The sequence below is a fragment of the Urocitellus parryii genome, unplaced genomic scaffold (genome assembly GCF_045843805.1).
Source record: "Urocitellus parryii isolate mUroPar1 unplaced genomic scaffold, mUroPar1.hap1 Scaffold_333, whole genome shotgun sequence".
NCBI lineage: Eukaryota > Metazoa > Chordata > Mammalia > Rodentia > Sciuridae > Urocitellus > Urocitellus parryii.
This window is the reverse complement of record NW_027553033.1, coordinates 184-140,875: the sequence shown is the minus strand read 5'-3', so window position 1 is coordinate 140,875 and position 140,692 is coordinate 184. Positions and strand designations below refer to the sequence as shown.

General features: G+C 42.4%; 1 pseudogene; it reads left to right on the top strand.

Moving 5' to 3' along the window:
- Positions 1-75,796: 75,796 nt before the first annotated feature.
- Positions 75,797-76,222, top strand: LOC144251959 (Golgi apparatus membrane protein TVP23 homolog B pseudogene; annotated as a pseudogene).
- Positions 76,223-140,692: the final 64,470 nt, after the last annotated feature.

The window sequence follows — 140,692 nt, the reverse complement described above, 5'->3', positions numbered from 1 at the left end:
GGGTTAGGGTTCCGATTAGACTTAGGGTTAGCGTTAAGATTAAGGTTAGGGTTCGAGTTCGAGTTAGGGTTAGGGTTAGGGTTAGGGTTCGGTTAGGGTTAGGGTTAGGATTAGGTTTCGGGTTAGGGTAAGAGTTAGTTTTAGGGTTAGGGTTAGCATTCGTGTTAGGGTTTAGTTTAGGGTTAGGGTTAGGCTTATGGTTAGGGTTAGGGTTCGGGTAAAGGTAAGGGTTAGGGTTAGTGTTAGGGTTATGGTTAGAGTTAGCGTTAGGGTTAGGTTTAGGTTTAGGGTTAGGTTTAGGGTTATGGTTAGGGTTAAGGTTAGGGCTAAGGTTAGGGTTACGGTTCGGGTTAGGGTTAGGTTTAGGGTTAGGGTTAGGTTTAATGTTCAGGTTAGGGTTAGGCTTAGGTTTCAGGTTCGGGTTAGTGTTAGGGTTAGGGTTCGTGTTCGGGTTCGGGTTAGGGTTCTGGTTAGGGTTAGGGTTAGGGTTGCGGTTCTGGTTAGGGTTAGGTTTAGGGTTCTGGTTCTGGTTAATGTTAGGATAAGGGTTAGGGTTAGGGTTCGGGTTCGGGTTCTGATTAGGATTATGGTACTGGTTATGGTTAGTGTTAGGGTTAGGGTTAGGGTTTGGTTAAGGTTAGGTTTCAGGTTCCGGTTTGAGTTAGGGTTAGGGTTAGGGTTAGGATTTGGGTTATGTTTAGCGTTAAGGTTAGGGTTCGGCTTCGGGTTCGGGTTAGGGTTAGGGCTAGGTTTAGGGTTAGAGTTCGGATTCGTGTTAGGCTTAGGCTTAGGGTTAGAGTTAGGCTTAGGGTTAGGGTTATGGTTAGGGTTAGGGTTATTGTTCGGTTTAGGGTTAGGGTTAGGTTTCAAGTTAGGGTTAGGGTTAGGGTTAGGGTAAGGGTAAGGGTTTGGTTTAGGGTTAGGGTTCGGATTCGGGTTCGGGTTTTGGTTAGGGATTGGGTTCGGGTTTGGTTTAGGTTTAGGGATAGGCTTCAGGTTAAGGTTTGGGTTCAGGTTCGGGTTCGGTTTAGTGTTTGGGTTAGGTTTAGCGTTATGTTTAGGGTTAGGGTTCGGGATAGAGTTAGGGTTTCGGTTCGGGTTCTTGTTAGGGTTAGGGTTAGGGTTAGGGTTATGGTTAGTGTTATAGTTTGGGTTAGGTTTAGCTTTCGGGTTAGGGTTCGGGTTAGGATTAGGTTTAGGGTTCGGGTGCGGGTTCGGGTTCGGTTTAGGGTTATGGTTAGGGTTAGCATTCGTTTACGGTTAACGATAGGGTTACGGTTCAGGTTAGGGTTGGGGATAGGGTTAGGGTTAAGCTTAGGGTTCGGGTTCAGGTTCGGGTTAGGGTTACGGTTGGGATAGGGTTGGGGTTCAGGTTAGGCTTCGGGTTCAGATTCGGTTTCGGATTAGGGTTATGGTTAGGGTTAGGGTTAGGGTTCGGGTTAGGGTTAGGGTTAGGGTTTTGGTTCGGGTTATGGTTAGGATTAGGGTTAGGGTTTGGGTTCGGGTTCGGGTTCGGTTTAGGGTTATGGTTAGGTTTAGAATTCGGGTTAGGCTTAAGGTTAGGGTTCGGGTTCGGTTTAGGGTTAGGCTTAGGTTTAGGTTTCGGATTAGGGTTAGGGTTAGTTTTTGGGTTCGGGATCGAGGTAGGGTTAGGGTTAGGGTTAGGGTTAGGATTAGAGTTTTTGTTAGGTTTTGGGTTCGGATTAGGATTAGGGTTAGCGTTAGTGTTGGGGTTAGGGTTAGGCTTCGGATTCTGGTTCAGATTCGGGTTAGGGTTAGGGTTAGGGTTCGGGTTTGAGTTAGGGTTTGGGTAAGGTTTTGGGTTAGGGGTAGTGTTAGGGATAGGGTTAGGGTTTGGTTTCGTGTTAGGGTTAGGGTTCGGGTTATGGTTAAGTTTAGGGTTAGGGTTCAGGTTGGGTTCGGGTAAGGCTTAGGGTTAGGGAAAGGGTTCGGTTTTGGGAAAGGGTTAGGGTTAGGGTTTGAATTAGGATTAGGGTTAGGATTGGGGTTAGGGTTAGTTTAGGGTTAGGTTTCAGGTTAGGGTTCGGGTTAAGTTTCGGTTTATTGTTAGGGTTAGGTTAGGGTTAGTGTTTGGTTTAGGGTTATGGTTAGGGTTCGAGTTTGGGTTTGGTTTAGTGTTCGCGTTAGAGTTAGGGTTAGGGTTAGGGTTAGCGATTGGGTTCGGTTTAGGTTTAGGGTTAGGGTTAGGGTTCGAAGTAGCGTTAGGGTTAGGGTTAACGTTACGGTTAGGGTTCGGGTTAGGTTTAGGTTTAGGGTTTGGTTTAGGGTTAGGGTTAGCGTTCGGTTTAGTTTTAGGGTTCGGGTTCGGGTTAGGGTTTGGGTTGGGTTCGGCTTCGGGTTAGGGTTAGGGTTAGGGTTAGGGTTACGGTTAGGTTTCGAGTTAGGGTTAGGGTAATGGTTCGGGTTAAGGTAGGATTAGGGTTAGGGTGAGGATTAGGTTTAGGGTTCGGGTTAGGGTTCGGGTTCGGGTTCAGGTTAGGGTTAGTGTTGGGTTCAGGTTCGGGTTAGTGTTAGGGGTACGGTTAGGGTTACGGTTAGGGTTCGGGTTAGGGTTAGTGTTCTGGTTTGGGTTAAGTTTAGGATTAGATTTAGGGTTAGGGTTAGGGTTCGGGTTTGGGTTCCAGGTAGGGTTTGGATTCGGGTTAGTGTTAGGGTTAGGGTTAGGGTTAGGGTTAGGGTTAGTGTTCGGGTTAAACTTAGGGTTCGAGTTTGGGATCGGGTTAGGGTTTCGGTTCGGGTTCGGGTTGCGATTAAGGTTATGGTTCTGGTTAGGGATTCAGGTTCAAGTGCGGGTTTGTTTTAGTGTTAGGGTTAGGTTTATCGTTATGTTTAGGGTTAGGGTTCTGGTTAGGGTTAGGGTTTCGGTTCGGGTTATTGTTAGGGTTAGGGTTAGGGTTACGGTTAGGTTTAGGGTTCAGGTTCAGGTTCGGGTTCGGTTTAGGGTTTTGTTAGGGTTAGGGTTCGGTTAGGGTTAAGGTTAGGGTTAGGGTTCGGTTTAGGGTTGGGGATAGGGTTTGGGTTGGGGTTAGGGTTCGGGTTCAGGTTCGGTTAGGGTTAGGGTTGGGCTTAGGGTTGGGGTTCAGGTTAGGGTTCAGGTTCAGATTCGGGTTCGGATTAGGGTTAGGGTTAGTGTTAGGGTAGGGTTCCGGTTAGGGTTAGGGTTAGGGTTCGGGTTCGGGTTCAGTTTAGGGTTAGGGTTAGGGTTAGGGTTAGGGTTACGCTTAGGGTTAGGGTTCGGATTAGGGTTAGGGTTAGTGTTTGGGTTCGGGATCGAGGTAGGGTTAGGGTTAGGGTTAGGGTTACGCTTAGGGTTAGGGTTCGGATTAGGGTTAGGGTTAGTGTTTGGGTTCGGGATCGAGGTAGGGTTAGGGTTAGGTTTTGGGTTCGGATTAGGTGTATGGTTAGGGTTAGGGTTAGGGTTCGTTTTCAGGTTAGGGTTAGGGTTAACGTTAGGTTTAGCTTTAGCGTTAGGTTTTTTTTGGATTAGGATTAGGGTTAGGGTTAGGGTTAGGGTTAGGGTTCAGGTTCGGGTTCGGATTAGGTTGAGGCTTAGGGTTAGGGTTCAGGTTAGGGATTCGGAATCAAGTGCGGGTTTGTTTTAGTGTTAGGGTTAGGTATAGCGTTATGTTTAGGGTTAGGGTTCGGGTTAGGGTTAGGGTTTCGGTTCGGGATATTGTTAGGGTTAGGGTTACGGTTACGGTTAGGGTTAGGGTTCGGGTTCGGTTTAGGGTTTTGTTAGGTTCAGGGTTCGGTTAGGGTTAACGTTAGGGTTAGGGTTGGGGATAGGTTTTGGGTTTGGGTTAGGGTTGGGGTTCAGGTTCGGGTTAGGTTTAGGGTTTGGGTTGGGCTTAGGGTTTGGGTTCAGGTTAGGGTTCTGGTTCAGATTCGGGTTCGGATTAGGGTTAGGGTTAATGTTAGGGTTAGGGTTCCGGTTAGGGTTACGGTTAGGGTTCCGGTTCGGGTTCGGTTTAGGGTTAGGTTTAGGGTTAGTGTTAGGCTTATGGTTAGGGTTCAGATTAGGGTTAGTATTAGGGTTTGGGTTCGGGATCGAGGTAGGGTTAGGGTTACGGTTAGGGTTAGGGTTAGGGTTAGGGTTCGTTTTCAGGTTAGGGTTAGGGTTAACGTTAGGTTTAGGTTAGGTTTAGTGTTCGAGTTAGGGTTAGTGTTAGGGTTATGGATAGGGTTAGGTTTAGAGTTCGGGTTGAGATTAGGGTTAGGTTAAGGGTCAGTGTTAGGGTTCGGGTTTGGGTTTGGGTTAGGGTTAGGTTTAGGATTAGGTTTAGAGTTCTGGTTAGGGTTAGGGTTAGGGTTAGGGTCCGGGTTATGGTTAGGGTTCACATTATATTTAGGGTTAGGTTTAGGCTTAGGTTTAGTGTTAGGGTTCGGGTTAGGGTTCGGTTTATGGTTAGGGTTAGGTTTACGGTTAGGGTTAGGGTTAGAATTAGGTTTAGGGTTAGGGTTAGGGTTAGGGTTAGGATTAGGTTTTGGGTTAGGTTTAGATTTTGGGTTCGGTTTCGGGGTTAGGGTTCAGGTTTGGGTTAGGGTTTGGGTTAGGGTTAGGGTTCAGGTTTGGGTTAGGGTTTGTGTTAGGGTTAGGGATCGCAGTCGGGTTAGGGTTAGGATTAGGGTTAGGATTAGGATTAGGGTTAGAGTTAGGGTTAGGTTTCGGGTAAGTGTTAAGGTTAGGGTTAGGTTTCAGTTTAGGTTAGTGTTAGGGTTCGGGTTAGCGTTAGGGTTCGGGTTCGGGTTAGGTTTATATTTAGATTTAGTGCTAGGGTGAGGGTTAGGGTTAGATTTGGGTTAAGGTTCGGGTTCGGTTTTGGGGTTGGTTTCGGATTAGGGTTAGGTTTAGGGTTAGGGTTAGGGTTAGGTTTAGGGGTAGGTTTAGGGTTAGGGTTCAGTTTCTGGTTTGGGTTAGGGTTAGGGTTAGGGTAAGGGTTCGGGTTAGGGTTAGGGTTAGGGTTAGGGTTAGGGGTTAGAGTTAGAGTTAGGATTCGGGTTAGGGTTAGGGTTCGCATTAGGTTTAGGGTTAGGTTTAGGGTTCGGTTTATGTTTAGGGTTAAGGTTTGGGTTCGGGGTCGGGTTCCGGTTCTGGTTAGGATTAGGGTTAGGGTTTGGGTTAGGGTGAGGTTTAGGGTTAGGGTTAGTTTTAGGGTTCGGGTTCGGGTTCGGGTTCGGGTTCGGGTTCGGGTTAGGGTTTGGGTAATGGTTTGGTTAGTCTTTGGGTTCGGGTTCTGCGTCCGGATAGGGTTAGGTATAGGATTAGGTTTAGGGTTAGGGTTCGGGTTCGAGTTAGGGTTAGGCTTCGGGTTCGGGTTAGGGTTAGGGTTAGGGTTCGGGTTAGGGTTTTGGTTAGTGTTCGGGTTCGTGTTCGGGTTCCAGTCAGGGTTAGTGTTAGGGTTAGGTTAGTGTTCGTGTTAGGTTTAGGGTTAGGGTTAGGGTTATTTTTAGGGTTAGGGTTAGGGTTAGTGTTCTGGATCATGTTAGGGTTAGGGTTAGGGTTAGGATAAGGGTTATTGTTATGGTTATGATTTTGGTTAGGGTTCGCGTTCAGGTCAGGCTTAGGGTTAGGTTTAGGGTTAGGTTTAGGTTTCGAATTAGGGTTAGGGTTAGGGTGAGGGTTAGGTTTAGGTTTCGGGTTAGGTTTGGGTTAGGGTTATGGTTATGGTTAGGGTTAGGGTTCTGATTCGATTTCGGATTAGGGTTAGTGTTAGGGTTAGGGTTAGGGTTCTGGTAAGGGTTCGGGTTAGGGTTTGGGTTATGCTTAGGGTTAGGGTTGGGGTTACGGTTAGGGTTAGGTTTCGGGTTAGGGTTAGCGTTAGGGTTAGGATTAGGGTTAGGTTTAAGGTTTGGATTAGGGTTCGGATTAGGTTTAGGTTTAGGGTTAGGTTTAGGGTTCGGGTTCGGGTTAGGGTTAGGGTTAGAGTTAGAGTTAGGGTTCTGGGTCTGGTTCGGGTTAGGGTTAGTGTTAGGGTTATGGTTAGATTTCGGGTTCTGGTTTGGTGTGGGTTCAGGCTAGGGTTAGGTCTAGGGTTTGGGTTTCAGGTTAGGGATAGGGTTAGGGTTTGGATTAGGGGTTAGGGTTAGGGATAGGGTTAGGGTTACTGTTAGGTTTCAGGTTGGGTTTAGGTTTAGGGTTATCTGTTAGGGTTAGGGTTAGGGTTAGTGTTAGGGTTAGGTTTCGGTTTAGGTTATGGTTATGGTTACTGTTAGGCTTTGTGTTAGCGTTAGGCATTAGGGTTAAGGGTTGGGGTTAGTGTTAGGGTTAGGTTTAGGGTTATGGTTTGGGTTCGGGGTCGGGTTCCGTTTCGGGTTAGGGTTAGGGTTAGGGTTACGGTTAGGGTTAGGGTGAGGTTTAGGGTTAGGGTTAGGTTTAGGGTTTGGGTTAGGGATAGGGTTAGCCTTCGGGTTGGGTTTTGGTTCCGATTAGGGTTAGGTTTAGGATTAAGGTTAGGGTTACAGTTAGGGTTCGGGTTAGGGTTAGGGTTAGAGTTCGGCTTCGGGTTCGGTGTCGGGTTTGGGTTCGTGTTAGGGTTCGGTTAGGGTTAGGGTTAGGTTACGATTAGGGTTAGGATTAGGGTTAGGTTTAGGGTTAGGGTTAGATTTTGGGTAAGGGTTCATGTTCAGGTATGGTTCAGGGTTAGGGTTAGGCTGGTTAGGGTTAGTGTTCGGGTTAGGTTTAGGGTTAGGGTTAGGGTAAGTGTTAGGGTAGGGTTCGGGTTAGGGTTAGATGTAGGTTTAGGGTTCGGGTTATTGTTATGGTTATGGTTAGGGTTAGGGTTACGTTTAGGGGTTAGTGTTAGGGGTTCAGGTTAGGAATAGGGGTATGGTTAGGGTTCGGGTTCGGGTTAGAATTAGGCTTCGGGTTCGGGTTAGTCTTAGGGTTAGGGTTGGGTTTAGGGTTCGGATTAGGTTAGGGTTAGTGTTATGGTTAGGGTTCGGGTTAGTGTTAAGTTTAGGGTTGGGTTAGGTTTAGAGTTAGGGGTTACGGTAAGGGGTTAGTGTTAGGGTTAGTTTTACGGTTCAGGTTCGGGTTCGGGGTCGGCGTCGGGTTAGGGTTAGGGTTAGTGTTAGTGTTAGGTTAGGTTTCGGGTTAGGGTTTGGGTTAGGTTTAGGGTTAGGTTTAGGGTTAGGGTTAGGGTTAGGGTTCGCATTAGGGTTAGCGTTAGGGTTAGAGTTCTGGTTAGGGTTATGTTTAGGGTTAGGTTTAGTGTTAGGTTTCGAGTTAGGGTTAGGGTTAGGTTTCGGTATGGGGTTCAGGTTACGGTTAGGGTTATCGTGAGGGTTATGGTTAGGGTTCAGATTAGGGTTAAGGAAAGGGTTCGGGATAGGGTTGCGGTTAGGTTTCGAGTTCCAATTAGGGTTAGGGTTAGGGATGGGGTTAGAGTTAGAGTTAGGGTTAGGGTTTGGTTTAGGTTTAGGTTTAGGGTTAGGGTTCGGTTTCAGGTTCGAGTTAGGGTTAAGATTAGGGTTAGGTTAGAGTTAGGGTTAGGGTTAACGTTAGTGTTAGGGTTAGAGTTAGGGTTAGTGTTAGGGTTCGGGTTAGGGTTAGCTTTTGGTTTAGGGTTAGGGTTAGGGTTAGGGTTCATGTTCGGGTTAGGGGTAAGGTTAGGGTTCGGGTTCGTGTTAGGTTTAGCGTTAGGGTTAGGGTTAGGATTAGGGTCAGGGTTAGGCGTTGGGTTTTAATTAGGTTTAGGGTTAGGGTTAGGGTTAGGATAGGGTTAGGCTTAGGGTTCGGTTAGGCTTAGTGTTAGTGTTAGGGTTAGGTTTCGGTTAGGGTTAGGGTTAGGGTTAGGGTTGGGCTTAGGGTTCGGTTTCGGGTTCGGGTTCAGGTTCGAGTTAGTGTTAGGGTTAGGGTTAGGGTTAGGCTTAGGGTTCGGGTTAGGCTTACTTTTAGTGTTAGTGTTAGGGTTAAGGTTCGGGGTTGGGTTCAGTTTCGGGTTACGGTTAGTGTTAGGGTTAGGGTTAGGGTTCGGGTTCGGGTTAGGTTTAGGCTTAGGGTTCGGGTTAGGCTTAGGATTAGGGTTAGGGTTAGGGTTCGGGTTAGGTTAGGGATAGTGTTATGGTTAGGGTTTGGGTTAGGGGTAGGTTTAGGTTTAGGGTTAGGTTCGAGTTAGGGTTCGGGTTAGGGTTCGGGTTAGGGTTAGGGTTAGTATTAGTGTTAGTGTTTGGGTTAGGGTTAGGGTTCGGCTTCGGGTTCGGTTTAGGGTTAAGGATTGGGTTACTGTTAGGGTTAAGGTTAAGGTTAGGGTTCTTTTTAGTGTTCGGGTTCAGGTTCGGGTTCTGTTTAGGGTTAGGTTTAGGGTTATAGTTAGGTTTAGGATTCGGGTTAGGGTTAGGGTTAGGGTTCGGGTTCATGTTAGGGTTCGGTTTAGGGTTAGGTTTAGGTTTAGGGTTAGGGTTCGGCTTAGGGTTAGGGATAGGTTTAGTGTTAGGGTTAGAGATAGGGTTCGGGTTAGGGTTATTGGTCAGGTTCAGGTTAGGATTAGGGTTTGGGTTAGGGTTAGGGTTAGGTTTAGTGTTAGGGTTAGGGTTAGGGTTAGGATTAGGGTTAGGATTAGGGTTAGGATTCCTGTTAGGGTTTGGGTTAGGGGTAGCATTAGAGTTGGGGTTTGGGTTAGGGTTCAGGTTAGGGTTAGGGTTAGGGTTCGGTTTAGGGTTAGGGTTCGAGTTAGGGTTAGGGTTATGGTTAGGTTTAGGCTTAGGGCTTGAGTTCGGGTTCGGTTTCGGGATAGGGTTAGGGTTAGGGTTAGGGTTAGGGTTAGGGTTCGGCGTAGGGTTAGGGTTGGTTTTCGGGTTCAGGATAGGGTACAGGTTAGGGTTAGGGTTACCATTAGGGTTAGGGTTAGGGTTAGGGTTTGAGTTAGGGTTAGGGTTCGGGTTCGGGCTAGGGTTCGGGTTAGGGTTAGGTTTATGGTTCAGGTTACGGTTCGGTTTCAGGTTCGGGTTAGGGTTTGGGTTAGGGTTCGGGTTCGGGTTAGGGTTCAGGTTAGGGTTAGGGTTAGGTTTAGGGTTAGGGTTCGGGTTACAGTTAGGAATGGGTTCGGGTTCTGGTTAGGTTTAGGGTTAAGGTTAGGGTTACGGTTAGGGTTCGGGTTAGGGTTAGGTTTAGGGTTCGGGTTCAGGTTCTTATTTGGGTTAGGGTTAGTGTCAGGGTTATTGTTCGGGTTCGGGATAGGTTTAGGGTTGTGTTTGGGTTCGCGTAAGGGGTAGGGTTACGGTTAGGGTCACAGTTACGGTTCGGGTTAGGGTTAGGGTACTGGTTGGCGTTAAGGTTAGGATTACGGTTAGGGTGAGGGTTAGGGTTAGTGTTCGGGTTAGGGTTAGGGTTTGGTTTAGAGTTCGGGTTCGGGTTATGGTTATGGTTAGGGTTCGGGTTCGGTTTCGGGTCGGGTTAGGGTTTGGGTTTGGGTTAGGGTTCGGGTTCGGGTTCGGGTTACGGTTAGGAATGGGTTCGGGTTCGGGTTAGGATTCTGGCTCATGTTGAGGTTAGGGTTAGGGTTAGGGTTAGGGTTTGGGTTCGGGTTCCGGTTAGGGTTAGGATTCGGGTTAGGGTTAGGGTTAGGGTTAGGGTTAGGGTTAGGGTTAGTTTCGGGTTAAAGTTACGGTTCGAGTTCTGGATCGGGTTTTGGTTTGGGTTATTGGTAGGGTTAGGGTTAAGGTTTGGGTTATGGTTAGGGTTCGGGTTCAGTTTCGGGTTCGGGTTACGGTTAGGGTTAGTGTTAGGGTTAGGGTTCGGGTTCGTGTTAGGGTTAGGGTTAGGGTAGGATTAGGTTTTGGTTTAGGTTTAGGGTTAGTGTTCGGGTTCGGTTTAGGGTTCGGGTTAGGGTTAGTGTTAGGGTTAGTGTTTGTTTTCGTGTTAGGGTTAGGGTTAGGGTTCTGGTTCGGGTTCGGTTTAGGATAGGGTTAGGGTTAGTGTTAGGTTACAGTTAGGATTAGGGTTAGGTTTAGCGTTAGGGTTAGGTTTAGGGTTTCATTTAGGGTTAGGGTTAGCTTTAGGGTTAAGATTTCGGTTCGGATAGGGTTAGGGTTAGGGTTCAGGTTCTGTTTAGGGCAGGGTTAGGGTTAGGGTTAGGGTTATATTTCGGTTTCAGGTTAGGGTTAGGGTTCGTGTTAGGTTTAGGGTTAGGGTTAGGTTTTGGGTTCAGATTAGGATTAGGGTTACGGTTAGGGTTAGGGTTAGAGTTCCGGTTACGGTTAGGGTTCGGGTTTGGGTTCGGGTTCGGATTCGGGTTATGGTTAGGGTTAAGGTTTGGGATCGTGTTAGGGTTTAGGGTTAGGGTTAGAGTTAGGGTTAGGTTTGGGTTCAGCTGAGGGTTAGGTTTAGGGTTAGGTTTAGGGTTCGGTTTCGGGTTAGGTTTTGGGTTAGGGTTAGTGTTAGGATTAGGGTTCGGGTTGGGTTCTGGTAAGCGCTTGGGTTAGGGGTAGTGTTAGGGTTAGGTTTAGGGTTCGGTTTCGTGTTAGGGTTAGGGTTCGGGTTATGGTTACGGTTAGGGTGAAGTTTCGGGTGTGGTTCTGGTAAGGGATAGGGTTAGGTTTAGTCTTAGGGTTAGGGATAGCGTTCAGGTTAGGGTTAGGGTTAGGGTTAGGGTTAGGGTTCAGTTTACGGTTAGGGTTAGCGTGTGCTTTAGTGTTTTGGTTAGGGTTAGGGTTCGTGTTAGAGTTAGGGTTAGGTTTCGCGTTCGGGTTAGGCTTAGGTTTAGGGTAAGGGTTAGGTTTCGGGTTAGTGTTAGGTTTCGGGTTAGGCTTAGGCTTAGGGTTAGGGTTCAGTTTTGGGTTAGGGTTAGGTTTCGGGTTCGGTTTCCGGTTTGGGTTAGGGTTAGGGTTAGGGTTATTGTTCGGGTTCGGGATAGGGTTAGGGCTGTGTTCGGGTTCGGGTTAGGATTAGGCTTACGGTTAGGGTTCGGGTTAGGGTTAGGGTTAGGTTTAGGGTTAGTGTTCGGGTTCGGGTTATACTTAGGGTTGGGTTCGGGTTCGGGTTAGGGTTAGTGTTAAGGTTAGGGTTATGGTTACTGTTCGGGTTAGGGTTAGGGTATTGGTTTGTGTCAAGGTTAGGATTAGGGTTAGGGTGATTGTTAGGGTTAGGGTTAGGGTTAGGGTTAGGGTTAGGGTTAGGGTTCGGATTAGATTAGGTTCAGCGTTAGGGTTAGGTTTAGGGTTACTGTTAGGGTTAGGGTTAGGGTTAGGTTTAGGATTTTATTTTGGTTAGGGTTAGGGTTAGGTTTCGGGTTCGGGTTCGGTTTAGGGTTAGGGTTATGGTTAGTGTTAGGGTTAGGTTTTGGTTTCGGATTAGGATTAGGGTTAGGGTTAGGGTTAGCTTTAGGGTTAGGGTTAGGGTTCTGGTTAGGGTTAGGGTTAGGGTTCGGGTTCGGATTCGGGATAGGGTTAGGGTTCGGGTATGGTATTGGGTTAGGATTAGGGTTAGAGTTAGGGTTAGCTTTAGGGTTAGGGTTAGGTTTCGGTTTCGGGTTAGGTTTTGGGTTAGGGTTAGGGTTAGAATTAGGATTAGGGTTCGTGTCGGTTTCGGGTAAGAGTTTGGGTTACGGGTAGTGTTAGGGTTAGGGTTAGGGTTCAGTTTTGGGTTAGAGTTAGGGTTCAGATTATGGTTAGGGTTAGGGATCGCATGTGGTTCTGGTAAGGGTTAGGGATAGGATTAGGGTTCGGTTTCATGAAAGGGTTATGGTTGGGGTTCGAATTAGAATTAGGGTTAGGGTTATGTTTAAGGTTAGGGTTCGGGTTAGGGTTAGGTTTAGGGTTAGGATTAGGGTTAGGGTTAGCCTTAGGTTTGGGTTAGGTTTAGGGTTTGGTTTCGGGTTCGGTTTAGGTTTAGTGTTAGGGTTAGTGTTAGGGTTAGGGTTCGGGTTAGGTTTAGGGTTTGGGTTAGGGTTAGGTTTCAGGTTCGGTTTAGGGTTAGGGTTAGAGTTAGGGTTAGGGTTAGGTTAGGGTAGGGTTCAGGTTATGGTTAGGGTCAGGGTTAGGTTTCGGGTTCGGGTTAGGTTTAGGGTTAGGGTTAGGGTTCAGGTTAGGGTTTGGTTTACTGTTAGTGTTAGGGTTAGGGTTAGTGTTTGGGTTAGGGTTATGGTTAGGGTTCGAGTTCGGGTTAGGGTTATGGTTCGGGTTAGGTTTCGGGTTAGGGTTAGTGTTAGTGATAGGGTTCGGGTTAGGGTTAGAGTTAGGGTTAGGGTTTGGGTTCAAGTTAGGGTTAGGGTTAGGGTAAGGGTTAGGGTCAGGGTTAGGGTTAGGGTTCGGGTTAGGCTTAGGCTTAGGGTTAGGGTTCGGTTTTGGGTTAGGGTTAGGGTTGGGGTTAGTGTTTGGGTTCGGGATAGGGATAGGGTTGGGTTCGGATTCGGGTTAGGGTTAGGGGTACAGTTAGGGTTATGGTTAGGGTTCGGGTTAGACTTAGGGTTGTGTTTAGGGTTAGTGTTCAGGTTCGGGTTAGGGTTAGGTTTGGGTTAGGGTTCAGGTTAGGGTTAGGGTTACGGTTAGGTTTATGGTTAGGGTTCGGGTTAGGGTTAGGGTAATGGTTCGGGTTAAGTTTAGGATTAGGGTTAAGTGAGGGTTAGGGTTCGGGTTCGGATTCAGGTTAGGGTTAGGGTTAGGGTTAGGGTTCGGGTTTGGGTTTAGGTTAGGGTTAGGGTTAGGGTTAGTGTTTGGGTTCGGGTTAGGGTTAGGCTTTGTTCGGTTTCAGGTTAGGGTTAGGGTTATGGTTAGGGTTACGGTTAGGGTTCGGCTTAGCGTCAGGATTCTGGTTCGGGTTCCGGTTAGGGTTAGGGTTAGGGTTAGGTTTAGGGTTAGGGTTCGGGTTCGGGTTCCGGTTAGGGTTAGGATTCAGGTAAGGGTTAGGGTTAGGGTTAGGGTTAGGGTTAGTGTTCGGGTTAAAGTTAGGCTTCAAGTTCGGGATCGGGTTAGGGTTAGGGTTAGGCTTAGGGTTTGGGTTATGGTTAGCGTTCGGGTTCGGGTTCGTGTACGGGTTAGGGTTAGGGTTAGGTTTAGGCTTACGTTTATGGTTAGGATTAGGCTTAGGTTTAGGTTTCGGTTTAGGGTTAGGGTTAGTGTTCGGTTCAGGTTAGTGTTCGGGTTAGGGTTAGGTTTAGGGTTAGGGTTTGTTTTCGGGTTAGGCTTAGGGTTAGGGTTCAGGTTAGGCTTAAGGTTATGGTTAGGGTTCAGGTTAGCTTTTGGTTTAAGTTTGGGGTTCGGTTTAGGGTTAGAGTTCGGTTTGGGTTTGGGTTAGGGTTAGGGCTAGGGTTCCGATTAGAGTTAGGGTTTTGGTTAGGATTAGGGTTAGGGTTCGGGTTCGAGTTAGGGTTAGGTTTAGGGTTAGGGTTAGGTTTAGGGTTCGGTTAGGGTTAGGTTTAGGGTTAGGTATCGGTTTATGGTAAGAGTTAGGGTTAGGTTTAGGGTTCGCATTCGGGGTAGGGTTCAGGTTCGGGTGAGGGTTAGGGTTCGGGTTCGGGTTCCGATTAGGGTTATGGTTCTGGTTATGGTTACGGTTAGGGTTAGTGTTCTGGATCGGGTTAAAGTTAGGTTTCGGATTCCGTTTAGAGTTAGGGTTAGGGTTAGGGTTAGGGTTCGGGTTATGTTTAGCGTTAAGGTTAGGGTTCGGATTCGGGTTCGGGGTAGGGTTAGGGCTAGGGTTAGTGTTAGAGTTCGGGTTCATGTTAGGCTTAGGCTTAGGGTTAGAGTGAGGCTTAGGGTTAGGGTTATGTGTAGGGTTAGGATTATTGTTCGGTTTAGGGTTAGGGTTAGGGTTCGGGTTATGGTTAGGGTTAGGGTTAGGGTAAGGGTTAGGGTTTGGGTTAGGGTTAGGGTTCGGATTCGGTTTCGGGTTAGGGTTAGGGTTTGGGTTTGGGTTAGGTTTAGTGTTAGGCTTACGGTTATGGTTAGGGTTCGGGTTCGGGTTAGGGTTACGGGTTCGGGTTAGGGTTAGGGTTTGGGTTAATGTTAGGTTTAGGGTTCAGGTTAGGGTCGGGTTTAGGTTCAGGTTTGGTTTAGGGTTAGGATTAGCGTTAGCGTTAGGGTTAGGGTTAGGGTTAGGGTTTGGGTTAGTGTTAGGGTTAGGGTTAGGGTTAGGTTTCAGGTTCCGTTTAGGGTTAGGGTTAGGTTTTGGGTTAGGGTGAAGTTAGGGTTAGGGTTCAGGTTATGGTTAGGATCAGGGTTAGGTTTCGGGTTCGGGTTAGGTTTAGGGTTAGTGTTAACGTTCAGCTTAGGGTTCTGGTTCAGGTTCGGGTTCGGTTTAGTGTTAAGGTTAGTGTTAGGGTTAGTGTTCGGGTTCGTGTTAGGGTTAGGATTGGGTTCGGTTTCGGGTTAGGGTTAGTGTTATGGTTAGGGTTACAGTTAGGGTCGCGTTAGGGTCAGTGTTCTGGTTCTGTTTAAGGTTAGGATTAGGGTTAGGATTAGGGGTTGGGTTAGGGTTCGGGTTCGGGTTCCGGTTAGGGTTAGGATTCGGGTTAGGGTTAGGGTTAGGGTTAGGTTTAGTGTTCGGTTTAAAGTTAGGGTTCAAGTTCGGGATCGGGTTAGGGTTAGGATTAGGGTTAGGGTTAGGGTTAGGGTTTGGGTTATGGTTAGGGTTCGGGTTCATGTTCGGTTTCGGGTTTGGGTTACGGTTAGGGTTAGAGTTCAGTTTCGATTTAGGGTTAGGGTTAGTGTTCGGGTTCGGGTTAGGTTTAGGGTTAGGGTTAGGGTTCGGTTTCGATTTAGGGTTAGGTTTAGTGTTCGGGTTCGGGTTAGGGTTAGGGTTTGTTTTCGGGTTAGGGTTAGGGTTAGTGTTCTGGTTCGGTTTCAGGTTAGGGTTAGGGTTCGGATTCAGGTTAGGGTTAAGGTTATATTTAGGGTTCAGGTTAGGTTTTGGTTTAAGTTTCGGGTTCGGTTTAGTGTTAGATTTCGGGTTAGTGTTTGTGTTAGGCTTAGGGTTAGGTTTACGATTAGAGTTAGGGTTAGGGTTAGGATTAGGTTTAGGGTTCGAGTACGAGTTAGGGTTAGGTTTAGGGTTAGGGTAGGGTTAGGGTTCGGTTAGGGTTAGGGTTAGGATTTGGTTTCGGTTTAGGGTAAGAGTAGGGTTAGGTTTATTGTTAGCATTCGGGTTAGTGTTTTGTTTGGGGTTAGGGTTAGGCTTAGGGTTAGGGTTCGGGTAACGGTAACGGTTAGGGTTAGGGTTAGGGTCATGGTTCGAGTTAGGTTTAGGGTTAGGTTTAGGTTTAGTGTTAGGTTTAGGGTTATGATTAGGGTTGGGGTTAGGGCTAGGGTTAGGGTTACGGTTCGGTTTAGGGTTAGGTTTAGGGTTAGGGTTAGGTTTAGTGTTCGGGTTAGGGTTAGGGTTAGGTTTCAGGTTCGGGTTAGTGTTAGGTTTAGGGTTCGGGTTCGGGTTCGGGTTAGGGTTAGGGTTCTGGTTATGGTTATGTTTAGGGTTACGGTTAGGGTTAAGGTTAGGTTTCGGGTTCCGTTTTGAGTTAGGGTTAGGGTTAGGGTTAGGATTCGGGTTATGTTTAGCGTTAAGTTTAGGGTTCGGGTTCGGGTTAGGGTTAGTGCTAGGTTTAGGGTTAGAGTTCGTGTTCGTGTTAGGATTAGGCTTAGGGTTCGAGTTAGGCTTTTAGGGTTATGGGTAGTTTTAGGGTTATTGTTCCGTTTAGGGTTAGGTTTAGGGTTCGGGTTAGGGTTAGGTTTAGGGTTAGGGTAAGGGTAAGGGTTTGGTTTGGGTTAGGGTTAGGATTCGGGTTCGGTTTAGGGTTAGGGATCGGGTTCAGTTAGGTTTAGGTTTAGGGTTAGGCTTCAGGTTAGGGTTCGGTTTCAGGTTCGGGTTCGGTTTAGTGTTAGTGTTAGTTTTAGCGTTATGTTTAGGGTTAAGGTTCGGGATAGAGTTAGGTTTTCGGTTCGGGTTCTTGTTAGTGTTAGGGTTAGGGTTAGGGTTAGGGTTAGGGTTTGGGTTAGGGTTAGCTTTCGGGTTCGGGTTCGAGATAGAGTTAGGATTCGGGTTAGGATTAGGTTTAGGGTTCGGATTCGGGTTCCGGTTAGGGTTAGGATTCGGGTTAGGGTTAGGGTAGGTTTAGGGTTAGGATTAGGGTTAGTGTTCGGGTTAAAGTTAGGGTTTGATTTCGGGATCGCGTTAGGGTGAGAGGGTTAGGGTTAGGGTTCGGGTTATGTTTAGGATTGGGGTTCAGATTCGGGTTCGGGTTCGGGTTCGGGTTATGTTTAGGGTTGGGGGTTCAGATTCGGGTTCGGGTTCGGGTTAGGTTTAGGGTTAGGGTTAGGGTTCGGGTTTGTGTCATTTTTAGATTTAGAATTAGGGTTAGGCTTAAGGTTAGGTTTAAGGATAGGGTTAGGGTTAGGTTTTGGTTTAGGGTTAGTGTTAGTGTTCGGGTTCGGGTTAGGGTTAGGGTTATGGTTAGGGTTCAGGTTTGGGTTCGATTTAATTTTCGGGTTAGTTGTAGTGTTAAAGTTCGGGTTAGGGTTCGAGTTAGGGTTAGGGTTAGGGTTAGGGTTCCGATTAGAGTTATATTAGGTTATGATTAGGTTTAGGGTTCGGGTTCGAGTTAGGGTTAGTGTTAGGGTTAGGGTTAGGGTTCGGTTAGGGTTAGGGTTAGTGTTAGGTTTTGGGGTAGGGTAAGAGTTAGGGATATGGTTAGAGTTAGGATTGGATTTAGGGTTCAGGTTAGGGTTCGGGTTCAGGTTCGAGTTAGGGTTAGGGTTAGGCTTAGGGTTATTGTTTGGGTAAGGGTAAGCGTTAGGGTTAGTGTTCGGGTTCGGTTTGGGTTCGACTTAGGGTTAGGGTTAGGGTTAGGGTTTGTTTTCGGGTTAGGGTTAGGGTTCGGATTCAGGTTAGGGTTAAGGTTATATTTAGGGTTCACGTTAGGTTTTAGTTTAAGTTTCGGGTTCGGTTTGGGGTTAGGGTTCAGGTTAGGGTTTGGGTTAAGGTTCGGGTCGGTTTAGTGTCAGGGTTAGGGTTAGGGTTAGTGTTTGGTTTCGGGTTATGGTTAGGTTTCGAGTTCGGGTTTGGGTCAGGTTTTGGGTTCGGGTTCGGATTAGGGTTAGGGTTAGGGATAGGGTTCGGGTTAGGGTTAGTGTTATGGTTAGGGTTCTATTTAGAATTTGGGTTAGGGTTAGCATTAGGGTTAGGGTTCGGGTTAGGTTTAGGTTTAGGGTTAGGTATAGGTTTAGCATTAGTGTTCGGTTCGGGTTAGGGTTAGGGTTAGGGTTTGGGTTAGGGTTAGGGTTATGGTTCTGCTTAGGATTAGGGTTCGGTTTCGGGTTAGGGTTCGGGTTGGGTTCGGGTTCTGGTTAGGGTTAGGGTTATGGTTAGGGTTACGGTTAGTGTTCGGGTTAGGCTTAGGGTACTGGTTTGGGTTAAGGTTAGGATTAGGGTTAGGGTGAGGGTTAGGGTTAGGGTTCGGGTTAGGGTTCGGGTTAGGGGTTAGGATTCAGTTTCGTGTTAGGTTTAGGGTTAGGGTTCTAGTTTGGGTTCGGCTTCGGGTTAGGGTTAGGTTGAGGGTTAGGGTTAGTGTTCGGGTTCGGGTTAGGGTTAGGGTTGGGTTCTGGTTCGGGTTAGGGAAAGGGTTACGGTTAGGGTTAGGGTTAGGGTTCGGGTTAGGGTTAGGGTTCTGGTTCTGGTTAAGGTTAGGATTAGGGTTAGCATTAGTGTTAGGGTTAGGGTTCCGTTTCGGGTTCCAGTTAGGGTTAGGATTCGGGTTAGGGTTAGGGTTCGAGTTAGTGTTAGGGTTAGGGTTAGTGTTCGGGTTAAAGTTAGGGTTCGAGTTCGGGATCGTTTTAGCATGAGAGTTAGGGTTAGGGTTAGGGTTCGTGTTAGGGTTAGGTTTAGGGTTAGGTTAGTCTTACGGTTAGGTTTAGGGATAGGGTTAGGGTTAGGTTTTGGTTTAGGTTTAGGGTTAGTGTTCAGGTTTGGGTTAGGGTTAGGGCTAGGGTTAGGGTTAGGGTTAGGGTTAGGGTTAGGGTTCTGGTTCCATTTCAGGTTAGGTTTAGGGTTCGGGATCGGGTTAGGGTTAGGGTTATGGTTAGGGTTCAGGATAGGGTTGGGTTTAATTTTCTTGTTCGGTTTAGTGTTAGAGTTCGGTTAGGGTTCGAGTTAGGGTTAGGGTTAGGGTTAGGTTTCCGATTATAGTTAGGGTTAGGGTTATGATTAGGTTTAGGGTTCAGGTTCGAGTTAGGGTTAGGGTTAGGGTTAGGGTTAGGGTTCATTTAGGGTTAGGGTTAGTGTTAGGTTTCGGGTTAGGGTAAGAGTTAGGTTTACTGTTAGGGTTAGGATTCGGGTTAGGGTTCAGGTTAGGGTTCGGGTTCAGGTTCGAGTTAGGATTAGGGTTAGGCTTAGGGTTACGGTTCGGGTAAGGGTAAGCATTAGGGTTAGTATTCGGGTTCGTGTTAGGTTTCGGGTTAGTGTTAGGGTTAGGGTTAGGGTTTGTATTCGGGTTAGGTTTAGGGTTAGTGTTCTGGTTCGGTTTCGGGTTAGGGTTAGGTTTCGGATTCAGGTTAGGGTTAAGGTTATGGTTAGGGTTCAGGTTAGGTTTCGGTTTAACATTTCGGGTTCGATTTAGTGTTAGAGTTCGGGTAAGGGTTTGTGTTAGGGTTAGGGTTAGGGTCCGATTAGAGTTAGGGTTAGGGTTAAGATTAGGGTTAGGTTTCGGGTTCAAGTTAGGGTTAGGGTTAGGGTTAGGTTTCAGTTTCAGTTAGGGTTAGCTTTAGGGTTAGGTTTAGGGTTAGGTTAAGGTTCGGGTTCGGGTTAGGGTTTGGGTTACGGGTAGTGTTAGGTTTAGGGTTAGGCCTCGGTTTAGGGTTGGGTTATGGTTCGGGTTATGGTTAGGTTTAGGGATAGGGTTCGGGTCGGGTTCGGGTAAGGGTTAGGTTTAGGGTTAGGGTTCGGTTTCGGGAAAGGGTTAGGGTTCGAATTAGGATTAGGGTTAGGGTTAGTGTAAGGGTTAGGTTAGGGTTAGTGTTCAGGTTATGGTTAGGGTCAGGTTCGGGTTCGGTTTAGTGCTAGTGGTAGGGTTATTGTTAGGTTCGAGTTCGGGTTAGGGTTCAGGTTAGGGATAGGGTTAGGGTTAGGTTTAGGTTTAGGGTTTGGGTTAAGTTTAGCGTTCGGTTTTGGGTTAGGGTTCGGGTTAGTGTTAGGTTTAGGGTTCAGGTTCGGTTTAGGTTTAGGGTTAGGGTTAGGGTTAGGTTTAGGGTTTGGGTTAGGGTTAGGGTTAGGGTTAGGGTTTGGGTTAGGGTTAGGGTTAGGGTTAGGTTTAGGGTTAATGTTAGGTTTCAGGATCCGTTTAGGGTTAGGGTTAGGGTTAGGTTTAGGGTTAGGTTAGGGTTAGGGATTTAAGTTATGGTTAGGGGCAGGGTTAGGTTGCAGTTTCGGGTTAGGTTTATGGTTAAGGTTAGGGTTAGTGTTTGTGTTAGGGTTATGGTTAGGGTTCGAGTTCGGGATAGGGTTAGGTTTCAGGTTAGGGATTGGGTTAGGGTTAGGTTTAGGGATAAGGTTCGGGATAGGGTTCGGGTTAGGGTTGGCGTTCGGATTATGGTTATGGTTAGGGTTAGCCGTTAGGGTTAGGGTTCGGGTTGGGTTAGGTTTAGGGTTAGGTTTAGGATTAGGGTTAGGGTTTGGGTTCGGGTTAGGATTAGGGTTAGGGTTTGGGTTCGGGTTAGGGTTAGGGTTAGGGTTTGGGTTAGGATTAGGGTTAGGGTTCGGTTTAGGGTTAGGGTTCAGTTTCGGGTTAGTGTTCAGTTCTGGTTAAGGTTAGGGTTCGGGTTATGTTTAGGGTTAGGGTTCGGGGTAGGGTTAGGTTAAGGTTCGTGTTAAGGTTAGGATTAGGGTTAGGTTGAGGGTTCGGGTAAGGTTTAGGCTTATGGTTATGGTTACGGTTATGGTTCGGTGTAGGGTTAGGGTTATAATTTGTGTTAAGGTTAGGATTAGGGTTAGGGTGAGGGTTAGATTAGGGTTCCGGTTAGTGTTAGGTTTATGGTTAGGGTTCGGGTTAGGGATAGAGTTAGGGTTCAGGTTATGGTGCGGGTTAGGGTTAGGGTTAGGATTAGGGTTAGGGTTCGTGTTCGTGTTCGGGTTAGGGTTAGGGTTAGGGTTAGGGTTAGGCTTACGGTTAGGTTTAGGGTTAGGGTTAGGTTTAGGATTCGGTTTAGGGTTAGGGTTAGTGTTCAGGTTCGGGTTAGCGTTCAGGTTAGGTTTAGGGTTAGGGTTAGGGTTTGTTTTCGGATTAGGGTTAGGGTTAGGGTTCTGGTTTGGGTTAGGGTTAGGGTAAGGGTTAGGGTTCGGGTTCGATTAGGGTTAGGGTTAGGGTTAGGGTTAGTGTTCGGGTTAGGGATACGGTTAGATTTGGGTTCGGTTTCGGTTTAGGTTTAGGTTTACGTTTAGGGTTACGGTTAGGTTTAGGGTTCAGGTTAGGGTTAGGGTTGGGATTAGGGTTAGTGTTAGGGTTCGGGTTAGGGTTAGGGTTGTGTTCGGGTTCGGATTAGGGTTCGGGTTACAGTTAGAGTTACAGTTAGGTTTCGGGTTAGAGTTAGTTTTAGGGTTAGGGTTCGAGTTAAGGATAGGATTAGGGTTAGGGTTAGGGTTTGGGTTAGGGTTAGGGTTAGGGTTAGGTTTCGGGTTCGGGTTCAGTTTCGGGTTATTATTAGGTTTAGGGTTCGGGTTAGTGTTCTGGTTCGGGTTAGTATTAGGGTTACGGTTAGGGTTGTGGTTAGTGTTCGGGTTAGGGTCAGGGTTCTGGTTCGGGTTAAGGTTAGGATTAGGGTTAGGGTTAGGGTTAGGGTTAGGGTTCGGTTTCGGGTTCGGGTTCCGGTTACGTTTAGGGATTCAGGTTAGGGTTAGGGTTAGGGTTAAGCTTAGGGTTAGGGTTAGTGTTCGGTTTAAAGTTAGGGTTCGAGTTTGGGATCTGGTTAGGGTTAGGGTTAGGGTTAGGGTTCTGGTTCGGGTTAGGGTACATGTTCAGGTTCGGGTTTGGGTTACGGTTAGGGTTAGGGTTAGGGTTAAGGTTCGAGTTTGTGTTCTAGTTAGGGTTAGTGTTAGGCTTACGGTTAGGGTTAGGATTAGGGTTAGGTTTCGTTTTAGTTTAGGGTTAGTGTTCGGGTTCGGGTTAGGTTTCGGGTTAGGGTTAGGGTTAGGGGAAGGTTTGTTTTCGGGTTACGGTTAGGGTTAGAGTTCTGGTTCAGGTTCGGGTTAGGGTTAGGGTTCCGGTTCGGGTTAGGTTAGGGTTAGGGTTAGGGTTCAGGTTAGGGTTCGGTTTCAGTTTTGGGTTCGGTTTAGGGTTAGGGTTAGGGTTAGGCTTAGGGTTCTGTTTCGGGTTCGGGTTAGGGTTAGGGATCGGGTTCGGGTTAGGGTTTGGGTTAGGTTTGGGTTTGGGTTATGCTTAGGGTTAGTGTTAGTGTTAGTGTTAGGGTTCAGTTAGGTTTGGGTTAGGGTTATGGTTAGGGTTAGGGTTCGCGATAGGTTTCGGGTTAGGGTTCGGGTTAGGGTTTGTGTTATTGTTAGTTTTAGAGTTAGGGTTATGATTCGCATTAGAATTAGGGTTCGGGTTCGGTTTCGGGTAGGGTTATGGTTAGGTTCGGTTTCAAGTTAGGTTTAGGGTTAGGGTTAGGGTTCGGTTTAGTGTTCTGGTTAGGTTTAGGTTCATGGTTAGGGTTAGGGTTCGGGTTCGGGTTAGGGTTAGGGTTAGGGTTAGGGTTCAAGTTAGGTTTCGGGTTCAGGTTCGGGTTCGGTTTAGGTTTAGTGTTAGAGTTAGAGTTAGGATTCGGGTTGAAGTTAGGGTTAGTGTAGGGGTTATGGTTAGGGTTAGGGTTAGGGTTAGGGTTCGGGTTCAGGTTCGGGTTCGGGTTAGGTTTAGGGTTAGGGTTAGGGTTACGGTTTGGGTTAGGGTTATGGTTAGGGTTTGAGTTCGGGTCATGGTTAGGGTTCTGCTTAGGGTTAGGGTTAGGGTTAGGGTTTGGATTAGGGTTAGGTTAGGTTTAGGTTTATGGTTATGTTAGGGTTAGGGTTAGGGTTCATATTAGGGTTAGGGTTAGGGTTAGGGTTAGGTTTAGGATTAGGTTTAGGGTTCGGTTCGGGTTAGGGTTAGGTTTAGGGTAAGGGTTAGGTTTAGGGTTTGGGTTAGAGTTAGGGGTCTTGTTAGGCTTAGGGTTCGGGTTATGATTAGGGTTAGGGCTATGGTTCTGATCGGGTTCGGGTAAGGGTTAGGGTTAGGATTAGGTTTCGGTTTCGGTTTCGGGTTAGTGTTAGGGTTAGGGTTCGGATTAGGATAGGGTTAGGGTTAAGGGTAGGGTTTGGGTAAGGGTTCTGGTTAGGGTTGGGTTAGGTTTAGGTTTAGGGTTAGGGTTAGGGTTAGGTTTAGGTTTCGGGTTAGGTTTAGGTTTAGGGTTAGGGTTCGGGTAAGGTATAGGGTTTGGGTTAGGGTTAGGTTTAGGATTAGGGTTCAGGACGGGTTTGGGTAAGGTTTAGGGTTAGTGGTAGTGTTAGGGGTAGGGTTAGGTTTCGGGTTCGGGTTAGGGTTAGGGTTCGGGTTATGATTTGGATTAGGGTTATGGTTTGGGTCGGGTTCGGGTAAGGGTTAGGGTTAGGGTTAAGGTTAGGGTAAGGGTTCGTGTTCGGGTTAGGGTTAGGGTTAGGTTTAGGTCTCAGATTAGGGTTAGGGTTAGGGTTATTGTTAGGGTTAGAGTTCGGGTTCGGGTTAGGGTTAGTGTTAGGTTTAAGATTAGGTTTAGGGTTCGGTTCGGATTAGGGTTATGGTTAAGGATCGGCTTGGGGTTCGGATTAGGATTAGGGTTAGGGTTAGGGTTAGGGTTAGGGTAAGGTTTTGGGTTAGGGTTAGGGTTAGGTTTAGGGTTTGAGTTAGGTTTAGGGTTCGGGTTCGGGTTAGGATTCGGGTTAGTTTTAGCGTTCAGGATAGGGTTCGGGTTCATGTTCGGGTTCGGTTTAGGGTTAGGGTTAGTGTTAGGGTTAGGGTTAGCCTTAGTGTTCGGGTTAGGGTTAGGGTTAGGGTTCGGGTTAGGGTTAGATTTAGGTTTAGGGTTAGGGTTAGGGCTATGGTTAGGGTTAGGGTTCAGGTTATGGTTAGGGTCAGTGTTAGGGTTCGGGTTCGGGTTAGGGTTAGGTTTAGGGTTCGGGTTCGGGTTAGGGTTAGGGTTAGGTTTTGGGTAAGGGTTAGGTTTAGGGTTTGGGTTAGGGTTAGGGTTCTTGTTAGGTTTAGGGTTCGGGTTATGATTAGGGTTAGGGCTATGGTTCTGATCGGGTTCGGGTTAGGGTTAGGGTTCGGATTAGGATAGGGTTAGGGTTAAGGGTAGGGTTTGGGTAAGGGTTCTGGTTAGGGTTAGGGTTAGGTTTAGGATTAGGGTTCGTGTTAGTGTTAGGGTTCGGGTTATGATTAGGGTTCGGATTCAGGTTCAGGTTTGAGTTAGGGTTAGGTTACGGGTTCGGGTTAGAGTTAGGGTTAGGGTTAGGTTTAGCGTTAGGTTTAGGGTTCGGGTTAGTGTTAGGGTTAGGTTTCGGATTCGGTTTTGGTTTCGGGTTAGTGTTATTGTTAGGGTTTCGGATCGGGTTAGGGTTGGGTTAGGTTTAGGTTTAGGGTTAGGGTTAGGTTTCGGGTTATGTTTAGGTTTAGGGTTAGGGTTAGGGTTCGGGTAAGGTATAGGGTTTGGGTTAGGGTTAGGTTTAGGATTAGGGTTCAGGACGGGTTCGGGTAAGGTTTAGGGTTAGTGGTAGTGTTAGGGTTAGGATTAGGTTTTGGGTTCGGGTTAGGGTTAGGGTTCGGGTTATGATTTTGGTTAGGGTTATGGTTTGGGTCGGGTAAGGGTAAGGGTTAGGGTTAGGGTTAAGGTTCGGTTTCGGGTTAGGGTTAAGGTTAGGGTTTGGGTTAGTGTTACAGTTCGGATTCGGGTTCGGGTTAGGGTTCGGGTATAGCTTAGGGTTAGGGTTAGGGTTAGCGATAGGGTAAGGGTTCAGGTTATGTTTAGGGTCAGAGTTAGGGTTCGGGTTCGAGTTAGGGTTCGGGTTAGGGTTAGAGTTAGGGTTAGGGTTAGGGTTAGGGATAGGGTTAGGGTTAGGGTTCGGGTTCAGGTTCGGTTTAGTGTTAGGGTTAGGGTTAGGGTTAGGTTTCCGGATAGGGTTCGGGTTAGGGTTCGGGTTCGGGTTAGAATTAGGTCTAGTTTTGGAGTTAGGGTAAGGATTCGGGTTAGAATTAGGGTTTGGGTTCGGGTTCGGTATAGGTTTAGGGTTAGGGTTCGAGTTCGGGTTATGGTTAGGGTTAGGGTTCTGTTTAGGGTTCCGGTTAGGTTTAGGTTTATGGTTATGTTTAGGGTTCGGGTTCGGGTTAGGGTTTGGGTTAGGGTTAGGGTTCAGTTTCGGGTTCAGGTTAGGGTTATGGTTCGTGTTAGGATTAGGTTTAGGGTTAAAGTTAGGGTTCAGGTTAGTGTTCGGTTTCAGGTTCGTGTTCGTTTTAGGTTTAGGGTTATGATTAGGGTTTGGGTTAGGGTTATGGTAAGGGTTCGATTTCGGGTTAGGGTTAGGGTTCGGGTTAGTGTTAGGTTTAGGGTTGGTGTTAGGGTTAGGGTTAGGTTTAGGGTTAGGGTTCTGGTTCAGTTTAGGGTTAGGGTTAGGGTTAAGGTTCAGGTTAGGGTTCGGGTTCTGTTTCGGGTTCGGTTTAGGGTTAGGGTTAGGATTCGTGTTGAGGATAGTGTTAGTGTTCGGGTTAGGGTTAGGGTTAGCGTTAGGGTTCGGGTTCAGGTTCGGGTTCGGTTTAGGGTTATGGTTAGGGTTAGGGTTAGGGTTTGGGTTAGGGTTATGGTTAGGGTTTGAGTTCGGGTTAGGGTTAGTTTGCTTGTTAGGGTGACGGTTAGTGTTAGGGTTAGGGTTAGGGTTAGGGTTAGGTTTAGGGTTAGGGTTCGGGTTCGGAATCGGGTCAGGGTTAGGGTTCGGGTTATGGTTAGGGTTCAGGTTAGGGTTCGGGTTCAGGTTCGTGGTCGTTTTAGGTTTAGTTTTAGGGTTAGGGTTAAGGTTTGGGTTGAAGTTAGGTTTACTCTTAGGGTTAGGGTTAGGGTTTGGGTTAAGGTTAGGGTTCGGGTTCAGGTTCGGGTTCGGTTTAGGTTTAGGGTTAGGGATAGGGTTAGTGTTTGGGTTAGGGTTATGGTTAGGGTTCGAGTTCAGGTTAGGGTTATGGTTCGGGTTAGTGTTAGGGTTAGTGTTAGGGTTAGGGATAGGGTTCTGGTTAGGGTTAGGGTTAGGGTTATGGTTCGGATTAGGGTTAGGGTTAGGGTTCGGGTTAGGGTTAGGGTTAGGTTTAGGATTAGGTTTAGGTTTCGGTTCAGGTTATGGTTAGGGTTAGGGAAGGTTTAGGTTTAGGGTTAGAGTTCGGGTTAGGTTTAGGGTTCGGGTTACGGTTTAGGTTCGGTTAGGGATAGGTTTAGGGTTAAGGTTAGGGTTCGGTTTCGGGTTAGGGTTAGGGTTCTGGTTATGATTAGGGTTAGGGTTATGGTTCGGGTCGGGTTTGAATAAGGGTTAGGGTTAGCGTTAGGGTTCGGTTTCGGGTTAGGTTTAGGTTTAGGGTTATGGTTCGGATTAGGATTAGGGTTAGGGTTAGGGGTAGGGTTAGGGTAAGTGTTCGGGTTAGGGTTAGGTTAGATGCTATAGTATGCATATTATATTTAAATTAAATATCAAAAAGTACCTATAATATTAGTTTTAAAATCTATAATGCTGATATTATATTAATCATAAATGTCACAAGCAGCTATAATATAAGTATAGGATGCTCTAGTTTCAATATTTTATTAAAATTAAATGTCACAGGAAAGCTATTATATTGGTTTTAAATCTATAATAATGATATTAATTATAAGTGTCACAGTACAATTATTATATTAGCTTTGAATACTATAGTATGGCTATCATTCATATCAAAGTTCAAAGTGCAACTGAACACAAAATTAGTTAGGCAGTCAGTAAAGATAGGTAGATTGAGTCAGATCAGATCAAGGAGGCCAATTACAGTTAGTCCCAGATGTTGGAGAGGGATTAAAATGCTAATGCCTTCAGAGCCCTTCCCCCACCCTGATCAAGATAATCTGCCCCTGCTCCAACTTGTTGCTAAGGTAACCTGCCCAGGAATTGTCCTTCCCTAGAGGGAGCTGTAAAAGTTGGTAGTTAATTCACCCTGGGCCTTCTTCCTGCCCAAATGCTCCACTTTGGCCCCTCCACCCCATCTGCTTCTCATCTTTTGGCCATCCCACTGAGCATCTCCTGGGCCTAGTCTTGTATGCAAGAAGGAAAGAGATAAAGGGAAGACAGCAAAAAAACAAAAGAAGCCTAAGACATATAAAAAGGCTCTTGCTGATAGAGAGGTGGGAGGGAAAGGGAGGGAGAAGGGGAATTGCACGAAGATGGAAGGAGACCCTCATCATTACAGGTGAGGAAAAAGAAAAAAAAAAGAAGTGTGTCACATTAGATTGGGTAGAGAGAAGTGATGGGAGGGGAGGGGGAGAAGAAAGTGTAGCAGAATAAAGTAGACATTATTATTGCTGTATGTATATATTTGACTGCATGACCAATGGGATTCTGCAACCTGTACACTCAGAACAATGAGAAATTATACCCCATCTAATTCAAATGTATGATATGTCAAGATCATTATATTGTCATGTGTAACTAATTAAAACAAATTTAAATAAAATAAAATAAAATAAATGGCTCTTGGAATTCCAGGATACCAGCTATGGCCCCTTTCTCCCTCCAAGGAGAAGTCTGTTACCCCTTTTTAAATAAATCCTGTTTTATATGCTTGCTTTGGTGTGCTTCTCTAATGTTATATGTCAACATGTTAAGAAGCAGAACTTGTTACTGGTATTACAGCCATTTGATCAGTTTTAGATGTTCTAATATAGATACCATATTAGTATTAAAGGCCAAAGGTAAAAATTATGCCACTTTTAGTTCCTTGAGTATGAATACCACATTAGTATTAAAGTCAACAGGGCAGTTAATATATTAATTTTAGATAAGATTATAGGAATATCATATTAGTTATTAGCCATAAAGCAGATATATTAGTTTAAAGTGCAATAGTATGGATATAATGTTCATATTAAATGCCACAGGGCATCTATTTATCTGTTTTAGATGCTATAATACGGACAATAAATAAATATGAAAATTGACCAGGAAATTATTATATTGGTCATAGAAATATATACAGATCATAGAAAGAATGGTATATTAATATTAAAAGTCACACTACATCTATTGCATTGGTTTTAGAGGCTATAATATACATATCATATTAGTATTGAACACTACAGGGCAGCTATTATATTAGTTTTAGATGCTATAGTATGTATATCACATTAGTATTCAGGGCCACAGTACAGCTATTACATTAATTTTAGATACTATAGTTTAGATATCTTATCACTGTTAAGGGCCACAGAACAGCTATTATGCCAGTTTTAAAAGGATTTAGTATAGATATTACACTTACATTATAGATCATAATGCAGCTATTATATTAGTTTATAATGCCAAAACACAAATATAATATTAATATCAAAGTCCATAGAATAGTTTTGAAATTAGTTTCAAATGCTATACTATGGATATTATATTAAAACTAAAGGCCAAAGGGCAGATAAAATATTAGTATATGATTCTGTGGTATACATGTTATAACATCTATTAGTATTAAGGACCAAAGTTTACCCATTATATTAGTTTAAGATGTTATTTTATTAATATTACATTAACTCAAAGGCCAGATGTCAGCTATCATATTAGTTTTTATGCTATTCTATGGACATAATATAAATATGAGAGGCCACATGTCAGCTATTACATTAGTTTGAGATAGCAAAGTATGAATATTACATCGATGTTACAGGCCAAAGGGCAGTTATTTTATCAGTTTTAGGTACTAATATGTGAATAGTACACTAGTGTTAAAGGCTACAGAATATATATCATATTAGCTTAGGATGCTATAATATGGATATTAATTAATATAAAAGGTCACAAGGCAGCTATTATAGTTATTTTAGATGCTATATTATGAATATTATAGTACTATAAAGACCACAACTTGGATATTTTATTAGTATTAGATGTCAGATATATATATATATATATATATATATATATATATATATATATATATATATTAGCTTTAGATAAAATTGTATGGATATTATATTAGTGCTGAAAGCCATAGGGAAGCTATTACTTTAGGATGCTAGAGCATGAATATTTTCGTAATATTAAAGGACATATAACAGATATTATATTAGTTATAGATGTTATAGTGTGGACATCATTTGGTTTTAGAGACCACAAGGCAGCAGTTATAATAATGTTAGTGTCTATAGCTTCTATATGATATCAGTTTTTAAGACCAGATATTTTATCAATTTTAGGTATTGCATTAATGTAAAAGGCCACAAGGCAACTATTGTTTTAGTTTGAGATTCTATACGATGGATATTATGTTAGTAACAAAAGACATATGGAAGCTAACTAATGAGTTTTAGAGGACTCGGTAGGGACATCATATTAATATTAAAGGCCACAGAGCAACTATTACATCAGGTTTAGATGCTAAAATATGGATCTCATATTAGTATTAAAGACCTCAGGATAGCTATATCATTTTTGATGCTATAATGTGAAAAATCATGTTAATATTAAAAGATACACCATAGCTATTATATCAATTTTAGATGCTGCTATGGATATTATATGAATATAAAAGGCTACAATGCAGCTGTCCTTTTAGTTTTAGATGCTACAGGGTTGATATTATATTAGTTACAAAAGACATAGGAAAGCTATTAAGCAAGTTTTAGAGGACTCAGTAAGGGATATCCTATTGATATTAAATGCCACAGGGCAGCTATTATAATAGTTTTAGTTACTGTAACATGAACTTACATTAATATAATAATCAAGGCCACAGGACAGATATTATATGATTTTAAGATGGCATAGTATAGGGCTGGGGTTGTGGCTCAGAGGTAGAACAACTGCCTATCATGCATGAGGCACTGGGTTTTATCCTCAACACCACGTAAAAATAAAATAAAAACATTATGTCCAACTATAACTAATTTTTTTAAAAAAGATGGCATAGTATAAATGCTATTTTAATATTAAAGGACAAAGGGAAGCTATTATATTAGTATCAAATGCTATAATATGAATATCACATTACTATTTAAGATCAAAGACGTATTACATTAGTTTAAGATGCTTTAGAGTGACTATTATGTTAGATTAAAGACCATGGGTTACATTTTATGTTAGTTTTAGATTCTAGCATAAATATTGTATTAATGTTAAAGGTCTAGAATATCTATTACATCAATTTAAGATGAAATAATATGAATACTACATTATTACTAATTACCAGAGGGCAGCTATTATATTAGCTTCAGATGCTAGAGTATGGATATCATTTTACTAAAAAAGCCTACAGGGCAATTATTACATTTTGGATGATATAGCATGGATATTTTACTATTATATTTAGAATATTATAGGCCAAAATACAGTTATTCTATTATGTTTAGAATGCATATTAGCTACAAAAGCAACTATTATATTAATATTAGATGCTGCCTTATGAATTTCATAATAGTATTAAAGACTCACGGCAGCTATTATATGAGTTTTAGATGCTATAGTACAAACATTATATCATATTAAAGGCCAAAGCACAGCTATTATATTTATTTCAAACAGTATATTATGAATATTTGTATCAAAGTCTACATGGTAACTATCATATTGGTTTTAGATGCGATATTTTGTATATTATCTTAGTGGTAAAGTCCAGTAAAGGCAAACATTATGTTAGTTTTATTTACTGCACTATGCATACCATTAGTATTGAAGGCCACAGAGAAGATATTGCATCACTTTCAGATGCTATTATATGGATATAAGTATTAAAGTCCATAAGAAAGCCATTATATTAGTTTTTGGCTCTATATTATGAATATTATATTGATATGAAGGCCAAAGGATAGTTGTTACTTTAGATGCTATCATGTAGATTTTATTTTAGTATTAAAGGACACAGAGCAGCTATTATATATTCAAAACTGAGTACGATATGTTTATTATATTAATATTAAAGAACCCAGACAGCTATTATATTAGGTTTAGATGCTATACTATGGATAGCATATTATATTAAAGGCCATAAGATATCTAGTATACTAGTGTCAGATCATATGTGATTATTACTAAGGGCACAGGACATGTATTAATATAACATCAATATTATATTAATTATTATGATATTAATATTTAAGGTCACAAGGCACCTATTATATTAGTTAGAGATGGTGCCATATAATTATTACATTGATATTAAGAAATGCATGGCATCTATTATTAGCTTGAGAAGTGATAGAATAGATATACTATTATAAAAAATTATAGCCAGCTATTATGTTAGTACAGAATTCTATAGTGTAGATAGTACACCAATATTAAAGGTCACAGGGCAGCTATTTTATCAGTTTTAGAGTCTATAATATGGATATCACAGTAGTGATATATATGGATATTTCTTTAATGTTAAAGGACACAGGGAATATATATTAGATTATTATTATTAAGTTAGATTACATAAGACAGTATATATTCATTGGTATTAAAAGCCACAGGAGAGCTATTCTGTAAGACTGAGAGGCTATAGTATGAATATCATATTACTGGCACTATTACTTTAGTATCATGTGTTATAGTTTGGATATCATATAGATATACAGGTCACATGGCAACTATTATATAAATTTTAAATTCTATATTATTGATACTATAGTATTTTTTAAAACCACATGGCAGTTATTATATTTTAGATATTATATGTTGGATATCACTAGTATGAAAGATTACAAGAAAGTTAATATATTAGTATATGATGCTGTAGCATGGATATCACATCAACATTAAAGGCTGCAGGGCAGCTATTATATTTATTTAAGTGCTGTATTAGTGATAGTTTATTAATATTAAAGTTCACAAATCAGCCATTATATTAGAATCAGATGCTACAGTATAGTTATCGCATTAATAATAATGTCACATGGTAGGTACTATATTTGTTTAATATGCTATAGTATTGATATTTCATTGATAATGAAGGCAATAGTGCAGCTATTATATTAGCTTTACGCACAATAGTATGCACATGATATTAGCACTAAAAGCCACAGGGCAGTTATTATACTAGTTTTAGAGGCTGTGCTATGGATATATTTAGAATATTATAGGCCAAAATACAGTTATTCTATTATGTTTAGAATGCATATTATAATAACACTAAAGGCCATAGAAGAGCTCTTAGTGCAGATATTACATTGTTATTAAAGACCACAGGAGAGTCACTTTGTTATATATATATATATATATATATATATATATATATATATATATATATATATGCCAAAGCACAGCTATTATATTTACTTCAAATAGTGTATTATGAATATTAGTATCAAAGTCTACATGGTAACTACATGTTTTAGATGCTATAATATAGATATTACATTGTTATTAAAGACCACAGGAGAGTCATATATAAATAAAAATATATATAAATATATATATTTATATGGATGTCTTTAGATAAGGGGAATTAGTCATATTTTATTAATTTTATTACTTTTAGATACTATAGTACTAATATCATTTTATTATTCAATGTCACAGGGCAACTATTACAATAGTTTTAGACTGTATAATATGGAGATCATATTAGCATTAAAGGTCATAGAGCAGAAATTTTATTAGTTTTAGAAGCTATAATATGAACGATATAGTATGGGTATTATATTATTATTAAAGGCCACAGGGTAGCTATTATATTAGTGGTGGACTGTATAGAATAGAGATCATGTTAGTATTAAAGGCCATAGGACAGCACTTATATTAGTTTTAGAATCTATAATAGGATAATATATTAATTATAATCACCACAGGTGTTATGATTTGGATGTGAGGTGTCTCCCAAAGTTCATGTGTGAGACAATGCAAAAAGGTTCAGAGAAGAAATTATGGGGCTTTAAGAGCCTTAACTCAATCAGTAAATTAATCTCCTGATTGGATTAATTGAGTGATGACTGGAGGCAAGTGGGGTGTGACTGGAGGAGATGGGCATTTGGGGTAAGCCTTTGACATATATATTTGTATCCAGCAAGTGGAGCTCTATTGAGCTAGTAAGCTAGCTAGATATCTCCTTTCTGATCATCATGAGAGCTGCCTCCCTCTACCACACTCTTTCACCATGATGTACTGTTTCACCTTGAGCTCCAAGGAATGGAACCCACAATAGATTGAGACCTCTGAAACCATGAGCCCTCAAATCACCTTCCTTCCTCTATAACCTTGCTGGTTGGGTCTTTTAGTCAGAGCAGTGAAGAATCTGAATAAAATAAATTAGTACCAAGAAGAGGAGTCACTGCTGTGACTAACCTCACCATATGGTTCAGAAGCTTTTGGAGCTCTTTTGAAATTGGTGCAAGAAATTTTGAGATGCTCAACAGTGCAAGCTGCAAATGGTTTAAACTATTGTAAACAGAACTTAGTGGCCAATTGTTGTGGGAGCTCAGAAGACCAGAATGCCAATGGGACCAAGAACAGTGAAGACAGGGCTTGAGAGGGCTCAGAGGAGGATACTATTGGTAAGTGGGCTAGAGGCCATTAATGTTATGTTCTGGCTGAGAAGTTGTCTGCATTTTGCTTATGTCCCGAGACTTTCTGTGAGGCTGATTTTAAAAGTGATACCCATCTTAACCTGGCAGAAGAAATGTCTAGGCAGCACAGAATTCAGGAAGTGGCATGGGTATTGTTGGTGGCTTTTAGCCAAGTTTATTTTGACATTCAGAAGCAGAAAGCAGAACAAATTTGAAAAACATGAACTTGAAAGATGGGAATAAAACTGGGACCAAGGAAGTTGCAGTTTTGAAAGACTTTACCATTACTACTGAAATGCTAAAGACTTTGCCCACAGACAATAAAAAAGATGGCTTGAGGGCATCTCAGGAGCTAGCAAGACCACACCCAACTCAGGCCCAAGGGAGTAAAAGTGAAAATTCTCTTGGAGACCAATGGGGAATCCTTCTTCTTCTTCTTTTTTTTTTCTTTTTAAAGAAAGAGGGAGAGAGAGAGAGAATTTTAATATTTATTTTTTTAGTTTTCGGCAGACACAACATCTTTGTTTGTATGTGGTGCTGAGGATGGAACACGGGCCGCAGGCCAGGCGAGCACGCTACTGCTTGAGCCACATCCTCAGCCCTGGGGAATCCTTTTTGCACAAGGGGGCCTATAAATTTTTTCAACATGCTTCCACCAGACACTCTGAGGCTGTTGCATCCAAGGTTCCTGAAGGCTTTACCACTTATTGCTTTGAATGGCAATAGACATTGGCACCAACCACGTGGTGCTAGTTCTGCAGGAATGCAGGATGCTGGAATTAGGAGGTCATAGAAATTTCCACCAAGATTTCAAAGGAAGGCCTGGGAGACCAGGCAAAGTGCAGCAGGGTTGGAGTCCATGCAGGCAGCCCCTGAGAGGGCCAAGTGTGGAGGTGTGAGACCCCCAAGATTAAGAAATGCCAGTAATGTGGGACACCATCCTAAGAAAGCTGCAGGAATCAAGCAGAGACAAGACAACAGAAAGCCACTTGGCTGCAAACCACAAGGCCACAGGGGCAGATCTACACAAGCCCTTTGGAGAGAACATCATGATGCTATGAGCTCCAGATGCCAATCACAGAACTACAGAACTTGTTTTCCCAGCTGGATTTCAGTCTTTGTTCTTATCCCTTTTTTCTATGCCCCTATTTTTCTGAATGGAAATGTTTGCTCTGTACCATTATATATTGGATACTTGTAAATTGCTTTTAATTTTATGGGAGCTCAAAATGTAATATTGCCTTAACTTTGGACTTTGAACTTTGAGCAATATTGGAACTGTTGAAACTATGGGGACTCTTAGGAATGAATTATGTATTCATGTATAAAACAATGCAAGAAGTTTCAGTAAATTAATCACCTGATGGGATTGATTGAGTGGTAACTGAAGGCCAGTGAGTTGTGGCTGGAGAACTTTGGCATTGGAAACATGTCTTTGGGGATATATTTGTATCTGGCAAGTGGAGATCTCTTTCTCTGTCTCTGATTTCTGATCATCATGAGAGCTGCTTTCCTCCACCACACTCTTCGACCATGATGTCCTGCCTCATCCTGAAAGACAAGGAATGGATACAGCTGTCTGTGGACTGAGAACTCTGAAACTGTGAGCCTCCAAATGAACCTTTCCTCTTCTACAATTGTGCTTTTGGTTACAGCAATGAAAAAAGATGACTAAAACAAGAGGGCTCTATTTTGTTAGTCTTGGATATGACATGTAGAAGTCATATTAGTATCAAAGGCCACAGGGCAGCCATTATATAAGTTTATATGTCACAGTTTGTATATTCTATTAATATTAAAAGCTACATGGCAGATATTATATAAATTTTAGAGGCCAAAAGTATGGATAATATTAATATGAATATTAAAGGCCACAGGCAGCTATTAGTTTTTTTTATTCTATACTATGTATATCACATTAGTATTAAAAGTAGCCATTATATTAGTTTTCAAGCCACAGTATGAATATTATATTAACATTAAAGCCATGTGGCAGCTATTATATTAGTTTCAGAGCAAAAGTATGGGTATTATGTTAATATTAAAGGTCTCAGGTCAATTGTTATACTAGTTTTAGAGATTAAAGATTGGCTTTAATATTGAAGTCCACAGTAGAGCTATTATATTAATTTTCAATGCTATAGTGTGGATAAAATATTAGTACTAAAGGCCACAGGGAAGATATAAAATTAGTTTTAGATGCAATAGTATGGATATTCCTGTAACATAAAAAGTGACAGAGAAGCTATTGTATAAATTGTAGAAAGTATAGTATAGACATTATAATAATATTAAATATTAAAGGCTAGAGGGCATCAAATCTATTAGTAACAGATTCTACACTATGGACATCAGATTAGTCTTCAGCATCACTGCATTGCTATTTTATTAGTTTTATGTGCTACATGTGGAAAACATGTATTAAGGCAATAAGACAAGTATTATATTGGTATTACATGCTTCACTATGGATATCAAATTAATAATAAGGCCACAAATCAGCTACTACATTCATTTTAGATGCTATGTATGGATATTATATTAGAGTTAAAAGCCACAGTGCAGCTATGATATCAGGTTTTGATATTGTGCTATGGATATAGTAACAAGGCACAAGGCAGTATTACATTAGTTGTATATGCTCTAGTATGGATATTATATTACTATTAAAGGCCATTGGACAAATATTATGTCAGATTTAGATGATACAGTATGCCGCAGTCTGGCTGGGCACAAATCACGAGCCACTAAAGCAGGAACAAATTTTATTTTTTCTACTGCAAGAAAAAACCTCACACACGCTCCTGGGGAATCCTCCCGAAAAGCCACGAGGCTCCTCCAGCAACCCCCAGCCGGAAATATCTCCCCGGGAAAACCCTCCTCCTGCACTTCGACAACCAATGGGAACTCCCGGGGAATCCCCGTGAGAACTAAAAATAGCGCGAGAACTCAAAATTAGCGCTAGAACTCAAAAGTAGCGGCAGAGGCGGATATTAACGCCTTGCCTGTCAATCAATACTATTGGCAAAATGCCAGGGGCCATACAGACTCGGCTGTGGCTCTCAGCAACAGTATACATATTAATTTTTGATGCTATAATACCTATTTATGATACTAACATCCTATTAGCTTTAAAAGCCACAGTACAGATATTATATTAATTTTAGATACTAAATAAAAATGTTACATGAATATTAATATATTAGTATCAGATGCTACACTATGAATAGTACAAATAAAGAAAAAGTGTAGCTATCATTTAGTTTTAGATATTCTAGCAGGATATCAAAGTAATATTAAAGGACACAGGATTAATTATTATATTAGCTTTAGATACTATGTAATAAATATTATATTAGTATTACTTGCCACAGGTCAAATATTATATTCATTTCAGATGCCATGGTATTAATATCAAATTCATGCCAAGGCCTCAGTTCAGCTATTGCATTAGTTGTAGATGCTATTTTATGGGCATCATATTAGCATGAAAGCAACATTGAGGCAATTACATTGGTTCTGGAGGCCACACTGTGGATATCATATTAATGTTAAAGGCCATAGAAAATGTATTTGGATATTATGTTAATAATAAAGGAAAGAGGTCAGTGATTTAATTCGTTTTAGTTGCTATAGTATCTGCATCATATTAACATGAAAGTTCACAGGGCAGCTATTATGTCAGTATTAGACACCCTACTAAAGATGCTATATTAATGTTTAAAGCCACAGGGGACTAGTATATCAATTTTAATGCTATTGTATAGATATCATGTTGATATTAAAGATCATAGGGCAGCTATCATATTAGTATTAGATACTATAGTATAGATATTATATTAAAATTAAAGGTCACAGGGCACTTGTTACATTAACTTTAAAATCTATAATACCTGTATTATATAAATTGTAAATTTCATAGGAAACTATGATATTAGTTGTGGATACTATGGTATGAATATCATGTTAGTACCAAAGGCCATGAGACAGCCATTATATTAGATTATAGGCCACAGTGTATGTATTATATTAATATTAAAGGCCACATGGCTGCTACTATGTTAGTTTTGTAGGCCAAATAATGCATATTATATTAATATTAAATGCTACAGGGCAGTTGTTATTTTAGTTTTATGGCTAAAGTATGGATATCATATTCATATTAGGGTTAGATGGAAACAGGCCATTTTTATATTGGTTTTAGAAGCTGTAATGTGGATATCATATTAATATTAAATACCAAAGAACAAACAATATATTAGCTATAGAAGCTATAATATAGATAACATAATAGTCTTTAAGGCTACAGGGCAGATATTTTATTAGTTTCAGCTGCCACAGTGTTGATACTGTATTAGTATTGAAGGCAACTGAACAGCCATTATATTCATGCTAGTGCCACACTATCTATATCATTTTAGTATAAAAGGCCACAGCACAGCACTTACATCAATTTTATATGCTACAATATGAATATCATGTTAGTATTAAATGCCACAGGGCAGATTTATATTAAATTTTGATGCTATAATTATAGATGTATTAGTAATGAAGGCCACAAAGCACCTATTATATCAGTTTTAGATGCTAGGTTTAGATACTGGATTAGTATTAAAAGGACACCAGGCAGCTATTATTTCAGTTTTAGAGGCCACCATATGGATATCATGTTAATATTAAACCCACAGCAAATCTATCAGTTTTTGATATTCTTATATGGATACCATATCAGCATTAAATGCCACAGGCAGCTATCACATGAGTTTTATATGCTATAGTATGAATATCATGAGTACTAAAGGCCATAAGGCAGCTGCTCTTTCAGTTTTAGATGCTATAGTATTAATACCTTATTATTATAGGCCACAGGGCAGCTATTATATTAGTTTTGTATGCTACATTAGTATTAAAGGTCACATAGCAGATATTACATAAGATTTAGTTGCTATTTTATGGATGCCATATTAGTACTAAGAGCACAGGACAGGGAGTATATTAGTTTTAAGATTCTGTAGTAGGAATGCTACATTGATATTGAAGGCCAGAAGAGATCTATTATATTTCTGTATGGATATAATATTCATATAGAAGGCCACAGGCAAGTTATTCTATTGTTAGAAGAAGTCACAATATGTATGTATGTATATTAATATATTAATAATATTAAAGGCCACAAGAAAGCTATCTTATTAGTTTAAGATATTATATTATAGAGGCTGGGTTTGCAGCTCAGTGGTAGAGCACTTACCTAGCACATGTGCAGCACTGGGTTTGATCGTCAGCACCACATAAATATAAAAAAATAAAACAAAGGTCTTGTGTTCATCTACAACTAAGAAAAATATTTTAAAATTTAAAAGATGTTATAGTATGGATTTCCATTAATAATAAGGGCCACAGGGCAGATATTATATAAGTATCAGTTGTAGTAGTATGGACATTACATTAATATTAATCGTCACAGGCAGGTATTATATTCATATTTGATGGTTTACTATGCATATTACATTAGTATGCAAAACCAATGGGCAATTATTGTATCAGTTTGAGACACTATAGTATGCTCAATTATACTAATATTAAAGGCCCCAGGGTAGATATTATATTAGGTACAGATACAGTTGTATTGAATATATATAGTATATATAGTATATATAATATATATAGTATATATATTACATTTATAATATTATTGCATTAATATTAATGGCCACCAGGCAGGTTTTATGTTAATTTTACATGCTATAGTATAAATATCAATTAATAATGAAGCCACTGGGTACTTATTATATTAGTATTTGATTCACTAATATAGAATGTCATATTAATATTAAAAGCCACAGGACATATATTAGTTTAAGATGCTATTTAGTTTAAGATGTTCAATTAATACTAAAGTTCACAGACCATCTATTATATTAGTTTAAGATGCTATATTAAGGATATTACTTTAGTATTGAAAACTCAGTGTAACTATATTATAGCTTGAGCTCAATAACGAATATCATTTACCACAAAAAAACTACATGGACTATTACATTAGTTTTCAAAGTTATGACAAGGATTTATATTAACATTAAAGGCCACAGGGCAGCTATTAATTTTGCATGCTATAGTATGGATATTATTGAGTATTAAAGACATAGAACAGCTATTAAATTAGTTTTACATGCTATAGAATTGCTATTACATCGAATTTAAAGGCCACAGAGCAGCTATTATATTTATTTTAGATGCTATTATATAAATATTATATTATTTTAAGGGCATCTAAATATGAGTATGGGTATCATATTAGGATCAAAAGCCATAGAGAAACTATAATATTAGTTTTAAATGCTATAATATGAATATTATATTAGAACTAAAGGGCTCAGGGCAGCTATTTTATCACTCTAAGATGATAAGAGTATGGTATTACATTAATATTAAATACTCCAGTACTACTTGTATTATTTTTATATGACACAATATGGATAACATTCTAGTATTAGATTTCACAAGGGATTTATCGTATTATTTTAGATGCTATGTGTGGGTACCATATAAGCACTAAAGGCCATAGTGAGCAATTATATTTGCTTTATTTTATTTTAAGATAGAGAGACAGATAGAATTTTTCAATATTTATTTTTTAGTTCTCAGCAGACACAACATCTTTATTTTATTTTATGTGGTGCTGAGGATTGAACCCAGTGCCCCGCGCATGCCAGGCAAGCACGTTACTGCTTGAGCCACATCCCCGACCCACTAGCTTTATGTTTTATATTATGAATAACATGTGAATACTAAATGCCGCAGGACAGCTTTTATGTTAGTTTTAGATGTTATAGGATGGATATTGTATTACGATTAAAGGCTACTGTAGAGGAATTATATTAGTTTTAAAAATGATATTATAGCTATAATATTAATATTAAACTGCATAGGTCAGTTATTTTATTAGTTTTAGATGCTACATTATGAATATTAGTGTCAAAAGGCCACAGGGCAGGTATTATTTCAGATTTAGAGGCCACAATATTGATATTTTATTAATAACCACAGGAAGCTATTTTATTAATTTTAGATGCTATAGTACAGAAATTAGTATAAGGATCAGATGGCAGATATTAGATTTAGATGATCTCTAGTGTGTATTTCATATTAATATTAAATGTTATAGGGCAACTATTATATCAGCTTCAGATGGTATAGTTTGTGCATCATATAACTTAAGGCAATTAAGCAGATATTGTTAATTTTAGATGCTATAAAGATATCATACTAGTACTAAAGGCCACAGATCAACCATTATATATTAGCATTTGGTGTTATACTGTGGATATATATTAATATTGAAGGTCACATGACAGCCATTGTATTAGTACTATGGGCCACAGTATATTTATTTTATTAATATTAACATCTACAAAAAGTTAGTTTAGGTGTGTGATACTATGGATTTTACATTAATAATAAAGACCAAATTGCAGCTATTACATTACTTTTAGATGCTGTTTTATGGATACCATATTAGTATTAAAGCCTAAAGGGCAATGATTATGTCAGTTTTAGTTGTTTTAGGTTGGATATTATATTAATATTAAAGAAGACAGGGCAGCTATTATATTCATTTCAGATGCTATATAATATGGTCATTATTATTAAAAGCTTTTTGGCAACTATTAGGTTAATTTTTGAGCCCATAATATGTATATCATGTTAGAATTAAAGGCCACAAGGCAGTTATTATATTCTATTTTTATGTTATAGTTTGTTTATGTTATTAGTACTAATGTCCTCAGGGAACTTATTACAATAATTTGAGATGTTATAGTGAGGATAAAATAATAATACTAAATCTATAGGTAGCTAATATAACAATTTTCAATGCTATCTTATAATATTAGTATTCAAGGTCATGGGGTGGCTAATATAACAGTTTTACATGCTATAAGATAGATATGATATTAGTGTTAAAGGCCACAATGAAGTTACTGTATCAGTATTACCTAATAATGTGGATAAGATATTAGTATTAAAAGATACAGGGCAAATATTATATCAGTTTTAAATATTATAGTACAATATCATATTAGCATTAAAGGCCACACAGGACAGCTCTTACATCAGTTCTGGATGCTCTAGAATAGATATGATAGTAGTATTAAAGGCCACAAGGCAATTATTATGCCAATTTTAATTGCTACTGTGTGTATATTTTATGAGTATTAAAGGTCACGGGATGCTTTTCTATCAATTTTAGATGTGAAAGTAAGGATATTATTTTAATATTAAAAGCCACATGGAAGCTACTATATTAGTCTTATAGGTATTATATAGATGTTATATCAACATTACATGTCACAAGGTAGCTATTATATTCATTTTATATGTCCTAGTATCGATGTTATATTAAAATGTAAGAGCATGTGAATACCATATTAGTGCTAAAGGCCATAAAGCAGATATTATAGGAATTTCAGGTAAAATTTTATGGATATCATTTTAGTACTAATGGTACTAATGAAAAATATTATATTAATGTTGGATGTTATAATACAAATATCATAGTAGTATTCAAAGCCACAGGACAGCTATTATATTAGTTTTAGATGCTATAGTATGGATATTATATTAATATTAAAGACCATATGGAGCTATTATAATAGCTTTGGAGCCACAGTATGGGTATAATACTAATATTAAATATACCATTTTAGTTATTATATCAGCTTTAGATGCCACAATATGGATATTATATTAAAGTTCACAGGGGAGTTATTATATCAGTTTTGGTTCCATAGTACAGATGATAATATATTAGTATTAAAAGACCACAAGGCAGCTGTTATTTCACTTTTAGAGGCCACATGATTGATATTATATTCATATTAAAGGTCATAGGACAGCTATTATATTAGTTGTAGTTACTATACTATGAATATCATCATAGTATTAAAGGACATAGTGCAGGTATTATATTAGTTTTGGATGCTATAGTATTGATATCATAATAGTATTAAACTAATTTTGGATACTATACTATGGATATTATATTAGTACAAAGAGCCAAAACGCCACTATTATATTATTTCTGGATAGTATAGTATTATTTTAGTTAGGTTTTTTACCTTTGTATCTCAAATTTCTGACAAGAACATTTTTAGAGAATGAAAATTTTATTTGGCACTCACAGTTTCCAAGGTTTCAGCCCATAAAAGGCCAACTCCATCGTTGTGGAGGTGGAAAGCCACTCAGAATGTGGCAAACAGGAAGCAGATACAGAAATCTGCTCATCAGGAACAAATACACCTCAAAAGAATGCCCCCAGTGAACCACCTCCTCCAGCCACACACTACCTTACTACAGTTTCCACCCACTTAAACCCTCAGTGGATTAATGGACTGATTGGGTTAAGGCTCTCATAACCCAATCATTTCATGTCTAAACTTTCTTGCATTTTTTTACACATGACATTTTGAGTGACATCTCATATCTAAACCATAATATTCTGCTCCCAGCCCTCAAAAGTCCATGCTCATCTCACAATGCAAAATACATTGAGTCCATTGCCAAGAGTCTAGATGTTCTTCAGTTTCAGAATTCCCCAAAAGTCCAATTCCAAAGTCTCTTCTGAGATTCAAAACAAAATCACAGCGTGAAAACCCCTGTAAAAATCAATACACACACACACACACACACACACACACACACACATTCAATATATAATGGCACAGAGTAAACATTTCCATCCTACAAGGGAGAAATAGGGGCATAGAGAGAGGCACGGAACAAAAGCAAGACCAAAATCCAGCTGGGCAAACAAAACCTGTATTTTCACATCTAGCATCTAAGGCATATGGCATTGTGATATTCTATCCTAAGTGCCTGGGTAACTCCACTCCTATGGTTTTGTGAGTAGCAGTCTATGTGGCCTCTTCTTGGCCTGTCTCTGCTCAATTCCTTGAGTTTCCTTGGCAGATGTTCCATGATACTTGTATCCCTTAATCTCAGAGATCTCCAATGCAGTTTCAGCTTCCTTCTCATTAATTCATTCATCAACCTCTCAGGGGCTACCTGCAGAGTCTCCAACCCTGTTACACTTTGCCTGGTCTCCCAGGTTTTCCTTTGACATCTCCATGGATGCCTCTATGACCCCCTTAGTCCAGCGTCTTTCAACCCTACAGAACTAGCACCACATGGTTGATGCCAAGTTCCCACCATGTCAAGCAGTAGTCAAGCCTCCTGAGACCATGGTTTCAGCAGCCTGGAGGTGCCTGAGCCTCTAAGCATGGTGAAACAACTTCCTGGGCTCCTTCTGCAAACAAGATGAGGATGGTCTTGCAGATTCCTGAGATGCCTTCAGGCCAACTTTCCTGTTGTCTCTGAGTAAAATATTTAGCATATCTTTTGTGGTTCTAATTTCTTTAACAACCACAACTTCCTTTGTTAGCCTCAGTTTGCCTCACACTTTTCTGGCAAAACTGCAAGTTATGATGATATACCTAGCCTAGTTATCTCATTAGATTAGAAGCCAGCTTGTCACAAGTTATGAAGGATTCATTTCTGTTTTCTGTAAAAATATCAGGATGTCTGTATGGCCTGGCCATTAGTTGGTGTTGTAAAGCTGATTGGAATGCCTGCCCGTGCCCTGAACTCACCCAGGTCCGGTTTTCCCTGACCATATAACAACCCTTTCCTAAACCTTAGTGATGCCTCATAAATTCTGGCCCTCCCTGGCCAGATAACAACCCTCTCTGAGTCTCTAAGATCTCCATAAATTCTGATGCCGGGGCCAGCAAAAATGTAAACTTGTGTTATGCTCTTCAGAATGTTGTTATCTGTAACCCCCCCCCCTTTGTGTAACTTTTTGGGCTATAAAACTGGGCCACAAAGAAGCCTCGGGGCTGTCCTTGGCTCCCACAATTTTGAGGGGCAAGGCAGCCCGGCCGGTCAAAATAATAAGCTTGCTTTAATTTGATTTTAATTGGAGTCAGTGGTCTTTTCTTGCGTCGTGGTCTAACATTTTGGAGTTCCCCAGCGAGATGACCCTGCCCGACCAGACCACAAGAGCAGACTGCTGGAAATTCTGAAGCTGGCCTTTGCTCCAGGGCTCCGTGCTGGAGAGCCACTCTAGGGGGTGCACAACTTGAGATGTTCCAAGGCCTCGGAGTGAGCCTTTGGTCCAGGAGCACTGCAGTGAACTGCTGCACTAAAACTATCAGCAAGCACCTGGGGGAGGAGGCCTCCATAGGTAAGTGGCGCCTTTAAAACATCTGGTATCCGGTTAAGGGAGATCTCTTCTGATGACAGAGAGGTGGCCTGGCGAGGCTCACATATACTCCTGTCCGGACAGTAATGAGAAATCGTTCTGTCTTCTGTTCTGTTCTGTAGGGAATTCCTCTGGAAGGGTAGAGAGGTGCCGAAGGGCACGCACGCACTCCTACCCCGGAGCTTTAGCAAGACGTTGCATTGCTCCTCTGTTTTTCTGTTTCGGCACTGGGTTTCTGTTTTCTTGTGTTTTGTTCTGTGTCCTATATGTTTGTTGTTTGTTTGTTTTTGTGCGTTTTGTTGTGTGATTTCTGTGGTAAAAACTTAAGGATATTGGATGTGAAAATGGGTAATAAAGCAAGTAAGCCTGACACCCCTTTGGACTGTGTTTTAAAGAACTGTGATGAACTTTACCCCCCTTTGTTAAGCAGGATGAGAGAAGCCCCTAGCTGGCTGCTTGAAGCACCTCCAGTGCAGAGGGCAATGCCTGCTGGGGACCTAAGAACTGAGTATCTCCCAGGTTAACAAGTGAACCTCCTTTAAAACCCCTTGTCCCTCCAGATCAAGAGAGTCACAACCTTTGGGCAGAGTCCCCGGTGTTTCTCCTTTGTTAGTAAAGCAATAAAACTCCCTTTTTCTTTTTCTCAAAACCCTGTCCTCATTATTAAATTGTCATTAATTGGCTCTAAGGTCAGGAATCGAACATTCAGTTACAAATTTTGATACCACCGCCCCCCCCCGAACTTTTTGAGAACCGACTACTGAAATGTTAAGAGATGGAGTGTGCTTGAGGTGGAATCCTGTAAGTAATAGGAGGGACTGAGGGACTCCCAGCAGCTGCCGAAGCCCTGTTGCTTCGGGGATTCCTTCCTTCTTTCCCTGCACTATAAGGATTATGCCACCTCTATCTTCTTGAAAAGAGAAAAAGAAAACGGAGACACTTAATGCAGTAAAGTCGCCATGGAGACCCTTGATTTTATATTTCAGGTTGCCCCTCTGTGAAAATATCTGGTCCCCTTGTGGGGACATCTATGGTGCCACTGGTGTAGGAGATTTTTCTCTTATCTGCTCTGTTTTAAAGGTTTCTGTCTGTCAGCCATAGTCTGGAGCTCCTCTCTATCTGTCCTGTGTCTCTGTTTCTGGCCCTTTAAGACATGTGCAATAGTGTGTTGATATTATAAATTGTTTCTTGGGAATGATCTTGGCTGAATGTGTGTCTAAAAGATGATGTTTTATTGTAACAATGTGGTATCTGAATGGGTTTTTGATGCATTGCATAATGCTGCAGTTAAAAATTGGGTTTAGGTAATTGTTTAGTTTATGATTTCAGATAATTCATGCCAGAGAACTTAAATACTTAGGATGGAAAACTAAAGAACTCTACTTCCAAGTTGGCAAGTAACTTCCTAAGCATTCAGTCTTTTTTTCACCAATTTTGAATTGGGTAGCCTGGGAAAATGTTACTGTGTGTACCAGTGCATTAATTTGGACAAGGATAGTAAATCATAGTATGGTATCTGTTGACAAAACAAGATGTAAAGATATAAAATTTTGTGAATTGTATCTTAAACTTGTATCATAATTTTCAACATTCGAACCTGAAAATTATGAGTTATAGTTAAAATGCCTTAGGCCTGAGGTGTCTGCTCAGAATAGCAGTTTTTCCCTGCTCCTTCAGACCTCAGCCAGGACTTATGTTGAAATGCAAATGAAAGAAGCCTGCAAGCTCAGTAGGAGACTAATCTGAGACCTAAGGAAAAAAAAAAGTAAATTGTATGGTATTTACTAATTACTGGCCAGTCATTTTTACTAGGACTCTTGTTTTTTTCCTTAGATTCTGTATTTTTTTGAGCTCATGATTTTGACCCTACAGACCTAGGTTAATGTTTTTCTGATCAGTCCTATCTTTGACCAACTGTGGAGTTTTTGAAACATTGCAATGGAGATTTCACCTGCGAAAAGTTACTAAGGCCTTTACTATTGTTATGTGTGCACACTTGTGTTATGTGTTATATGTCTATATATACATATGTCCATATATCATATATATGATATACAAATTAACATATATAAGGAGCACTCATAAAAAACAAATTAAAAAAAATGGATCCAAAGATCTTTAATTCATGTGATTTAAATGGTTCAATTTAAATTGGATAAACAGATAAAAATAAATGTCTTTAAAATTTAAGCTTACAAGTTTTTCGAGGTGTTCAAAAAATTCATAAAATATTAATGTCTATAAAATGTCTAATATGCCTTGGTTCTAGGACTTTTCCTTCAACAACAACAAAAAAATGGTTTACACTGTTCAATACATTTGTCTAATATTTTGATAAAATAAGTAAAGTAAATTTGGTATGGGATTGCTCATTCATGAGTACTTTTGTTAGATATCTGATTGATTTACTAAGGTCTGTATAAGATTGTACTAAGGTCTGTATAAGATTGTCAAAATCAGTCATGTGTTAAAGAGACAAAAATTTGTTAAAACATAAGTTAACCAATAACATTGTGTTTATTAAGTTTTATTTTTTTCCTAGAGCAAGCAACCATAAAAATTAAACAACTGGTTAAATAAGAACTGTTATTTTAGAGCATTGTACTGCCATTTCTTTAAAAGCTAAACTTGGTTAATGTAGAAACATCAATGTAATTGTGATGCTATTAATGTGCTCATATCTTCCAGGTATACAAGTCTGTAAGGTAGAAACTTTGAAAGAGCATTATATCAAGCTGATGTTCAGAAGTTGTATGGTAAAAAAATATATTGGGGATTTATTTACCTGTTATCAATAAGATATGTAAAGTTTTGTTACTTCTTACATTGGGGAACAATTTAAATGTATTTTTAAGTTAATGAGAGCCTAATCTATGTAAAGGTTAAAAACCTTCAGCCTTTCTTTAATTCATGTTTTAAATGTGATATCATATGGTGTTAGCTAATGTTCATGTGACCTCAAACAATTTATGTAAGCTTTGTAAAATGATAATTAAAAATACAAAGATCAGCTTTAGAACTAAAACACTTAAGATTTATAAAGAGCCCTGCCTTACCTGAGATGAGGCTCTGTGTCTCATCTTACTACATGTGAGAATGAGTATGAAAACAACAGTAGGCCAGATTTTAGTTCATTTAAAGTTATGTTCAGAAGTTTGTTTTTTTGTTGTTTTTTTCTGTCAAGATTACTAGGATCTCAAACAGGGGATATAATGTATAACTCAGCCAAAAGTTTAGGGTAGCTGTTACACAAACTGTTTTTAACTCTTGTTAATTTTATTTTGTAATTTCCTTATAAGTGATCTAAATATTCCCTGTTAGTGTTTTACAGAAGTGTTGCTTTAAGAACACAACGTGGGTTAGTTTGAGATAATAAGCCATCACCTACAAGATAGATGGGATAATACAGATCCCAATTAATAAAAAGATGAATAATTATAAAGTTATAGACATTAAAGCCCAGTACTCTTAATATAAGGCTGTTAAAATTTATTTGCTGGATGTTTAAGTTTTTAAATTAAAGTTAAATTAAAAGGGCCAGAAAAATCAATATTTGGCTCTTGCCCTCTGAGTCAGTCTGAATCCAGGGAACAGGGGACTTCTCTAAAGAGCTTTGCAACTCTGGGCCACATAACCTCCCGATCAGGGAGACTAATGAGACCACTGGAGAACAGAAGCCAATCAGTGCATTTGCTATGAAGAGTAGAGTCATCAGAGAAGGGAGACATCCCTGATGCTTCCGAGGGAAGCGACATGGTCAAGCAAGACCTAGACCAATCCTAGCGCAAATGGCACTAGCAGAACTGAGAAGTTTCCCCAGGAATGACTCCCATAAAAGCTCAGCTGACTGTTAACAATAGATAGAAACAAAAGTCAGTTTGACTGCTTCATCTTAAACACTTAGCAAAGACATTAAAACCAAAATACAGCCATTCCTGGGCATTTTAAATAATAATAATAATAATAATAATAATAATAATTTAAGGTATACACTTTATGTTAGCCTTCCAAAATAAGTAAGACTGGAGGCTACAAAGAAGGATTCTCAGACAGAAATGCCTGATAACTATAAAAAGAGACTATCAAGAGGAGCTGCCAGAGACAGAAGTTTTTAGTTTAAGGCCTACAGATATTCCTAACCTACACAGGTAGGCTTCATGTTTGCTAGTATGATTATCCAGCCCTGAGTAACAGAATTAAAGGTTTCTCTATTAGACATAGAGCTCAAACTAGTAAAAGAATTTTGCAAGATCAGATGACATTAAATTATTAAACTGTATCTTATGGGGAAGGACATCTGTAACACTAAAAGTTAAATGTTATGCTTATAGTCCTGATAACTGGGAAGGTTAAAGCCTGGTGAAGGAACTTCTATACAGTGACATGTTCCAGCTGCTGCAACATTACTCAGTACTCATGGTTTTTGTTTCTCTCATAGAAGCACCCATACCCATATGTGACTTTACAACCTGTTCCTCCCCAACCAGACTTCAAACCAAACCGACTTCTAAAAGACAACTCATGTCCCTCACGCCATGCCCCCTCAGGTCACCCTCTCTCAGCTCAGAAGAAGCCAAAATGAGTGACGCCTCTCTTCTTACAACAATGGAGCCAAAAATAAATAGATTAACAATATAAGTAATTAATTAAGTCAGGTAAAATCAGGGAGACCGGTTTTGGGTGAGTTCTAAAAATTTGGAGACTGTTACCTGAAGGATTAAAATTCCCTCAGTGCTCTTCCCCTCCTTATCAAAGATTTGAAAGGGACACGTCAGAAAAGGGGGGAATGATATACCTAGCCTAGTTATCTCATTAGATTAGAAGCCAGCTTGTCACAAGTTATGAAGGATTCATTTCTGTTTTCTGTAAAAATATCAGGATGTCTGTATGGCCTGGCCATTAGTTGATGTTGTAAAGCTGACTGGAATGCCTGCCCGTGCCCTGAACTCACCCAGGTCCGGTTTTCCCTGACCATATAACAACCCTTTCCTAAACCTTAGTGATGCCTCATAAATTCTGGCCCTCCCTGGCCAGATAACGACCCTCTCTGAGTCTCTAAGATCTCCATAAATTCTGATGCCGGGGCCAGCAAAAATGTAAACTTGTGTTATGCTCTTCAGAATGTTGTTATCTGTAACCCCCCCCCCCTTTGTGTAACTTTTTGGGCTATAAAACTGGGCCACAAAGAAGCCTCGGGGCTGTCCTTGGCTCCCACGATTTTGAGGGGCAAGGCAGCCCGGCTGGTCGAAATAATAAGCTTGCTTTAATTTGATTTTAATTGGAGTCAGTGGTCTTTTCTTGCGTCGTGGTCTAACAATGATCCTGATTATCACAGTAAATTTGGACAAAAGTTGCCAGCAATATTTTTGTCATTGCCTAAATGCTTTGCTGCCTTGAAATTACCACCCACCAGATTACTTACACTATCACCTTTAAATTCAGCCTCCCAGAAAGTCTCAGTACAAACCAATATATACACAACTTCTTAGCCAAAATTTAACAAGAATGGCCTCTCATTCTATTTCCAATAGAGTTCTCTTCTGAAACCTCACAAGTCCAGTCTTTACTATCTGTACTCCAATTAGCATTACAGACTTCTGGGCTCCCACCAGAACCCCCCATTAAAATCCACCTACAACATTCTAAAGATTCAGCTTGCATCTCTAAACTTTTCAAAATTTCTTCCCCCCAAAAAACAGCATCCAGGCTTCTGAACACCATGTGACCATGTGCTGTTATTCAGAGCAATTAATTCACTCTAGGTACCACCTTGTATTTTAGTTAGCTTTTTCTGCCACTATGATGAAAAGACCTGATAAGAAAAACTTTAGAGGAGGAAAAGTTTATTAGGTGTTCATAGTTTCAGAGGCCTCAGTCCAAATATGACCAACTGCATTGTTCTTGGCCCAAGGTAAGGCAAACATGATCATGGCCAAAGGGTATGAAAGAAGCTGCTCAGGGCATGGCAAAGAAGAAGAAAGAGATCCCTGCTCACAAAGAACAAAACATAAACCCCAAAGGCATGTCCCCAGTGACCCATCTCTCCAGCCACACCCTAAATTTACACCCATCCTAAATTAATAGCCTCTGGTTAAAAACCGCTTAATCCCAATATGTGAGTTAATGCACTAATTAGGTTAAGGCTCTCATAACCAAATCTTTTGACATCTCAACTTTTTTTCCATTGTCTTACACAAGGGTTTTTTGGGAATTTCATAACAGGTATGAAATGCCAAAGTTTAGCTACTACTATTAGATGCTGTAGTAATGGATATCATATTAAAGATAATAGGGCAGCATAGATGTTATGATGGAGACTATATCAGTATTAAAGGTCACAGGGCAGATAATACATCAGTTTTAGATAACAGTATGCCTATTATGAGTGCTAAAGGCCACACTACAGATATTATATTAATATAAGATGCCATAGTATGAATAACATATTCATATTAATTGCCACATGGCAACTATCATATTATATTCAATGCTCTAGTATGGATATCATATTAGTATTGGGGGTCAGGGAAACTACTGTGTCACTTTTAGATTCTCTAGTGTGGTCATCGTATTAGGATTAAAGACAATAAGGCAGCTATTATATTAATTTTAGAGCCCACACAATAAATAGAACATAAACTTAAATGCCACATGGCAGCTATAGTATGATTATCATATTAGTATTAAAAGCCACAGGGCAGCTACTATATCAATTTGAGGTGATATATATTGGTATCACATTAGTATTAGTTTGAAATGCTCAAATATGGATATCATATTTATATTGAAGGCCACAGGAAAACTATTATAGCAATTTTAGATGATATAATAAGAATATCATAGTATTAAAGACCACAGCTCAGCTATTTTATTAGTTTTAGATGCAATAGCATGTATATTCCATTAATATTCAAAGACACATAGAAGCTATTGTATCAGTTTTAGAACAAATAGCCTGGATACTGTATTAGTATCAAAGGCCACAGGGAGCTATTATATTAACAAATTATATTAGTCTTGAAGCCAAAGTTCCGCTATTATAATTGTTTAAGATGTTATGTTATTATTATTACCTTAATTCAAAGGCCACTGGGGAGCTCTTATGTTAGTTTTAGATGTTATACAATGGAAATATATACTAGTAAGAAAGCCCATAGTGCAGCTCTTTGCAGCTCTTATATTACTGTTGGATGCTACACTACAAAAATTATATTAATATTAAAGGCCACAGGGCAGATGTTATACCAATTTTAGATACAATAGTATTAATATTATAATAATTAGAAAACCAAAAAGTAGATATTATATTAGTTTTAGCTGTTACATTTAGATATTATATATGTGTAAAATGCCACAGGGCAGCTAATATATTAATATAAGATGCTACAGTATGGATATTACATCAATGTTAAAAGCCACTGGACAGGTATTATATTGATTTTGGATACTATAATATGGATATCATGTTACTATTAAAATATTATAAAGTGGCTATCATATAATTATAAATTTATTATATTATATTAATTTTAGATACTATAGTATGTACGTTAACATAATATTCACAAGGCAGAATTAGTTTTACATGGTATATTATAGGAATAAGTATAGGACACAGAACACCTGTTTTATCAGTTTTTGATACTATAGTATGGATGTTATATTAATATAAAGGCCACAGCATAGCTATTATATCAAATTTACATGTTGTATTAGGCTTTAAATACTATATTATGACCATTATATTAGTATTAAAGTCCACAAGGCAGATATTATATTAGTTTTAGATGCTATTGTATGGATATTACATTCATATTTAAGGCCACAGGACAGATTATATTTGCTTTAGATCTCACAGTATGGATATAGTTGAATGCAAAGTTCAGCTATTGTGTTAGTGTTACATGTCACAGGCCAAGTATGATATTCATTTCAGCTGCTATGGTATTAATATCACATTCAGGTAAAGGCCTCAGCGCAGCTATTGCAAAAGTTGTAGATGCCATCTTATGGGCATCATATTAGCATGAAAGTGACATTGAAGCAATTACATTGGTTCTGGAAGCCACACTGTGGATATCATATTAATGTTAAAGGCCACAGAAATTTTTTTTATTAGTTTTCCAGGTCACACTTTGGATAATACGTTAATAATGAAGGAAACAGATCAGTGATTTAATCAGTTTTATTTGCAGTAGTATCTACATCATTTTTAACATTAAAATTCACAGAACAGCTATTATATCAATATTAGATGCTCTACTAAAGGTGTTATATTAATGTTAAAAGCCACAGGGCACTAATAATATTAATTTTCAATGCTATTGTGTGGATATCATGTTAGAATTAAATATCATGGGGCAGTTCTTATATTAGTTTAGATGTCACAGTATGGATATTGTATTAAAATTAAAAGTCACAGAGCACCCATTACATTAATTTTAAAATCTATAATATCTATATCATATAAATTATAAATTTTAGAAGAAAGCTATTATATTATTATCAGATACTATAGTATAAATATTATAGATTATGAATATTATATTAATATAAAAGGCCACATAGAAGCTACTATATTAGTTTTAGATTTTATAATATGGATATTACATTGGTATGAAAAGCCATAGTTTAGTAGTTTTATTTTATTAGTTTTAGAATACATATTATCAATAATATATTAATATAATCACCAGAGGGTAGCTATTACATTAGTTTCAAATATAATACTGATCACAAGTTCAAGACCAGCATCAACAACTGAGTATGCCCTAAGCAACTCAGTGAGACCCTGTCTCAATTTTTGTTTTTAAAAAAGGGGTGGGGTGGGGCTGCTCAGTGGCAGAGACTTGCCTTGCAAGTGTGAGGCACTGAGTTCGATCGTAGCACCACATAAAAACAAATAAAGGCACTGAGTCTACATACAACTAAACAATTTTTTTAAATGAGGGTGGTGGTGTTGGCTGGGGATGTAGCTCAGAATTGCTTTGGTTTAAATTGCCAACACCAAAAATAAAAATTGACTGGGCAGCTATTATATCAATTTTTGAAGCTATAGTTGGGTATGATAATGGTATTAAAGATTACTGGGCAGTTATTGTATTAGTGATATATTCTATACTATGAATATCATACTAGCATTAAACACCATCATGTAGTTATTTTATTATTTTCAGATGCTATGGTATGGATACTATATAAGTATTAAATGCCGCAGAATAGCTCTAAGGCCAGTTTTAGATGCTATATATGGATGCTATATATGGATATCACATTAGAACCAAAAGCCACAAAGCAGCTATTATATCAGTTTTCAATACAATATTATGTTTAACATATAATACAAAAGGCCATAGAGCAGCCATATCAGATTTTGATACTATAGGATGGACATGATAATAGTGTTAAAGACAACAAGGCAGCTATTATGTTTCTTTTACATGCTGCAATATAGATATCGTATTAGCTATGAAGGCCACAGGGCAAATACTATATCAGTTTTATTTTTATTTTATTTTTTTGGTATCAGAGATTGAACTCAGGAGAACTTGACCACTGAGCTACATCCCCAGCCCTATTTTATATTTTAGTTAGAGACTGGGGCTCACTGAGTTGCTCAGCACCTCAGTTTTGCTGAGACTGGCTTTAAACTCATGATCCTCCTGTCTCAGCCTCCTGAAACACTGGGATTACAGGTGTGTGTCACTACACCTAGCCCTATATCAGTTTTAGATGCTATATTATGGATATCAAACTAAAATCAGAGGCCTCGGAGCAGCTGTCATATCAATTTTAAATGCTATATTAGTCTTAAAGGACACATGGCAGCCACTTTATCAGTTTTTGATGCTCTTGTATGGATATCATATCAGTATTGAAGACCATGGGGCAGAAATTATATCACTTTTAGATGTAACAGTATGGATATTCATTAGTATTATATTATTATATTAACTTGAAATGCCATTATTTTATTTTATTAATTAATGAATATCATTTTATTATAAAAGGCTACAGTGCAGCTATTTCAATAGTTTGGGAAGCTAGAGCACGAATATTATATTCACATTAAAGGCTAAAGGGAAGCTAGTATATTAATTTTACATGCACTGTTCTATGGATACCATAATAATATGAAAACCACAGGGCAGTTATTATATTAGCTTAAGATCTAATAAGATGGATATTACATCAATATTAAAATCCACAGAGAATGTATCATATTTTTTCATATGTTATAGTATAGATATTATATTAGTATTAAAGATCACAGGGAAGCTCAGTATTAGTTTTAGAGTTTATACTATGGATATGATGTTGGTATTAAAGAAAATAGTGCAACTGTTATATTATTTACAAGGATAAAGTATGGATACTACATCAGAACTATGGGCCACAGGACTGCTATTTTATTAGTTTTAAATGCTATAATGTGGATATCACAAAAAATTGAAGGTCACAGAGCAGGTATTTTATTCATTTTAGATGCTGTAGTATGGATTTTATATAGTATTAAAAGGCCACAGGGAAACTATCACTTCAATTTTAGGAGATACAGTGTTGATATTATTAAAGGCCATAGGGCAGCTAGTATATTAGATGTGATATGTGGATATTGTATTAATATAAAAGGCCACAGAAGAGCTATAATATTACCCTTAGAGGCCACAGTATAGTTATAATATTAATAATAGTGTCACAGGCAGCTCCTATAGTACTTAGTATAGGTGCTGTAGTATGCACAACATAATTAAAGCCCAGTCAGGCCGTGGCACATGCCTGTAATTCCAGTGAGTTAGGAATCTGACGCAGGAGAATTACAAATTCAAGTCCAGCCTCAGCCACTTAGTGAGTCCCCAAGTAATTTATCAAGACCCTGTGTCAAAATAAATAAAAAATAAATAAATAAATAAAAGAGCTGGGGATGGAGTTAAATGCCTCTAGTTTCAATTCTTATTACCAAAAAAAAGGTATTAAAGCCAAAACTTCAGTAATTATATTAGTTCTATATTATATATGTATGTATGTGTGTATATATATATATATATATATATATATATATATATATATAATTAGTATTAAGCTATTATACTCATTTTAGATACTATAGTTTGGATATCATATTACTATTAAGTGCAAGAACTATAGGCATTTTGTTAAATTATTTTAACTTTAGATGCTATAGTATGGATACCATAATAGTATTAAAGTCCACAAGGCAGCTATTATATTACTTTTAGATGACATAGTATAGAGATTTTATTAAATTTAAGGCTAAAGGCCATAGGGCTGATATTATATCCATTTTAAATGCTATATATTATAGATATCATATTATATGGATATCATATTGAAGGCCACAGAGTAGCTATTATATCAATTTAAGATGCTATAATAAGGTGTCATATTGGTATTAAAGGATACAGGGCAGCTATTATATCAGTTTTAGAGACAATCGTATGAGAACTACATTAGTTGCCACAGGGTAGATATTATATTAGTTTGAGATGCTATAGCATGGATATTAATTTTGTATTAGAAAACTACAGGCCAGCTATTATTTTAGTTTTGGATTCTATAGTTTGGATATATTATTAACATTAGAGGTTACAGGGAAGTTATTATATTAGTAATAGTATTAAACCTCAGAACAGTTATTATATTAGTTGTACTTACTATAGTATAGATATTACTTCAATATTAAAGCCACATATCAGGTATTATATTAATGTAAATGCTGTAGTATGGATATTATACTAATATTAAAGACTACAGCAGAACTATATTGTCCTAATTGTATAATATTCTGTATTTGTTGGTGTTTTTTAATATACTAAAGGAACAGCTTTGCAGCAAGATAAGAAACAAAGTATTCAACTTACAAAAAAGCAAAAAGAGTCTGGGGCTGTGAAGTGGCATGCCCCTGGTTTCCATCCTCATATCTTTTTCTTAGTTATCAATACTGTGCTGCCTTTCTTAAAGAGAGAAACCTGACTTTTTCTTCTCTGTTTCTTCCATAACTCTCAGTTCCTCTCAGGCCTTCTTTTCTCCAGTGTCCCAGCTGTGTTCCCCAAGGATGGGCCATAACATCTGTACTCAGGTCAAACTCCAGCCTAGGCTGCTGGATTCGTGGGTATCACAGGCTGCCATACCTACTTGTTTCTGATTTGGAAGTTGTTCCTCCTGAACCCATAAGAACTTTCTAGTTAAAGATTTGACTGTCTTTTTGAAAGCATTTTGATGTTTCTTTTGACACCAACCATAGTAAATATCTCAGTTAGAAAACAATATTTTTTGTTACTAGCATCCCATACATGTTTTTGTTTTGACTGATTTTGTTTCTATGCTTGCCATGTACTCCTTCATTCATTCACTTATTTATTTCACAGTTCTGGGAATTCAACCTCAGGCATCACACACTCCAGGGAAAGTCTCCAGCCCTGGAGAGTACGCAGTTCAAGGTACAGAAGGTTTTGGGTTTCCCAACAACTCTAACCCTAGAAAATACAGGCTGAGGAACAAAAATTTTGTTTTTCTTCTTTAAACAGGAATAATAGAATTCTTTGATATCCATGTTCGTTTTTTAAGAAATTTTCCTGTGAATAGGGTGGCTGAGATGGGAGAATATTATCGTGGGCAGCCTAATAAAACCCTGTCTCAAAATTAAACATTAAAGAGGCTGGGGCTGCAGGTACTGTTTACTTGGGTTCACTTCTTAGCTTCATAAAAAATAAAATTATTTTGTGCTTTTTCTCTCTCTTTTATTTCCCTGTTTAATGCTGTATTTATTCCAAAAGAAAGAGAAAAAACTTTCTTCTCTGTCCATGATTTTTTGTTCCTTTCTCTCCTTTTTCTCCTCAGTTTTCTACTGTGTTGGATGATCATAGGCTTATGCTTCTGCACTCACATGACCCCAACCTCACTTTCTGGAAAAGCTGGTGCACAGGCTAAAATTGCTGGCACCATAGGCTACCACACAGACATTTCTTCTGGAACCAACTTCCCTTAAATTCTCCACTATCAAAAAATTTTGTAGGTTAATCCCATCCCCAATTTTTTTTCCTTATATTGTTTTCTGGTTGTTATTCATACATCTACTAATTTATACTGCAGTCCTGAAAATCTATTCCTAGGCATAACAAATCCCAGGGAATGGCTCTATCACTGAGCTCCATCCTCAGCCATTGGAGTTTTGCACCTCAAGGTAGAAGAGACTCCATGTTCCCCAACAATGTAAATCTTCCAGGGTGAAAATCAGCATGAGAGATCCTCAACTTTTCCTTCATGATATCTTCCATGACTTTCCATTCTTCTCAGCTTTTCCTTTTCTCCTCAAACTCCTGGCTGTATTCCTCTGAGCTCCTCTTCTATACCTGCATTCATGCACTCTCCTAGTTCAACCTTATGGAATTGCTGATACCACAGGCTTCTCCTCATGCTTGAATCTGATTATTAACAGATTGTATTCTAACTTTTACTTTGATATTTCTTTTGATACCAACCACAGATTACTTCTATGCTAGAAAAAAAATATTGCAGGCTACAAGCATCCCAAAAATATTTTTGTTTTGCCTTATTATTTTTCTGTTGTTTTTTTGGTTGCCATTCATTTACTCATTTATATTGCACCTTGGGAATCCAATCCCAGGCATGACACTTTCCAAAGATAGTCATTAACCCTGAGTCCTCTTTCAATTCCTGGGAAATTAGCATTTTAAGTTAATAGTACTCAATGTTTCCCTACAGAGATAAGCTGATGATAGACAATTAGATACATACTGAATTTGTTTATTTAACTTAAAGATGAAAGAGATTTTGTTAATTCCCACATTAGTAATTAAAGAATTGGCCCAGTGACTAGAAAGGATGAGGCTGGAGAATACATAGATGGCATGTTTAAAGTGATCCAGGGAAGCAATCCCAAAACCCATCTCAAAATAAAACAAAACAGGGCTGGGGATATGGCTCAAGTGGTAGCATGCTCCCTGGTATGCGTGAGGCCCAGGTTCGATCCTCAGCACCTCATACCAACAAAGATGTTGTGTCCGCCGAGAACTAAAAAATAAATATTAAAAAAAGAATTCTCTCTCTCTCTCTCTCTCTCTCTCTCTCTCTCTCTCAAAAAAATAAAACAAAACAGGCAAAGACTGTGAAGTATCATGCATTTATGTCCAATCATAGACATGAAATAAATCATTTCATTGTCTTATTTCTTATGTCTCTCCTTTGTGCTGCTTTTATTTTCTGGAGAAACTCAACTTTTCTCTGTTCCTTCTATGACTTTCTATTCCTCTCCTCATGGTCCTGACTATTCACTCAGGGCTGCCTGATATACCTATACTTGTGTGAACCTACAGCCTCTTCTTCTGGAATCACTGTAACATAGGCTACCACAATTATCCATGTTTATTTTTGGAAGGTCAGAATCATGCACAAAATTTATCTTCGAAGATTTAACTTGTGTCCACTTGAGTACGTTGTGATATTTCTTATCACATCAAAATATTAAAACCTCCATTAGAAAAAAAAGTTCATATGTTACTAGCATACTGTAAATATTTTTTTGGCCTGACTTTATTTTTGGTTGCTGTTCATTCACTCACACATTTACATTACATTTCTCAGAATCATGTCCTAGGCAACACACATGCCAGGTAATGTTCTAACACTGAACTCCATTCCCAGCCCTGGAGGTGAGCCAAGGAAAGACAGCATGAGGCACACAGAATTTATCTTGCTTAAAGAGGGAGCCTAGATTCCTTTGCTACCCAGGTATTATATAAAATAAACTCTGCTCAGTGACAGGGACGTTAAGGATGAAGAATGGGAGCATGCTATGTGCATTGTGATTTGGGGCAACCTTGTGAACATTTAATGAAAATATTCCAGGAAAAATGGCAACACAAAAAGCTCTACTTTTCCATCTCTGTTTTTTTCCATGAATATTCAATCCTCTGTCTATTTTTATCCAAGGAGTCCCTGTTGTGTCCCCCAAGCTAGCCTCCTACACATATACTCTGGAGGTCCTCAGCAATAGCTCCTGCAACCACTAGAACAACATGCTATTATACAATTTAATTTCTATTGGTGAAAGGTCTGATTTTCTTCTAAATTGTTTTTCTTGACCATAAATGATATTTCTTTTCAAAATTTGATTTCTGTCATCTTTTATTAAATATCTTTATTTTGTTTTTATGTGGTACTGAGGATCAAACATAGGGCTTCACACATGCTAGGCACTGAGCCACAATCCCAGCCCTGATTTCTGTCATCTTAATTACCTTTTGATATTTATTCTGACACCATTATTTAAATTTTTTAAAAATTTCTATAAGACAGCAGAATGCATTACAATTCTTATTACACATATAGTGCACAATTTTTCATGTGTCTGGTTGTATACAAAGTTTATCCACACCAATTTGTGTCTTCATGCATGTACTTTGGTTAATAATGGGGCACCAACCATTTTGAAACATTTTACTGTAAAATGTTTTCACAGGTTAATAGTATCTCAAATCAATTGGTGTTTTATTCCTTCTCCCATCCATTCACTTTCCATATTTCTCTATCCTGATGCCTTTCTTCATGCAATAAAAATCAAACCTTAACTCTTATCACTAACCTTAAACCTCTATCCCATGCCATAAACCCTAACTTAACCCTATCCCTAACCATATTGCTAATCCTAACACCAAAGCCAACCATTAACCTTAATCCTCTAACTCTAACCCCTAAGTCTAACCCTAAACCTTAAGTCTAATTCTCACCATAAACCTCTAACCATTTTCCTAACCTAACCCCAACCCTTTTCCCAACAGCAAAGCCCCAATCCAACCCCTAACCCCAACCCCTAACCCCAATCTTAATATAAACTCTAACACTACCTACCTGAATATGGCAGAGTTCCCACTTGAACTTATGGAAGCAGCAAGTGCCCAGATGGCTTACAACTTCTAACATGGACACAAATGAGACATTCCATGACTCTCTTCTTTGAATCATTTGATGTAGTGGCTCACAGCAGCCAGAAAACTATTTAGTACTATCAATTCACCATAAAACATATCTTTCAAACATATTTTAAATAATATATTTGAGCAAGCATATGACCACACACACAGGGAAAGGTAAGTGGTAAAGGGCCTGTAGCTGTTATGCCCTCCCCAGGCAGCATCCTGCCAGCACCTTCAACAACAGAGAGTCCTAAAACTCTATTTTTCTATGCTTCGTTAAGTACCCATGATTCATTAAATCATTGATCATTTGTTACCAGTTTAGCCTTCAGTTCCTCTGTTCTCCTTATATATGTGGGAAGGCTCAAGTTCAAACTCTGTAATGATGTTTTTTTTTTTTTTCCCACTGAACATGGTCATCCTGTGTTGCCCAGGAGCCCTAGACCATTAATCACCTCACTGGTATCAGACAGACACATTGCTTCATAGATTGAAGAATGAGGAGCTAAGAGACAGGAAACTGAAGCAGAGACCAAGAATGTATTTCTTGGCACAACAAGCCACAAAGTAGCTTCAAATTGACAAAGAACTTGAATATACACTTTTTACTAGTAAACATGAAAGATGATTAACAGGATATTGTATTAGTGTCATTATAGACATGCAAGTTAAAACTGCACTGAAATTTACTCACTTTTACTACTACTACTACTAATAAATAATAAATAATAAAATAAAAGTATTTAAAAATAACAAGTGATTTTGGGCAACCTTGTGAATATTTCATAAAAATATTGCAAGAAAAAAGGCAATCCAAAAAATAAGCTCTACTTTTCCTTCTCTGTTTCTTCCATGAATTTTCAATCCTCTATTTTTATCCATGGAGTTCTTGTTGTGTCCCCCAAGCTAGCCTCCTACACATATACTCCAGAGGTCCTCAGCAACAGCTCCTGCAACCACTGGGGCAATATGCTATTACACAATTTAATTTCTAATTGTGGAAGGTCTGATTTTCTTCTAAGATGAGCTCTACTTTTCCTACTGATTTTCTTCCAAGATAAGCTCTACTTTTGGCTAAGGATGAAGAGAAATCAGCATTCTTTTATATACCTGTAACAATAAATAATGTGAAGCTTGTGTGTGGAATAGTTTGCTATTTCCTCAAAAAGTAAAAATAGAATTATCATACTACTCAACAACTCCATTTCTATGTATTTAACCCCAAAGAACTGAAAGGAGGTATTAAAAGAAAAGTGCATGTGTATACTTTCCATCTGTTAAAGTCATGAGAATGAGGGACAGGCTCAAACGGAGTTTTAGGAAAAGAATTTTATGTATGAGTAAAAAAGGAGTGCTTTTTTTCCCCAGTTGTGCAGGTAGTGAAAGTGAGGATTGATTGCCATGGAGAAGCTTGCTGATGTCCTGATTTGGAGGTTAAGTGATGGTCACCTGAGAGTATCCATTCCTACATTGAGTAAAATACATTGCAGTGTTTTACATGGAGATACAAACCTGGCATAGCAATGACTAGTGAGGAATGTGAGTGAAAGGATACAGAGCATTTTGCACCACCAATGCAGGGTTCCTGTAAGTTCAGCACTATGAGAAAGTCAACTGCTTATTAAAAACCACCATGTCAATACTACGCCAGAAAAACAGACATCAGACTTTATTAGGGAAGTTGACCCTTATAAATCCAGCTCAGCCAAATCTCAGAAATACCATTGCAAGAAAATTTTTCATTACAAACCACTGTGTGTGTGTGTGTGTGTGTGTGTTACATTAATATTAGAGGCTAAATGTTGGATGTTATATTAGTATAAGAAGATCACTTAGTGATTATTATAGTGATATAAAACCAAAGTGTTCATAGTAGATTAGCATTAAAGACCACAGTCTGGATATCACTGTGAAGGCAGAAAGGGTCCATGGTAAGTAAATATATTACTATTAGAGGCCATCTATTTACACTGTAAGCATACTTTGAGAAACAATGTGAACATCACATTAGTATTAAACAGCACAATGTGTATACTGTAATAATATCAATGACAAAAGGTCATTTATGCTTGTAATCCCAGAAGCTCATGAGGCTGACGCAGGAGGATGGCAAGTACAAGGCCAGCCTCAGCAACTAAGTGAGGCCTTAAGCAACTTAGAGACACCCTGTCTCAAAAATAAATAAATAAATAAAAAGGGCTGGCATGTAGCTTAATGGTTAAGTGCCCCTGGATTCAATATCTAGTACAAAAAAAATGATCAACTATTATATTAGGACTAGATGCCTCTGTGAGGACATTGTATGTGTCATGAATGGCAGAGGATTCAATGAGGATATTATCTGCATTACAGGCCTTAGTGAGAATATTATATAGGTCAGAGGTGGAGAATAGTATATGAGTGTCAGAGGTCTGAGTGAGTATATTATATGTGTATGTCATTATATACATCTATATATATATATATGTCATAAGCTGCAGTGAGAATATATATATACACCTTTATATAAATTATATATTTATATAATGTATGCAAATATATATTTATGCAAATGTTTTATGTATATGTGTGTATATGTGTGTATGTTTGTGTTTGTGTGTGTGTGTGTGTGTGTGTGTGTGTTCTGGAGATTGAACCAAGGAGTACTTTACCACTGAGATACATCCTCAGCTCTTTTAATATTTTCATTTTGAGACATTGCTTCACCAAATTTTTGAGGCTGGATTCAAACTTGCAATCTTCCTGATTCATGCTCCCGATTCATTGTGATTACAAGTCTATGCCAGTGTATTCAAATTATTGAGAATGTTATTGAGTGTCAAAGTCTTCAATAGGTCATTATGAGTTTGATGACTCAATGAGTATATTATATCACTCAGAGGACTCAATTAAGGTATTATTTTTGCCAGAGGCCTCAGTGAGATTGTTATATGAAGATCCAGTGAACTCAATGAGGATAATATATGATATGTCAAGATCATTGTATTGCCATGAGAAACTAATAAAAAAATATATGTGTTATAGTCTTAACTTGACATTATATGAGTATCAGAGATTTCAGTGAGAATATTATGAGTGTCAAGAGAACTTGGTGACGTGGATGTGTAACTGATGTGATTCTGCAGTCTGTATACGGGGTAAAAATCAAATGTATGAAATATGATATGTCAAGAGCTTTGTAATGTTTTGAACAACCAATAATAAAAAAAAGTAAAAAATAAACAAAAAAGAGAACTTGGTGAGGTTATTATATATTTCAGAGGCCTAAATGAGACTATTACATGAATGTCAAAGGGTTTTGTGTGGATATATATGTCTCATCCACCTCATTAAGAATATTACATTTGGGGCTGGGGTTGTGGTTAAGCAGTAGAGCATTGCCTAGTACATGTGAAGCCCTGGATTCAATCCTTAGCACCACATAAAAATACACAAAATTAAAGGTACAATACCTTTGTGTCCAACTACAACTAAAAAATAAAAAATTAAAGAATATTACATAAGCGTCAGATAACTCAGTGAGCATATTATATGTATTAGACTCATCACTGATCATATTATGTTTGTCAGAATCTCAGTGGTGATATTATATGAGTGTCAGAGGCCTCAATGAAGCCAATATATATTTTAGTCTATTTAGTTAACATATTATATCTGTAAGAGGACTCACTGAGGATATTATATGTCCCCTTATATGTGTCAGAGGACTAAGTGATGATATCAATTTTAAAGATATCAGCATGGATATCAAATGTGTCAGATAACTCAGTGTGAAAATGTCAGAGGCATCAGTAACAATATTATATGTGTAAAAAAAAGAATATTATGTGTGCCACAGGTCTTTTCAGAGCCTCAGTGAGTATACTGTATCTGGTAACAGCTACAATGAAGATACTATATTAGTGTGACAGGACTCGATGTGGATATTACATGAGATATGGAACTGAGAGAGGATGTTATATGTGTTAGAGGACTCAGTGAGCACATTATATGTTTCAGAAACCTCAGTGAGAAGATTGTATTCTTTTGAGGTTTTAGTGTGGATAGTGCATTAAACAGAGGCCTCAGTGAGATCATTATATGGGTTAGAGGCCTCATGTGAACATGATATTTGTTATAAACCTCAGTGAAGTTATCATATTAGTGCCACAGGCATCAGAGAGGACATTATAGGTAAGGGCCTTAAATTGCATATTATATGTCAGAGCACTGAGTGAGGACATTATAGATGACATAGGCCTCATTACATGAGTGTCAGAGGAATCAATGAAAATGTTATATGAGTGTTATAGACCTCAATGAGTATATTCTGTAAAATGCCTCAGTGAGGCATTACATCTTTTACATAGATGGAGCTTCACTGAGGACATTATATGAATATCAGAGAACTCAATTAGAATTTTATATAAATGTTAAAGCCCTGAGAATATTATGTGTATCAGAAGTTTCAGTCCTCACTGAAGCCCTTATTGTTTGTTAGAGACTTCAGTAAGCATAGTAAATGTGTTAGAGTCTACAGGAGGATATTAAGTGTCAGAATCCAGAGCAAAGCTATTCCCTGAGTGTGAGTAGTATATGTATTATAGCCCTCAATCACACTGTTATATGACTATGAACAACCTTATATGAGAAAAATATCTGAGTGGAAGAGGCCTTGTTGAAGGCATTGCTTGTGTTTGAGATCTCAGTATGTTCAATCTATGGCTCAAAGGTCTCAGGAAAGAAATCCTATGTGTCAGAGGCCTCACAGAAGATAAAACAGGAATGCCAGGCTTATGAGTGAGAACATTAATTGTGTTAGAGTCCTCAGGGAAGAAGGTATATTAATGTCACATACTTCAGTGAGGGTATTACTGTGTTGAAGGACTTGGCATTTTTGCTGCTTGGGTGAAAGTCCCAAGTGGAGCTACAGTCTGTGTCAGAGACCTCAAGGAGACACTTAAAAGTGTCAGAGGACCTCAGGGATTTAGAGGCCTCAGGGAGTATATTATATATGTCAGAGTCTTCAGAAAGATATTACATGAGCCCAAAATCTCATTGAGTCAGAGGACTCAACACTGGTACTTCATTGTTGTTAGAAGTCTCAGCAGAGGTTAGATTGCTTTTTAGAGGGGTAAGAGAAAATATGTTTTCCTGAGGCCACTGTGATGATACCACGAGTCAGAGGCTTCAGTGTGGGTAGAACATATAAGAACCTGAGTGAAGATTTCATAAACCTCAGGGGGATTATGATGGAGTATCTCAGAACTCAGTGAATAAAATCTATTAGTGTCAGCAGCCACATGAGGAAGTTTTATGCATTGAAATCTTCTATGAGTATATTATATGGGTTTCAGAAGTCTCTGAGAAAATATCATGATTCTAAATGCTGTGAGTGTGGATATTTTAGAGCATCTTTAGGAAGTTGCTTACAGGTGTCTGTATAATCAATGAAATAAAATATGAATATCAGAGGCCGAAGTGTGTATAGGATGCAAAGTCAGAGGAGGACCTATTGTGAATATCCTATCAGGGATAAGACCACCAGAAGGGTTCTATTTGAGTAGTCACCATCAGAACAGGGATATTACATGGGTCATAGTCATTAGTGTGCCAATGGTAAGAGTAAGAGGCCATTGCAAATACAGTATATGTCTTCGATATTTGATGTGGAAAGTTAATTCCAGAGTGAGGCTATTAGTTGAGTTTCAGCAAGTTTCAGCAAGAATCACATATGTGACCCAGAAATCAATAATAAAATATTATCCAGCTACAGGCCTCATTGAGGATGCGTCAGGGGCTTCATTGAGATTAATCAATGATTGCCACAGGACTCAGCTAGGGTATTGTCTCTGAGTTCTCAGTGAGTTGAATACATATGTCCAAGAACTCAATGTATATAATATGTTTCAGATCCCTCAATCACACTATTACATGACTATGAACATCCTCAGTGAGGAACATATCTGACTGCAAGTGGCTTAGCTGGAGGCATTGAATGTGTTTGAGATCCTAGGATGTTTAATCTATGCCTCAAAGATCTCAGGGAGGAAATCCTGTATAAGAAGTCTCACATAGGATGTGACAGGAGTGCCAGGCTACTCAGTGAGAACTTTATGAGTGTTAGAGTCCTCAGGGAAGAGGCTACATCAGTGTCACACCCCTCACTGGGGATATAATTGTGTCAAAGGCCTGAGCATTTGTACTGCTTGGGTGAGAGTCCTGCATGGAGAGTGTCTGTGTCATAGACCTCAAGGAGACACTTAAAATGTCAGAGGAGTCTGTGTTGACAGAAAGATACTGTCTGAGCCCTCCATGATTTTTAAATATGACTAGAGAATCAGGATCTCTGCCAGTGAGGCTCTTAGTTGTGCCTGAGCTCTCATTGAGATATTAACTGAGGGACAGACAGGGTAGAGGGAGAATATTATCTACATACAGCAAGCCTTTGTGAATATGTGATGTAAGAGTCAGAGGCAACTGGGAGGAGAGGACATGAGTGTCAGAGCCCTGAGTGAGTTTATTATACATGTGACAGAAGAATTTATGGACTCGGGCTGGGGATGTGGCTCGGGCGGTGGCGCGCTCGCCTGGCATGTGTGCGGCCCGGGTTCGATTCTCAGCACCACATACAAACAAAGATGTTGTGTCCACCGATAACTAAAAAATAAATATTAAAAAAAAGAATTTATGGACTCAGTGAGATGATCAAGGAATTTCAGAGCCCTCAATAAGTACACAATATTGAGTGTCAGAGGAGGACTCATTGAGGATATTTCCTGAGTGTTGGGGACCTCCATGAGAATGTTCCATGAGTGCTGAAGGCCTGAATGAGGACATATATGTGCTCTAATAGGAAGAGACCTGTGCTAGCTTATTATGTGTGACAGTGCCTTCATATGGACATTTAGTGTCAGAGTCCAGAGGGAGGCTATCACCTGAGTGTCTGAATCCTCATTGAGATTGATACATTTTTCAGAAGATGTCCTGAAAATATTTGGTCAAAGTCAGAGGCCTTAATAAGGATGTGATAGGTATCAATGTCTTCATTGAGATTATTTTGCTATTACTATTGGTCTCAACCAGGGTATTTTCTCTTAAGAGGCCTCAGAGAGTTGAGTATATATGTTAGAGACTAGGGGTAGAGAATGTAGGTATCATAGCCTCACTCACTCTGTTATGTGAGTATGAAGGTCCTTAGTGAAGAAAATTTTCTGACTAGAAGAGGTTTATTGAGAATAGTTTCCTCAGTAAGTATACTTTAGAGATGAAATTTCTAGTAAGTTTTTTTTTTAATTTTTTTAGTTATACAGGACACACTAACTTTATTTTGTTTATTTATTTTTATGTGATGCTAAGGATCAAACCCAGGGTCTCACACGTGTAAGGCAAGCACTCTATCACTGAGCCACAACCCTAGCCCTCCAGTGAAGAACTTCTATGTGTCAGATGTCTCATTGAGAATAAGGGTAGGAGTGCCAAGGTACCCAGTGAGGGACACTGTATGTGATGGAGTTTTCAGGGTTGAAAGAACATCAGTGTGAAAGGCCTCAGTGAGATTATGAAATGAGTATCAGTGGCCTTAATGACTACATATTACATGGAAGAGGCTTTACTGAGAAGACGATTTTTCTCAGACTGGTCAGTGAGGAAAATATGGGCTCAAATGACTCAATCTCTCATCTACAAAGGTTGGAGCCCTCTGTGGGGATTTCATATGTGTCAGAGACCTCAATGAGACACATGCATGTGTCAGAGGACTCATTATACATACTATGTAACCTTTGGAGGTCTCAGTTATATTTTGAATATCTATCAGAGCATTAATCTGTGCAGACAACAGGTATCCCAGAGCACTTGGTAAGATAGTACTTCAGTGTTAGAGGTCTCATGGAGGTCATTATCTGAGCTTTAGAAGCCTAAGGGTGGATATTATATTCATTTCATTGTCCTGCATGAGAATGATATCCACTGCAGAGTCCTCAGGCAGTATGTTACCAGTGTGAGTGGACTCAGTGCTATATGATGTGAATGTGAGAGGCCTCATGGAGGAATCATGGGAGTTTCAGAAGAGGATACATTGAGGATATGATATGAGTATCAGATACCTGCTTTAGGCTATTATGAAAGTGTCCAAGCCTTTATATCTTATGTGTCAGAAACTTCAGTGATAACACTGTATTTGACATAGGCCTCTGTGAGAATATTGTAGGTGGACAAGGCTTCTCATAGATATTAATTGTCAGAGTCTAGAGCCAGGGTGTTACCAGACTGCCTGAGGCCTCAGTAACAATGTGAACATGACCAAGGTCACAGTTTAGATATATTATTGATGTCAGAGGCCTCTGTGATGATGTGATATGTGTCCAAGGCTTCAGTGAGAATGTGATGTGTTTGTCACAGACCTCACATTGGATATTATACTTCATAGAGGCTGCAGTAAATTTACTATACCTGTCAGAGGCCTCAGGTTTCACTTATGGAAAGACGCCTCCATAAGTATATGATGGCTGTCAAAAAGATTCTAAGTGGAAGAGACCTCTGTTAGTCAATTACATGTGTCAGATGTCTCCAATACTACATCATTAATACTAGGGGCCTCAGTAAGCCTCTTATAGGTCCTGTAGGTTGCAATGTAGATACTGTATGTGTCAAGTCCTCAGGGAGTTAGAGGCCTAAAGGAGTATATTATATCTGCCAGAGGTTTAAGGTAGGATATTAAATGCTCCTGACTCTTCAGTGAGGCTATTAACTGAGTCAGTGGATTCAGCATTGATACTTCATTGCTGTCAGAGGCCTCAGTGAGGACACTATTAGGGTCACAGACGTCATTGAGTCAGAAGTCTTAGTGACAATGGAGGATATGTCAGAGGTCTGAGAATATCACATGCATCTGAATCTTCAGAGATAATATTTTGTGTGTCAGAGGCCTCAGCAAGTATATGGGCTACAGGCCTCAGTGTTGATATTACATGAGCATCAAAAGCCTGAGGGAGGAGGCATTGAATGTGCCCTGAGGGAGGACATTTAAAATGTGTCTGAGGCCTAGCTGAGGATAGTTTGCTTGTTGAAGGGCTAAGGGAAAATATTGTTTGTCAGAGGGCCCAGGGCAGATACCAGGTGTTAGAGGCCTTAGTGTGGGTAGGTGTGAGAACCCTGAATGAAGATTTCAAATATTTCAGAAGCCTCAGTGAGACTACAATGTTATTATCACAGGACTCAGTGAATATACTAGGTTAGTGTCAGAGGACAAGAAAGGACTTTCTATACATCAGAATCCTCTAGGAGTTTATTATATGGATTTCAAAGACCTCAGGAAAGATATCATATAATTCTTGGAGCTTTGAGTGGGGACATTTTAAGTTTCAGAGTCCTCAGGAAGTTGATTAGGGGTGAACGTACCTTCAGTGTGATTGCATATGAATGTGAGATGTCTTAGTGAGTATGGGATATGAATGTCAGGGGAGGCATGGAGGATATCCTATCAGGGTAAGAGACACCCAGGAGAATTCTATATAAATAGCATAGACCAAATGTGGATATTGCAGGGGTCAGAGTCCAGTGTACCTATGATAAGAGTAGGAGGCCTCTGTAATCCTATCATATGCCTTAGAATCTTCATGTGGATATTTACTGTCAGAGTCCAGAGCAAGGCTATGAACTGATAGTCAGAAGCCTCAGTGAAAAATCATACATGTGATCCAGGACTCTGTGAAAACATTATGTCCAATCAGAGGCCTCAGTGAGAGTGGGTCAGAGTTTTCATTGAGCTTACTCCATGATTGCCACAGGACACAGTTAGGACATGTTCTGTGTTCAGGGCCTCAGTAAGTTGATAATATGCATCTGAGGACTGAGTGTGGATAATATATGTTAGAGAACCCCCAGTCACACTAATATATGATGTAAACATCCTTAGTAAGGAAAATATTTGATTGGAATAGACCTTGTTGAAGGCATTGCATATGTTTGACACCTTGGTGTGTATAATCTATGGCTTAAATGTCTCATGAAGGAAATCCTATGTGTCTGAGGCCTCACAGAAAATATTATGGAAGTGCCAGGCTACTCAGTAAGAACATTGCATGTGTTAGAGTCCTCAATGAAGAGATTATACAACTGTCACATCCCTCAATAGGATATTACAGTGTGGAATGCCTCAGCATTTGTACAGCTTGGGTAAGAGTCCTCTGTGGAGTTATTGTCTGTGTTAGAGACTTCAAGTGGATACTTAAACTGTCATAAGGATCTGTGTTGATAGGAAGGTACATTCAGAGTCTTCAGTGATTTTTTTAAAATATTTTAGACAATAGGGGTCTTTGTCAGTGAGGCTCTTAGGTGTGCCTGAGTTCTTGCTGATATATACACTGATGGCCAAGAGGATTGAGGATATTTTTTGAGTCTCACACGTCTCTATAAATAAGTTGTGTAACTGTCAGAGGAACAAGGGAGGAGAGGATATGAGTGATAGAGATCAGAGTGAAGATATTGTACACTTAAGAATCCTCAATAAATAGAATAGGAGTGTTTATGGACTCAGTGAGATAATCAAGAAATGCCAGAGACCTCAGTGAGTATCTGATGTGTCAGAGAAGGACTCACTAAGGATATTACATGAGTGTCAGAGACCTCCATAAGAATGTTTCTTAAGTGCCATAGGCCTGAGTCATGACATATATGTGCTGTAATAAGAAGAGGACTCTGTTAGCATATTATATGTGGAAGTTCTTTGAGGATCAAAAGCCTGAGTGAGAATAACACATTTGTTAGGGGACATACTGAAGATATTCTGTCAAGGTCAGAGGCCCCATTGAGGATGTGATATGTGTCAGACTTCACTGAGTTTATTTTGTTATTACCACATGCCTCAATTAAGATTGTTAAATATTTGTGTCAGAGGCCTCAGGGTAGATAGTATAAGTGTCAGAATCCTCACTTACTATTTTATATGACTGTGAGGTGAAGAAAACTTCGGAATATTAGAGGACTTTCTGAGGATTTTGTCCTCAGTGAATATATTTTAGGGCTCAGAGTTCTCGTGAGGAAATTCTATGTGTCCAGAGGCCTCCTTGAGAATAATGATGGCAGTGCCAGGGTACCCAGTGAGGACATTGTATGTGATGAAGTTTTCAGGGTAGAGAGAATATCAGTGTGAAAGGCCTCAGTGAGATTATGAAATGAACACCACAGGCCCTCGTGATGATCTAATATGTGTAAGAAGCCTCATTGAGAATAGAATCTCTCTCAGAGGTCAGTGAGGAAAATACAGGCTCAAATGACTCATTCCATACTGTACATAGGATGGAATCCTCAGTGGGGATTTTATATGTGTCAGAGACCTCAATGAGACATATATGTCTCTGAGGACTCATTGTACCTCATGTTACCTACAGAGGCCTCAGTACTTTTGGTTGACTCTCAGAGGGTCTAAATCTGTGTGGACTTCTGGTGCCCCAGAGCACTCAGTGTGATATTCCTTGAGTGTCAGAAGCCTTGATTAGGATATTTCTGAATGACAGAAGCCTCAGGGTGCATATTATATTGATTTCACTGTCCTGTATGAGGATTATATCCATTTCAGAGTCCTTAGTAAGAATATCATTAGTGTTTTGGGGCTCAAATGAGATAGGGTGTGAATGTCAGAGGCCTCAGGGAGGATTCATGTTGGCTTTAGAGGAAGACTCACTGAGGATGTGATTTGAGTGTTAGAAACCTTTCTGAGGCTATTATAGAGGCTTCATATAGATATTAAGTGTCAGAGTCCAGTGCCAGTGTATTACCAGAGTATCTGAGGCTTCACCAACCCATACCCTTGAATGGGATCAAGGTCACAGTACACATATCCTGTTCATGGCAGTGGCCTCAATGAGGATATGTGGAAGATTCTTCAGTGACAATATAATGTGTTTGTTACAGGCTTCACTTTTGACATCACATTTTGTAGAGTCGGCAGTAAACTTACTATACTTGTCAGAGGCCTCAGTTTTCTCCTATAGAAAGGGACCTCTGTGAGTACATGATGGCAGTACCAGAGGCATCAAGAAGACATTCCAAGTGCAAGAGACCTCTGTTATCCAATTATACATCTCAGATGTCTCTAATACTTTATTGTTAGTATTAGAGACCTCAGTATGACTCTTATAGATACTGTAGGTGTCAATGTAGATATTAAATATTTCAAAGACCTCAGGAAGTTAGAGGCCTCGGGGAGTATATTATGCCTCTCAGATGGTTCAGGGAGTATTTTAAATGCACCAGCCACCTCAGCAAGGCTATTCCTGAGTCAGATGTCTCAGTACCAGTACTTCATTATTGTCAACAGCCTCAGTGAGGATACCATTAGGGTCACATGCCTCAGTGAGAATACTAAATGCATTTGAATCCTTAGTGACAATGGGACTTGTTTCAAAGGACTTATGATATCATATGTTTTAGAGTCTTCTCTGAGAATATTATAGTTGTCAAAAGAGTCAGTAAGTAATATATTATATGTCAGAGCCCTCAGTGAAGACAGTGTCTTTTTAAATAGTTTCATGTGTTTAGTGAGAGCTCTGAATAAAAATATTATTGTGTTTCAGAGGCCTCAATGTGGTTTTTCTTATTTGTCACAGGCTCTCATGGATATTTTATGACTGACACAGGCCTCAGTAATGATATTGAGCATGTTAGAAACCTCTGTGAGGACATTATATGTCAGAGCCCTCATTGATTATATGTGTATAGAGGACTCATTGAAAATATTATAGGTGTCAAAGAGCTTAGTTTTTATGTGAGTTTTAGAGATCTTATTGAGAATATTTTTTATATGACATAGGCTTCCACAAGGATTTCATATACGTGTCAAATGCCTCAATGAAGATATTATATTTTTCCTAGTTCTCTGTGAGGATATCTTATGAGTTTGATGGTTTGACATGTTATTTTGTAGGGGTTTCCATGTGTATGTGATGTCAACCAGTGGTATCATTAATGATATTTATTGATAACAAACTCATATTATTTCAGTGCATACTATATATGTTAGAGTCTTCATAAGGATATTATATTGTATTTAAAGCCTCAGTGAAATGTTTTATAAGTGTAAAAGCCCTAATTGAGGGTATTATACTATTCTTTCCTGTTAAAACAAAACAGGAAACGAATGGTCAAAGCTATTCCCAAATGCTTCAAGCAGGAATGAAGTAAGCAGCAAAGTACTATAGAGTTGGATAACAAACAAAATCTTGGAGTAAATATCCAGATGCTCATTTATTTACAAATAAATGACTAAACAGATAAAAAAAGAGGCTAAATAAAAACCTCTTATCTGGAATTTCAAGTAATTGAGGTGGACATTTGGCCCTCAAGGAGTTAGGCCTAACTTCCCACTCCTTAAGAGGGGGCTCTGCATAGTGACTTACTCCAAAACAATATATATATATATATATATATATATATATATATATATATATATATAGAGAGAGAGAGAGAGAGAGAGAGAGAGAGAGAGAGAGGGAAACATAACTTACATAACTTCACAGTGAGAAATCTGGTAAACACTACATCAGTCAGGTGAGCACCTTGAGGATATGAAATGAAGAACAGCACTTCATCTGTAATCTGCTTTCCCCATTCCATAACCTGTCTACATATGAGAAAAACATCAACTGAAAATCTAAAAAGTACCTGACAGGTACTCCTCAACTGTCAGGTCCTCCTCAACCATCAAGGGCATCAGAGAAATTAAGGTCAGAGAAACTGTCGCCACGAAGAAAAGCCTATGGAGACAGGATGACTGTCTTGCGGGATCTTAGATGGGGTCCTGGAACTGAAAGAGGCTGTACTGAGAATCCAAAGGAAACACAGACATTAGTTAATAAGAGCATATCAGTATCTGTTTATCATGAAAAATCATGTATGAAGTTAACACATCTGAGATAGTTCACGTAAGTCATAAGAGAAAAAAACTGGGTAGATCTCTGCATTTTTTTGCAATTTCTGTGTAAACATAAAACTTCTCTAAAATAAAATCTTAAGATATGGCTATATTTTTCAAATACCTGCTCATTTAATTACTCAGAATGTCAATTACTAATAATTGACATTCTTAACTAGTTCTGCATTTTGTTAAGAGCATTTATAACAAAAATGTGTCAAACTAACATAATGTAAGATAAATACTTATTTTATATATTTTATGTTAAAGTAATAATATGTTTAAACTTATCATTATTTATTTTGCTATTGCTAGGTTATGGATTTTCTCTCTAAAAATTTCAAAACTTTAGAGAAAAAATCTACATTTTAGAGACACTATCTCAAGTCATGGTTGAACTTTTTCAAAAGAGTCATGATAAAAAATATGTTACAAGAGCAGATTGATTCATTGTGAATGAATCATTGATCCCAAGGAATTCTTATCTTTCATTTGTTTCTATGTATACCCTTCAACAGTAATAGCATCAAATATTTGCCACTAGGAAAAATATTTAAAAGAAAAATGTAAACAGAATTTGTGACAATAACTTATGATGCTTTCTAAAAAAAGAAAAATTGAAAAGAATATCAAAGTCAGTTTCCTCCATGATGTTCTTCAGAAGTGGTAAAACTAGAGAAACTTCAATGGAAGCATGGTTTATGAGTGATCTTAGTTATTCTCGTGTTTTATGGGAAAATTATATTTTAGAAATCATAAAAAATATTGGCTGCCCAAACTCTTGAATGTTTTCAAATGTAGTTGAATTTCTATGTAAGTTTCTCATTGATGTAGCTAGTCATAAAGCTAATATAAACAAAGAATCTATGGGGCTGGGATGTAGCTCAGTGGTGGCATACCTTATCCAGAATTCAGGAGGCCCTGGGTTTGATCCCTAGCACCACAATTTTTTTTTTTGTAAATCAATGCCTTATTTGTGTAATCAAATAGAAAGTGAACAATCACCACTCTTAGGAAAATGTTAAGTCTGAAAAACAGTTAAGAATCAAAATACTCTTAAAATAGAAATAGCCTATTGTTACCAGACATGTCATATCATAAAGTACATTCACATTATACTATCAAAATATCAGAATCAAAATACTCTTATAATAGAAATAGCCTATTGTGACCAGAGGTGTCACAACATAAAGTATATTCACATTAAATATCCTCTCAGAACAATAAAAAAAAACTTTGATGACCATTTAGAAGGAGAAAATGGCTATAATATAGATTAGAAAATTATTAAGAAATTAGAAACATGAGGTGAGGGGCTGTGGGCACGGAGAGCGGCTGTCCTAGGCTTGGCGGGTGGAAGGGTCCCTCCTGCAGGGTTTGTGGAGTGAGCTGGGTGCACAGGCGTGGTTGTGTTGTGTCCCCTCTGGCTGTCCATCTTGAGGAAGAGCTGAGTGGGTGGGAAGGATGGAGGACCAAGGGTAGTTGTTGTGGAGGTGATCTGGGTGCTCCGAGGCCCTCATAGGAGGAGTGACCCAGGAATCCCCGAGTTCAGGAAGCTTGGGGGTGTGTAGAGGAGAAGCCCATCCTCAACCAACGCCAAGCGCTGGGCGGATCTGATGTTGGGCTGCAGAAATACTCTGTGTGGTGGGTGGGGTGCTGGTGGTCTTTTTCCTCGGCCCATCTTGCACTTCATGCACTCGAGGAAGTGAAAGGGGTGCAGCCTCCGGGCACCTCTTCAGCTCCCTTGTGACCTGCCCTGTAGGGGTACCCTGCAATCATGTAGGAATAGGAGACACTGGCAGAGCCTTACACTCAGGACAGCAATGATGACACTGAAGATGTTTCATTGTTTGATGCAGAAGAAGAGACAACTAATAGGCAAAGAAAATCTAAAATCCGACATCCAGTGGCATCATTTTTCCATTTGTTCTTCTGAGTCTGTGCCATTATAGTCTATCTTCTCTGTGAATTGCTCAGCAGCAGCTTTATTGCTTGTATGGTGACAATTATCTTGTTGTTGTCACGTGACTTTTGGGCAGTGAAGAATGTCACAGGTAGAGACTGATGGTAGGCCTTGGGTGGTGGAATCATATTGATGAGGATGGAAAGAGTCATTGGGTGTTTGAGTCCAGGAAGGCACCTCCTCAGGAGAATAAAACTGTTTCAGAATCTGAATCAAGAATCTTTTGCTTAGGACTAATTGCCTGTCCAGTGCTGTGGGTGATATTTGCCTTTAGTGCTCTCTTCTCCCTCAGAGTAAAATGGTTGGCATGGTTACCATGGGTGTGGTGCTACAGGGTGCCAACCTGTATGGTTACATTAGGTGCAAGTGGGCAGCCAGAAGAATTTAACCAGCATGGCTACCTGGTATCTTGGAATGCAGTTTTTAAGACAAAACACCAGAAATGAACAGACTTCTTGAATAGAGAGAAAATTATGTTTTCTGTGATATTGGGGAATGGCTGAAGAGATTCTTGATTATGAATTGTTTAGAGCTCAGTCCAGTGTAAAAGGGAGCATTGATTTTTGTTTGTTTTGTTTTCACTTGCAAAGTTACTATAAAAACTGTTTTCTTTTTTTAAACAAAGTTTTAATTTTCTTTTTCTAGTATTTGAGGCTGGGAAGTATGATGTCATTAAGAACATTTTCAGAATTTATTTTATGGTGTACATATGTATGCATATAGTAAGGTATCCGTATATCCCAAATTAATGTGTTAGTTTACATATGTTACAGAGATATTTGCATTTTGATCCATAGAATATAGGATGTTCTTAATCTATCTCAAAGGTATGTGTGTTTACATATTATTTCTATAGGTTTTTTCAGAAATAAGTTGATTTCATGATTAAGAGTAAACACTTGGTTTCTGTATGAGTTAAAAAAATTGTTAATATTAAATATATACTTCATGTTGAAATTGTTTACCTTAGACATGCACAAGTGAAACTAGTTTCTAAAATTTTCTTTTATTTTTATACTTAAGGTCTAAATAATAAATGGAATCTTTATAGTTTATGTTTAAGGGATACCCATGGATTGCTGCTGTTCTATTTATTTCATAGAAAGGATAGTCATATTTTATTTTGCAACTTCCTGGAAACTCTTCAGTGGTCTCTGGACTAATAAAATCTTTTAGTACTAAATGAATATTATTCTTATGTTATAGTAAAAATAATCATTTAAATACTTGGCATAATAAATACCTAAAGACATTTTATGAATCTATATTTTCTTGCTATAATGGGGATATTGTAAATCATACATTTGTATTAATAATTTTTTTAAACAAGGCAATATATTTAACTGTAAACTAAACCAATCTACAAATTATTGTCGGCAGTTTTAAATTCTGTTGAGATACTTCAAACTTTGTTGGAGTCTTTTAATCAGCAGATTATGTTGTAAATGTATTTGTACATTGTTAAAATATGTTTAAAGATGTTTTGTTTTAGTTGAATAAATGTGTATTGGAGTGAAAAAAAGAAATTAGAAACATGATAATGACATAAAGTTCTCTAGGCCATACTAAGCACTTTGAACTGTAATCACAGCTATTTTGTAGACTGAAGCAGGAGGATCACAAAGTGTGAAGCCAGCCTCAATACCTCAGGAACTTAGCAAAATCCTGTCTCAACATAATATTTTAAAAGGGCTGAAATTCATTGCTTGCCTAACATAGTCAAGGTTATCAGCTTAATTCTCATCACCATAAATAAATTTAAAAGAATACTCCAAACCAAGCATATAATATGAGACAACTGGGGCATTTATAGAAAAAGGTGGAAACCATTATGTTGAATACCCCAAAATAATTCAACTATATTTAATTATTTTTCAGCTCATGATATTAACATGTCTAGTCTCCACTTATATTACTTCATTAAAATATGGTAAAAAGTGCATGTATGTTTTAAATGATTTCAAAATATGAGTTATAGTCAACTCATATTTTGAAATCATTAATATATAATATAGAGCACCAGTATTTATATAAAATGAAATCACGTTATTTCCTACACAAAGTAATATTTAGTAAGTACTAATGTATACACACATTATTTCAAAAGAAATTAAGATTGATGAAATCAAAAGGTCACTGGTATGCTTTTAAGTGATGTTTTGAATATATGAGAAACACTTAATAGAGTTCTCCAAAAAGAACTTCTGACAATATATAAAGCATGCTTATTTAGAAGGTCAATTCCCTTGCTTGCAAGGAGTAAGAGAAACTTGATGAATGTAAGAGTTTAATAAGATATTCAAATATGCTTTCTAAATTTGAAAAAGTAGAAAATGTCTGTTTAAAAAAGTCTATTTTTGGTAAATGTATCTTTTTTTTAAAAGAATCTATTGACTTTTCTCTTACACACTGTAATTATTTCAGTGGTTTTAAGCTGAAATATCATGCAATATCAATAGGTGGAATTTTAAAATATCACCATCCTCTTTCTTTCTATAAAATTGATTAGCAAATTTTGCTTAGAATAATTTCAACCCAATTTGGAAAACATCTGTGTGTGTGTGTGTGTGTGTGTGTGTGTGTGTGTGTGTGTAAATACATAATATTTTGAACAATTCCCCTGACACTTGGGTCCTGTCAAAGAAATATTGTCTGGTGCTGAAATGGAACCCAGGGACTCTCACATGTTAATCAAGTTATCTGCCACCAAGTTACACAAACTGTCCCAAAGACCTTAATAAGAAAATGATAATGAAAACTTTTTGAAATAATGAGAACTGTCAAACAAGATAATTCAATCAAAACAATGTAAACTAAAAAGTATATTTAAAAATATTGTTGATAAAAATAGCAGAAGTTCAAAGTTAGAGAAGAAATTAAAAATCAAACTGCAGAAACCTACTACATAAAATTGGAAACCTAGAGGGAATGGGTAATTTCCTAGTAAAAAAACACTTTAATAAAAGATTAAAATAAGAAAACTATGAATGATCAATCAACTTAAAAAGTTTAAAATGATGCTTACAGATCTCCCATTGAGACAAAAACCAGGAACATAGGGGTCCATGGTTGAGTGTTAACTGACTTTTAACAAATTCTGGATTTACTTAAAATGTTCATGATCTAGGAGGAAAGAATGAAATCATTACTTAAAATAAATACTTCAATTAATTAAAATTAATTTCCTCAATTAACTTTGTGGTATAATACCAAAGCATTATATAGTCAAGATATTTCAGCAGATGTAGAATGTCAACACAGTATTTAGCATACCATTACAAATACACTGCCAAATAAACTGACTTGCTCAACCAAAGACAAAATGTATTCTCAATCAAAATTTTGATTAATTTAGTTCCATAAAATCCATGAATTATTTTTTTCACAAATTCTGGTTTATTAGAAATAACATATTTAACTTAAATAACCTTGTGGGTTTCATACATCTACTTTTCCATTTTTTAATATTTTTCCTGCTTTAATACAGTAAAAATAAGCAGTTAGAACAATTCCTCCTCCCTCTGTGCCAGAAATCATCCAAGTAGCCATGTTTTGATGACAAGTAATCAGAGCCTCTTGAAGGGATGTTTCCCCAAAGTAAACCTTGCTGAAATAATGAAGGAGAGCAAGGCTCCATCCTCAGCTCTCAAATGGGCGCAGGGAGTGAATCTGCTTTCTCTTCCCACTTCCCACCTTTTTCTCACCTGCCGCCTATTTATCCAGAAGTTTCTGGAAAATCTCTCTGAGGCTGCTCTGTGAATGCCTATAGACATGACCCACAGAATCCTCAAACCAGGATATCTCTAAGGCTAGTCTGAGAAGAGCATCCCTGTAGATATGACTCAGTGTCCCCAAGCGAGGCATCCCTCTGAGGTTGCTCTGAGGAGAAGGGAGTTCTGTATGACCCTACACACATGACCCACAGTGTCTCCAAGACAGGCATCTGCCTGAGGATGGTCTGAAAAGAATGGAGCTCTAGGTGTCCCTATAGCCTTGACCCACAGCTGGTCTTAGAACAGAGTAATAGCCTTGATCCACAGTGTCCCCAAGCTGTGAGTCTCACTGAAGCTAAAGAGAAGGGACCCTAAAGTCCCTGTAGACACAACACAAAGTGTCCCCAAGCTGGGAGTATTCCTGAGTCTGCTCTAAGAGGAAGCTCCAAGTCCCCATACACATGAACCACATTGTCCCCAAGGTGGGAGTATGCTTGAGTCTGCTGAGAAGAAGGCAACTCTCCGTCCCATACATGTGACCCACCAGGGTACCCAAGTTAGGAGTTACCTTCTCAGACCAGAGGTGCTCAGAGAACCTAGGGTGCCGAGCTGGTGGAGTATTGCTTCAGACAGGAGGCACATGGAGGACCCAGGGTCCCCGAGATGGGAGACCCAGTGAAAAGGGCATACTCAGGTTCCCTGAGCTGGGATTATCTCCTCAGATCCAAGGCACACAGAGGACCCAGGGTCCCTGAACTGGGATGATTCTCAGACACCAGGCACACCACCGACCCAGGGTCCCCGAGCTGGGAGTACCTCCTCAGACCTGAGGCACACCACCGACCCAGGGTCCCCGAGCTGGGAGTACCTCCTCAGACCCAAGGCACACAGAGGACCCAGGGTCCCTGAGCTGGGAGGAACTCCTCAGACCCGAGGCACACACAGAGGACTCAGCGTCTCCGAGCAGGGAAGACCTCCTCAGACCCCATGCACATGAAGAACCCAGGGTCCCTGAGCTGGGAGGACCTCCTCAGACCTAACGCAGTCGGAGGACCCAGGGTCCCTGAGCTGGGGGATCTCCTCAGACTCGACGCACACAGAGGATCCAGGTTCCCTGAGCTAGGAGGTCCTCCTCAGACATGAGGCACATGGAGGTCCCAGGGTCCCCGAGCTGGGGGATCTCCTCAGACCCGACGCACACCCAGGACCCAGGGTCCCAGAGCTGGGAGGGCCTCCTCAGACAATGAGGCACACGGAGGACCCAGCGTCCCGGAGCTGGGAGGGCCTCCTCAGACCCGAGGCACACACGGAGGACCCAGGGTCCCCGAACTGGGAGGGCCTCCTCAGACATGAGGCACACCCAGGACCCAGGGTCCCCGAGCTGGGAGTATCTCCTCAGACCGCAGGCACACAAAGGACCCAGGGTCCCTGAGCTGGGGGATCTCCTCAGACCTGACGCACACCCAGGACCCAGGGTCCCAGAGCTGGGAGTGCCTCCTCAGACCCAAGGCACACAGAGAACCCTGAGTCCCCAAGCTGGGAGGAACTCCTCAGACCCGAGGCACACACAGAGGACTCAGCATCTCCTAGCTGGGAAGACCTCCTCAGACCCCATGCACACGAAGAACCCAGGGTCCCTGAGCTGGGAGGACCTTCTCAGACCGGAGACACACGAAGGACCCAGGGTCCCCGAGCTGGGGGATCTCCTCAGACCCGACGCACACCCAGGACCCAGGGTCCCAGAGGAGCTGGGAGGGCCTCCTCAGACATGAGGCACACGGAGGTTCCAGGGTCCCTGACGTGGGGGATCTCCTCAGACCCCAAGCACTCGGAGGACCCAGGGTCCCGGAGCTGGGAGGGCCTCCTCAGACCTGAGGAACACACGGAGGACCCAGCGTCCCCGAACTGGGAGGGCCTCCTCAGACATGAGGACCACGGAGGACCCAGGGTCCCCAAGCTGTGACGACCTCCTCCGACATGAGGCACACAGAGGATCCAGCGTCCCTGAGCTGGGAGTATCTCCTCAGACCCCACGCGCACTGAGGACCCAGCGTCCCGAACTGGGAGTATCTATCTCCTCAGACCCGAGGCACACACGGAGGACCTAGCGTCCCGACCTGGGAGAACCTCCTCAGATCTGACACACACGGAGGACCCAGCGTCCTGACCTGGGAGTATCTCCTCAGCCCTGACACACACGGAGGACCCAGCGGCCTCGAGCTAGGAGGACCTCCTCAGAGCCAAAGCAGGTCTGAGGAGGAGCTCCACATCCCCACACACGTGACCCATAGTACCCTCAAGCTGCGTGTATCCCTGAGGCCCGTCTGCTCCCTGGTGGTTGACCCAGCACGCTGGCAGTTTTTCCTGAGACAAGAGCTCTAGTCCTCACCCTGAAGAAGGGAGGACAAAGATGGAACCATGAGCCACTGTCCCCTGCTGACCCCGCCCAGTGCGAGACTCTGCTCATACACTGGGCATCACTCCCTGATGGCCACGCCCAGTGCCAGACTCTGCTCATGTGCACAGACACCACTCCCTGATGGCCACGCCTAGTGCAGGCTTCTGCTAACCTGCAGTGGTAGTAGAGTGGCTAGTCTTTCTTATTTCTCTCAGCGACTTTCTGTAGCCTCAGCTATTATTGAATAGGATCTATTCCCACTTCTTTAACTAAGTCTGGCTGTGTTTATTTGTGCCATCACCAGAAGTGGAATCTCAGGAGAAGAGAAAAGGGAGGCCAAGAGACTGAGACCCGGGTCCCTGGACTCAACCAAGGCACGCACTGCTGTAGCCAGGGGCCAGGCAGGCAGAGGAACAGACATGAGCACCTGCAGGGAGACCCTGGACACTTCACTCTTGTGCCCAAGGGCAGAAGGCCAAAAGCAGGTCAACACAGAGGCCTCTGCGAAGTGTAGACAAGTGACTGAGTGATGTAGCCAAGGACTGCCAAATTTTAACGTCATGGGTCTTAAGAAAAGCAGTTAAATCCCAGCCCATGTTGACTGCTTTCAAGGTTGTGACACCCTGAGCTCACACGACCCCTCAGCAGCCTCTGGGAGCTGCAAGGTGCACCCCTTGCCCTGGGGCATTCTAGATTGAATTATCTTTCCTTGTTTCCCAGCTCTCACCATGAATGCCTCTGGGAGTTGCAGTTATTCCCAGAGGTTCTTGACAGTCTAATTTGGTGTTCTGCCCACACAGCCCTCACCAGGCAGGATCATCAGAGCTGTGTGCCACATGCTATCTCAAGTGCCCTGGAGGACACTGGCAGTGGAGACTGAGCTGTGTGTATCTCCGGGATACATGCAGCTTGAGGGTACTATGGGTCACGTGTGTGGGGATGTGGAGCTCCTCCTCATGTTGCCCTCACTCCAGAAGCCTATAGGGAACTTCAAGTAGCAGAATTACCCTCATATCCCATGCAGCCGTCACTACAGAGGCATCTGGGGGCTTCAGAACCCCCAGGATCATGGACATTGTAGCCTGGTGCTGGGTTGGTGCAGCCCACACTATAGTTGCTTTTCAGAGCTCTGAGGCCTCAGGAATTCTGTGTATTGTAGTCCACTTTGCTCAAGCATTCCTGACCTCAGAGGTCTAGAGCTGCAGGCTATTGATCATTCTGGGCAGTGCAGACCATCCTACCTAAGTGGACCTCACCATCAAGGCTCCCAGTATCAGCACACCACAACCCAGCCTGGACACCCTTGAGGAGTCTGGGTGGTGCAATACAAATCTTGCCCATGCAGTCCTCAAGAGGTAGGTGTCTGGGAGCTGCAGGCCCTGGGGGATTCTGGTAGTGTATTCTTGCCTTCAGCCTGCACAGCTCTCGCTGTGGAGGCCTCCGAGTGTCAGGCCACACAGGCACCTGGGCATCTCCAAGAATTCTGAGTAGTGTAGTTCAGTTCTCTACCCCGCAGCCCTCACCCCAGAATATTTTTGGGGCTGCAGTTTCCTGAGGATTCTGGGTAATGTAAGTCAGTGTTTTGCTTGTGTGCCTCCTGTGAGGGCCAGGATAAATGCAAGCCACATGCTTGCCTTGGTAATGCAGACCTCACTGTGGAGGGTTCTTGGACTCTAGGCTTCACAGTAATCAGGGTATCCCCAGGAATTATGGGTAGTGTAATCTGACCTTCAGCATGAACAGCCTTTGCTGTGGAGGCCTCTAGGAGTTGCAGGCCACATGCTCACCCAGGCAACATGTCCCTTAAATGATTCTGGGTAGTATAGTTAAGTTCTGTTTCCTACAATTCTCATGACAGAGGATCCTGGGAGATGCTGGAACTAAGATTTGTGGGTAACATAGTCCTGTATTTTGCCCATTCACCACAGAGGGTTCTGGGAGCTATAGCCCCTGAGGATTGCAAGTAATGTAGGCTAATGATTTGATCACCACAGAGGAAGGCACAGCTCATGAGGATTCTGGATAATGTAGATTAGTGTTTGCCTGCACAGCACTACTGGGAGGACCATAAGAACTGCAGACCCATGCTTTCTCTGGTACCCTGGAGAGTGTAGGTACTAAAGGTCTCATCAAAGAAACTTTTGTGAGTTATATGCAGTGAAGACATACCCTGCATTGAGCCTGGTGTTCTACCTTTGCAGCCCTCAACCCAGAAGCTCCTGGGAACAGCAGGCACCCAAGGGATATGAGAAGCACAGTTTGTCATTCTGCCCACATAGACCTCACTGTAGAGTTCTCTGCAAGCTGCAGGTCCCTTAGGGCTCTGGTCATGCAGTCTGTCATTTGGTCCATGCTACCCTCAATGCAGAGGGCTGTAGGAACTGCAGGTCCTGAAGGATTCTGAGTAGCACAGGCCATCATAACCTTTGCAGCTCTTGCCCCAGAGCCTCCTGAGAGCTGCTGGCCACATTCTCACTAGCCACTCCTGAGGACTCTGGGCAATGTAGTAACAAATAAGTGTTTTCTTTCCTACATTGTATCTGACATAAAAGGGCCACACTGCCATTTAAAAACCTGGCTTATATCTGTTTTAACTATGTTTGTTTCTGATTATTAACAGTGTTTCCTAAATTTTTAAGAGATTGAAAGCTATCCTTTCACTTTTGCTAGTCCTGATAACATGCAAACCCGTGATTATAATTTTTATACACTATGGATTCTAAATTTTACTTTAAAGTTAAACAGTTAATTGTGACACTAACCATTACTAGCTTTTTCATATTTTGGATATATTCATGTTCTTACAGAATACAAGCCTTTTAAAATGTAAGACTTGGTAGAGCCCTTTACCAAGATGATGTTCTCTAAACTAAAACTGTGTGTAGCAATTGTCTGTTTCAGGTTTATATAAAAATAACAAATTTGATTGATATTTATTTATGATATTTAATGTTTTATAACTGGATAAGGGTAACCTGTTATCAATAAGATATACATAAAATTTTGTGTTACTCTTTATACTGGGACGGGAATTTAAATGTATTTTTGGAAAGTAAAGCAGAGCCTGGTTTGTTTAAAGGCTGAAAATGTGGAATATGATTTTGCCATTTTTTCCACAAAAAAAGAAGTTAGGAGCTCTCATAGCCTTTATATTTTATTCATGTTTCAGATGAAATGTTGTTTTTTTTTTAATTATAAAGAAAAGAAGTTTATTTGGCTCAAGGTTCTGGTCCAAAATTAAAGGGCTGAATCTAGTGATGGCCTTTTTGCTGACAGAATACTGAGGTGGCTCCATACATCATGTAGTGAGGGAAGGGACTGGGATTCTCCAGATAGCTGGTTTCTATAGCATCCTCACTCTCAAGATAGCCCATAAGTCCATTAATCTGCTCAACCCTTCTCAAGTTAACCAATAAACTCATTAATCTGTTCAGCATATGAATGGATCAAGCATGCACAAGGACAAAGCTCTAAATAGATCAACCCTGCACAATGACAAAGCTCTCATATGGATCAACCCTACACAAGGATGAAGCTTTGATTGCTTTGATCACCTCTTAACGACCCCACCTATTTTTCTTTCTTTTTTTTTAAACTGGGGATTTTACCCAGGGATATTTTCCACAGAGCTACATCCTCAGTTCTCTTTAATTTTTTTTTTTATTTTAAGAAAAGATCTTGCTACATTGATGAGGTTGGCCTCAAACTTGAGCTCTTCTCCCTCAGCCTATAGAGTAATTGGGATTTCAGGTGTGTACTAACCTGCCTTGTGGTTCTACCTCATCTATTTATTTATTTTATTTGTTCAAATTAGTTATATGTGACATATTGACATATTGTACACAAATGGAGCACACTTTCTCTTTCTTCTGGTTGTACATGGTGCAGAGTCACTCCAGTTGTATAATCATAGATGTACATAGGGTAATTATATATGACTCATTTTACTGTCCTTTCCATCCCTGAAGTCATAACCTTCCTTCACAGTCCTCTACACAAACCAAAGTTTCTTCATTCTTCCCTACATCCCCACCCACTATGAATCAGTATATGCTTATCAGAGATAATGTTCAGCTTTTGTTTGGAGGAATTGGCTCCTTTCCCTTAGCATGATATTCTCTAGTTCCACCATTTATCTGCAAATGCCATAATTTCATTCTTCTTTATGGCTGAATAATTTTCCATTGTGTATATGTATCAATTCTCTTTATCCATTCATTGGTTGAAGGGCATCTAAGTTGGTTTCATTGTTTAGCTATTGTGAATTGAGCTGCAATAAACACTGATGTGGCTGCATCACTGTGGTATGCTGATTTTAAGTCCTTAAGGTATAAAATGAGGAATGGGATAGCTGGGTCAAATGGTGTTTCAATTCTGAGTTTTCTGAGGAATCTCCATACTGCTTTCCATAGTGGTTGTCCCAATTTGCAGTTCCACCAGCAATGTATGAGTGTGTCCTTTCCCCCACATCTCTGCCAACACTTATTATTGCTTGTATTCTTGATAATTGCCATCTGATTTAGATGAAATCTTATAGTAGTTTTGATTTACATTTCTTTTTCATTTGTTTGTTAATGGATTATATTTCTTCTTCTGTGAAGTGTCTTTTCAGTTCCTTAGGCAATTTATTGATTGGATTATTTGTTTTTAGGGTGTTAAGTTTTTTGAGTTCTTTATATATGTCCTGGAGATTAGTGCTCTATCTGAGGTACATGTGGTAAAGACTTTCTCCAATTCTGTAGGCTCTCTCATTACATTTTGATTGTTTCCTTTACTGAGAAGAAGTGTTTTAGTTTGAATCCATGCCATTTATTGATTCTTGATTTTACTGCTTGCACTTTGGGAGTCTTCTTAAGGAAGTCAGATCCTATGCCACCATCATGAAAATTTGGGCCTACTTTTTCTTCTATTAGGTGCAAGGTATCTATTCTAGTGTGTAAGTCTTTGATCCGCTTTGAGTTGATTTTTGTGCAGGGTGAAAGATAGAGGCTTAATTTCATTTAGCTATGTATGGATTTTCAGTTTTCCCAGCACCATTTATTGAAGAGTCTATCTTTTCTCCAATGTATGTTTTTGTCTAGTATGAAATAACCATATTTATGTGGTTTTTGTCTCTGTGTCTTCTATTTTGTACCATTGGTCTACATGTCTATTTTTGTACCAATACCATGCCATTTTTGTGACTGTTGCTCTGTAGTATAGTTTAAGGTCTGATATTGTGATGCCTTCTGCTTCACTCTTCTTGCTAAGGATTGCTTTGGCTATTCTGGGTCTCTTATGTTTCCAAATGAATTTTATGATTGCTTTTTCTAGTCCTATGAAGAATGCCATTGGGATTTTAATATGAATTGCATTGAATCTGTATAACAGTTTTGGTAGTTTGGCCATTTGGACTATATTAATTTTGCCTATCCAAAATCATGGGAGATCTTTTCAACTTCTGAGGTTTTCTTCAATTTCTTTCTTTAGTATTCTGTAGTTTTCTTTATAGAGGTCCTTCACCTCTTTTGTTAGGTCGATTCCCATGTACTTTATTTATTTATTTGTTTATTTATTGAGGCTATTGTGAGTGGAGTGTTTTTACTAATTTCTCTTGCAGTGTGTTCATAACTTAGTATGGAAATGCACTTGATTTATGGGTATTGATTTTTATATCCTGCTATTTTTCTGAATTCATTTATTAGGCATAAAAGTTTATCTGGTGGAATTTTTGGATCTTCTAAATATAGAATTATGTCATTGGCAAGTAGTGATAGTTTGTGTTCTCCTTTTCCTATGAATACTTCTTTAATTTCTTTTGTCTGTCTGATTACTCTAGCTAGAGTTTTAAGGGCTATGTTGAATAGAAGGGATGAACGAAGGTATCTCTGGATTGTTCCACTTTTTGGAGGAAATGCTTTCAATTTTTCTCCATTTAGAATGATGTTGGCCTTGGGCTTACCATAGATAGCTTTTACAATGTTGTTTTTCTAGTGTTTTGAGAATGATATTCATGTTGCTGTATTTTGCCAAATGCTTTCTTTGTACCTATTGTGACAATCATATGATTATGCTTCCCCACAGTCAGAACCCTTACAAGAAGGGCTCTTGAAAGGCTGGGGTTGTGGCTCAGAGGTAGAGCGCTTGCCTGGCATGTGCGAGGCCCTGGGTTCGATCCTCAACACCACATAAAAATAAATAAACAAATAAAGATACTGTGTACAACTAAAAAAGGGGGGGCTCTTGATTTATAACAACAAGCTTCAATATCTGGCCACACAGTGACCAAGCAACAGCAGCAGTCACCCTCACTAAGTCAGAGTCCACAAAGATACTGAGCTGCAAATCTCAATATCAGTTTAACAGGCAACTTAAAGAACATGTGCCCTCCATGGTTACCTAGTCCTGGATCTTCTCCAGTTCAAAGTCAGAACTTTCCCTTACTCAAGAGTGAGCCTTGCTCCTCTCTCTGACCACCATGCCTTGCCAGGACAGTTTAACGACACCATGCTGTGCTCCTGGAGGGATGGCAAAGATGACAGAGGTTGCCTTTTGTCCACATGTGACTCTCCAGCCTGCTCCCTGCAGAAGTCAAATAGATGGTGTCCTACCTCAAGCAAGGTTCTACCCAGCAACCTCCCACTTCCTGGAGGTTGAGCATGGCATTCTTGAGAAAGATGCTCATACACCAAGTATGTGGAAGTCCAGCTTCATGGGCACCCCTAAGTAGGACACAGATCTGCAGCAAGTCCAGGCTATTCCAGCAAGCAGTCCACCCATCCCAATTTGACAGACTCTGGGCTGGAGATGTCTATGGTAGGAAAACATGCTGTATGTGTGGCTCATGTCACCTCCAACAGCGTAGGCCCTTAGGGTTTAGGCACATAGACAAGCTGTTGGCACAAAGAAAAGACATCATTTTAGAAGCTGCTCAGGCAGTCTACTGGGCTGTGGTAGAGAGGTCACCCCCAACTTCAGGCATCAGCCTAGTAGCCATGTCCATGATGGGCTGCAGCTTTGTAACATTCTGGTTCACAAGAGGGATGGACCTGCTGGCATTCTCTTGTAAGCTGCAAGTGGTCCACTGGCAGCTGGGCATAAGATGGAACAAGACACATGTAGGCTGCTTGAGGGCACAGATAGCCAAGGTGCCCTCTGCCACTCCATTAGCTCATCTTCCAGTCACCCCTATGGCCACTCAGGGAACAGGAATAACCTTTTATTTCCCACTGGTAGAAGAGAATGAAAGATGACCTTGGGTCCTGGATAATGTAGTAGATTGGGTATGGCCTCATGTGTGTGTTCGTGTGTGTGTGTGTATGTGTGTGTGTGTGTGTGTTGTACCAGAAGCATTTGAAAGTGGCTTAATTTGGAAATTGGTCTTTGTAGAGACAATGAAGTTAAGGATCTCAAGATGAGCTCATCTTGGATGCCCCTGGTAGGGCTATGTCCAAGTGCCAGGCTCTGCAGGCTGAGCAATATCCTGTAGCTGTGTAGCTTCCAGGTGAGGAGGCCAAGCCCTCCATGTGCACACTTGGTTCATAAGCAGAGGCAACTCTCTGATCAATGAGCTTACTGCCAGTGCAAGTTGTTATTCTTCATTCATTAATGAAAATTGGAGGCTTATATTCATTTCATAGGGATGCTGTAAAAACATTACACAAACCAGATGGTTTGAGCAACAGAAATGCATTGTCTCAAGTTCTTGGAGTTCAGAGATCAGGTTGTTGGTGGGACCTGCTCCTCTGAGGATCATGACAAATTCCCTCCTGTCTCCAATGGTATGCTGGCCATCTTTGGAGCTCCTGGGCAGTGGAAGAATCACCCAAGCATGACCTCAGTGCAATGTGCTCTCCATGCATGCACAAACTCCCTTTTCTAATGAGGTTACTGGCATATTGGATCAGGACTGCCCTATTGCACTTTGACTTTGTCTTAATGAATTGCACCAGCAAGAGCCTATTTCCAGATGGAATCAATAAGCCGCATTCTGAGAGGGGCTAATACTTAAACATGCAGGTTTGGGGGAGGGGAAAATTCCACCCTAAATGGGGCACAGGAGCAGAAAAGTGCCAGCACAATTTCCCACTGATTGTGAGCAGTGTTTGCAGGTGGCCCCACTTTGTGTTGTAGACATTCAAGAAATGCTTAGACTCCTGCCTTTCAGCTTATCACCACTGAAAGCCAGTCTGGAGGATCTGGGACCTGGATAAAATCACGTGCACAGCACGCTGTGTGCACATTGTGTGCTCAAAGGGATAAATGTGATTGACATGTTGTAATCATTTCTACTTTATTGCTGTTTGTTCTGGCCAACAGTGTCACCTAAATCAAGTCTACTCTTTAAATAAGATTTCATTATGCGAAGTCAGAGATCCAGATGGATCTTTCACTGGGCCCTTGTGGCTTTTCCTCATCTTCCTTTTGGGTCAGCTCTCCTGTCCATCTGCCTGTCCCTAAGCAGCCATTCTGCTGTGTTTGCTGTATTGTTGGATTTTTACCTGCTCATATGTATTCAGTTTACTAAGAATAAATTTGTTTGATACCCTTTTAAAACCCTCTTAAGAAATGACTCTCTAGCTCATTAGCCTAAGATGGCTTTTAGTTCCCTACCAATTCAGAAATTCTGGATTTTAGTGGCTCCACTTCAGTTTTTGTAGGAGACAAGAAGGACCTGCTCAGTGTCCGTGAGGGCAGAGCCGGACTGGGAGCAAGTGTCTCTGTCACCCTCCACCAGGACTCCTTGTATGCCCTCAATACCACTGTATCTTTGGATTCACAATTCAAACAACGCTGGGCTGGGGATATAGCTCACTTGGTAGAGTGCTTGCCTCACATGCACAGGGCCCTGTGTTCAATCCTCAGCACCACCACAAAAAACAAACAAACAAAAACTAAAACAAAACAAAGAATGTCTTTGTTCCCAAACTGTAGGCTCTCTATTCACCTTACATATTGTTTCTTTTGCTGAGAAAAAGAGTTTTGGCTTGAATCCATCCTATTTATTGATTCTTGATATTAATTCTTATGCTATAGGAGTTAGGGTTCTGTTTAGGGTTAGGGTTAGGGTTAGGGTTCGGGTTATTGTTTAGGGTATGTAGAGAATCAGATGTGACTGCGTTACTATTACTGTCCTTGATGGAGTTTGCCTGCAAACAGGATATTCTGTCAAGATATTGAAAGGCAACAGCGGACATGCTTGCAAACGAGGTGTCTGCTGTCCTTGGGAGGGCTTGCTCGCAAACGAGGGGCTCCTTCAAGGTTTAGATAAAGTAACAGCGGACATACTTGAAAACGAGATGTTTGCTGTCCCTGGGAGAGTCTGCTCGCAAAAGAGAGGCTTCTTCAAGGTTTAGATAGGTAACAACAGCCATGCTTGAAAGCGAGGTATTTGCTGACCTTGGGAGAACTTGCCTACAAACGGGATGTTCTACCAAATGGGCTAGGAGGGCGCTAAGAAAAATTTTTATCTGTTCTAAACAAAGAGCAGAGCTCAACATACTCCAGGTCAAAAGTAGATTAGCCATGAGAAGCAGGTCACTTCTGATTAGAAAGTAAAACTTCTGTGCGCTATGTTTAATTAGCTGAAAGACCTGATTTATTGATGTTGGAAGGCTGCCTTCTTTGTTCACAATACTATAAAAAGATTGCTTATACACAATAAAGGACTTTTTTTTCTGCTACTGCTTTGCTTGCTCTGCTTCTTCTTCTTCTTTGTTTTCCCATGCTGACCTGCAAGTGAATTACTGCAACAGGGTTAGGGTTATTGTTAGGTTTCGGGTTAGGTTTAGGGTTAGGATTCAGGTTCGGGTTAGGGTTAGGTTTAGATTTAGTGTTAGGGATAGGGTTAGGGTAATGGTTCGGGTTCGGGTTCGGGTTCTGGTTCGGGTTAGGATTAGGGTAAGGGTTAGGGTTAGGGTTAGGGTTAGGGTTAGGGTTTGATTTTGGGTTAGGGTTAGGGTTCGGATTCGGGTTAGGGTTCGGCTTATGGTTAGGGTTGGGGTTAGGGTTAGGTTTAGGGATAGGGTTAGGGTTAGGGTTAGGGTTCGGGTTAGGGTTAGCATTAGGGTTCGGGTTAGGGTTAGGGTTAGGGTTAGGGATCGGGTTCATATTAGGGTTCGGTTTAAGGTTAGGGTTAGGGTTAGGGTTAGGGTTAGGTTTAGGATTAGGGTTAGGGTTAGGGTTAGGGTTAGGGTTAGGGTTCGGATTAGGGTTAGAGTTAGGGTTAGGGTTAGGTTTAGGATTCTGGTTCGGGTTACGTTTAGGGTTAGGTTTAGGGTTAGGTTTAGGGTTAGGGTTAGGGTAATGGCTAGGGATCTGGTTAGGGTTAGGTTTCTGGTTAGGACTTGGGTTCGGGTTCGAGTTAGGGTTAGGGTTAGGGGTTAGGGTTAGGGTTAGGGTTAGAGTTAGGGTTCGGGTTCGGGTTAGGGTTAGGTTTCGGGTTAGGTTTAGGGTTATATTTAGATTTCGGGTTCAGGTTCGGGGTGGGTTAAGGTTAGGGTTAGGGCTAGGGTTCGGTTTCAGGTTAGAGATATGTTTAGAGTGAGAGTTAGGGTTAGGGTTATGGTTAGAGTTAGGGTTCGGGTTCGGGTTAGGTTTAGGGTTAGGGTGAGGGTTAGGGTTAGTTTTCGGGTTACGGTTAGGGTTAGGATTCAGGTTCGGGTTCGGGTTAGGTTTAGGTTTAGGATTAGGTTTAGGGTTAGGGTTCGGTTTCAGGTTAGGGTTAGGGTTAGGGTTCTGATTCGGGTTCGGGTTAGTGTTAGGGTTAGGGATCGGAGTGGGTTAGGGTTAGGGTTAGGGTTAGGATTAGAGTTAGAGTTAGGGTTAGGTTTTGGTTAAGTGTTAGAGTTACGTTTAGGGTTAGGGTTCGGGTTAGGGTTAGTGTTAGGATTCTGTTTTGGGTTAGGGTTCGGGTTAGGGTTAGGGTTAGGGTTAGGGTTAGGGTTCGGGTCAGGGTTAGGGTTAGGGTTAGGTTTCGCGTTAGGTTTACGGTTAGGGTTAGGGTTCGGGTTAGGATTAGGGTAAGGTTTTGGATTCGGGTTATGGTTAGGGTTACGGTTAGGGTTCGGGTTAGGGTTTGGATTCGGGTTAGGGTTTGGTTTAGTGTTAGGTTTAGGGTTAGGGTTACTGTTAGGGTTAGGGTTAGGGTTAGGGATAGGGTTAGGGTCAGGGTTCTGGTTAGGGTTACGTTTAGGGTTAGGTTAAGGGTTAGGTTTAGGGTTAGGGTTAGGGTAATGGTTAGGGCTCGGATTAGGGTTCGGATTCTGGTTAGGACTTGGGTTCGGGTTCGGGTTAGGGTTAGGGTTAGGGGTTAGTGTTAGGGTTAGGGTTAGGGTTAGGGTTAGGGTTAGGGTTAGAGTTAGGGTTCGGGTTCGGGTTAGGGTTACGTTTAGGGTTCAGGTTAGGGTTCGGGTTAGGGTTAGGGTTAGGGTTAGGGTTAGGGTTAGGGTTAGGGTGAGGGTTAGAGTTCGCATTTGGGTTAGAGTTAGGTTAGGGTTAGGGTTAGGGTTAGGGTTAGGGTTAGATTTCGGGTTAGGGTTAGGGTTAGGGTTAGGGTTAGGGTTAGGGTTGGGTTAGGGTTAGGGTTAGGGTTAGGGTTAGGGTTCGGGTTAGGGTTAGGGTTAGGGTGAGGGTTAGGGTTAGAGTTCGCATTAGTGTTAGAGTTAGGTTTAGGGTTAGGGTAAGGGTTAGGGTTCGGGTTAGGTTTAGGGTTAGGGTTAGATTTCGGGTTAGGGTTCTGGGTGGGTTAAGGTTAGGGTTAGGGTTAGGGTTCGGTTTCAGGTTAAGTATGGGGTTAGGGTTAGGGTTAGGGTTAGAGTTAGGGTTCGGTTTCGGGTTAGGTTTAGGTTTAGGGTGAGGGTTAGGGTTAGTTTTCGGGTTAGGGTTATTGTTAGGATTCAGGTTCAGGTTCGTGTTAGGTTTAGGTTTAGGGTTACGGTTAGGGTTAGGGTTCGGTTTCAGGTTAGGGTTAGGGTTAGGGTTCTGGTTCGGGTTCGGGTTATTGTTAGGGTTAGGGATCGGAGTGGGTTAGGGTTAGGGTTAGGGTTAGGATTAGGGTTAGAGTTAGAGTTAGGTTTTGGTTAAGTGTTAGAGTTAGGTTTAGGGTTAGGGTTCGGGTTAGGGTTAGTGTTAGGGTTCTGTTTTGGGTTAGGGTTTGGGTTAGGGTTAGCGTTAGGTGTAGATTTAGTATTAGGGTTAGGGTTAGGGTTTGTGTTAGAGTTTGGATTAGGGTTCGGGTTCAGGTACGGGGTCGGGTTCGGATTAGGGTTAGTGTTAGGATTAGGGTTAGGGTTACGATAGGGTTAGGGTTTGGGTTCTGGTTCGGTTTAGGTTTAGGTTTAGGGTTAGGGTTAGGGTTCGGGATAGGGTTCGGGTTAGGGTTCGGGTTAGGGTTAGGGTTAGGGTTAGTTTTAGATTTAGGGTTAGGATTTTGGGTAGAATTAGGGTTCAGGTTCGGGTTAGCGTTAGGGTTAGGATTCGGGTTCGGGTTCGGGTTAGAATTAGGGTTAGTGTTAGGTTTCGGTTTGGGGTTCGGGTTAGGTTTAGGGTTATGGTTAGGGTTAGGCTTTGGGTTCGGGTTAGGGTTTGGTTTAGGGTTAGGATTCGGGTTCGGGTCCGGGTTAGGGTTAGGATTCGGGTTAGGGTTAGGTTTAGGGTTAGGGTTAGGGTTCATGTTAGGGTTTGGGTTCAGGTTCGTGTTCGTTTTAGGGTTAGGATTAGTGTTAGGGTTTGGATTAGTGTTATGGTTAGGGTTTGAGTTCAGGTTAGGGTTAGGGTTCGGGTTAGGGTTAGGGTTGGGGTTAGGGATAGGGTTCGGGTTCGGGTTAGGGTTCGGGTTAGTGTTAGGGTTAGGGTTAGGGTTAGGGTTAGTGTTAGGGTTAGGGTTAGTGTTAGGATTAGGGTTAGGGTTAGGTTTAGGGTTATGTTTAGGGATGGGGTTCGGGTTTGGTTTAGGGGTAGGGTTCGGTTAGGTTTAGGGTTAGGGTTAGGGTTAGTGATAGGGTTAGGGTTTATGTTAGGGTTAGGGTTCGTGTTTGGGTTCGGTTTAGGGTTAGGGTTAGGGTGAGGGTTAGGGTTATGGTTAGGGTTTGGTTTAGGGTTAGGGTTAGTTTTAGAGTTAGGGTAAGGATTCGGGTTACAATTAGGGTTCAGGTTCTGGTTCGGGTGAGGGTTAGGTTTAGTGTTCGGGTTCGAGTTAGGGTTATTGTTAAGGTTAGGGTTCGGTTTAGGGTTCGGATTGGGTTTAGGGTCATGGTTATGTTAGGGTTCGGATTCGGGTTAGGGTTTGGGTTAGGGTAAGGTTCGGGTTCAGTTTCGGGTTCGGCTTAGTGTTCGGGTTAGGGTTAGGTTTAGGGTTCAGGTTAGGGTTCGGATTCAGCTTCGTGTTCGTTTTAGGGTTAGGGTTACGGTAACGGTTAGTGTTAGGGTTTGGGATAGGGTTATATTTAGGGTTCAAGTTTGTGTTAGGGTTAGGGTTTGGCTTAGGTTTAAGGTTAGGGATAGTGTTCGGGTTAGGGTTAGGGTTAGGGTTAGGGTTCGGATTAGGGTTAGGGTTACGGTTAGTGTTAGGGTTAGGTTTCGGGTTAGGGTTAGGGGTAGGGTTAGGGTTAGGGTTAGTGATAGGGTTAGGGTTTGGGTTAGGGTTAGGGTTTGGGTTCGGGTTTGGGTTTGGGTTCGGGTTCAGTTTCGGGTTCGGTTTAGTGTTAGGGTTAGGGTTACAGTTATTGTTCAATTTAGAGTTAGGATTAGGGTTCGGGTTCGGTTAGGGTTATGGCTAGGGTAAGTGTTAGGGTGAGGTTTACGTTTACGGTTCGGGTTAACGTTAGGGTTAGGGTTAGGGTTCGGGTTTGGGTTACAGTTAGGGTTAGGGTTAGGGTTTGGGTTAGGGTTAGGGTTAGGGTTAGGGTTAGGGTTAGGTTAGGGTTAGGGTTCAGGTTATGGCTAGGGTCAGGGTTAGGGTTCGGGTTCGGGTTCGGGTTCGGGTTAGGTTTAGAGTTAGGGTTAGGGTTCAGGTTAGGGTTCCTGTTCAGGTTCCGGTTCGGGTTAGTGTTAGGGTAGGGTTAGGTTTAAGATTAGGGTTTGGGTTAGGTTTATGGTTAGGGTTCGATTTCGAAATAGGTTTATGGTTCGGGGAAAGTTATGGTTAGGGTTAGGGTTAGGGAGAGAGTATGGGTTAGGGTTAGGTTCGGGTTTTGGTTTGGATTAGGTTTAGGGTTAGGGTTAGTATTATGGTTAGGGTTCGGGTTAGGGTTAGGTTTAGGTTTAGGTTTAGGATTAGGGTTAGGGTTCGGTTTCGGGTTAGGGTTAGGGTTAGGGTTTGGGTTAGGGTTAGGGTTTGGGTTAGGGTTAGGGTTAGGGTTCTGTTTAGGGGAAGGGTTCAGTTTCGGGTTAGGGTTCGATTCGGTTTAAGGTTAGGTTTAGGGTTAGGGATAAGGTTAGGGTTCGGGTTAGAGTTAGGGTTAGGGTTCGGGTTCGGTAGAGTTAGGTTTCGGCTAATGGTTAGGGTTAGGGTTCGGGTTCGGTTTCGTGTAGGGTTTGGGTTCATGTTAGGTTTAGGGTAAGGGTTAGGGTTAGGTTTAGTGTTAACTTTAGGTTTAGGGTTCGGTTTAGGCTTAGGTTTAGGGTTAGGGTTAGTTTTAGAGTTAGGGTAAGGATTCGGGTTACAATTAGGGTTCAGGTTCTGGTTCGGGTGAGGGTTAGGTTTAGTGTTCGGGTTCGAGTTAGGGTTATTGTTAAGGTTAGGGTTCGGTTTAGGGTTCGGATTGGGTTTAGGGTCATGGTTATGTTAGGGTTCGGATTCGGGTTAGGGTTTGGGTTAGGGTAAGGTTCGGGTTCAGTTTCGGGTTCGGCTTAGTGTTCGGGTTAGGGTTAGGTTTAGGGTTCAGGTTAGGGTTCGGATTCAGCTTCGTGTTCGTTTTAGGGTTAGGGTTACGGTAACGGTTAGTGTTAGGGTTTGGGATAGGGTTATATTTAGGGTTCAAGTTTGTGTTAGGGTTAGGGTTTGGCTTAGGTTTAAGGTTAGGGATAGTGTTCGGGTTAGGGTTAGGGTTAGGGTTAGGGTTCGGATTAGGGTTAGGGTTACGGTTAGTGTTAGGGTTAGGTTTCGGGTTAGGGTTAGGGGTAGGGTTAGGGTTAGGGTTAGTGATAGGGTTAGGGTTTGGGTTAGGGTTAGGGTTTGGGTTCGGGTTTGGGTTCGGGTTCGGGTTCAGTTTCGGGTTCGGTTTAGTGTTAGGGTTAGGGTTACAGTTATTGTTCAATTTAGAGTTAGGATTAGGGTTCGGGTTCGGTTAGGGTTATGGCTAGGGTAAGTGTTAGGGTGAGGTTTACGTTTACGGTTCGGGTTAACGTTAGGGTTAGGGTTAGGGTTCGGGTTTGGGTTACAGTTAGGGTTAGGGTTAGGGTTTGGGTTAGGGTTAGGGTTAGGGTTAGGGTTAGGGTTAGGTTAGGGTTAGGGTTCAGGTTATGGCTAGGGTCAGGGTTAGGGTTCGGGTTCGGGTTCGGGTTCGGGTTAGGTTTAGAGTTAGGGTTAGGGTTCAGGTTAGGGTTCCTGTTCAGGTTGCGGTTCGGGTTAGTGTTAGGGTAGGGTTAGGTTTAAGATTAGGGTTTGGGTTAGGTTTATGGTTAGGGTTCGATTTCGAAATAGGTTTATGGTTCGGGGAAAGTTATGGTTAGGGTTAGGGTTAGGGAGAGAGTATGGGTTAGGTTTAGGTTCGGGTTTTGGTTTGGATTAGGTTTAGGGTTAGGGTTAGTATTATGGTTAGGGTTCGGGTTAGGGTTAGGTTTAGGTTTAGGTTTAGGATTAGGGTTAGGGTTCGGTTTCGGGTTAGGGTTAGGGTTAGGGTTTGGGTTAGGGTTAGGGTTTGGGTTAGGGTTAGGGTTAGGGTTCTGTTTAGGGGAAGGGTTCAGTTTCGGGTTAGGGTTCGATTCGGTTTAAGGTTAGGTTTAGGGTTAGGGATAAGGTTAGGGTTCGGGTTAGAGTTAGGGTTAGGGTTCGGGTTCGGTAGAGTTAGGTTTCGGCTAATGGTTAGGGTTAGGGTTCGGGTTCGGTTTCGTGTAGGGTTTGGGTTCATGTTAGGTTTAGGGTAAGGGTTAGGGTTAGGTTTAGGGTTAACTTTAGGTTTAGGGTTCGGTTTAGGCTTAGGTTTAGGGTTAGGGTAAGTGTTTGGGTTTGGGATAGGTTTTGGGTAAGGGTTAGGGTTAGGGTTCAGGTTATGGTTCAGGTTCAGGTTCGGGTTCAGTTTAGGTTTCGGGTTATGGTTAGAGTTAGGGTTCAGTTTAGGGTTCTGGTTAGGGTTAGGGTTAGGTTTAGGGTTCGGGTTAACTTTCGGGTTATGGTTATTTTTATGATTAGTGTTCGGGTCGGGTTCGGGTAAGTGTTATTGTTAGGGTTAGCGTTAGTGTTAGGGTTAGGGTTCGGGTTAGGGTTAGTGTTAGGGTTAGGGTTTGGGTTAGGGTTAGTGTTAGGGTTAGGGTTCGGATTAGGATTAGGGTTAGGGTTAGGTTTAGGGGTAGGTTTAGGGTTCGGGTTCGGATTAGGGTTAGGTTTAGGGTTCGGGTTCGTGTTAGGGTTAGGGGTAGGATTATGGTTGGAATTCGGGTTCATGTTTGAGGTAGGGTTTTGGTTTATGGTTAGGGTTCTTGTTAGGGTTCAGGTTCGGTTTCGGGTTGAGGTTCGTGTTCTGTTTAGGGTTAGGTTTAGGGTTATGGTTTGGGTTAGGGTTACGTTTCGGGTTAGGGTTTTTTTTAGGGTTAGGGTTAGGGTTCTTGTTAGGGTTAGTGTTAGGGTTAGGGGTCGGGTTCGTGTTAGGTTTATGGTTAGGGTTCTGGTTTGGGTTAGGGTTAGGTTTAGGGTTCGGGTTAGGGTTAGGGTTAAGATTAGGGTTAGGGTTAGGGTTAGGGTTAGGGTTTGGGTTAGGGTTAGGGTTCGGGTTAGGGGTAGGGTTAGGTTTCGGGTTCCTGTTAGGCTTAGTCTTAGGGTTAAGGTTAGGCTTAGTTTTCGGGTAAGGGTTACGGTTAGTGTTCGAGTTTTGGTTCTGATTAAGGTTAGTGATAGGGTTAGGGTTAGGGTTAGGTTTAGGATTAGGGTTAGGGTTAGGGTTTGGATTAGTGTTAGGGTTAGGGTTAGGGTTTGGGTCGGATTCAGGGAATGGTGAGGGTTAGTGGTAGGTTTAGGGTTCGGTTTATGGATCGGGTTATGGTTAGGGTTAGGTTTAGTTTTCGGGTCGGGTTCCAGTAAGGGTTAGGGTTAGGGTTAGGGTTCGATTTCGGGTTAGGTTTAGGGTTAGTATTAGGGTTAGGGTTAGGGTTAGGGTTAGGGTTCGGGTTAGGTTTAGGTTTAGGGTTCGGGTTCGGGTTAGGGGTAGGTTTACGGTTAGAGTTAGGCTTAGGGTTTGGGTTAGTGTTAGGGTTAGGGTTAGGGTTAGGGTTCGGTTTAGGGTTAGGTTTAGGTTTTCGGTTCGTGTTAGGGTTGCTGTTAGGTTTAGGGTTCAGGTTATGGTTAGTTTTACGTTTAGGGTTCAGGTCGGGTTAGGGTAAGGGTTAGGGTTAGGGTTTGGTTCGGTTTCGGATAAGGGTTAGGATTAGGGTTTGGTTTAGTGTAAGGGTTAGGTTTTGGGTTCAATTTAGGTTTACGGTTAGGGTTAGGTTAGGGTTAGGGTTCGGGTTAGGGTTTGGGTTAGATTTCGGGTTCGGGTTCGGGTTAGGGTTAGGGTTAGTGTTCGGGTTCGGGTTAGGGTTTGGGTTAGGGTAAGGGTTAGGTTTAGGTTTCGGGTTAGGGTTAGAGTTCGGGTTCGGGTTAGGGTTTTGGTTAGGGTTAGGGTTAGTATTAGGGTTCGGGACGGGTTCGGGTAAGGGTTAGGGCTAGGAGTAGTGTTAGGGTTAGGGTTAGGGTTCGGGTTCAGTTTAGGGTTTGGGTTAGGGTTAGGGTTAGGATTCGCATTAGGATTAGGGTTAGGTTTAGTGGTAGGGTTAGGGTAAGGGTTCGGGTTAGGGGTAGGTTTAGGGTTAGGGTTAGGATTCATGGTATGGTTAGGGTTGGGGTTAGGTTTAGAGTTTGGGGTAGGTTTAGGGTTCGGTTTCGGGTTAGGATTCGGGTTAGGGTTAGGTATAGGTTTCAGGTTAGGGTTCGGGTTCAGGTTCGGGTTCGGTTTAGGGTTAGGGTTAGTGTTAGGGTTAGGGTTAGGATTAGGGTTCGGATTAGGGTTAGGGTTAGAGTTCGGGTTAGGGTAAGATTTAGGGTTAGGGTTAGGGTTAGGGCTAGGGTTAGGGTTAGGGTTCAGGTTATGGTCAGTGTTAGGGTTCGTGTTCGGTTTAGGGTTAGGTATAGGGTTCGGGTTCGGGTTCGGGTTCGGGTTAGGGTTAGGGTTCTGGTTAGTGTTAGGGTTAGTTTTAGGGTTAGAATTCAAGTTCGGGTTAGGGATAGGGTTCGTGTTCGGGTTAGGGTTCAGGATCAGGTTCAGGTTCGGTTTAGGGTTAGGGTTAGGGTTAGGGTTACGTTTCAGGTTATGTTTAGGTTCAGGGTTAGGGTTCGGATTCGAGTTAGGGTTTGGGTTAGGGTTAGGGATAGGGTTAGCCTAGGGTAGGGTTCGGGTTCGAGTTCGGTTTAGAGTTAGGGTTAGGGTTCGGATTCAGGTTAGGGTTAGGGGTAGTGTTAGAGTTCGGTTTAGGGTTAGGATTCGGGTTAGGATTTGGGTTAGGGTTAGGATTAGGGTTAGGGTTAGGTTTCGGGTTAGGGTTAGGGTTAGGATTCAGGTTCGGGTTCGAGTTAGGGTTAGGGTTCGGGTAAGGGATCGGAGTCGGGTCAGGGTTAGGGTTAGGGTTTTGATTAGGGTTAGTGTTAGGGTTAGGTTTCGGGTAAGGTTTAGGTTTAGGGTTAGCGTTAGGGTTTGATTAGGGTTCGGTTTAGGGATAGTGTTAGGGTTCGGGTTAGGGTTAGGGTCGGGTTAAGGTTAGGGTTAGGTTTAGGGTTCGGGTTAGGGTTTGTGTTCAGGGTCGGGTTCGGGTTCAGGTAAGGGTTAGGGTTAGGGTTCGGGTTTGGTTTCAGTTTAGGGTTAGGTTTCGGTTTCGGTTTCGGGTTAGGGTTAGGGTTAGGGTTTGTGTTAGGGTTAGATTTCAGGTTACGGTTAGGGTTCGGGGTAGAGTTAGGGTTAGGGTTCGGGTTAGCGTTCGGGTTCGGGTTAGGGTTGGGTTTAGGGTTAGGATTAGGCTTAGGGTTCGGTTTAGGGTTCGGGTTCGGGTTAGGGTTTGGGTTAGGTTTAGGGTTAGTGTTTGGGTATGGTTAGGGTTCAGGTTCGGTTTCGGTTTAGGGTTCTGGTTCAGGTTTGTGTTCGGTTTAGGGTTAGGGTTAGGGTCATGGTTAGGGTTAGGGTTCGGGTTAGAATTAGGGTTAGTGTTCGGGTTCATGTTGGGGTTGGGTTTAGGGTTAGGGTTAGTGTTAGTGTTAGTGTTAGGGTTCGGGTTAGGGTTAGGGATAGGGTTAGGGTTAGGTTTAGAGTAAGTGTCCGGTATAGGTTTAGGTTTAGGTTTCGGGTTAGGGTTAGGGTTCGGTTTAGGGTAAGCGTTAGGGGTCGGGTTAGGTTTAGGGTTCTGGTTAGGCCTCGGGTTTTGGATAGAGTTAGGGTTAGGGTTAGGGTTAGGGTTAGGGTTAGGGATCGGATTAGGATTAGGTTTAGGGTTTGGGTTAGAGTTAGAGTAACGGTTACGTTCAGAGTCAGGGCGTAGGGTTAGGGTTAGTGTTAGTGTTAGGGTAAGGGTTAGGGTTATGATTAGAGTTCGGATTCGGGCTAGGGATAGGGTTAGGGTTACGGTTCGGATTAGGGTTAGAGTTAGGGTTAGGGTTAGGTTTAGGGTTCTGGTTAGGGTTACGTTTAGGGTTAGGTTTAGTGTTAGGTTTAGGTTTAGGGTTAGGGTAATGGTTAGGAATCGGGTTAGGGTTAGGATTCTGGTTAGGCCTTGGGTTCGGGTTCGGGTTAGGGTTAGGTTAAGGTGTTAGTGTTAGGGTTATGGTTAGGGTTAGGGTTAGAGTTAGGGATAGGGTTAGGTTTAGGGTTCGCATTAGGGTTAGGGTTAGGTTAAGGGTTAGGGTAAGGGTTAGGGTTCGGGTTAGAGTTCGGGTTACGGTTAGGTTTAGGGTTACGGTTAGGGTTAGGTTTAGGGTTTGGGTTCGGGTTAGGGTTAGGTTTAGGGTTAGCTTAGGGTTAGGGTTAGGGATCGGGTTCGGGTTAGGGTTAGGTTTAGGGTTAGGGGTAGGGTTCGGGTTCCGGTTCGGTTTTGGGATAGGTTTCTGGTTCGGTCGGGTTAGGGTTAGGGTTAGGGTTAGTGTTAGGGTTAGGTTTGGTTTCGGTTTAGGGTTAGGGTTAGGTTTAGATTTCGGGTTACGGTTAGGGTTAGGGTTAGGGTTAGGATTAGGGTTAGGTTTAGGGTTCGGTTTAGGGTTCGGGTTAGTGTTATGTATATGGTTAGGTTAAGGGTTAGGTTTAGGGTTAGGGTAGGGTAATGTTTAGGACTCGGGTTAGTGATAGGATTCTGGCTAGGCCTCGGTTTCGGGTTCGGGTTAGGGTTAGGGTTAGGGGTTAGGGTTAGGGTTAGGGTTAGGGTTAGGCTAGGGTTAGGGTTCGGGTTCGGGTTAGGGTTAGGCTAGGGTTAGGGTTCGGATTCGGGTTGGATTTAGGGTTAGGTTTAAGGTTAGGGTTCGGGTTAGGGTTAGGGTTCGGGTTCGGTTTAGGGTTAGGGATATGGTTAGGGTTAGGGTTAGAGTTAGGGATATGGTTAGGGTTAGGTTTCGGGTTAGGGTTAGGGTTAGGGGTAGTGTTAGGGTTAGGGTTAGGGTTAGGGTTCGAGTTCGGGATAGGGTTAGGTTTATGGTTAAGTTTAGGCTTAGGGTTCGGTTTAGTGTTCGGGTTATGGTTAGGGATATGGTTAGGGTTCGGGTTAGGCTTAGGGTTAGGTTTACGTTTAGTGTTTGGGTTAGGGTTAGGGATCGGTTCGGTTTCGGTTTAGGGTTCAGGTTCAGGTTCAGTTTCGGTTTAGGGTTAGGGTTGGGCTTATGTTTAGGGTTAGGGTTCGGGTTAGAATTAGGGTTAGTGTTCGGGTTCATGTTAGGGTGGGTTTAGGTTTAGGGTTAGGGTTAGTGTTAGTGTTAGGGTTCGGATTAGGGTTAGGGATAGGGTTAGGGTTAGGTTTAGAGTAAGGGTACGGGTTAGGTTTAGGTTTTGGGTTCGGGTTCCGGTTCGGGTTAGGGTTAGGGTTAGGTTTAGGGTTAAGTTTAGGGGTTAGGGTTATTGTTATGGTATGGGTAGGTTTAGGGTTAGACTTCGGTTTTTGGCTAGTGTTAGGGTTAGGGTTAGGGTTAAGGTTAGGATTACCGTTAGGGTTAGGGTTAGGGTTAGCGTTAGCTTTAGGTTTAGGGTTAGGTTTAGGGTTAGGCTTCGGTTTAGGGTTCGGGTTAGGGTTCGGGTTAGTGTTAGGGTTAGGGTTCGGATTCGGGTTAGTGTTAGAGTTAGGGGTTAGGGTTCGTGTTAGGGTTAGGATTCGGGTTAGAATTTGGTTTACGTTTAGGTTTAGGGTTAGGGTTAGGTTTAGGTTTAGGGTTAGGGTTAATGTTAGGGATAGGGTTAGGGTTAGGCATCTGGTTAGGGTTACGTTTAGGGTTAGGTTAAGGGTTAGGTTTAGGGTTAGGGTTAGGATAATGGTTTGGGCTCGGGTTAGGGTTAGGATTCTGGTTAGGCATTGGGTTCGGGTTCGGGTTATGGTTAGGTTTAGGTGTTAGTGTTAGGCTTAGGGTTAGGTTTAGAATTAGGGTTCCGGTTCGGGTTAGGGTTTTAGGGTTAGGGTTAGGTTAGGGTTAGGGTTCGGGATCAGGTTCGGGTTAGGGTTCGGTTAGGTTTAGGGTTAATGTTCGGGTTAGGTTTAGGGTTAGGGTTAGGTGTAGGGTTCGGGTTAGGGTAAGGGTTAGGGTTAGGGGTAGGGTTAGGATTAGGTTTTGGGTTAGTGTTAGGTTTCGGGATTGGGTTAGGGTCATGGTTAGGGTTAGGGTTTGGGTTCAGGTTAGGGTTAGGGTTAGGTGTAGGGTTCGGGTTAGGGTAAGGGTTAGGGTTAGGGGTAGGGTTAGTGTTAGGGTTAGGGTTCGGGATAGGGTTCGGGTTAGGTTTCGGGTTAGGTTTAGGGTTAGGGTTAGTTTTAGAGTTAGGGTTAGTGTTCGGGTTAGGCTTAGGGTTTGGGTTCGGGTTCGGGTTGGGATTAGGGTTAGGGTTCGGTTTCGGGTTCGGTTTCGGGTTAGGTTTTGGGTTCGGTTTCGGGTTAGGGTTAGGGTTATGGTTAGTTTTAGGGTTAGGTTTCAGTTTCTTTTTTATGGTTAGAGTTAGGGTTAGATTTCGGGTTAGGGTTAGGGTTAGGGTTAGGGTTAGGGTTATGGTTAGGGTTAGGATTTGCGTTAGAATTAGGTTTAGTGTTCGGGTTCATGTTAGGGTTGGGTTTAGGGATAGGGTTAGGGTTAGTGTTAGTGTTATTGTTTGGTTTAGGATTAGGGATAGTGTTAGGGTTAGGTTTAGAGTAATGGTACGGGTTAGGTTTAGGTTTCGGGTTCGTGTTAGGGTTAGTTTCGGGTTAGGGTTAGTGTTTGGGTTAGGGTTAGGTTTACGGTTAGGGTTAAGTTTAGGGTTAAGGTTAGGGTTAGGGTTACGTTTAGGGTTCGGTTTGGGGTTAGCGTTAGGGTTAGGGTTAAGGTTAGGGTTAGTGTTAGGTTTAGGGTTCAGGTTAGGGTTAGGGTTAGGTATAGGGTTAGGGTTAGGATTCGGGTTAGGGTTAGGGTTAGGGTTAGGGTTATGGTTAGGATTAGGGTTAGGTTTAGGGTTAGCGTTAGGTTTAGCGTTCGGGTTCGGGTTCAGGTTAGGGTTAGGATTAGGGTTAGGGTTCTGTTTCGGTTTCGGATTCGGTTTAGGGTTAGGGTGAGTGTTAGGATTAGGGTTAGGGTTAGGGTTTGGGTTAGGATTAGTGTTAGGGTTAGGGTTTGGGTTAGGATTAGTGTTAGGGTTAGGGTTCTGGTTAGGATTAGTGTTAGGTTAGCGTTAGGGTTAGGGTTAGGATTAGTGCTAGGGTTCGGGTTCAGGTTCGGATTAGGGTTAGGGTTAGGGTTAGGATTAGAGTTTTGTTTTCTTTTCGGGTTAGGGTTAGGGTTATTGTGCGAGTTCGGGTTCAGGTTAGGGTTAGGGTTAGGTGTAGCGTTAGGGTTAGTGTTAGGGTTCGTGTTCGGGTTATTGTCAGTGTTGGGTTAGGGTTAGGTTTAGGTTTAGGGTTAGGGTTAGGGTTTGGGTTCGGGTTAGGTTTAGGGTTAGGCTTAAGTTTAGTGTTAGGTTTAGGGTTATGTTTTGGGTTCGGGTTAGGGTTAGGGTTAAGGTTAGGGTTCGGCTTCTGGTTTGGGTTTGGGTTACGGTTAGGGATAGTTTTTGGGTTCGGGATAGGGTTAGGGTTAAGGTTCGGTTTTGGGTTCGGGTTAGGTTTATGGTAGGTTTGGTTAGGTTTAGATTTCGGGATAGGGTTAGGGTTAGGGTTAGGGTTCGGGTACGGATTAAGGTTATGGTTAGGTGTAGGGTTAGGGTTAGTGTTATGGTTCGGGTTCGGTTTCGGGTTAGGGTTAGGTGTAGGATTAGGTTTAGGTTTAGGGTAGGGTTAGGATTAGGGTTAGGGAACAGTTATAGTTCGGGTTAGGTTTAGGGTTAGGGTTAGGATTGGGGTTAGGGTTCGTTTTCGGGTTAGGGTTAGGTTTAGGATTCCGATTAGGGTTAGGGTTAGGGTTAGGGTTAGGGGTTATAGTTATGGTTAGTGTTAGGGATACGTTTCGAGTTCGGGTTCAGGTTTGGGTTAGGGTTAGGATTAGGTTTAGGATTAGGGTTAGGTTTAGGGTTCGAGTTAGGGCTCGGGTTAGGTTTAGAGTTAGGGGTTGGGTTCTGGTTAGGGTTAGGGTTAGGGTTACGGTAAGTTTTAGGGATAGGTTTCGAGTTCGGGTTTAGGTTCAGGTTAGTGGTAGGGTTAGGTTTAGGGTTATGGTTAGGGTTAGGGTAAGGGTTAGGATTCGGGTTCGGGTTAGGGTTCGGGTTAGTTTTAGGGTTAAGGTTAGGGTTAGGTTTAGGGTTAGGTTTAGGATTAGGGTTTAGGGTTAGTGTTAGGGTTAGGGTTCGGGTAAGGGTTAGGGTTCAGGTTAGAATTAGGGTTAGCGTTTGGGATTAGGTTTGGGTTCGGGTTAGGGTTAAGTTTAGGGTTCGGGTTAGGTTTAGGGTGGGAGTAAGGGTTACTGTTAGGGTTAGGTTTCGGGTTCGTGTTCGTGTTCGTGTTCGGGTTCGGGTTAGGATTCGGGTTAGGGTTAGGGTTAGGGTTCGGGGAAGGGTTAGGGTTAGTGTTAAGGTTAGGGTTAGGTTAGGGTTCGGGTTAGGGTTAGGGTTAGGGTAAGTGTTAGGGATACGTTTCGAGTTCGGTTTCAGGTTCGGGTTAGGGTTAGGATTAGGTTTAGGATTAGGGTTAGGTTTAGGGTTAGGGTTCGGTTAGGATTAGTGTTAGGGTTAGGGTTCGAGTTAGGATTAGTGTTAGGGTTAGCGTTAGTGTTAGGGTTCGGGTTAGGGTTTGGGTTAGGGTTAGGATTCGACTTCGGGTTCGGGTTCGGGTTCGGGTTCATGTTAGGGTTAGGGTTAGGGTATTGTCAGGGTTAGGTTAGGGTTAGGTTTAGGTTTAGGGTTAGGATTAGGGTTTGGTTTCGGGTTAGGTTATGGTTAGCCTTGAGGTTAGTGTTAGGGTTAGGGTTATGTTTAGAGTTCGGGTTAGGGTTAGGGTTAAGGTTAGGGTTCGGCTTCGGGTTTGGGTTCGGGTTACGGTTAGGGATAGGTTTCAGGTTCGGGATAGGGGTAGGGTTAGGGTTAGGGTTAGGGTTCAGGTTCGGGTTCGGGTTAGGTTTATGGTAGGTTTTGGTTAGGTTTAGGATTAGGGTTAGGGTTAGGGTTAGTGTTCGGGTACGTCTTAAGGTTATGGTTAGGTGTAGGGTTAGGGTTAGTGTTATGGTTCGGGTTAGGGTTAGGTGTAGGGTTAGGGTTAGGTTTAGGGTAGGGTTAGGATTAGGGTTAGGTTACGGTTATAGTTCGGGTTAGGGTTAGGGTTAGGGTTAGGGTTAGGGTTGGGGTTAGGGTTAGGGTTAGGGTTAGGGTTCGTTTTCGGGTTAGGGTTAGGGTTAGGGATCAGATTAGTGTTAAGGTTAGGGTTAGGGTTAGTGGTTAGAGTTATGGTTAGTGTTAGGTTCGGATTAATGTTAGGGTTAGGGTTAGGGTTCGAGTTAGGGTTCGTGTTAGGTTTAGAGTTAGGGGTAGGGTTCTGGTTAGGGTTAGGGTAAGTGTTAGTGATAGGTTTCGAGTTCAGTTTCAGGTTCGGGTAGGGTTAGGGTTAGGGTTAGGGTTAGGGTTAGAATAAGGGTTAGGATTCTGGTTAGGGTTAGGGTTCGGGTTAGGTTTAGGGTTAGGGTTAGGTTTAGGGATAGGTTTAGGGTTATGGGTTAGGGTTAGTGTTAGGGTTAGGGTTCCGGTAAGGGTTAGGGTTCGGGTTAGAATTAGGGTTAGGTTTTGGGATTAGGTTCGGGTTCGGGTTCGGGTTAATTTTAGGGTTCGGGTTAGGTTTAGGGTGCGGGTTAGGGTTACTGTTAGGGTTAGGTTTCGGGTTCGGGTTCGGGTTTGGGTTCGGGTTAGGGTTCCGGTTAGGGTTAGGGTTAGGGTAAGGAGAAGGGTTAGGGTTAGTGTTAAGGTTAGGGTTAGGTTTAGGGTTCGGGTTTGGGTTAGGGTTAGTGTTAAGGTTAGGGTTAGGGTTAGTGTTAGGGTTAGGGTTAGGGTTAGGTTTAGGATTAGGGTTAGGGTTAGGGTTCGGGTTAGGATTAGGATTAGGGTTAGGGTTAGGGTTCGGGTTAGGATTAGTGTTAGGGTTAGGGTTCGGGTTAGGATTAGTGTTAGGGTTAGCGTTAGGGTTCGGGTTAGGGTTAGGATTCGGGTTCGGGTTCGGGTTCGGTTTAGGGTTAGGGTTAGTGCTAGGGTTCGGGTTTGGGTTCGGGTTAGGGTTAGGGTTAGGGTTAGGATTAGAGTTAGGTTTTCTTTTCGGGTTAGGGTTAGGGTTATTGTACGCGTTCGGGTTCAGGTTAGATTTCGGCTTCGGGTTCAGGTTCGGGTTACGGTTAGGGATAGGTTTCGGGTTCGGGATAGGGTTAGGGTTTGGGTTAGGGTTATTGTTAGGGTTGGTTAGGGTTAGGTTTAGGTTTAGGGTTAGGCTTAGGGTTTGGTTTCGGGTTAGGTTCAGGGTTAGGCTTAAGGTTAGTGGTAGGGTTAGGGTTATGTTTAGGGTTCAGTTTAGGGTTAGGGTTAAGGTTAGGTTTCGGCTTCGGGTTTGGGTTCAGGTTAGGGTTAGGGATAGATTTCGGGTTCTGGATAGGGTTAGGGTAAGGGTTAGGGTTCGGGTTCGGGTTCTGTTTAGGGTTTTGGTTAGGGTTTAGGGTTCGGTTTAGGGTTAGGGTTAGGGTAAGTGTTAGGGATAGGTTTCGAGATAGGGTTCAGTTTCGGGTTAGGGTTAGTATTAGGTTTCGAATTAGGGTTAGGGTTAGGGTTAGGGTTAGGGTTAGGGGTCGGGTTCGGGTTCGGTTTCGGGTTAGGGTTAGGGTTAGGGTTATTGTTAGGGTTGGGTTAGGGTTAGGTTTACGTTTAGGGTTAGGGTTAGGGTTTGGGTTCGGGTTAGGTTTAGGGTTAGGCTTAAGGTTAGTGTTAGGGTTAGGGTTATGTTTAGGGTTCGGGTTTGGGTTAGGGTTAAGGTTATGGTTCGTCTTCGGGTTTGGGTTCGGGTTACTGTTAGGGATAGGTTTCGGGTACAGGATAGGGTTAGGGTTAGGGTTAGGGTTCGGGTTCGGGTTAGGTTTATGGTAGGTCTTGGTTAGGTTTAGGTTTCGGGTTAGGGTTAGTGTTAGTGTTAGGGTAAGGGTTAGGGTTCGGGTACAGGTTAGGTATAGGATTAGGTGTAGCATTAGGGTTAGAGTTGGGGTTTGGGTTTGGGATTGGTTTCGGGTTAGGGTTAGGTGTAGGGTTAGGTTTAGGGTTAGGGTAGGGTTAGGATTAGGGTTAGGATTACGGTTATAGTTCGTGTTAGGGTTAGGGTTAGGGTTAGGGTTAGGGTTAGGGTAAGGATTAGGATTCGGGTTCGGGTTAGGTTTTGGGTTAGGTTTAGGGTTAGGGTTAGGTTTAGGGTTAGGTTTAGGGTTATGGTTTAGGGTTAGTGTTAGGGTTAGGGTTACTGTTAGGGTTAGGGTTCGGGTTCGGGTTCGGGTTAGGGTTAGGGTTCGGGTAAGGGTTAGGGTTAGGGTTACGGTTAGGGTTAGGGTTAGGTTTAGGGTTAGCGTTAGGTTTAGCCTTTGGGTTCGGGTTAGGGTTTGGGTTAGGGTTAGGGTTAGGGTTAGGGTTCGGGTTCCTGTTCGGATTCGGTTTAGTGTTAGGGTTAGGGTTAGTGTTAGGGTTAGGGTTAGGGTTAGGGTTAGGATTCGGGTTCGGGTTCGGGTTCGGGTTCGGGTTAGGGTTAGGTTTAGTGCTATGGTTCGGGTTCGGTTTCGGGTTAGGGTTAGGGTTAGGGTTAGGATTAGATTTAGGTTTTCTTTTCGGGTTAGGTTTAGGGTTATTGTACGGGTTCGGGTTCGGGTTAGGGTTAGAGTTAGGTGTAGCATTAGGGTTAGTGTTAGGGTTCCAGTTCTGGTTTGGGTTCGGGTTAGGGTTAGGTTTACGTTTAGGTTTATTGTTAGGGTTTGTATTAGGGTTAGGTTTAGGTATAGGGTTAGGGTTAGTGTTTGGGTTTGGGTTAGCTTTAGGGTTAGGCTTAAGGTTAGTGTTAGGGTTAGGGTTATGTTTAGGGTTCGGGTTAGGGCTCGGCTTAAGGTTAGGGTTCGGCTTCGGTTTTGGGTTCAGGTTACGTTTAGGGATTGGTTTCGTTTTCGGGATAGGGTTAGGGTTAGTGTTAGGGTTCGGGTTAGGGTTCGGGTTAGGTTTATGGTAGGTTTTGGTTAGGTTTAGGTTTCGGGTTAGGGTTAGGGTTATTGTTAGGGTAAAAGGTAGGGTTCGGGTACCGGTTAGGGTTAGGTGTAGGGTTAGGGTTAGGTTTAGGGTAGGGTTATTATTAGGGTTAGGGTTACGGTTATAGTTCGAGTTAGGGTTAGGGTTAGGGTTAGGTTTAGGGTTAGGTTTAGGGTTATGGGTTAGGGTTAGTGTTACCGTTCGGTTTAGGGATACGGTTAGGGTTCGGGTTAGGGTTAATGTTAGGGTTAGTGTTAGGGTTCGGGTTAGGGTTAGGGTTATGGTTCGGGTTCGGTTTCGGGTTCGGATTAGGTTTAGGGTTAGGGTTAGTGTTAGGGTTAGGGATAGGGTTCGCGTTAGGTTTAGGGTTAGGGTAAGGTTTAGGGTTCTGGTCGGATTCGTGTTAATGTTCGGGTTCGATTTAGCGTTATTATTAGTGTTAGGATTAGGGTTAGGATTAGGGTTAGGGTTAGTGATAGGGTTGGGTATCAGGTTCGGGTGAGGTTTAGGGTTAGGGTTAGTGTTAGGGTAGGGTTAGGATTAGTGTTAGGGTTAGGGTTAGGGTTAGGGTTTGGGTTTGGATTAGGGTTAGGGTTAGGTTTAGGGTTAGGGCTCGGGTTAAGGTTAGGGTTAGGGTTTAAGTTATGGTTCGGGTTCAGTTTGGGTTAGGGTTAGGGTTAGGGTTCGGGTTAGGTTTATGGTTCGGGTTAGGGTTAGGGTTATTGTTAGGGATCGGGTTCGGTTTAGGGTACGATTTAGGGTTACGGTTAGGGTTAGGGTTAGGGTTAGGGTTAGGGTTAGGATTCGAGTTATTGTTAGGGTTACGGTTCACTTTAGGGTTAGGGTTAGGGTTAGGGTTGGGGTTAGGTTTAGGGTTAGGGGTTAGTGTTATGGTTAGTGTTAGGGTTCGGATTAGGGTTAGGTTTAGGTTTAGGGTTCGAGTTAGGGTTCGGGTTAGGGTTAGTGTTATTGTTAGGGTTCTGGTTAGGGTTCGGGTTAGGGTAAGGGTTAGGGTTTGGGATCGGTTTCGGGTTAGGGTTAGGTTTAGTGTTAGGGTTCGGTTTAGGGTTAGTGTTAGGGTTAGTGTTACCGTTCATGTTAGGGTTAGGGTTAGGGTTCGGGTTTGAGTTCGGGTTCGGGTTAGGTTTAGGGTTACTGTTAGGGTTAGGGTTAGGGTTACGGTTAGGGTTCGGGTTAGGGTTAGTGTTAGGGTTAGTGTTAGGGATCGGGTTAGAGTTAGGGTTAGGGTTCGGGTTCGGGTTCGGGTTAGGTTTAGGGTTAGGGTTAGTGTTAGGGTTAGGGTTAGGGTTCGCTTTCGGTTTAGGGTTAGGTTATGGTTAGTGTCAGGGTTCGGATTAGGGTTAGGGTTAGGTTTAGGGTTCGAGTTAGGGTTCGGGTTAGGGTTAGAGTTAGGGTTAGGGTTTTGGTTAGGGTTCGGATTAAGGTTCGGGTAAGGGTTAGGGTTCGGTTTAGAATTAGGGTTAGGGTTTGGGATCAGGTTCGGGTTCGGATTAGGGTTAAGTTTAGGGTTCGGGTTAGGGTTAGGGTGTGGGTTAGGGTTAGGGTTAGTGTTATTAGGGTTAGGTTTCGGTTTGGGGTTCGGGTTCGGGTTTGGTTTAGGGTTCGGGTTCGAGTTAGGATTAGGGTTAGGGTTCAGGTAAGGGTTAGGGTTAGGGTAAGTGTTAGGGATAGGTTTCGACTTCTGGTTCAGGTTCAGGTTAGTATTAGGATTAGGTTTAGGATTAGGGTTAGGGTTAGGGTTAGGTTTCGGGTTTGGGTTAGGGTTAGGGTTACGGTTAGAGTTAGGGTTCAGTTTAGGGTTAGGGTTAGGTTTAGCGTTCGGGTTCGAGTTGGGTTAGGGTTAGGATTAGGGTTAGGGTTCGGGTTCGGGTTCGGATTCGGTTTAGGGTTAGGTTTAGGGTTAGTGTTAGGGTTAGGGTTTGGGTTAGGATTAGTGTTAGGGTTAGGGTTAGGGTTGGGGTTAGGGTTAGGGTTAGGATTCGGGTTCGGATTCGGGTTCGGGTTCGAGTTAGGGTTAGGGTTAGTGCTAGGGTTCGAGTTCGGGTTCGGGTTAGGGTTAGGGTTAGGGTTAGGGTTAGGGTAAAGGTTGGGATTTGGGTTCGGGTTAGTGTTAGGGTAAGGGTTAGGTTCAGGTTTAGGGTTAGGGTTAGGGTTAATGTTAGGGTTAGGTTTCGGGTTCGGGTTAATATTAGGGTTAGAGTTAGGTTTAGGGTTAGGAGTAGAGTTAGGTTTTGCTTCCGGGTTAGGGTTAGGGTTATGGTACGTGTTCGGGTTCGGATTAGGGTTTGGGTTTTGTTTAGGGTTAAGGTTAGTGTTAGGTTTTGGGTTCGGGATAGGGTTAGGGTCAGGTTTAGTGTTAGGGTTAGGTTTCGGTTTAGGGATAGGGTTAGGATAGGCTTAGGGTTAGGGTTAGGGTTAGGGTACGGGTTCAGGTTCGGGTTAGGTTAGGGTTTGGGTTAGGGTTAGGTTTAGGGTTCGGGTAAGTGTAAGGGTTAGGGTTCGGGTTGCCTTTCGGGTTTGTGTTAAGTTTAGGGTTAGGGTTAGGATTCTTCTTAGGGTTAGGGTGAGGGTTAGGGGTTGGTTTCGTGTTAGGGTTAAGGTTAGGGTTCGGGTTCTGGTTAGGTTTAGAGTTAGGGTTCGGTTTAGGGTTCAGTTAGGGTTAGGGTTCGTGTTAGGGATAGGGTTAGCATTATGGTTAGGGTTAGGGTTAGGTTTATGTTAGGGTTCGGGTTGGAATTAGGGTTAGGGTGAGGGTTCGGTTTAGGGTTAGGATTAGGGTTTGGGTTAGGGTTAGGGTTAGGGTTGGGGTAAGGTTTAGGGTTCGGGTAAGTGTTAGGGTTAGGGTTCGGTTTAGGGTTAGGGTTCAGGTTACTGTTACAGTTCGTGTTAGGGTGAGGGTAAGGGTTAGGGATAGGGTTAGGGTTGGGGTTAGGGTTCAGGTTCGCGTTAGGGTAAGGGTTAGGGTTCGGGTTAGGGTTCAGTTTAGGATAGGGTTAGGTTTAGGCTTAGGTTTAGGCTTTGTGTTCGGGTTAGGGTTCGGTTTTGGGATAGGGTTGGGGTTAGTTTTATGGTTAGGTTAAGGTTTCGGGTTAGGTTTAGATTTAGGATTAGGGTTAGGCTCAGGTTCCTGTTAGTGTTTTAGTTCGGGATAGGGTTAGGGTTAGTTTTAGGGTTAGGGTACGGGTTCGGATTATGGTTATAGTTATGGTTAGGGTTAGGGACACGATTAGGGTTCTGGTTAGGTTAGGGTTTGGGTTGGTGTTAGGTTTTGGGTTAGGGTTAGGGTTCGGGATAGGGTTAAGGTTAGGGTTAGGGTTTGGGTTCGGGTTAGGGTTAGTTTTAGGGTTAGAGTTAGGGTTCGGGTCATGTTCGGATAAGGGTTAAGGTTAGGGGTATGGTTAAGTTTAGGGTTAGGGTTAGGGCTCGGGTTATGTTTACGGTTATGTTTAGGGTTCGGGTTGGGTTTGGGTAAGTGTTAGGGTTAGGGTTAGGGTTAGGGTTAGGTTTAGGGTTCGGAATAGGATTCGGTGTAGGGTTAGCGTTAGGGTTAGCGTTAGGGTTAGTGTTAGGTTTCGGGTTAGGGTTAGGGTTAGGGTTAGGGTTCGGGTTATGGTTAGCGTTAGTGTTTGGGTTAGGGTTCGGGTTAGGGTTAGGTTTAGGCTTAGGGTTAGGTTTAGTGTTACAGTTAGGGTTAGTGTTAGGGTTAGGGTTAGGGTTGGGATTAGGGTTTGGGTTAGGGTTAGGGTTAGGTTTAGGCTTAGGGTTAGAGTTAGGGTTCGCATTAGGATTAGGGTTAGGGTTAGGGTTAGGGTTCTGGTTAGGGTTATGTTTAGGGTTAGGTTTAAGGTTAGTGTTAGGGTTCGGATTCGGGTTACGGTTAGGTTTAGTGTTAGGGTTAGGGATGGGTTAGCGTTCAGGTTAGGGTTCGGTTTCAGGTTTGGTTTTGGGTTAGGGTTAGTGTTAGGGTTAGGTTTAGGGTTATGTTTCGAGTTAGTGTTAGGGTTAGGTTTCGGTATCGGGTTCTGGTTACAGTTAGGGTTAGGGTTGGTGTTATTGTTTAGGGTTCGGATTAGAGTTAGGGATAGGGTTCGTGTTAGGGTTACTGTTAGTTTTCGAGTTCGGGTTAGGGTTATGGTTAGGGTTAGGTTTCGGGTTCGGGTTCGGGTTAGGGTTAGGGTTAGGGTTAGGGTTAGGGTTCGGGATGGGTTAGGGTTCAGGTTAAGGTTCGGGTTCAGGTTCGGTTTCAGGTTAGTGTTAGGTTTAGGGTTAGGTTTAGGGTTAGGTTTCGAGTTAGGGTTAGGGATAGGGTTAGGGTTCGGGTTCGGGTTCGGGTTAGGTTTAGGGTTAGGGTTAGGGTTAGGTTTCGTGTTCTGGTTCGGGTTAGGGTTAGGTCTAGGGTTAGGGTTAGAGTTAGGGTTCGGGTTAGTGTTAAGGTTGGGGTTCGGGTTCAGGTACAGGTCTGGGTTAGTGTTATGTTTCGGGTTAGGTTTAGGGTAGTTCGGGTTCTGGCTAGTTTTAGTGTTAGGGTTCAGGTTAGGGTTAGGTTTTGGGTTAGGGTTAAGGTTAGGATTACGGTTAGAGTTAGTGTCAGGATTAGGGTTAGGGTTAGTGTTCGGAATTGGGATAGGGTTCAGGTTAGGGTTAGTGTTAGGCTTAGGATTCGGGTTCTGGTAAGGGTTAGATATATGGTTAGGTTTAGGGTTAGGGTTTGTGTTTGTGTTAGGGTTAGGTACGGGTTCAGATTTTGTTTAGGGTTAGGTTTAGGTTTCTAGTTCGGGTCAGGATTAGGGTTAGGATTAGGGTTAGGTTTAGGGTTCGAGTTAGGGTTAGGGTTAGGGTTATGTTTAGGTTTAGGGTTCGGGTTAGGGTTTGGGTTAGGGTTAGGGTTAGGTTTAGGGTTAGGGTTCTGATTCGGGTTCGGGTTAGGGTTAGGGTTAGGGTTAGGGTTCTGTTAAGGGTTTGGGTTAGGGTTCGGGTTAGGGTTAGGGTTAGTGTTAGGGTTAGGGTTAGGTTCTGGTTTAATGTTAGGTTTAGGGTTGGAGTTAGATTTAGAGTTCGTGTTCGTATTCGAGTTAGGGTTAGGGTTAGGGTTAGGTTGAGGGGTTAGGGTGAGGGGTTAGGGTTAGGGTTAGGGTTAGAATTAGGGTTAGGGTTAGGGTTAGGGTCGGGGTTAGGATTCGGGTTCGGGTTAGGGTTCGGTTTTGGGATAGGGTTAGGGTTAGAGTTAAGGTTAGATTTAGGGTTTGGGTTAGGTTTAGGGTTAGGGTCAGCGTTAGGTTTCACGTTCGTGTTAGGGTTTGCGTTCAGGATAGGATTAGGTTTAGGGTTAGGGTACGGGTTTGGGTTAGGGTTAGGGTTAGCGTTCTGGTTAAGGTTACATTTAGGGTTAGGATTAGGGTTAGGGTTAGGGTTAGGGTAAGGGTTAGGGGTCGGATTAGGGTTAGGTTTCTGGTTAGGCCTCGGGTTCGGGTTCGTGTTAGTGTTAGAGTTAGGGGTTAGGGTTAGTGTTAGGGTTAGGTTTCGGGTTCGGGTTCGGGTTCGGGTTAGGGTTAGGATTAGGTTAGGGTTAGGGTTCGGGTTTGGGTTTGGGTTAGGGTTAGGATTAGCGTTCGGGTTCGTGTTTGGGTTAGGGTTAGGGTTAGGGTTAGGGATAGGGTTAGGGTTAGGGTTCGTGTTCGTGTTTGGGTTAGGGTTAGGGTTAGATTTAGGGTTCGGGTTAGTGTTAGGGTTAGGGTTCGGGTTCGGGTACGGGTCTGGGTTAGTGTTATGTTTCAGGTTAGGGTTAGGTTTAGGGTTAGAGTTCAGGTTCTGGTTAGTTTTAGTGTTAGGGTTCGGGATAGGGTTAGATTTTGGGTTAGGGTTAAGGTTAGGATTAGGGTTAGAGTTAGGGTCAGGGTTAGGGTTAGGTTTAGGGTTAGTGTTCGGATTCGGGATAGTGTTCAGGTTAGGGTTAGTGTTAGGCTTAGGATTAGGGTTCGGGTAGGGGTTAGGTATAGCGTTAGGTTTAGGATGAGGGTTTGTGTTTGTGTTAGGTTTCGGGTTCGAGTTCAGGTTCTGTTTATGGTTAGGGTTAGGGTTCTAGTTCGGGTCAGGATTAGGGTTAGAATTAGGGTTAGGTTTAGGGTTCGAGTTAGGGTTAGGGTTAGGGTTATGTTTAGGTTTAGGTTTCAGGTTAGGGTTTGGGTTAGGGTTAGGGTTAGGTTTAGGGTTAGGGTTCTGATTCGGGTTCCGGTTAGGGTTAGGGTTAGGGTTAGGGTTCTGGGAAGGGTTCAGGTTAGGGTTCGGGTTAGGGTTAGGGTTAGTGTTATGGTTAAGGTTAGTTTCCAGGTTAGGGTTAGGGTTAGGGTTAGGATTAGGGTTAGGGTTAGGGTTAGCATTAGGGTTCGGATTAGGGTTAGGGTTAGGGTTGGGGTTAGTGTTCGGGTTCTTGTTAGGGTTAGGGTTAGAGTTAGAGTTAGAGTTTGTGTTCGTGTTCGAGTTAGGGTTAGGGTTAGGGTTAGTGTTAGGCTTAGGGGTTAGGGTGAGAGGTTAGGGTTACGGTTAGTGTTTGAATTAGGGTTAGGGTTAGGCTTCGGGGTCAGTTTTGTTTTCTGGTTAGGGGTACGATTAGGGTGAGTGTTAGGGTTACGGTTAGGGTCACGGTTAGGGGAAGGGTTATGGTTCGGGTTCGAATTAGAATTAGGGTTAGGGTAAGGGTTAGGGTTCGGTTTCAGGTTACGTTTAGGTTTAGGGTTAGGGTTCGGGATAGGGTTAGGGTTAGGATTACGGTTTGGGTTAGGGTGAGTGGTAGGGTTAGGGTTAGATTCAGGGTTACGGTTAGGGTTAGGGTTAGGGTTCGGGATAGGGTTAGGTTTAGGATTACGGTTTGGGTTAGGGTGAGTGGTAGGGTTAGGGTTAGATTCAGAGTTACGGTTAGGGTTAGGGTTAGGTTTAGGTTTAGGTTTAGGATTAGGGTTTGGGTTAGGGTTAGGGTTTGGTTTAGGGTTAGGGTTAGTGTTCGGGTTCGGGTTAGGGTTCGGGTTAGGGATAGGGATAGGGTTAGGTTAGTGTTAGGTTTCGGGTTTGGTTTCGGGTTAGGGTTAGGGATCGGGAAAGTGTTAGGGTTAGGGTTCGTGTTAGGGTTAGGGTTAGGGTTAGGTTTAGGGTTCGGAATCTGGTTAGGGTTAGGGTTAGGTTTAGGGTTAGGGTTTGGTTTGGAGTTAGGGTTAGGATGAGGGTTCGGTTTAGGGTTAGGATTCGGGGTCAGGATCGGGTTCGGGTTAGGGTTAGGGTTAGGGTTAGGGTTCGGTTAGGGTTTGGGTTAGGGTTAGGGTTAGGGTTGGGTTTAGGTTTTGGGTTCGGTTTAGGTTTAGGTTTAGGTTTCGGGTTAGTGTTAGGGTTCGGGTCAAGGTGAGGGTTAGGGTTATGGTTAGGGTTGGGGTTAGAGTTCAGTTTTGGGTTAGGGTTAGGGTTAGTGTTTGGGTTAGCTTTCCGTTTAGGATTAGGTTTAGGTTTATGCTTAGGGTTAGGATGAGGGTTAGGGTTAGGGTTAGGGTCGGGGTGAGGATTCGGGTTCGGGTTAGGGTTAGGGTTCGGGTTCGGGTTAGGGTTCGGTTTTGGGATAGGGTTAGGGTTAGGGTTACGGTTAGGTTTAGGATTCGGGGTATGTTTAGTGTTAGGGTCAGGGTTAGGTTTCAGGTTCGTGTTAGGGTTTGGGTTCGGGATAGGGTTAGGGTTAGGGTTTGGTTTAGGGTACGGATTCGGGTTATGGTTATCATTAGGGTTAGGGTTAGGGACAGAGTTAGGGTTCGGGTTAGGTTAGGTTTTGGGTTAGGGTTAGGGTTAGGGTTAGGTTAGGGTTAGGGTTCGGGTTAGGGTAAGGGTTCGGGTTCGGGTTCGGGTTAGGGTTAGGGTTAGGATTTGGGTTATTGTTCGGGTTTGGGTTAGGGTTTCGGTTAGGTTTATGCTTAGAGTTAGGTTTCGGGGTGGGTTCGAATTAGGGTTAGGGTTAGGGGTAGGGTTAAGGTTAGGGTTAGGGTTAGGGTTAGGGATCGGGTTAATGTTCGGGTTATGGTTACGATTATGGTTAGGGTTCGGGTCGGGCTCTGCTAAGTGTTAGGTTTAGGGTTAGGTTTAGTGTCGGGTTAGGGTTAGGGTTAGGATTCGGGTTCGGTTTAGGTTTCGAGTTAGGTTTAGGGATAGGGTTAGGGTTTGGTTTAGGGTTAGAGTTAGGGTTTGGGTTCGTGTTAGGGTTAGGGTTAGCATTATGGTTCGGGATCGGGTTAGGGGTAGGGTTAGGGTCAGTGTTAGGGTTAGTGTTCGGGTTAGGGTGAGGTATAGGGTTAGGGTTAGGATTCGGGTTCGTGTTAGTGTTAGGGTTCGGTTTAGGGTTAAGGTTAGGGTTAGGGTCGGGGTTAGAGTTAGTGTTAGGGTTAGGTTTAGGGTTAGGGTTAGGGTTAGTGTTCGGGTTAGGGTTCGGGTTAGGGTTAGGGTTACGTTTACGGTTAGGGTTATGGTTAAGTTTAGGTTTAGGGTTAAGGTTAGGATTAAGGTTAGCGTTAGTGTTAGATTTAGGGTTATGGTTTGATTTCGGGTTTGGGTGCGGGTGGGTTCAGGTTAGGGTTAGAGTTAGGGTCATGTTAGGGTTAGGGTTCGGGTTCATGTTAGGGATAGGGTTAGGTTTAGGGTTAGGATTAGGGTTAGGGTTAGGGTTAGTTTTCAGGTTCGGTTCAAGGTTAGGTTTCGGTTAGGGTTAGGGTTAGGGTTAGGGTCGGGATCGGGTTCGGGTTAGGGTTAGGGTTAGGGTTAGAGTTCTGGTTAGGGTTATGTTTAGGGTTAGGTTTAGGGTTAGGGGTTAGGGTTCGGGTTCGGGTTATGGTTAGGTTTAGGGTTAGCGTTAAGGATGGGTTAGGGTTCAGGTTAGGTTTCGGGTTCAGGTTCGGTTTCGGGTTAGGTTTAGGTTTAGGGTTAGGTTTAGGGTTAGGTTTCGAGTTAGGGGTTAGGGTTAGGTTTCGGTATCGGATTCGGATTACGGTTAGGGTTAGGATAATGGTTAGGGTTCGGATTAGGGTTAGTGATAGGTTTCGGGTTCGGATTAGGGTTAGGGTTAGCATTAAGGTTAGGGTTTAAGTTTCGGGTTCAGGTTAGGGTTAGTGTTAGGGTTCGGGTTAGTGTTAGAGTTAGGGTTCAGGTTAGTGTTAGGGCTAGGGTTCGGGTTGGGGTACGGGTACGGGTTAGGGTTATGGTTATGGTTATTTAGGGTTCGGCTTAGGGTTAGGCTTATGGTTATGGTTAGGGTTCGGGTTCGTGTTGGGGTTCGATTTAGGGTTAGGGTTACGGTTAGGGTTCGGGTTAGGGTTATGGATAGGGTTAGGGTTCGGGTTAGAGTTAGGGTTCGGGTTCGGGTTAGGTTTCGGGATCGGGTTAGGGTTAGGGTTAGGCTTAGAGTTACGGTTAGGGTTCGTGTTCAGGATCGGGTTCGGTTTCGGGTTAGGGTTAGGGTTCGGGTTCGGGTTTGGGTTCTGTTTAGGGTGAGGGTTTGGGTAAGGGTTAGGGTTAGGATTCAGGTTTGGTTTCCGATTAAGGTTAGGGTTAGGGTTAGGGTTAGGTTTCGGTTTCGGGTTTAGGGTAAGTGTTAGGGTTAAATTTAGGGTTACTGTTAGGGTTACGTGTAGGGTTAGGGTTAGGGTTAGGTTTAGGGTTCGGGTTAGGGTTAGGGTTAGGGTTACGGTTAGGGTTCGGTTTAGGGTGAGGGTTATGGTTCGGGTTCGGGTTAGGGTTTGGGTTAGGGTTAGGGTTAGGGTTATGGGTAAGTGTTTGGGTTAGGGTTGGGGTTCGGGTTCGGGTTCGGTTTAGTGTTTGGTTTCAGGTTCGGGTTCGGTTTAGGGTTAGGGTTAGGGTTATGGTTAGGGTTAGGTTTCGGGTTAGGATTAGGGTTAGGGTTCGGGTTCGTGTTAGTGTTCGGTTAGTGTTAGGGTTAGGGTTAGGGTTCGAGTTCGGGTTAGTGTTAGGGTTAGGGTTAGGGTTATTGTTAGGGTTAGGGTTAGGGTTACGGTTAGGGTTAGTGTTAGGGTTAGGGTTCACGTTAGATTTAGGGTTAGGGTTAGGTTCAGTCTTAGGTTAGGGTTCAGGTTAGTGTTCAGGGTCGGGTTCGGGTTAGGGTTACGGATCGGGTTTGGGTTAGGGTTAGGCTTAGAGTTAGTGTTAGGGTTAGTGTTTAGGGTCGGGTTCGGGTTCGGGTTAGGGTTAGGGTTAGGGTTTGGGTTCGGGTTCGGTTTTAGGGTTAGAGTTCAGGTTCGGTTTCCGGTTCGGGTTCGGGTTAGGGTTAGGGTTAGGGTTAGATTTCGGTTTTCGGTTTCGGCTTAGGGTTAGTGTTATTTTTAGGGTTACAGTTAGGGTTAAGGGTAGGGTTAGGGTTAGGTTTAGGGTTCGGGTTCGGGTTAGAGTTAGGGTTAGGGTTAGGATTCGGTTTTGTTAAGGGTTAGAGTTCGGGTTCGGGTTAGGTTTTGGGTTAGGGTTAGGGTTAGGGTTAGTGTTTGGGTTAGTGTAAGGGTTCCGGTTCGGGTTCGATTTAGGGTTCAGTTTCAGGTTCGGATTCGGTTTAGGGTAAGGGATAGGGTTATGGTTAGGGATAGGGTTCAGGTTAGAATTAGGGTTAGTGTTCGTGTTCATGTTAGGTTTCGGATTTGGGTTAGGGTTAGGGTTAGGGTTCTTGTTAGGGTTAGGGATAGTGTTAGGTTTAGGTTTAGAGTAAGGGTACGGGTGACGGTTAGGTTTCGGGTTCGGGTTAGGGTTAGGGTTCGGGTTAGGGTTAGGATTAGGGTTAGGTTTAGTGTTAGGGTTACATTAAGGGTTAGGATTAGGGTTAAGGTTAGGGTTAGGGTTCAAGTTCGGGTTCAGGTTGCGGTTAGTGTTAGGGTTAGGGTGAGGTATAGGGTTAGGGTTAGGATTTGGATTAGTGTTAGGGTTAGGTTTCGTGTTCGTGTTAGGGTTCGGTTTAGGGTTAAGGTTAGGGTTAGTGTTAGCGTTAGGGTTAGGGTTCGGGTTAGGGTTAGGAATATGCTTAGGGTTAGGGTTAGAGTTAGGGTTCGGATTAGGGTTAGGTTTCGGGTTCGTGTAAGTGTTAGGTTTCGGGTTCGTGTAAGTGTTAGGTTTCGGGTTAGGATTAGGGTTAGGGTTAGGGTTACAGTTAGGGTTAGGGTTAGGGTTTGGGTTAGTGTTAGTGTTAGGGTTAGGGTTTGGGTTAGGGTTAGTGTTAGGTTTAAGGTTCGCGTTAGGTTTCGAGTTTTTGTTAGGGATTGGGTTCGGGTTAGGGTTCGGGTTCAAATTCTGGTTTGGGTTCGGGTTAGGGTTGGGGTTAGGGATAGGGTTAGGGTTAGGTTTAGAGTAAGGGTACGGGTTAGGGTTAGGTTTCGGGTTCCGGTTAGGGTTAGGGTTCGGGTTAGGGTTAGGTTTAGGGTTAGGTTTAGGGTTTGGGTTACGTTTAGGGTTAGGATTAGGGTTAAGGTTAGGGTTTGGGTTAGGGTTAAGGTTCGGGTTCGGGTTCGGGTAGTGTGAGGGTTAGGGTTAGGGTTCAAGTTCAGGTTACTGTTGGGTTAGGGTTCGGGTTAGGGTGAGGTATAGGGTTAGGGTTAGGATAGGGTTAAGGTTAGGGTTAGGTTTCGGGTTCCTGTTAGAGTTCGGTTTAGGGTTAAGTTTAGGGTTAGGGTTAGTGTTAGGGTTAGGGTTAGGGTTAGGTTTTGGGTTCCTGTTATCGTTAGGTTTCGGGTTAGGATTACGGTTAGGGTTAGGGTTATAGTTAGGGTTAGGTTTAGGGTTTGGGTTAGTGTTAGTGTTAGGGTTAGGGTTAGTGTTAGGGTTATGGTTCGCGTTAGGTTTCGAGTTAGGTTTAGGGATCGATTTTGGGTTAGGGTTCGGGTTCTAATTATGGTTCGGGTTTGTGTTAGGGTTGGGGTTAGGGTTCGGGTTCGGGTTAGGGTTAGGGTTAGTTTTAGGGTTCGGATTAGGATCAGGGTTAGGGTTAGGGATAGAGTTAGAGTAAGGGTTAAGGGTTAGGGTTAGGGGGTGGGGATAGTGTTAGTGTTGGGTTTAGTGTTAGGGTTAGGGCTGTTGTTAGTGTTCGGGTTAGGGTTAGGGTTAGGGTTCGGATTAGGGTTAGGGTTAGTGTTAGGGTTAGGTTTAGGGTTCTGGTTAGGGTTACGTTTAGGGTTAGGTTTAGGGTTAGGGTTAGGGTTAGGGTAAGGGTTAGGCGTCTGGTTAGGGTTAGGGTTCTGGTTAGGCCTCAGGTTCGGGTTCGGGTGAGGGTTAGGTTTAGTTGTTATGGTTAGGGTTAGTGTTAGGGTTAGGGTTCGGGTTAGGGTTAGGGTTAGGGTTAGGGTTAGGGTTCGGGTTCGGGTTCGGGTTAGGGTTAGGGTTAGGGTTAGAGTTCTGGTTAGGGTTATGTTTAGGGTTAGGTTTAGGGTTAGGGTTAGGTTTCGGGTTCGGGTTATGGTTAGGTTTAGGGTTAGCGTTAAGGATGGGTTAGGGTTCAGGTTAGGTTTCGGGTTCAGGTTCGGTTTCGGGTTAGGTTTAGGTTTAGAGTTAGGTTTAGGGTTAGGTTTCGAGTTAGGGTTAGGGTTAGGTTTCGGTATCGGATTCGGATTACGGTTAGGGTTAGGATAATGGTTAGGGTTCGGATTAGGGTTAGTGATAGGTTTCGGGTTCGGATTAGGGTTAGGGTTAGCATTAAGGTTAGGGTTAGGTTTCGGGTTCAGGTTAGGGTTAGTGTTAGGGTTCGGGTTAGTGTTAGAGTTAGGGTTCAGGTTAGTGTTAGGGTTAGGGTTCGGGTTGGGGTACGGGTACGGGTTAGGGTTATGGTTATGGTTATTTAGGGTTCGGCTTAGGGTTAGGCTTATGGTTATGGTTAGGGTTCGGGTTCATGTTGGGGTTCGATTTAGGGTTAGGGTTACGGTTAGGGTTCGGGTTAGGGTTATGGATAGGGTTAGGGTTAGGGTTAGAGTTAGGGTTCGGGTTCGGGTTAGGTTTCGGGATCGGGTTAGGGTTAGGGTTAGGCTTAGAGTTACGGTTAGGGTTCGTGTTCAGGATCGGGTTCGGTTTCGGGTTAGGGTTAGGGTTCGGGTTCGGGTTTGGGTTCTGTTTAGGGTGAGGGTTTGGGTAAGGGTTAGGGTTAGGATTCAGGTTTGGTTTCCGATTAAGGTTAGGGTTAGGGTTAGGGTTAGGTTTCGGTTTCGGGTTAGGGTAAGTGTTGGGGTTAAATTTAGGGTTACGGTTAGGGTTACGTGTAGGGTTAGGGTTAGGGTTAGGTTTAGGGTTCGGGTTAGGGTTAGGGTTAGGGTTACGGTTAGGGTTCGGTTTAGGGTGAGGGTTATGGTTCGGGTTCGGGTTAGGGTTTGGGTTAGGGTTAGGGTTAGGGTTAGGGTAAGTGTTTGGGTTAGGGTTGGGGTTCGGGTTCGGGTTCGGTTTAGTGTTTGGTTTCAGGTTCGGGTCCGGTTTAGTGTTAGGGTTATGGTTATGGTTAGGTTTCGGGTTCGGGTTAGGTTTAGGGTTTAGGTTAGTGTTAGGGTTAGGGTTAGGTTTAGGTTTAGGGTTACGATTAGAGTTAGGATTAGGGTTAAGGTTAGGGTTAGGGTTAGGATTAGGTTCGGGTTCGGGTTAGAGTTAGGGTTAGGGTTCGGGTTAGGGTTAGGTATAGGTTTAGGGTTAGGATTCGGGTTAGGGTTAGGGTTAGGTTTCGGGTTCGTTTTAGGGTCGGTTTAGGGTTAAGTTTATGGTTAGGGTTAGGGTTTGGGTTAGGGATAGGGTTCGGGTTAGGGTTAGGGTTAGAGTTAGGGTTCGGGTTAGGGTTAGGTTTCGGGTTCGTGTTAGTGTTAGGTTTCGGGTTAGGATTAGGGTTAGGGTTAGGGTTACAGTGAGGGTTAAAGTTAGGGTTTTACTTAGTGTTAGTGTTAGTGTTAGGGTTAGGGTTAGTGTTAGTTTTAGGGTTCGTGTTAGGTTTAGGGTTAGGGTTAGGGATCGGGTTTGGGTTAGGTTTCGGGTTCGAATTATGGTTCGGGTTCAGCTTAGGGTTGGGGTTAGGGTTAGGGTTCGGGTTCGGGTTAGGGTTAGGTTAAGTTTTCGGATTAGGATTATGGTTAGGGTTAGAGTTAGAGTTAGAGTAAGGGTTAAGGGTTAGGGTTAGGGGGTAGGATTAGGGTTAGTGTTAGGTTTAGGGTTAGGGTTAGGGTTCGGATTAGGGTTAGGGTTAGGTTTAGGGTTCTGGTTAGGGTTACGTTTAGGGTTAGGTTTAGGGCTAGGGTTAGGGTTAGGTTTAGGGTAAGGGTTAGGGGTCGGGTTAGGGTTAGGGTTCTGGTTAGGCCTCGGGTTCGGGTTAGGGTTAGCGTTAGGTTTTGGTAAGGGTTCCATTTCGGGTTCGGTTTAGGTTTAGGTTTAGGGTTCGGTTTAGGGTTCTGGATAGGGTTAGGTTTAGTGTTTGAGTTCGGGTTAGGGATACGGTTAGTTTTAGGGTTCAGGTTCGTGTTAGGTTTAGGTTAGGGTTAGGGTTAGGTTTCGGGTTCGGGTTAGGGTTAGGGTTAGGGTTAGGGTTAGGGTTCGGTTTAGGTTTCGGCTTAGGTTTAGGGTTCGGGATAGTGTTCCGGTTAGGGTTAGGGTTAAGATTAGGGATTGAGTTAGGGTTAGGTTTAGGGTTAGGGTTAGGGTTCGGGTTTGGGTTAGGTTTAAGGTTAGGGTTAGGTTTAGGGTTAGGTTTAGGTGTTAGGGTAAGGGTTACGGTTAGGGTAAGTGTTAGGGTTAGGTTTCAGGTTTGGTTTAGTTTTAGGTTTCGGGTTAGTTTTAGGGTTAGGGTTAGGGTTCGGGTTTGGGTTCTTCTTTGGTTTAGGGTTAGGGTTAGGGTAGGGTTAGGGTTAGGCTTAGGGTTATGGTTAGGTTTAGGGTTTGGGTTAGGATTAGGGGTTAGTGTTAAGTGTTAGTTTTAGGTTTAGGTTTAGGGTTAAGGTTTGGGTTCGGGGTCGGGTTCCTATTTGATTTAGGGTTCGGGTTAGGGTTAGGGTTAGGGTTACGGTTAGGTTTAGTGTGAGGTTTAGGGTTAGGGTTAGGTTTAGGGTTGGGGTTCCAGTTCGGGTTCAGTTTAGGTTTAGCGTTAGGGTTAGGTTTTGGGTTAGGGTTAGTGTTAAAATTAGGGATCTGGTTAGGGTTAGGGTTAGGATTCGGGTTCGGGTTCGGTGTCGGGTTCGGTTTAGGTTTCGGGTTAGGGTTAGGGTTAGGGTTAGGGTTACGGTTCAGGTTTGGGTTAGGGTTAGGTTTAGGGTTGGTTTAGGGTGGTTTCGCATTAGGTTTTGGGTTAGGTTTAGTGTTAGGGTTAGTGTTAGGGTTCGGTTTAGGCTTAGGGATCAGGTTACGGTTATTTTTAGGGTTAGGGTTAGGGTTCATTTTAGGGTTCGGTTTCAGGTTCAGGTTCGGCTGAGGCTTAGGGTTAGGTTTATTGTTAGGGTTAGGGTTCGGGAGAGGGTTAGGGTTAGGATTAGGGTTAGGGTTAGGTTAGTGTTTGGGTTCGTGTTAGGGTTCAGTTTAGGGTTAGGGTTACGGTTAGGGTTAGGGTTAGGTTAGTGTTAGGCATAGGGTTAGGTTTAGGATTAGATTTAGGGTTTGGGTTAATGTTAGGGTTCGGATTCGGGTTAGGGTTAGGATTCGGGTTAGGGTTAGGATTAGGGCTAGGGTTAGGTTTAGGGTTAGCGTTAGAGTTAGGGTTAGGGTTATTGTTTGGTTTCGGTTAGGGTTAGTTTTAGGTTTCAGGTTCGGGTTCTGGTTAGGGTTAGGGTTAGGGTTACGGTTAGGGTTCGGGTTACGGTTAGGGTTAGGGTTAGGGTTCGGGTTAGGATCAGGTTTGGTTTTGGGTTAGTGTTAGGTTAGTGTTAGTGTTAGGGATCGAAGTCGGGTTAATGTTAGGGTTAGGGTTAGGGTTCGTTTTAGGGTTAGTGTTAGGGTTCGTGTTAGGGTTAGGGTTCGGGATAGGGTTAGGGTTAGGTTTAGATTTAGTGTTAGGGTTAGGGTTATGGTTAAGGTTCGGGTTCGGGTCCGGGTTCGGATTCGGGTTAGGGTTAGGGTTAGGGTGAAGGTTACGGTTAGATTTAGGGTTAGGGGTAGGGTTAGGGTTAGGGTTCGGGTTCTGGTTCGGTTAGGGGTAGGGTTAGGTTTAGGGTTAGGGTTCGGTTTAGGGTTAGTATTAGGGTTCGTGTTAGGGTTAGGGTTCGGGTTAGGGTTAGGGTTAAGTTTAGATTTAGTGTTAGGTTTAGGGTTAGGTTTAGGGTTTGGGTTAAGGTTCGGGTTTGGCTCCGGGGTCAGGTTCGGGTTATGGTTAGGGTTAGGGTTAGGGTTCTGGTTAGGGTAAGGGATAGGGTTAGGGTTAGGGTTAGAGTTAGGGTTTGGGTTAGGGTTAGGGTTCGAGTTAGCTTTAGGGTAGGGTTTATGTTAGGGTTAGGGTTAGGGTTAGGGTTAGGGTTGGGGGTTAGGGTTAGGGTTCGGGTTAGGGTTAGGAATAGGGTTAGGGTTAGGGTTCAGGTTAGGGTTAGGCTTAGGGTTTCGGGTTCGTATTAGGTTTTGGTTTAGCGTTAGGGTTAGGGTTCGGGTTTGTGTTCGGGTTAGGGTTATGGTTAGAGGTTCGGATTGTGATTAGGGTTAGGGTTAAAGTTAGAGTAACGTTTGGGGGTTAGGGTTAGGGCGTAGGGTTAGGGTTAGGGTTAGTGTTAGGGTTAGGGTTAGGGTTATGGTTAGTGTTCGGATTAGGGTTAGGGTTAGTGTTAGGGTTAGGTTCGAATTAGGTATAGGGTTAGTGTTAGGGTTAGGGTAATGGTTAGGGGTCGCGTTGGGGTTAGGATTGGGGGTTAGGGTTAGGGTTAGGGGTTAGGGTTAGTTTTAGGGATCGGGTTCGGGTTAGATTTAGGGTTAGGTTTAGGTTAGGGTGAGGTTTTGGTATCCTGTTCGGGTTTGGGTTAGGTTTAGGGTTAGAGTTAGTGTTCGGGTTAGTTTTAGGGTTAGGGTTAGGGATAGGTTTACGGGTTAGGGTTAGGGTTCGCATTAGGGTAAGGGTTAATTTTATGGTTAGGGTTAGGGTTCGGGTTAGGGTTCTGGTTATGGATAGGGTTAGGGTTACGGTTAGTGTTAGGGTGAGGGTTAGGTTTAGGGTTAGTGTTAGGGTTAGGGTTAGTTTTAGGGTTAGGTTAGGGTTAGGGTTTGGGTTCAGGTTTGGGTTAGAGTTAGGGTTAGTTTTCGGGTATGGTTAGGGTTAGGCTTACGGTTAGGTTTATTGTTAGGGTTATGTTTAGCCTTAGGGATTGGGTTATGGTTAGGGTTTGGTTTAGGTTTAAGGTTAGGGTTAGGGTTAGGGTTAGGTTTAGTGTTAGGGTTCGGGTTAGGGTTAGGGTTCGGGTTAGGGTTGAGGTTAGATTTTGGGTTAGGGTTTGGGTTCGGGTTTGGGGTCGGGGTTCGGATTTGAGTCAGGGTTAGGGTTAGGTTTAGGTTGGGTTACAGGTAGGATAAGTGTTAGTGTTCGGTTTCTTGTTCGGGATAGGGTTAGGGTTAGGGTTAGAGTTAGGGTTAGGGTTAGGGTTCGCGTTAGGTTTAGGGTTATGGTTAGGGTTATGGTTAGGGTTAAGGGTTTGTGTTAGGGTTAGGGGTTATGGTTAAAGGTTAGGGTTAGGGTTAGGGTGAGGGTGAGGGTTCGGGTTCGGTTTCAGGTTAGGGATAGGGTTAGAGTTAGGGTTAGGGTTAGGGTTAGTGTTAGGGTTCGGGTTAGGGTTGGTTTCGGTTTAGGGTTAGGGTTAGGGTTAGGTTTCAGTGAGGGTTAGGGTTAGGGCTAGGGTTCAAGTTCGGTTTAAGGTTAGGGTTACGGTTCAAGTTCAGGTTAGGGTTAGGGTTAGGGATAGGGTTAGGATTAACGTTATGGTTAGGGGTAGGGTTTGGAATAGTGTTAGTGTTAGGGTTAGGGTTAGGGTTAGAGTTAGGTTTCGGGTTAGTGTTAGGGTTAGGGTACGGGTTCGGGTTAGGCTTCCGGTTCCGGTTAGAGTTCGGGTTCCGATTAGGGTAAGTGTTCAGGTTCGGGTTATGTTTAGGGTTAGGTTTTGGGTTAGCGTTAAGGTTAGTGTTAGGGTTAGAGTTAGGGTTAGGGTTAGGGTTAGGGTTAGTGTTTGGATTCGGGTTAGGGTTAGGTTTAGGGTTAGTGTTAGGCTTAGGGTTAGGGTTCTGGTAAGGGATGTATAGGGTTAGGGTGAGGGTTAGGGTTTGTGTTTGTGTTAGGGTTCGGGTTCGGGTTCAGGTTCTGGTTAGGTTTAGGGTTAGGGTTCGCGTTCAGGTCAGGGTTAGGCTTAGGTTTAGGGATAGGTTTAGGTTTCGAGTTAGGGTTAGGGTTAGGGTGAGGGTTAGGTTTAGGGTTCTGGTTAGGGTTATGTTTAGGGTTAGTTTTAGGGTTAGGGTTAGGGTTAGGTTAATGGTTAGGTGTCGGTTTAGCATTAGGGTTCTGGTTAGGCCTCGGGTTTGGGTTTGGTTTAGGGTTAGTGTTAGGAGTCAGGGTTAGGGTTAGAGTTAGGTTTCGAGTTCGGATTCGGGTTAGGGTTATAGTTAGGGTTAGGATAGGGTTAGTGTTCGGGATTGGGTTAGGTTTAGGGTTAGGTTTAGGTTTAGGTTTAGGGTTCGTGTTAGGGTTCGGGTTAGGTTTAGGGTTCGGGTTAGTGTTCGAGTTAGGGTTAGTGTTAGGGTTAGGGATAGGGTTAGGTTTAGAGTTCGGGTTGGGATTAGGGTTAGGTTAAGGGTCAGTGTTAGCGTTCAGGTTCGGGTTCGGGTTAGGGTTAGGTTTAGGATTAGGTTTAGAGTTCTGATTAGGGTTAGGGTTAGGGTTAGGGTCTGGGTTAGTGTTATGGTTCACATTATATTTAGGGTTAGGTTTAGGCTTAGGTTTAGTGTTAGGGTTCGGGTTAGGGTTCGGTTTATGGTTAGGGTTAGGTTTACGGTTAGGGTTAGGGTTAGAATTAGGTTTAGGGTTAGGGTTAGGGTTAGGGTTAGGGTTAGGTTTTGGGTTAGGGTTAGATTTTGGGTTCGGGTTCGGGGTGGGTTCAGGTTAGGGTTAGGGCTAGGTTTCGGTTTTAGGATAGGGATAGGGTTAGGGTTAGGTTTAGGGTTAGGGTTAGAGTTCGGGTTCGGGTTCGTGTTAGGGTTAGGTTTATGGTTAGGGTTAGGTTTAGGGTTAGGTTTCGGGTTAGGGTTGGGAATCAGGTTCAGGTTCGGATTAGGGTTAGGGTAGGGTTATGGTTAGGGTTCGGTTTAGGGTTATGGTTAGGGTTTTGTTTCGCGTGAGGGTTAGGGTTAGTGTTCGGGTTCGGGTTAGGGTTTGTGTTAGGGTTAGGAATCGGAGTCGGGTTAGGGTTAGAATTAGGGTTAGGATTAGGATTAGGGTTAGAGTTTGGGTTAGGTTTCGGGTAAGTGATAGGGTTAGGGTTAGGGTTAGGTTTCGGTTTAGGGTTAGTGTTAGGGTTCGGGTTAGCGTTAGGTTTCGGGTTCTGGTTAGGTTTATATTTAGATTTAGTGTTAGTGTTAGGGTTAGGGTTAGATTTTGGGTTAAGGTTCGGGTTCGGTTTTGGGGTCGGGTTCGGATTAGGTTTAGGTTTAGGTTTAGGGTTAGGGTTAGGGTTAGGTTTAGGGGTAGGGTTAGGGTTAGGGTTCAGTTTCTGGTTCAGGTTAGGGTTAGGGTTAGGGTTAGGGTTCGGGTTAGGGTTATGGTTATGGTTAGGGTTAGGGTTAGTGTTAGGGTTCGCATTAGGTTTAGGGTTAGGGTTAGGGTTCGGTTTATGTTTAGGGTTAAGGTTTGGGTTAGGGGTCGGGTTCCGGTTCTGGTTAGGATTAAGGTTAGGGTTTGGGTTAGGGTGAGGTTTAGGGTTAGGTTTAGGTTTAGGTTTCGGGTTCGGGTTCAGGTTTGGGTTAGGGTTAGGGTTTGGGTTAGGGTTTGGGTTAGTCTTCGGGTTCGGGTTCTGCTTCCGGATAGGGTTAGGTTTAGGATTAGGGTTAGGGTTAGGGTTAGGGTTCGGGATAGGTTTAGGGTTCGGGTTAGGGTTAGGGTTCGCATTAGGGTTAGGGTTAGGTTTAGGCTTAGGGTTAGGGTTAGGGTTCGGGTTAGGGTTAGGGTTAGGCTTTGGGTTCGGTTTCGGTGTCGGGTTCGGGTTAGGATTAGTGTTAGAGTTAGGGTTAGGGTTCGGGTTCAGGTTAGGGTTAGGGGTAGGGATATGGTAAGGGTTATTGTTATGGTTATGGTTTGGGTTAGGTTTAGGGTTAGGGGTTAGGGTTAGGGGTTCGGATTAGGGTTAGGGTTATGGTTAGGGTTCGGGGTAGGTTAGCGTTAGTGTTAGGGTTAGGGTTAAGTTTAGGGTTAGAGTTAGGTTTAGTGTTACGGTTAGGGTTAGTGTTAGGGTTAGGGTTAGGGTTCGGATTAGGGTTTGTGTTAGGGTTAGGGTTAGGGTTCGGGTTAGGGTTAGCGTTAGTGTTTGGGTTAGGGTTCGGGTTACGGTTAGGGTTAGGGTTAGGGTTAGGTTTAGTGTTACAGTTAGGGTTAGTGTTAGAGTTAGGGTTAGGGTTCGGATTAGGGTTTGGGTTAGGGTTAGGGTTAGTTTTAGGCTTAGGGTTAGTGTTAGGGTTCGCATTAGGGTTAGGGTTAGGGTTACGGTTAGGGTTCTGGTTAGGTTTATGTTTAGGGTTAGGTTTAGGGTTAGGGTTCGGGATGGGTTAGGGTTCAGGTTAGGGTTCGGTTTCAGGTTCGGTTTAGGGTTAGGTTTAGTGTTAGGGTTAGGTTAGGGTTATGTTTCGAGTTAGGGTTAGGGTTAGATTTCGGTATCAGGTTCGGGTCACGGTTAAGGTTAGGGTTGGTGTTATGGTTTAGGGTTCGGATTAGGGTTAGGGATAGGGTTTGTGTTAGGGTTATCGTTAGTTTTAAGTTCGGGTTAGGGTTAGGGTTAGTGTTAGGGTTCGGGTTCGGATTCAGGTTCGGGTTAGGGTTAGGGTTAGGGTTAGAGTTAGGGTTCGGGTTAGGGTTAGTGTTAGGGATCGGGTTAGGGTAGGTTTCGGTTTAGGGTTAGGGTTAGGTTTAGGTTTCAGTGAGGGTTAGGGTTAGGGTTAAGGTTCAAGTTCGGGTTAGGGTTAGGGTTAGGGCTAGGGTTAGGATTAACGTTATGGTTATGGGTAGGTTTTGGAATAGTGTTAGGGTTAGGGTTAGGGTTAGGGTTAGAGTTAGGTTTCGGGTTAGTGTTAGGGGTAGGGTACGGGTTCGGGTACGGGTACCGGTTAGGGTTAGAGTTCGGGTTCGGGTTAGGGTTAGTGTTCGGGTTCGGGTTAGGTTTAGGGTTAGGTTTCGGGTTCGTGTTAAGGTTAGGGTTAGGGTTAGAGTTAGGATTAGGGTTAGGGTTAGGGTTAGGGTTAGTGTTCGGTTTCGGGTTTGTTTAGTGTTAGGGTTAGGGTTCTTGTTAGGGTTATGGTGAGGTTTAGGCGTCGGGTTCGTGTTAGGTTTCAGGTTAGGGTTCGAGTTCCGTTTAGGTTTAGGGTTAGGGTTCGGTTTAGGGTTCAGTTAGGGTTAGGGTTCGTGTTAGATTTTGGGTTAGCATTATGGTTAGGGATAGGGTTAGGTTTAGGGTTAGGGTTCGGGTTAGGGTTATGGTTAGGGTTAGGGTTAGGGTTAGGGTTAGGGTTCGGGATCGGGTTAGGGTTAGGTTTAGTGTTAGGTTTATCGTTCGGGTTCGTGTTGGAGTTAGGGTTAGGGTGAGGGTTCGGTTTAGGGTTAGGATTTGGGTTTGGGTTAGGGTTAGGGTTAGGTTTCGGTCAGTGTTAGGGTTAGGGTTAGGTTTAGGGTTCGGGTTGGTGTTAGGGTTTTGGTTAGGGCTAGGGTTAGGTTTGGGGTAAGGTTTAGGGTTCGGGTAAGTGTTAGGGGTTAGGGTTCGGTTTAGGGCTTAGGGTTCAGGTTACTGTTAGGGTGAGGGTAATGGTTAGGTTAGGGTTAGAGTTGGGGTTAGGTTTTAGGTTCGCGTTAGGGTTAGGGTTAGTGTTCGGGTTATGGTTCGGTTTAGGATAGGGTTAGGTTTAGGCTTAGGTTTAGGGTTCAGGTTTGGGTTAGGGTTCGGTTTCGGGATAGGGTTGGGGTTAGGGTTACGTTTAGGTTTAGGGTTCGGGTTAGGTTTAGATTTATGATTAGGGTTAGGCTCAGGTTCCTGTTAGTGTTTTAGTTCGGGATAGGGTTAGGGTTAGGTTTAGGGTTAGGGTACGGATTCGGATTATGGTTATAGTTATGGTTATGGTTAGGGACAGGGTTAGGGTTCTGGTTAGGTTAGGGTTTGGGTTGGGGTTAGGGTTTGGGCTAGGGTTAGGGTTCGGGATAGGGTTAAGGTTAGGCTTAGTGTTCGGGTTCAGGTTAGGTTTAGTGTTAGGGTTAGAGTTAGGGTTCGGGTCATGTTCGGATAACGGTTAAGGTTAGGGGTAGGGTTAAGGTTAGGGTTAGGGTTAGGGTTAGGCTTCGGGTTATGTTTTCGGTTATGTTTAGGGTTCGGGTTGGGTTCGGGTAAGTGTTAGGGTTAGGGTTAGGGTTAGGGTTAGTGTAAGGGTTCGGGTTAGGTTTAGGGTTCGGGTTCGGGTTAGGGTTAGGGTTAGGGTTAGGGTTAGGGATAGGGTTAGGGTTAGGGTTAGGATTCGGGTTCGGGTTAGGTTTAGGGTTAGGGTTAGGGATAGGCTTAGGGTTAGGGTTAGGATTGCGGTTAGGTTTCGGGTTAGAATTAGGGTTAGTGATAGGGTTAGGTTTAGGGTTAGGGTTTCGATAGGGTTATGATTAGGGTTTGGATTATGTTAAGGTTTTGGGTTAGAATTAGGGTTATGGTTAGGGTTAGGTTTAGGGTTAGTGTTAGGGTTCGGGTTAGGGTTCGGGTTTGGGTCAGGGTTATGGTTAGGGTTAGGGTTCCGATTAGTATTATGGTTATGGTTAGGGTTAGGGTTAGGGTTAGTGTTAGGGTTCGGGTTTGGGTTAGGGTTAGGGTTAGGATTCGGGTTCGGGTTAACTTTAGTGTTAGGGTTAGGTATAGGCTTAGGGTTAGGGTTAGGATTGCGGTTAGGTTTTGGGTTAGAATTAGGGTTAGTGATAGGGTTAGGTTTAGGGTTAGGGTTTCGATAGGGTTATGATTAGGGTTTGGATTATGTTTAGGTTTTGGGTTAGAATTAGGGTTATGGTTAGGGTTAGGTTTAGGGTTAGTGTTAGGGTTCGGGTTAGGGTTCGGGTTTGGGTCAGGGTTATGGTTAGGGTTAGGGTTCCGATTAGGATTATGGTTAGGGTTATGGTTAGGGTTAGGGTTAGTGTTAGGGTTCGGGTTTGGGTTAGGGTTAGGGTTAGGGTTAGGGTTCGGATTAGGATTAGGGTTAGGGTTAGCGTTAGGGTTAGGGTTAGGTTTAGTGTTAGGGTTCGGGTTAGGGTTAGGGTGAGGGTTAAGATTCGGGTTCGGGTTAGGTTTAGGGTTAGGGTTAGGGATAGGGTTAGGGTTAGGGTTAGCATTATGTTTTGGTTTCGGGTTAGAATTAGGGTTAGGGATAGGGTTAGGTTTAGGGTTAGGGTTAGGTATAGGGTTAGGGTTAGGGTTCAGGTTAGGGGTAGAGTTAGGGTTCTGGTTAGTGTTAGTGTTAGGGTTCAGGTTAGGGTTAGGGTTAGGGTTCGCGTTAGGGTTCGGGTTAGGGTTAGGGTTCGGGTTAGTGTTAGGTTTAGGGTTAGGGTTAGGGTTAGGGTTAGGATTAGTTTAGGGTTCGGGATCTGGTTAGGATTCAGGTTAGGGTTAGGTTTAGGGTTAGGGTTCGGGTTGGAGTTAGGGTTAGGGTGAGGGTTAGGGTTCGGATTAGGGTTAGGTTTCTGGTTAGGCCTCGGGTACGGGTTCGTGTTAGTGTTAGAGTTAGGGGTTAGGGTTAGGGTTAGGGTTCGGGTTAGGGTTCGGGTTAGGGTTCGGGTTAGGGTTAGGGTTAGTATTAGTGTTAGTGTTTGGGTTAGGGTTAGGGTTCGGGTTCGGGTTCGGTTTAGGGTTAAGGGTTGTGTTACTGTTAGGGTTAAGGTTAAGGTTAGGGTTCTTTTTAGTGTTCCGGTTCAGGTTCGGGTTCGGTTTAGGGTTAGGTTTAGGGTTATAGTTAGGTTTAGGGTTCGGGTTAGGGTTAGGTTTAGGGTTAGGGTTAGGTTTAGGTTTAGGGTTAGGGTTCGGGTTAGGGTTAGGGATAGGGTTAGTGTTAAGGTTAGAGATAGGGTTCGGGTTAGGGTTATTGTTCGGGTTCAGGTTAGGATTAGGGTTCGGGTTAGGGTTAGGGTTAAGTTTAGGTTTAGGGTTAGGGTTCGGGTTAGGGTTAGCGTTAGGGTTAGGATTACGGTTAGGTTTAGGGTTTGGATTAGGGTTCAGATTAGGCTTAGGGTTAGGGTTAGGTTTAGGGTTCGCGTTCTGGTTAGGGTTAGGGTTAGAGTTAGAGTTAGGGTTCTGGGTCTGGTTCGGGTTAGGGTTAGTGTTAGGTTTCAGGTTTTGTTTAGGTTTAGGGTTATCTGTTAGTGTTAGGGTTAGTGTTAGGGTTAGGTTTCGGGTTAGGTTAAGGGTTATGGTTACTGTTAGGCTTTGTGTTAGCGTTAGGGATTAGGGTTAAGGGTTAAGGTTAGGGTTAGGGTTAGCTTTAGGGTTAAGGTTTGGGTTCGGGTTCGGTTTCCGGTTTGAGTTAGGGTTAGGGTTAGGGTTACGGTTAGGGTTAGGGTGAGGTTTAGGGTTAGTGTTAGGTTTAGGTTTTGGGTTCGGTTTACGGTTAGGGTTAGGGTTAGGTTTAGGGTTTGGGTTAGGGATAGGGTTAGCCTTCGGGTTTGGGTTTTGGTTCCGAATAGGGTTAGGTTTAGGATTAGGTTTAGGGTTAGGTTTAGGGTTCTTGCTAGTGTTAGGATTAGGGTTAGGGTTACGATTAGGGTTAGGATAGGGTTAGGGTTAGGGTTAGGGTTAGGTTTTGGGTAAGGGTTCATGTTCAGGTATGGGTCAGGGTTAGGGTTAGGGTTAGGGTTAGTGTTCGGGTTAGGTTTAGGCTTAGGGTTCGGGTTAGGCTTAGGGTTAGGGTTAGGGTTCGGGTTAGGTTAGGGATAGTGTTATGGTTAGGGTTTGGTTTAGGGGTAGGTTTAGGTTTAGGGTTAGGTCCGAGTTAGGGTTAGGGTTAGGGTTAGGGTTAGTGTTAGGGTTCAGGTTAGGGTTAGGGTTAGGATTCGGGTTCGGGTTAGTTTTAGTGTTAGGGTTCGGGTTCGGGTTAGGGTTAGGGTTGGGATAGGGGTCAGGTAAGGGTTAGGGTTAGGGTTCGGTTTAGGATTAGGGTTAGGGTTAGCGTTAGGGTTAGGGTTAGGGTTAGTGTTAGGGTTCAGGTTAGGGTTAGGGTTAGAATTCGGGTTCGGGTTAGGTTTAGGGTTAGGGTTCGGGTTAGGGTTATGGTTAGGGTTAGGATTATGGTTAGGTTTTGGGTTAGAATTAGGGTTAGGGATAGGATTTGATTTAGGGTTAGGGTTAGGGATAGGGTTAGGGTTAGGGTTAGGATTATGGTTAGGTTTTGGGTTAGAATTAGGGTTAGGGATAGGGTTAGGATTAGGGTTAGGGTTCGGGTGAGTGTTACGGTTAGGGTTCGGGTTAGGGTTAGGGTTGGGGTTAGGGTTAGGATTAAGGTTTGTTTTAGGTTTAGGGTTAGGGTTTGGGTTAGGTTTATGGTTAGGGTTTAGGGTTAGGTTTAGGTTTGGGTTCGGGTTAAGGTTAGGGTTAGGGATAGGGATACTGTTAGGGTTAGTGTTTGGGTTACTGTTAGGTTTCGGTTTGGTTTCGGGTTCAGGTTAGGGATCGGGTAAGTGTTAGTGTTAGGCTTAGTGTTAGTGTTAGGGTTAGGGTTAGATTTAGGGTTCAGGATCTGGTTAGGGTTAGGGTTAGGGTTAGGTTTAGGGTTAGGGTTCGGGTTGGAGTTTGGGTTAGGGTGAGTGTTCGGTTTAGGTTTAGGATTCGGGTTCGGGATCGGTTTGTGGTTAGTGTTAGGGTTAGTGTTAGGGTTCGGTTAGGGTTAGGGTGAGGGTTAGGGTTCGGTTTTGGGATAGGGTTAGGGTTAGGGTTAGGTTAGATTTAGGGTTCGGGTTAGGTTTAGGGTTAGGGTCATTGTTAGGCTTCACGTTCGTGTTAGGGTTTGGGTTCGGGATAGGTTTAGGGTTAGGGTTAGGGTACGGGTTCAGGTTAGGTTTAGGGTTCGCGTTCGAATTAGAATTAGGGTTAGGGTTAGGGTTAGGGTTCGGTTTCGGGTTACGCTTAGGGTTAGGGTTAGGGTTCGGGATAGGGTTAGGGTTAGGATTACGGTTTGGGTTAGGGTGAGTGGTAAGGTTAGGGTTAGATTCAGGGTTACGGTTAGGGTTAGTTTTAGGTTTAGGGTTAGGGTTAGGGTTAGGGTTAGGGTTAGGATTTGGTTTAGGGTTAGGGTTAGGGTTCGGATTCGGGTTAGGGTTTGGGTTAGGGATAAGGATAGGGTTAGGGTTAGTGTTTGGGTTAGTGTTAGGTTTCGGGTTTGGTTAGGGTTAGGGTTAGCGTTACGGTTAGGGTTAGGGTTAGGGTTAGGGTTAGTGTTAGGGTTAGGGTTAGGATTAGGTTTCGGGATCTGGTTAGGGTTAGGGTTAGGGTTCAGGTTGGAGTTAGGGTTAGGGTGAGGGTTCGGTTTATGGTTAGGATTTGGGTTCGGGATCGGGTTCGGGTTAGGGTTAGGGTTAGGGTTCGGTTAGTTTTTGGGTTAGGGTTAGGGTTAGGGTTGGGGTTAGGGTTTGGGTTCGGTTTAGGATTAGGGTTAGGGTTCGGGTTAGGGTTAGGGTTCGGGTTAGTGTTAGGGTTCGGGTCAAGGTGAGGGTTAGGCTTAGGTTTAGGGTTGGGGTTAGATTTCGGTTTTGGGTTAGGGTTAGGGTTAGTGTTCGGGTTAGCGTTCGGTTTAGGATTAGGTTTAGGTTTATGCTTAGGGTTAGGGTTCTGGTTCGGGTTTGGGTTAGGGTTCGGGTTGGGGTTAGGGTTCAGTTTCGGGATAGGGTTATGGTTAGGGATACGGTTAGTTTTAGGATTCGGGGTATGTTTAGTGTTAGGGTCAGGGTTAGGTTTCAGGTTCGTGTTAGGGTTTGGGTTCCGGATAGGGTTTGGTTTAGGGTTAGGTTTAGGGTACGGGTTCGGGTTATGGTTATGGTTAGGGTTAGGGTTAGGGACAGAGTTAGGTTTCGGGTTAGGTTAGGTTTTGGGTTAGGGTTAGGGTTAGGGCTAGGGTTAGGGTTAGGTTTCGGGCTAGGGTTAAGATTAGGGTTAGGGTTCGGGTTCCGGTAAGGGTTAGGGTTCTGGTTACAGTTCGGGTTAGGGTTAGGTTTAGGGTTAGGGTTAGGGTTCTTGTTAAGTTTAGGGTTAGGGTTAGGGTTCAGGTTCGGGTTAGTTTTAGGGTTAGGGTTCAGGTTCGGGTTAGGGTTAGGGTTAGGATTTGGGTTATTGTTCGGGTTCGGGTTAGGGTTTCGGTTAGCGTTATGCTTAATGTTAGGTTTCGGGTCGGGTTCGAATAAGGGTTAGGGTTAGGGGTAGGGTTAAGGTTAGGGTTAGGGGTAGGGTTAGGGATTGGGTTAATGTTCGGGTTATGGTTATGGTTAGGGTTAGGGTCGGGCTTGTGTAAGTGTTAGGTTTAGGGTTAGGGATAGGGTTCTGGTTAGGGTTAGGGTTAGGATTCTGGTTCGGTTTAGGTTTATAGTTAGGTTTATGGATAGGGTTAGGGTTCGGTTTAGGGTTAGAGTTAGGGTTCGGGTTCGTGTTAGGTTTAGGGTTAGCATTATGGTTCGGGTTCGGGTTAGGGTTAGGGTTAGGGTTAGTGTTAGGGTTATTGTTCGGTTAGGTTTATGGTTAGGGTTAGGTTTAGGGTTCGTGTTCGGGTTATGGTTAGGTTTAGTGTTCTGGTTTAGTTTAGGGTTAGGGTTAGTGTTCGGGTTAGGGTCAGGGTTCGCATTAGTGTTAGGGTTAGGTTTAGGGTTAGGGTTAGGGTTAGGTTTCGGGTTAGGGTTCGGGTTAGGGTTCGGGTTACGTTTACAGTTAGGATTAGGGTTAGGTTTAGGGTTCGGGTTCGGGTTCGGGTTAGGGTTAGGGTTAGGGTTAGAGTTCTGGTTAGGGTTATGTTTAGGGTTAGGGTTAGGGTTTGGGTTCGTGTTTGGATTATGGTTAGGTTTAGGGTTAGGTTTAGGGATGGGTTAGTGTTCAGGTTAGGGTTCGGGTTAGGTTCGGTTTCGGGTTAGGGTTAGGTTTAGGGTTAGGCTTAGGGTTAGGTTTCGAGTTAGGGTTAGGGTTAGGTTTCGGTATCGGATTCGGGTTACGGTTAGGGTAGGGTTAGGATAATGGTTAGGGTTCGGATTAGGGTTTGTGATAGTTTTCGGGTTCGGGTTAGGGTTAGGGTTAGCGTTAGGGTTAGGGTTACGGTTAGGGTTAGGTTTAGGGTTAGGGTTTGGGTTAGGGTTAGGGTACGGGTTAGGGTTAGGGTTCAGTTTAGGGTTAGGGTTAGGGTTAGGGTTAGAGTCCGAGTTCAGTTTAGTTTTAGTGTTAGGGTTCGGGTTAGGTTTAGGTTTCGGGTTAGGGTTAAGGTTAGGTTTAGTGTTAGAGTTAGCTTTAGTGTTAGGGTTAGGGTTAGGGTTAGTGTTAGGATTCGGGTTAGGGTTCGGGTTAGGGTTAGTGTTAGGCTTAGGGTTTAGGTTCGGGTAAGGGTTAGGTATAGGGTTAGGTTTGGGGTTAGGGTTTGTGTTTGTGTTAGGGTTTGGGTTCGGGTTCATGTTCTGGTTAGGGTTAGGGTTAGGGTTCTAGTTCGGGTCAGGATTAGGGTTAGGGTTAGGGTTCTGTTAAGGGTTCGGGTTAGGGTTCCGGTTAGGTTTAGGGAAATGGTTAGGGTTAGGGTTAGGTTTCTGTTTAGTGTTCACGTTAGGTTTCGGGTTAGGTTTAAGGTTAGGGTTAGGGTTAGGGTTAGGGTTCGGGTTGGGGTTAGGGTTAGGGTTAGGTTTAGGGTTAGGGTTAGGGTTAGAATTAGGGTTCAGATTAGGGTTAGCTTTAGGGTTTGGGTTAGTGTTCGGGTTCTTGTTATGGTTAGGGTTAGAGTTAGAGTTTGAGTTCCGGTTCGTGTTCGAGTTAGGGTTAGGGTTAGGGTTAGGCTTAGGTGTTAGAGTGAGGTTTAGGGTTAGGGTTAGAATTAGGGTTTTGTTTAGGGTTCGGGGTCGGGTTTATTTTCTGGTTAGGGTTACGATTAGCGTGAGTGTTAGGGTTAGGTTTAGGGTTACGGTTAGGGGAACGGTTAGAGTTCGGGTTCGTGTTCGGGTTAGAGTTAGGGTTAGGCTAAGGGTTAGGGTTTGGTTCCGGTTTACGCTTAGGGTTAGGGTTAGGGTTCGCGATAGGGTTAGGGTTAGGATTACGGTTAGGGTTAGGGTGAGTGGTAGTGTTAGGTTTAGAGCTAGGGTTACAATTAGGGTTATGGTTAGGTTTAGGGTTAGGGTTAGGGTTAGGGTTCGGTTTCATGTTTGGGTTACGGTTAGAGTTAGGGTTAGGGTTAGGGTTAGGGTTTGGTTTAGGGTTAGGTTTGGGGTTAGAGTTAGGTTTAGGGTTAAGGTTCGGGTTAGTGTTAGGGTTCACGTTAGGGTTAGGGTTAGGGTTCGGTTTAGGGTTAGTGTTCGGGTTAGGGTTCGGTTTAGGATTAGGGTTAGGTTTAGGCTTAGGTTTAGGGAGAGGGTTAGGGTTAGGGTTAGGTTCGGGGTTAGGGTTCGGGTTCGGGTTAGGGTTCGTGTTCGGTTTATGGTTCGGTTTCGGGATAGGGTTAGGGTTAGGATTAAGGTTAGGGTTAGGGTTCGGGTTAGGTTTAGGGTTAGGTTCAGATTTAGGGTTCAGGTTCATGTTAGGGTTTGGGTTCGGGATAGGGTAAGGGTTAGGGTTAGGGTTAGGGTACAGGTTCGGGTTATGGTTATGGTTAGGGTTAGGGTTAGAGACAGAGTTAGGGTTCGGGTTAGGTTAGGGTTTAGGTTAGGTTTAGGGTTAGGTTTAGGGTTAGGTTCGGGATAGGGTTAGTGTTCGGTTACGGTTTGGGTTAGGGTTAGTTTTAGGGTTAGGGTTAGGGTTCTTGTTAGGGTTAGGGTTAGGGTTAGTGTTCGGGTTAGTTTTAGGGTTAGGGTTAGGGTTTGGGTTAGGGATATTCTTAGAGTTCCGGTTCGTGTCGGGTTCGAATAAGGTTTAGGGTTAGGGGTAGGGTTAAGGTTAGGGTGAGGGTTAGGGTTAGGTATCGGGTTAACGTTCGGGTTATGGTTACGGTTATAGTTAGGTTTCGGGTCGGGTTCGGGTAAGTGTTAGGGTTAAGGTTAGGCTTAGGTTTTGGGTTCGGGTTAGGGTTAGGGATAGGATTCATTTTTGGGTTAGGTTTAGAGTTAGGATTAGGGATAGGGTTAGGATTCGGATTAGGGTTAGGGTTAGGGTTCGGGTTAGGGTAAGGGTTATGGTTAGGGGTAAGGTTAGGATTATTGTTTGGATTAGGGTTAGGGTTCGGGTTTGGGTTAGGGTTAGGGTTAGGGTTAGGGTTATGCTTAGTGTTAAGGTTAGGGTCGGGTTCGAACAAGGGTTAGGGTTAGGCGTAGGGTTAAGGTTATGGTTTGGGTTAGGGTTAGGGATCGGGTTAACTTTCGGGTTATGGTTACGGTTATGGTTAGGTTTCGGGTCTGGTTCGG